The sequence below is a fragment of the Thamnophis elegans genome, chromosome Z (assembly GCF_009769535.1).
Source record: "Thamnophis elegans isolate rThaEle1 chromosome Z, rThaEle1.pri, whole genome shotgun sequence".
Taxonomy (NCBI): Eukaryota; Metazoa; Chordata; class Lepidosauria; order Squamata; family Colubridae; genus Thamnophis; species Thamnophis elegans.
In genome coordinates, this window is record NC_045558.1 from 47,424,136 (window position 1) to 47,568,314 (window position 144,179).

Sequence of the window (144,179 nt, forward strand, 5' to 3'; positions counted from 1 at the left end):
CCTAAACTCAGCAGCCTACAATGGTGGTATGGTGACACCTTTGGTGACACATAGTGTTTTAAGATGTTTTGCTAATCTCACACAACTCTGTGGAGCACCATGAGAAGGAAATTTCTACCCAATTACTTCAGTAATGTAGTTAAGTATGTATTTAACTTTATGATGACCCTCATAAATTTTAGGGAAAGTTAGATATTAGGAGGTCCACAAGTGTAAGTTTAAAATAAACAATCAGCTGGAACCCAATTTGGATTCTGATTGCAATCATATATATCATTTACCTTAATAATTTGATATTGAAATTTACAGTTATCCTACATAATTCCTTCTCACTGTTTTTGCTTTATACAGAATTGCTTTTAACATGCAATATAGCTACATTATTTAATTGTGAGATATTATATAACCTAATAATCAAGCTCAGAAATGTCTGTTTTGCTCCAAAATATTCACAAATGTTCCTGTAGCACTAGGAAATTCAATATAACTCTAGAAAAATGAATGGCAGCAATACAAAATTGTATTCTGAGTATATGAATCCTAAACAAAATAAAGTAGAATTGTTGAGATGAAAACAGATTAGACTATATAAATATTTGAAATATCCTTGGAAACCTCTGCATATTTCATCACTGTGGTAACTGAAAAGTTATGTGAAATTATGTCACTGCAAGAGATATCCAGGCTTTCTTCCAAAATGAATAAGCAGCATTTCACAGACCTAAGATATTCTAGTGCTTCATCACATACATTTAAATCTTTCCATTTTCTCTTTGTCAGAAACTCCAAAACTACACAGAACATATACATCTGGCAACACAATCATGGAAAAAATATTGCCAGTAAAATGGAAAACAGCCAGTGTGGTTCCAATCTTTTCATTCTACCTCTATACATATTTCACATTTAAATGAAAAATATTTATTTGAATTTATTAGCTACCAAATTTCAATGACTTCTGTTCTACTTTGTAGTATAGTACAATAACCTACCTCCAAATGGCATTTTATACAAAAAGCATTCCAGAATGTGAGAGGAAAAAGTCATAAAAATCATTATTGTCAAAGGAAATTTAATATATCAGTTTCTTTAATATAATGTATTACAAATTGTAAGTTCTAACCTACAATTTTTTGTTGCATGTTCTCTTCCTTCCTTCTAAAATCCATCACTAATATCACTGAATATTTGCTTTTCTCAAATTCTTTAAAGTATATTTTCAGAATCATTTACTTCAAGTAGAAGAACTTAATAGTGCAGGTACAAATCAACATTGATATTCTGATTTACTGTATCTACTATTAAGCATGCTGAATTCCTATTTATTTCTATATGATTTACATACACTGCTCATGTCAATTTAGAAATTATTCCCATTGAGTTTTGTTATGCCTCTTTTTTTACTAATGATGTTTGTGTACTTATCTGTAACTTAGTTTTCTGAGTAGTTACAATAGAAGCATAAACACACAAAATCACAAAATGTAAGAGTTGGGAGATAATAACCAAAGATTTATTTGCAAAAGATTGTAATTAAAATCAGAATATAAATTTTGCAATCCAAAGCAAGATAAAATACAGAAGGAAAAATAAACTAGACAAAACTAAACATGTATTAAACATTTATTACTGATACATATTAAGGGAGTTGGACTTGGAAAAAGAGTCCACTTAGAAGAAGAGACATCAATAGCCTGCTCTATGCTGATGACACTATGCTGAATTCCTAATCATAAAGATGTGGCCAAGTGATGCTTGTCAGGGAGAAATAGGGACCTCAAATGGTTAGAGAACAGAAAAAGAAACCAGCAAATGGTCAGCTTCTTGGAATTCCTACGCGGACAAAGAAAAGTATTCACAAAGAAAAGCACCCATATGTGCCCACATAGCACCTCCCCATGAGAAAAGTATTATGAGTATCATGAGTATTATGGGTATTATGAATCAGAGCCTTCAGATGTTCACTGGGTTCTCATATCTTCTCTTAATCATTTATAAAAAGTGTGTGTGTGTGTATGTATGTCCGTGTGTGTAAAGAACCTTTAGAAAGGCAAGTTTATAACACGATGAGTCTCCTTCAATCCTTGCTGAAATAAATTTTATGCAACTTTTAAAAAATTAAAAGATATTTATTTTGAAGTAAACAGCAAACAAATGATTGCAACAATGGTTTTTTGAAAGTTATAAACAATTAAGCGGCCAGAGGTGAAATAAGGCTTTGAAATTAATTGTAAGATTTGGATTGGATTTGGATTTTATAATACTTATATGCCGCCCTTTTCCCCCGAAGGGGACTCAGGGCGGCTCACAATTCAAATCAGGGAAGGGGGGTACAGACAAAAAATTAAAGAATGAAACGTAACAATGCATAGTTTAAAAACACACAACAGTCATACCATTCGAGATGGGGGCAACAGCTCTTTAGCCCCAGGCCTGTCGGAACAGCCAGGTTTTAAGGGCTTTGCGGAAGGCCTGGAGGGTGGTGAGGGTTCGAATCTCCACAGGGAGTTCGTTCCAGAGGGTCGGAGCAGCCACAGAGAAGGCTCTCCTCCGGATAGTCCCCAGTCGACACTGGCCGGCGGATGGAATTCGGAGGAGGCCTAATCTGTGGGATCTAATCGGTCTAGTGGAGGTGATTGGCAGCAGGCGGTCTCTCAAGTACCCAGGTCAAGAATCCTTGTCTATAGAGATTCTCAGTCTTCCAGGTCATAGTTGTCCCAAAGGTGCTTTTTCAAGAAACAGCTGGACTATGTTGTGTTTCCTTGAATCTTCCTTGTGGATTGAATTTTATTTTTAAAAAGTATGAAGAACTTAAAATTATAAGAAAACTTCCCATGGTAAAATGTTGTCAGTTACAGTAAAATGTAATAGCAGATTTGGTACATTGGACTCTAGAGAACCGGGGGGGGGGGGGGAGATGAGAATGGAACAAAATATTCTTAAGTGTGGAAGATTTCAAGGATATTTGGGAACAATTCACCCCAAAGTTATCCTTCTAAATATAAAGCTGAGTTATTTACTCAAGGTTAAAATATATATGATAGTGGACTTTTTCTTACTAGGACTAAATGACAAGTCTTTAAAAATCTGTTTACAGATTGTTGAAGTATCATAGAAGGTGATCAATTACTAAAATTATTCATTCTTGTCTTAATAAATGAGAAGTGATTTTTAATATCCTTTTTCTTCACTATATCCTTTTTATTTATTTATTTGCACTTTTTCTTGCTTCTTTTTACATACTTACTTAGTTTGGGATTTTCATCTTTGTACTTGTAAACTGTAATTTAAAGTGTTATAAAATAAAATGGCAAAATGAATTATTCTGCAAATTATTCTGTAAAATCCATTTTGTAAGTATATTTAATTTTGCAATATTAAAAGATGTTTAGAATTTTAACTCCAACACAGTTAAATAACAGTAGTTCCTGATAATGTGTAAATCTTTTTATCCTGTATAACTCAAATACTTTTTTTATTTTATTTTATTTTGGGGCTTAGGATACACTTGGTAGGAGACCTAGATTTTAATATAATCCTGAGAGAAATAAAGTAGTAGTCTGATTATTTTGGTAAATATCCAAAATGTGTGCTGGGATATATGTTGCAGATCAGAATGTGAGTTGTATGAAAAGTAATGAAGACCATCACACTGTAATTGATTTATACTGTCCTGGATTTGAAGAAAAATAGGATTTAATGGACTATTAATTACTTTTGTCTTTAAATTATTTTTATACAAAACTCATAAAAAGACTGAGATATTTCCCTGGTCAATAAGAAATCAAATTGGCCAGTGCAACATCTTGTCATGAAATTATATGCTTGAAATAGAATTAGCAATCTAAATGATAAGTTTAATACTTGCATAAGTTACCTTGTTTCAATAGGAACATGTTTGTGTAAAATATGTCATGCTGCTAGGCAAATGAAAACATTTAATATGTAATAGTTAAGCCATATATTTAAATGATAATAAATCTAATATTATGATTTATTGCAATATAATGCTTTGTTTCAATAATAAATTTGTACACTTTAGTAAAGAGATGTCAGCTTAATTGTTTATTTGTAGTAGCTGATAACTTACTTACAATTCTGACTAACTGGGTTTCAAATAAATAATTACCATTAACTACAACAGAGAAAAACAACAACAAAAATGCACATTCAAAGGCAGAGGCAAATAATGGTATTTTCTCTCTTATCTGTTTCAGTCATCCTTAATTCTTTTTTGGTAGAAGATAAGTTCTTTTTCATCAGTCTTACTTGAAAAATTGTTTATGGCAGTTCATGCATTAGAGAATGAAACTGCTGTTTTAACAAAAAGATGCCATTCAAGAACAGTATTTTCCATATCAGAGTCACAGCAATTAGCTATTACAAAAAGGTCTATGTCAGTATTAGCCACTACTTCATCTAAAACAATATTATTTGTATTAATTGTCACCTGCATTCTATAAGACTTATTTATGAAAGACAATATTTTTCAACCTTTTGTGGGACATATCTGAACAAGAGAAGAACCCTAACTGGTCTTAAAACTACTCAGGGCTTAGTACCAGTATTATTCCCAATTCAGGTCTGAGCCTGGTACTGAAGCCAATGAAGAACACCAGACATGGGGTGCAGGTTTTGTTTCCTTTTATTTTGTTTCCTTTTTGAGCTTCAGCAAAAGGGGCCCCAGCCAGCAAAATACCAGGACCCAGAACAAAGGATGCAACAAGCTTTTATATAGTTTTTCAAGGTAGGATAAAGAAACATTGTCTAACAGGCATTCTGAAAGTTATTTAAAGAGTCCTCTATTGGCTCCATGCCATCCCTACTTCTAAATCTTAACTAATAACACTTCAAAACTTATCTAACAAGTATTCCATTGGCTCTAGTTCAACCCTATTCCTAAAAGTTAATAGGCATCCTAGATGACTTAATGCAGGCCTTCTATTGGCTCTGTCTTAGCCCTACTCCTTATCTTAGCAATATGTCTTGTATGTGCCTGACAGTCAACTCTTGTTTTCTACATTGAAAGGGGCTCCAAATGTCCACACTTCCTTTTCCTTTATCTTTGTTACGCAGGCCTTGCAAATACACATATCCTCCCTTTCTTCTGAGTTCATGCCATAACCTTGTATTTTTATTGCAAATGGCCCATCATCAGGTAATTTTTTTTAAAAAAAAAATCTGTTCAACCAGATTCCTTTAGTGGTAGTACTATAAAAGTAAAAAGCAACTAAAAGCAGCTCCAAGCAAGCATAAAGATAATATCAGATAGAAGAGAGTCAAGTAACTAAGACACAAGGTGTTAATGGAACAGAATTCTTCATTGAATTGTATTTTTCAAGTTATAACCACACTGGTTATTGCTTTTATTAATCATATTTAAGCTGCTCTGGGAAACATTTTTGCTTTAAGATCAATATTTGCTTTCATCAAACATAGTGGCTAATACATACCGGTACATGTTATATGAATTACAAAAATGAACAATACTCCATTCTATTTGAAGTTTCAACAAATGAGAATTATGGTTCGTTTTTAAGTCTTTCTATGTTACCATAATCACTTCTACTGATGTTTGGGTATGGTTGTTTTATTACAAATACATCTTGTATTGTAATCCACTCACACAGAGCATTGCTACAAAAACACTGAAAGCAGATTGCTCAATGGACTTAAAAATAGGAGCCAAGTTAAAAAAGATTGCTTTTGATGAAGCCTTATCTTAAAGCACAGCTCAGTTTATTCCAATTAGAGCTATTCTCTCATAAACTAGGCTGAACGGTCACTAACTAATTTTGCTCAGACAGCAGGAAACACTTCATAAGAAACAGGAGTTCAACCTTCAATTTCAAAGCATAATGCTATTAAATTCCTCTCATGATTTTAAATTATTTTCTTTTTGTTTCTTGTGCAAATTTCAGACTTTTAAACCTTAGATTTAAAGCGACTAAAATCACTATATTTCAATACATACATCCAACTAAAATATAAGTATCAAAACACTAAATGATTTTTTTCAGGATTTCCTTTCAGTAAATTATTCAGCCTCATTTAAAATGGCTAAACTATTAGCTGGTAAAAATCCACATGTGTAGTGTTGTTTTTAATAGAAAACTAATGTTAAAAGGCAAGTTTGGCTGCAGAAACTGTAAATGAACCAGCATTTGATTGGGAGAAGCAGAGTAGCAGGAACAGAGGCCAGAGGTGATAAGGAAATCCTTAACAAGAGGGGCATTGACCGATGATCTCTGGAGAGCCAGAGACGGAGGCCATGCCTCCATCCTGGTTCTCCTTGACCTCTCGGCGGCTTTCGATACCATCGACCATGGTATCCTTCTGCGACGACTGCGGGAGGTGGGGGTGGGAGGCACTGTTTTGCAGTGGTTCTCCTCCTACCTCTCGGACAGGTCGCAGTCGGTGTTAGTGGGGGGGCAGAGATCGACCCCTAGGCCCCTAACATATGGGGTGCCGCAGGATTTGGTCTTATCCCCCCTACTATTTAACATCTACATGAAACCGCTGGGTGAGATCATTCGGAGGCACGGGATAAGATACCATCAATACGCGGACGATACTCAGTTGTATCTGTCTGCCCCGTGCCAACTCAATGAAGCGGTGGACGTGATGAACCGGGGTCTTGAGGCTGTTATGGACTGGATGAGGGCTAACAAGCTTGTACTCAACCCGGAGAAGACCGAGTGGCTGTTGTGTTTTCCTCCCAATAATTCGATCAGTGTTCCATCGCTCAGGCTGGGGGGTCAAATTCTATACCCCTCAGAGAGGGTTCACAACTTGGGAGTCCTCCTGGATCCACAGCTGACTTTCGACCACCATTTGACGGCTGTGACCAGGGGGGCATTTGCCCAGGTTCGCCTGGTGCGCCAGTTGCGACCCTACCTGAACCGGGAGGCCCTCACAACAGTCACTCGGGCCCTTGTGACCTCTAGGCTGGAATACTGCAATGTGCTCTACATGGGGCTGCCCTTGAAGAGCATCTGGCGACTACAGCTAGTCCAGAACGCGGCCGCGCAAGTGATTGTGGGTGCACCTTGGTTCGCCCACATAACACCTATCCTCCGCGAGTTGCGCTGGCTACCTGTTGATCTCCGGGTGCGCTTCAAGGTGCTACTTGTCACTCATAAAGCCCTCCATGGTAGTGGATCTGCGTACTTGAGAGACCGCCTCCTGCCAATTACCTCCCTGCGACCAATTAGATCGCATAGATTAGGCCTCCTCCGAGTTCCATCTGCCAGTCAGTGTCGACTGGCAACCACACGGAGGAGAGCCTTTTCAGTAGTAGCTCCGACCCTTTGGAACGATCTCCCCGTGGAGATTCGTACCCTCACCACCGTCCAGACCTTCCGCACAGCCCTAAAGACCTGGCTAGCCCGTCAGGCCTGGGGATAAAGATAATCTGTCCCCACCCGAATGATGAATGAATGTTGCTTACTATTTTACTTTTATGTATTGTTTTGCGTCTATTGTCTGTACCCTCCCTTCCTTATTTTATGTAAGCCGCCCTGAGTCCCTTCAGGGAAAAGGGTGGCCTATAAATACTAATAAAATCACTAAAAAAAAAAATCACTAAAAAAATCAAGTTGTAAAACCAGCAACACATATCAATGACTTCTTTCTTAGTCTCAGCCACTTTCTGCTGCAAGCATAAAATGTTATTGAAAAGGTTACTGTCAGGTTGTTACAAACTTTAATTATACAACTAATAAACAGCACTGGAAAAATAAAGAAGGAAAATAGAAGCTCTCTTTCGTGCTGCAAATATCTGTCTAATACTGAAAAAACAAAAGTAGTGGATAACACCCCTGCCTCATTCATAAATGTTGGGGTTTTTATCTGCTCTAAATTATGGATTGGCATTTCTATATTCTCAGTCACCAGTATTGTTCACAAATTAATGACTTCAAATATAATGTACCTATATCTTTTAAAAGACAATTGCTTTAAAAATTGTTTGCCTATGTCTATTATTTTTCTATCATTATGTCTATTGTCTATGCCACTTACATCTAAATACATTTAACTAATAAAAAACTTGACTTTTTTTTTTAAAAAAAGGTAGCTTGAATAAAATGTGGTAAGACTACCATACTAAGCTCCTATCTAGCCCACATATACATGTATTTTAATTGTAGGAAGTTAGCACCCACCCCTTTCCTAGGAAAATGAAATATCCCAGGAAATATTAAAAAGGCAGAATATTATATTTCCTTGGATGAGAAATGGAGAAATGTGTTTTTTTAAGGTAGGAAGCAGGCACACTCTTAACAGCCCTCACCCTCCTCAATAGCTCACAGCAAATGTCAGCACTTAAGAGATAAAGAGATAGCTAGGTCTTAGGAGACCTTTTTTCCCTACCAATATTTGCAACCAGCAAGACATGAAAGTATCATGCATTCTACATGCAGATATAATTATAGCTGTAATTAAACTAAACTATAATTAGGAGTAAAGATTAGAAGCTGCAAGTTGATACAAACATCTTAAAAGTTGCTTATAATGATAAATAAAAAACATGTGCAATAGATTTTCTAAAAAAATATTTTTAGGATCTATGTAATCTATGGACTCTAGAAAAGTACAGATCTATTTACCAAGGGAACCTCATCATAGCACAGTAATTTAATGTTTAAAAGTTCACTTTAAAGAATTATCAGTATCAAAATTTAATTTTGATTCTACTTACTCTGTATTGTGGAAAAAATATAGTCAGTTTATTTTGCCATCAGATGTATACTTTCAGAATTTGCTATGGCATTCCTTTTACAAATTTGGACTCTCTTTCTCATTAAAAAAATAATTAGTTGAAGATTAAAAATGTTAAGTAGAGTTGAAAGCTCAGCAGGAGTTCATCCTCTTATATTTCTTATGATGCAAGGAACTTTAAAGGGAATAGCCAATGGGTGTTCAGAATAGTAGTCAAATCAGCACACATCCAATTTCCTTTAATACCACAGACAAATGAAAATATGTGTACACATTAATATTTTGTTAACGTTAAATTCTATTATAATTTACATTGGTACAAATGAATGGTAAAACAATGGCTAGTATCTTGTGAATATTCCTTGTTATCAATTTGCTGACAATATTGCTATCAACCATGGCAAACATAAATGTTAATCTTTTTTTAGTTCCTTTAGTACAATGTAAATATTATAGTTAATTTCATTGCTCTTAGGAGGAATAAAAGCAAATCTGAAGATTTTCATGAAATTAAAATGACAGAAAACATTTTTATATCCAACAGTATGTATGTATGTATGTATGTATGTATGTATGTATGTATGTACGTACGTACGTACGTACGTACATACGTACGTACGTTTGTACGTACGTTCGTACGTACGTACGTTCGTACGTACGTACGTTCGTACATACGTACCCTTCCAACTGTCCCAAAGTATTACTGAAAGCTGGGGGCCGTGTTAGTGAAATATTCTGGCAGGGATAAGGAAGATGGAAATCTCTGAAAACACTTTCTACAATAACAATGCACTACTAACAAGAGGTATCTCTGCCCAAATTCCACAATTTCATTATACCTTAATTTAACAGCAGCAATATCATTCAAAGTTGATTCAGCTTTCCATCCTACTGAGGTTAGTAAAATGAAGACCCAGATTGTTGGGAGGGCAGTATGTTGACTCTATAAACCACTTAGAGAGGCCCTGTAAAGCAGTATATAAGTCTAAGTGCTATTGCTTATAACATTTTATATGGCTAAATGTACTGTGGCAAATGGTAAACCAGTTTCTGACAGTTGATATACAAGTAATGCTCAACTTACGATTAGTCATTTAGCGAACATTCAAAGTTACAACAGGCCTCCCCAAAACTATTTATAACTCGATTTTAAAGTTATAGCTGCTCCAATGCCCCTAGAGTCTTTATCTTTACAGCCAACCATAGAAATACTGAAGTACCCTTCTTATCTCCCCCCCTCCCCGCTCCCCAATCCTGCCTTCCAGGGTCCTTGAAGGCCTTGGGACTGCATTTCAGCCCACTGGGCCCACGTACCTTCCCTCATCACTAATCACTCACTTGAAAGCTCTGGGTTCATGTTGGGGAAGGCAAACAAGCTGCTCTATTCTTCGGCTACGTTGCTGTTCCAAATGTGAGCATCATATTGGCATGACTGCTAAACAATGCAGGTAAACTGTAACAAATCCTCTTTAAATACAGCTCCAATTAATTTGTAATATTTTGTTTGTCTGTAGATGTTTGTAACACCTTTCATACATGACCTGACTATAATAACAGAGGCCGGTATGAAATTGACAAAAGTTTTCTGTTTCCTACTTCACTTCAGCAGAAGGCTAGCCAATCAGGCTGCTTGAGTTTTATAAATGATTGCCTTCAATAAATTTGAATCCAAAATCCTATAGACGGGGGGAAAGAAATGCTGCCAATGGTAATAAGCTCATTTTTTTAAAGGTATTTTGAAAGCAAAGTCAATTTTACTCTGGTTTTAGATGAATTACTAGTAGTAAGGACTACATACCATTTTTATCAATAGGTATAGCTCCGCCCCTTTGTTTTGTTTATGTTGTAACCACACCCTTTTTGTGACATGTTTATGTTGTGGTTCTGCCCCCTTTGTGATGTGTTTTGTTTACAGTGTAACCCCTCCCCTTTTATGACCTCACCACATCCACATCCCCTCATCTCCTGCCCTCACCACCCCTTCCACCCCCACCCTCACCCCTTCTTACCTTGAAGGTCTATAACATCATATCCTCCAACCCTCCCTGAACCCCTTTTTAAAAGAAGTACTTTAACGTCATTGCGAGCCAAACCTCCATGACCCATAACTCTTCTCTCCTAGTAGAACAGGTTCAAAAACATGCACCTGCCCATTGTGACACACATGGCCTTTCATACGGGGGCGCTGTAGCAACAAACACACCAGACATATCTGACCCACAATCCCTTTCAGCTTGAATAATTGTGACACAGTAATTATTCACCAGTTCGTATTTGTAGAGCCAGAGATTGACAGCAGCAGCAAATAGCATTGTTACTCTGCTTCACAGCCACCTCCCATTGGCTGAAAGAAAATGATTGATGGATCGAGCACATGTATGCCTTCACAATACCAGAACCAAAATGAATAATGAAGCGTTTTCTGATGGCGGGAGGGAGGAGGGAGTAACTGTCAGCATGAGAATAACAGCTTCCCAAAACTGACAGCTTTTTACACAGAGCAGGAAGTTTAATAAAGCAATATCAAAGCAAAGTAAGAGGCCCTGGGCCTTGATATGATTATTTTACTTTACAAAGATGTAAAAAATAAAATACTATATTTGCAAAGAAAACCACTTTTCTTGTATGTGAGTTATTTATTTTTCTGATAAAGGGGGGGTAAAAGGTAGCTCTAAAAGGCAGGAAAAAATAGAATTTAGAGAAAAAATAATACTAAAAATGTGGATTTTTTCAAAGGAGTCCTTATCACGTTACTACACAGGGACATGTTGAGGCATATTCCCGGAGAGGGTGGAGTCTGGTGGACATGCGCTGTATGTCCTGAGAGCATGGGGGCACGTGGGCTAATGTTGACTAAGGCATGTTCGGGTCTGCCCCTGGCACTGGCTGCGGTTCATGATCTGATAAAAAAAGGCCCTCTACAGAAGGATGGCTATTCAACTGTTTAAAGCATAGAACTCTTTTTAATAACAATATGGGGATGGATGTCAGGAATAATAAAAGTGGTTATAATGAAGAGCAATTGATGATTTATTTGATGTAAAAATGACACTAGAACTGGCAAAGAAACCCCACCAAATGAGGAAACTTTGTAAAAAAAATTACATTGAGAGTAAACGTGACTTGGCGATTAAGGTATTTTATTGTCGATTTTGTCAACCACCAAATGATGACAGTATGCAGAACATGTAAACCAAAAAAAAAGTTTCATGATTTGAAAAAATTGAATATATAATGTAAGGTATTTCTTCTTTCAGAATTGGTCCCTCAACTGAACACAGGTCTTTTGCAAATTGTCAAGAGTTGTATTGTCAAAATTCTCCATTACTGTTTAATAGGATGCCTGCAAAATAAAGACCAAATGGATGGATCCGATGAAACAAGCATTGTTAAAAGCTTGTCTTCAAATATCTAGATCTCAAATTGTATGACTGATTATTAATATTGAGTATTATTGAGTTATATTTCAATAAATATTGAGTTATATTTCACAAGGGATACCCTGAATGAAATCAATGCTTTTACAGAAAGCATTGAGAAGGCAAAGGATCCAATGTTATTAATGACAAGGATATGTGATGAGACACCTATATCTTTAAAGAGGCTGATATGTCAAAATGTAACAAATATTGATTACAAGAACATGTTAATGTAAAATTTGTGTTTCTAATAAAAGCTGCATATGAAGAATTTTGAAGCCTGTTGTTATTTCTGATTGGTAAAGGAGATTTAGAATTTTCTGGAAGGGCATCATGGTAGGAGGGGAGGTTGGTTGGGGGAGGGGGATATTGGTTATGCAGAAAACAAATTTTATGGCGTGGTTTCAGGACCGCCAATAGGTTTGTAGGAATAAGTTCTATGTCAAGACCATTGGGTTGGGGGTGACATAGCTGGTTGAAGCTGCTAAGAAGGTGGTGGACAATTAACTACAGACACCATGCATGGCTGACCATTGAAGAAGACAGCTTCAGAATGGCAGAGGCTAATGTAAGTGCTTCTATAATTATTTAAAATATAGATTGTCATATATATATAATGTATGCATATGTTTGTGTGTGTGTGTGTATGTATATACATACATACATACACACATACACACACAGAGAGAGAGTTGTTATATCCTACATTTTGTGTTTATTAGGATGAGGCAACAGATTCGCAATAGATAAAAGCATGTGAAGGTATTATTTTTCTTTTCCATGGAATTTTATAGGACATGGAGGGCCTTTTGTGTATCAGCATAGATTCTATTATGTTTAAATTATTTTTTCAGATTGTGAGGAAGATGAGTTATTTGCAACTTTCACAATGCCCTCAGATTCACAATGGAATTTATATAGGAATGCAAACCAGTTACAAGGAGTGGAATTAGAACGTATCTTAATTAATTTACAGACATAACTAATGCTTAATTGGTATTTTTTGTTAGGACGTGATGAAAGGTTATCATCAAAAATGAAGGTGTAAGGAGGGGAGGGCTGGGGGGGTCAGGTTTCAAACTACATGCATTTTAGTATATTATGGGGTTATCTATCATTTCTGTAGCAAGAAGTATAACTATATGAATCAATGTTTCTTTTAGATTGGAGTGATGATAATGATGAATTGTTTGCTGCATTAATGCAGCTCTCGGAATCTCAGTAGGTTTCCTATAAGAGGGACCATGGAGAGGCTATATTTCATGGGACACAAGAAAGCGAATTAGAAAGTGTGTTATTTATTTTATAAACATTGTTTAAAAGATGTAAGGTGTTAGAGATTGCAATAAAGAGATGTCCCTAACAACAATAAGTGTGGATGGGATTATGTGTAACGCTATGTTTAGTAGTATTTATTGTAATAAATGTCAGAAAATATGTACACTCATTGCTGTACATTCCTTTTAGAATGGTGGAATAGACAAATGCATGCGAGATTTCCAAGCTGCAGTATTTCACTGCATGTGCAATTGGGAGGCAACCCGCAAGCAAGAAAGCCACATGTTCCGGTAGAGGAACAACCACCAGATATGGATCAGGGGCAGGCCATGACACAAGTCTATGAAGAAATGGATATGCAAGGTGGGTTCTGTTATTTAGGTATAGGCATTAGAAAAAAAGCAGTAATTATGAATTTCCATGCAGTTTTCAATATGTTCTGTTAGGAATATAATTCTAACTGTTGGGTTGTCATCATGTAACAATGTTGTACCTGTTTCTTTAAAGCATACTGTAAAATGTGATTTGGTGCTGTTTTCTTCAATCGGCCATAAGAGGGAGCCAGAATGACTGTTAGCTCTCTTTTTGTTTGTTAGATGCTGAGCTGATTTTATCTGAATGCCATGAGCTATTGTAAGTTTTGCAATTGTTAGCAAACCTTGATTACTGGACTGATTATAGATTACTGGACTATGTTATTTGGATTATCCCTTTACTGAAAGACATTGATGACTGACTGTCTTATCCGTGTATGACTTGGACTGTTTGATGGACTCTGATACTTTTATTTCCACGAAAGCAAAAGCCTATTTAAACTGCAGTGTCTCTGTATGATGGTTTGTGTGTTCTCCAACACAACTCTCACAAAGTTTTGCTGAACGTACTCGCTCTCCCAACGGGAAGCTTACCTAACATGTTCTTTGTACTATAATAAGTAAGAATACTAACCTAACTGCTAATTATGAACCTACAGAAAGTGACAGTGAACAGTTCTCTGCAGATGTGCTAAGGCCACAAAGTGTTAGGCAGAGTATTGTACCACAGAAGACCCCATCATGCCATGCACATGATGTACAAGGACAGGAACCTGAACCCCAGCCCTCCACATCTTGTGGAATACAAGGTTAATTAAAATGTAAACGTATTAGTAAATAGGGGTGTTTGTATTCATTAAACAGTGACAGATCTTCACTGATATGTCTTTTTTTATTTATGTAGAACCTGTTTGTAAAAAGTCAAAAATGGGGGTTAGCACCCCTCAGAATACAGTCACAAACAATGACAATACCAGTGAAGAGGATAATATGTCAGCAACCCAATCAGAAGAGGAATAGGGACCCTTGGAAGATTCTGACAGGCTAAGTACAACAGAGGTCCCAGATGTGTACCTCGAAAACATTCAAGCATGACATAGACACATGGAGAATTTCAGGGCAACAGAATATTATGAACGTTATAGATTTGTAAATATGAAACATTTTCAATCATTCACACAAGCTATAGATATTATTCATGAGATACAGAACCTTTTGAATCGTATTTCAAGGGAGATAGGCTCAATGATTTTGTACAATTACGGATGGGTGCTGAGGAATTAGGTAGGCCCCTAATTAGTGTTAGGAGACCTCTGGAGGATTTAAATGCTGACCAGTTCCTTAGTTTTGTAGAGAATTTATTACAAATCAATGTTGAACTTTTGTGGGGGAGTTCTTTGGAATTTACAGTCACTATTGTGAAGAACCACGAGGGGGGCGGCCTTAGGAAATTAAGAACAGTTCTATTCAGTAAGGTTTTGGAGAAGAAAAGACAGCACCTGATTGATTTCAATGTGGAGGGGATGTTTCTGTGTTTTGCAGGCAGCCTGCTGACATTGTTAGATAATGGGGCTTCTACTAAACAAGAAATTATTACCAGAGCTGTGAGCCTATATAACACTCTCTGTATTTCTACAGATCACAGAATTGATTTTTCACATATACAGTTATTTGAGGACTACTTCAGTATAACTATAGAGGTCCTGTTTTATCATGAAGGGGGTTGGCGGTTTTTTGTAAAGTGGGGGCTGGAAATAAGAGTGGAGTTTATGCTGTTACACGACAGTCATTACTATGGTGTAAAAAACATAAAAGGCTTCATGGGCATACGTTACTTTTGCAAGCTGTGTCACACAGCATATCATCACAAATTTAGGCATGATTGTCAATATTTTTGTCGAGCCTGCACAGGTTCAGAATGCTGTGAATTGACAGGCAGGAGGGTGAGATGCCATATGTGCAAATTGCTTTGCAGGTCTAAGCCATGTCTTGAAATGCATGAACAGTTGGCTTTGGAAGGAAAAATTATTTGTTCCAAGCGTGGTATCTATGTGCCTGCCCCACATGATGAATGTAAGAAGGTGACATGCAGACAGTGTGATACCAAAGTAGATAGCTTGGCAGATCACTTATGTTTTCTGAAAAGGATGTCTAAGCCAAATATTGGTAACAGGTAATTGTATATGATTTTGAATGTGGTCAAGAAACAGGAACACACATACCAAATTATGTGTACGCTATGGACATGCTGGATGCCAGGGATGTTAGGAAGTTGGAATGGTATGGTGATAAGTGTCTGGAGGAATTTGTGAAAATGTTTGTGCAGCCTAAATTTAGTGGTTCCACATTCATAGCACACAACTCCAAGAGTTATGACAGTTACCTAATCCTCAGGCAGTTGATCCGTGAAAAGGTGAAAGTACAATTCTTAACAGGGAGATAAACTGTTATGCATAATCCTGCCTATCTTTCATATACATTTTATCGACAGCCTTTCTTTTTTACCAATGAAGCTCAGTAAAATGCCCAAAGCTAGGGGTTTTCAAGGCTCCAAAGATTATTTTCCTCATTTGTTCAACACTGCAGAGAACCAAGATTATGTTGGAACTTTGCCAAAAGCCAAGTATTATAGTCCTGACACCATGATGCCTGGTGAGAGAGAGGAATTTGAGAAATGGCATGCTGCTAATAAAGATACAGCATTTAATCTCAAAAAAGATCTTGCATACTACTGCAAACAAGATGTAAAAATATTACGGAAGGCTTGCAATAGGTTTAGGGAACAAGTTATAGAAATGACGGGTAGAGAATTTTTCACAGGGAGGGGAGGAGATATTCTTGAAGAGAGAGAAACTCACTGCATTGACCCTTTCCAGTATGTAACATTAGCATCTATTTGTATGGCACAGTATTGATTCATGTTTTTGAAGAAGGATACCATAGCACTAGCCCCTCCGGACAATTACCAGAAGAGCAAGAAAAGCTTTTCTGCTTGCTCTGTACAGTGGTTGATGTATATATAACATACTGAGGGGGTCAACATCCAATGTGCTCTGCAAGGGGGTGAAAAGCAAGTAGGTATTTACTTTTTGGATGGTTTTGCTGTCATAAACTAGGTCCCCACAGCATTTGAATTTTATGGCTGTTTTTTCACAGCTGCCCTATATGCTACAGATCCCAGGACTTCAATAGTCTGCTTGATTCAATCTATGGCATGTTGCATTCTTGCACTAGGGCTAGAGAAGATTACTTGCATAATTTAGGTTTTGTGGTATGAAACATCTGGGAACATGAATGGAATGACCTGTTCAAGGGGATTGGGGGTTTGAAGCGATTTCTAACAGATAGTAAACTCCCAATGCCCTTGAATCCCAGAGATGCCTTTTTTGGGGGGTAGAACAAATGCCACACGCTTGTACTATAAACCAAAGCCGGGGGAACAAATCTTATATTATGATTTTACAAGTTTATATCCCTTTGTGAACAAGAACAAGGTGTATCCGATAGATCATCCAGAAATAATATACCAAAACTTTGGGGATATAAAATAGTATTTTGGATTTGCAAAAGTTAGTGTACACGCCCAAGGGTCTAAACTTTCCAGTACTGCCACATAAGTTGGGGGGAGGGAATTAATGTTTAGTTTGTGTGCAACCTGTACAGAAAAGCAACAAGTCATGGAGTGCCTCCACAATGATGAAGAAAAAGCCCTAACTGGCATATGGTGTATTGTAGAATTGAATGTGGTTGTGGAGAAAGGCTACAGAATTGCAGAGATCTACAAAGTTTGGCATTTTGAAAGGAAGACAAAAAAACTTGTTTTCAGGCTATGTTAACATGCATCTCCATCAAAAACAGGAGGCTAGTGGGTATCCCGATTGGTGCAAAACAGAGGAAGATAAAGAGTATTATGTTCGGGATTATGAAAAAAAAGAGGAACATATTGAAGTCAATCCTGCTAAAAGACAGATTGCTAAACTGTCTTAAAACTCATTGTGGGGTAAATTTGGCCAGAGTACCAATCAGATGATAACCTCAGTGATGACAGAGCCTGAGGAATTATTTAAGTATCTTTTTGTTCCCTATTATGAAGTGTCCTCCTGTGAATTTGTGGATAATGAAGCAGCCGTTGTAACATGGAAAACCGCCAAAAACCAACCTACTAAGTCAACTTATACAAATGTGTTCATTGCCAGTTTTACAACTGCTTATGCACGGCTAGAATTAAACAGATTATTGGATCGCATGGGGGACAGATGTCTCTATCACAATACCAATGTCATTTTTATTAGCAGAGAGGGGGCGTGGTCATCTTCATTAGGTGATTATTTAGGACAGTTGACAAGTGAGATTCCTCCAAACACTTCAGTGACTGAGTTTGTGGCAGTTGGTCCAAAGACCTACGGGTATGCTTTGTCAAACAGGGCAACTGTGTTAAGGGTGAAGAGCCTAACACTAAATAGTGCCAACTGTATTAAAGTTAACTTTGAAAGCCTGAAAGATCTGATTGATGAGTATTGCCCAACAGGGGGTGAGGAAAAGAAAGAGATTCAAGTACAGCAGCCTGGAATTGTTAGGATTAAGAAGCAGTGGGCTTTGGAAATACGGGTGCTCAGGAAAACTCTAAAAATTGCCTATAATAAAAGGATGCTCAATACAGAGGATTATTGTATGCTATCTTACAGCTATTAAGTATGATAAAAGCAGTGCACAGTTTGTACATCATTTTTCATGTTTTTCGTTTTAGAAAATTTTTATTTTCCATTTTCATAACATATAATCACATTATACTATTACATAGTTAATATCATGTTGTATTATTAAGTACTTACATCAATTCATCTTACCATCAACTACCAAAGGGAAAAAAAGAAAAACCCAGTTATTGGGTCTTCTGCTCTCCATACACCATATTTATACCTTATCCAACACTTTCTTCCCCCTCTCTCCTCCCCCTTTCTACATCCTGTCTTCCCTCCATCATTTTCTACTCTACTTCCCCTTCCTTTCTCCTTCTCCTCTCTCCCCTTACCACTCCTCCTTATACACCTCATCTTCCCCCTACACCCTCTCTCCAATCCCTCTCTTCCTATCTTTCTTCTCTCCTCTCCTTCCCACTCTTCCTCTAATTCACTTGGTGTGTTTCAGCTTCTGCACAAACTCCCTTTTATGTTGATGGTATTTATAATTCCATTTCAATATACATAAAAAAGAAAAAAATAGCAGTATACATGTACAATCATCCAACATCCCTCCTCCAACTTAGTAAACTCCACTCCCTCCCCCCCTCCCCCCTTCCCCCACCCTGACTTCCCAGAACCAATACAAGATATAAATCTTTAACAAAACAGTTTAAGATATACTTAAAGAAAAAGTAGAAAGTTAATAACATCTTTGAATTGAGCTTAGCTCCTCCTTGGCTAACTATAAACAATTTGTATCATTTCTGATCTTAATCATAAACTATCTGAAATTTCCTAGATCATATTTATTTTGAATATAGTCAATCCATTTTTCCCAGTCTCGTTTATATCTTTCGTTTGAATTATCCTTGAGATATGCAAATATTTTAGCCATCTCTGCTAAGTTTGTGATTTTCAATGTAGACAAATCTTCCTTCTTCCAGTATTGCGCCACCAACAATCTAGCTGCAGTTATCAAATGCAAAGTCAAGTTAATCTCTACTGCTGTACAGTCAGTAATTATACATAACAAAAAATAGGTGGGGGGTAAACTTTATCCTTTTTTTTTAGAACATTTTGCATAATCCATCATACTTTTGTCCCGAATACCTTAACCTTTTATAAGTCTACCATGTCATTTAATTTATATTGATTTTTTTCCCAACCCGTAGCAAGGCATTCCACAGAACATGACCTTTAAAATTCTCATCCACCTCTTTATTATACAGCAAACAAGCAGCCATATACCAAATCATACCCTTCAATACTGAGCACTCCATCCCCTGCTAAATTGATCCAATCACTTAACAATCCACATTAGAGATTTAGTTACCATAATTAGCCCCCCAAAACTTTTTAATAGCCATCTGAACATCTTGGAATTTAACCTTTGGCCTAGCTCCTCCCACTGTTTCTGATGTAACACCTGTATGCTCCTGAACGGTGGCTTGTGTACTTTGCTTTCTTAATTCCTGTTCCATTCATCTAGTAACCACACGGTCTTGTCTTTGTTCTTTAGCTTCTTGTACCTCTGAGAGAACAAGTTGATCCCCCCTTGTTAAAACTTGAGTGGTTTGCTTTCCATCATATCCTTCTTGTTCTCTTTGTCTAGATCTAGAGGAAGAGGGTTGTCCAGCCTTCAGTACATTGGTGTAGAAATCTTGTGCCTTCCATACTGTATTGAGGCAGTGTCTTTTTCCAAGGCAGTTAAATGCGATGCCGGCTGGTGTGTCCCATTATGCCAACTAAAAAGGCATAGTCTTTCCTAGATCTCAGCATTTTAGGTGGTATCTCCTTCAAGACAGTCACCTCCCAACCCCCGATTTGAAGCTTATTTTTGTAGGATTCCTGTAATATCGTATTTCTCACATCTCTAGTGGCGAAGTAGATCACTATATCTCTTGGTAATTGTTTTTGTTTTGCCAGCGAGGAATTAACGTGGTAAATCTTTTTGATTTGCCAATCAAGATTCCCTCCTGACCTTCCCACCATCAGGTCAAAGGCTTCAGAGAGAGTCTGTTTCAGGTTCTCTTGTGTATTTTCAGGGAGGCCCCCTTATCCTTAAAGCAAATTCCATTTGCCTATACTATAGTGTTATGATTTCATTTTCTGAATCGCTAACCTTTTGCTGGACCGCCTCCATCTTCATTACTAAGTTCGTATTAGAGTCACTAAGATCTTCTAACTTTTCTTCAAGGCCATATGCATAACCAGCTAGCGAATTCAGAGCCATCAGAAAGTCCCCTCTAATCATTTGGTTGCATGTCATAAGTTCTTCAGACATCTGTTTGTTAGAAGAAGCTATCCCTTCCTTAAGTTTTGCTTCCATCGTAACAGCATGATTTTTTAATGCATCAATTAATTCCTTCTGCAGAATTTCCCTTGTCAGGGGGTCCCCTGCAGAAGTAGAAGGGAGTAATGATTGTATTTTAGCAGAAGGCGCTGGTGAATTTCTGGCACTTTTTGATGCGGGGGGGGGGTGGATTTTTGCTTAGAAGCCATCTCAAGCTTAATCTTCTTTAGTCAGTTAAAAAGTCCAGGCAGTCCAATTATACAGCAATTGCTATTTGTTTTGATAATAAATCACTTCTTGGTAATAAATCACTTTTAGGCTTCGCAAAAGTTTATCCGAGACACGCCCCTCCTAGACAGCTCGGCACCATTTTTATAGAACTTTCAACAAGTAATCAGCAGAAGGAATTCTTTGCAAATGGAGCTAAGGATTTATACATACAATTAAGATGTTCACAGATATTGGTTCAGCTCGGCTTGAAGTCCATAATAAATCATTGTGCTGAGGATGAGCGAAAACCTTCGTTCTGCAACAAAGGGCAGAATGAGCCTCGGCTCAGAGCAGCTATGCTACAGCCAGTGCCCTCTGTCTTCCTCCCAGCGTTTAGGTTGAGAGGGTCAGATAGAGGGCTTCCGATGCATAACTTCTTGCCTCTCTCTTCTAGGCCCGAAGAGAGGGTAAATAAACTGCTTGGCAGCTAGATGAATTGCTATTTAGACAGTTTAACGATGCCAAGATTTCAGAGCTGTTAAGAATAACAACACCCTGTCAGGCTCTGCCCACCGGAAGTCCATTTCTCATGTTTTTATAAGTGGACTTCCAATTCTGGAAAATCTTATTTTATAAAACAAATGTTAGAACATGGTGAACATGAAATGCCTCAAAACATTATATGGTTTTATAACTGTTGGCAACCTCTGTACAAAGAATTGCTTAATAAATTTCATAATATTGAATTTATGGAGGGTCTTCCTGACTCTTTTGAAGATACTGACTTGTTATCACCAAATAAAACCAATTTAGTGGTGGTAGATGATCTCATGGCCTCTGCTGGTGAAAGCGATCAAATAGAGAAAGCTTTTACACAGTATGTTCATCACAAAAACCTTAGCATTATTCTTATACTTCAAAACCTGTTTTTTATGGTAAAAAAAGAAAAAATAACTCTAAATGCAAAATATTTGATGTTATTCCAATGCCCCTGTGATCAGATGCAAGTGGTCACCCTGGCATGCCAAATGTATGCATCTAACATGAGGGGTTTTTTTTTAGAAGTGTTCCAAGATGCCACTAGCAAGCCCCACGGGTATCTTTTAGTTGATCTGTCTGCCATACTCCAGAAAACTTTAGGCTGAGAACTGGGCTCTATCCATCTGATTAGCCAGTAATTTAAACTATCAAAAAGAAGGGTAAAAAGTAACCGTTATAACGGGAGAGCTCCCAGTTCATACAGGATGTCCGAGAGAGTGAGCAGATATTGGGGGGATTTTAAAAATCTTAATAAAGGCCAGACCAAAGCAGAGAAAGGCCATCTTATGCAATGCTAATAATGACCTGGTGGGGGTCATTGCTGAAATAGCTCTAAACATTTTAAAAGGTAACCTGCCTCTGAAGCCTTCACATACCAAAATTTAAAGAGAAAGAAAGACTGTATTAAAAAGCTGAGTGATAGTAAGCTTTCCCTGAAAAAGAAGAAACAGATTATTCTTCAGTTACATGGTATTATAGCCCCATTATTGGGGGCTGCTATACTATTGCTGACTAATCTATTAGTCCGGTAAATATGGAACACACAGAGAAAATGTATTTGGTGTCAAGGCATCAGATGGAGCAGTTACATGGACGGTTGCCTACAATAGACACTACTGCTGTTAGCTAATTGGATGATGATATGAGAACCATTCTTCAGAGAACAGATAGACAAGATATGACAAGAATGACAAGATAAAACTATACAACTCCGTGTTGCAGAGATTTCTAAGGCTGACTAGACAAATTGACTCTGAGGACGACATTCTGAAGCTTATTCAATCTCCAGAAGTGTTTCAACAAAATATTGTTGTACCAGATCCTGCACCACCGCTCTCGACTATGGATCCAACAACGCAGGAGATATTAGAGGGGGTGAGCACGCATTACAAGAAAAATGCCTCTCTTGTTCAACAAAATGAAACAGTATCAAGACATTTTGGAGTGGGATAATTACAGAACCATTTTACCATTTTATACAAGGGTACAAGGGTTCCTGGTACTAACATTGTAAACTGGTCAAAGGGGTTTCTCAACACCATTCGTGTACTGTGAAATATTATCCTAAGGGTTGGAATGAGTTTATGTCGGCTATGGCAGAGATGTTCCAACAGTCTTGCTAGGTTCTAACGCTGTTAAAGAGCAGCTTGAAAAGCTGAAAAAGGCAGATACTTTTAAGGGTGTAAGTTCTACAAAATCACCCTCTGCTATGTCTACACCTGGTGCGGGGTCTATGTCAGATCCTAAAAATGTTCTTAATTTTGGTGACTGACTCCATTTGTGAATAAATAAAACACTGTAAAATATGCAATACTTTTAATGTTTTGTGTTTATTTTATAATGTACCATACATGTTTGCATACAATGGCATTGGTTAAATGTCCCAGTACTTCTTCCAGACTTCATATTTACTACAAACTGTTTCACCATTTGATCGTTTTTGACATTTTTTTTCAGAGTATAGCTTTCAAATATCTTCATAAGGTAATCCTCTCATGCACTTAATTAGATAAATCAAACAATGCTGTTCATAGGTTATTGCCAGGGAGTGCTGCAGTTGAAGAGTTTGGTATGTATACTTCTTAGCTCACAGTTCTAAAAACCTCACAATGTCAACGGGAAAGTCAGAGTTGTCTGGAGACCTTCCGTAGGAGTCAAAAAATTCACCATAGCTTGAGTTGGAAAGTAGAGCACCCTCCAGTACTCACCAGGTAGAATTTTTGGATGTGTGTTTACAATTAACCTGAAAGGGCTCTTTGAGATTTTTCTCTTGGGTAACAAATCACTCATGTGTACACCTAGAAAGAGAGCATTTCCAGACAGCACTCATAGTATCGGTATGGTGCCCATTCTCACATATAATCAAACAAAACGTTCCTTGTGTGGCTTATTTCAATAAGATTTTCAAAGATTGCTTTGAGTATCATGTTGACGGTATTGGGGAGGGGTACAGCAAATCTAATTTCTGCCCTCAGATTTCCATTCTTGATCAGGTTATAGTGTTCTGAGTGGCCTTGATCAGGAGTCAAATCAAAACAATATAACATATAACCATTGTTAAACTCCTCAGGGTTGATCAGCACAGAACGACCTTTCATGGATTTGCCAGACGTAACAATTGCATATATTCTCTCAAAAAAGGGTTATGTTCATAATCAGGCTGAAGGGGCTTAGCAGGAATTTGTTCACCATCACAATACAGGGCACAAAAGTTGACATTATAGTGCTAAAAATTGAAAGGATTTCTTTCATAATTACGGCTAAATGCAGCGTTGTCCACGAAGCCGATCACTAACTGTTTAGGTAACTCTCCTAGAAATAGGTTTTCCTGATTACACACATGATTGCCTGCAGGAATTCTGTAAACTTTCACACCTACATGATCAATGGGGTATTTGGCATTTGAGGTAAGCAGTGCCTCCGCACTGATACCAGAGTTACCAGCCCTGGTCAGCAAGGTGTTCTTCATGTGCGTCGCATCATCCTTGTAAAACCCACCCACTGAAAACCGGGTGCCCAAGGCATCTCTACCATAGTTGAGAATAAGGTTCAATAAGTGCTCTGTATGAGTAACAGTGATGATTCTGTGTAATTGACCTGATTGAACAAAGATGCTATGGGATAATTGACAAGGCTCACCATTGCACCATCGGCCTTTACAATCTTGTAGCTCACATACAGCAGAGTATTGTTTAAATCCGTGTAATGTTCGCCGTGCCCTGTTATAAAAAAATCCAAGGAGCATCCGGTGTTCATGCTGATAAAGGAGGGATCTCGATGTACGTGCAGTTTTCAATGCTCGTTTGCATAGGTGCCAATTGAAAAAGATCTAGCTCTGATTTGACACATTCCTCTGAAGCCTCGTGGATAAATGCCATTTTATCTTAGAAGATGTTCTGTTTGTCACAGCGCTTCCTTCCTTGTGAACCTTTCCTCTTTGTATGGCGTGGCTTTTTCACAACCTTCCTCTTTTTAGGAGGCATAGGTGGGCCAACAGAATGTTTCTTACTGATCACCGCCATATCAGAACCCTCCTGCCCACCCCCAACAACACGTGATACAAGCCATCCAGATACATCTCTGACAATGTTATTAGCTGCCACTTTCACATGAAGTTTAATGATTTCTAGCCCTCTCCTCAGTAAAGGAATCACTTTTCGAAAAAGTCCCCGGAACAGACCCCTTTACATGTACCGTACATAACAAGGGCTCCTCGAAAACCCGGAAACCTGTTTCTCACCTGTGCTCTGTAGTAGTCTACATAGGCTTGAGGACTCCTGCACTTCTTTATCATGAGCATCCTTCACTTTTCTGAGCCCTGAAATGAAGCTTAGCAATGACCTTACCATGGTTAAAAGCTATGTTTTTGTTCTTATCCGTTTTGATTTCTACAGTAATCGTGTCAATGTAATGCTTGTTGACGGGTTACATAATGTGGTTGGTCATAGGTTGTCATGATTATTTCATTGTCCATACACTGTACAGGTAAGCATCTTAGTAACGGTACATAGAAGTCTCCCACTAACTGTGCACACACGATATCTGTATTAATATACAGTGTGTTGAAACCACCTGTAATGTCCACATCAAAGTCATTTTTTTGGTACACACATGTGGTTGTAATCCTAATATCCAGCCAAGTCCTTCGGTGACTAGTATGCTGTAGGGACTAGCACCTTTAATTCTGATTTTACGTCCAATTGCATCATATTTCATGATCACCTGTGATGGTTCTTCAGACTCTGCCATAACCTTGTTCATATTTTTTATCATTTGCTGGATGGTTGCATAGTGACCAGCTTTTAAAGAAAAATGCCATTTTTTTCTCTCATTGGCAATTTCAAAATATTCATTTGCATTTATTGTATTCCAAGTGTGCAGATATTGTAACTCCACCAGTCCTACTTCCCACGATCCCAGAAGCTCTAGAACTTTTGCTAATCTTATAGTAAAGTTGGAACTTTGGTTGTTGGGAAACGCTGCCACCAATGTGTTGCTGGGCAGGGTAATATAGAAGCCTGCCATGTCAAAGATGGCGCACTTCACGCTCCTTAATCCAACTGTTAAACTTCTCTGGCCATCCAACCCATTTAACTAGGAATTCTCTTTGTTTTCCCCTCCCTCTTTTCCAGACTATTTTTTCAATTCCATAGACACACTCTTGATTGTTAGGTATTTTTTGTATCTCTTCTGGGTAAAAAGTTCCCTGGACGGGATCCTCTGCATAATTCATTAATCTATATACAGTTCTTTCTTCTCTTGGTACCTGTTCTTTGACAATATTTCATCTGTAAAGGTTTGATGATAACTCTTTTCAAACTTGCCTTTTAGTCTGGATATCCTAGCGTGATCCCCCATCTTAAAGTTTTTAAACTTTCTGACCACTTTTAAACTTTTTCCATATAGATGTAGCCAAATGTCTTTTTCATTAGAGTGGTTTACCACATTGGGGGCTGTCTGGATACTATGATGGTAAGAGCTATTGTAGCCCTGCATGAAAGCTGGTAAAACATCTACATACCGGCAGGGACGTGCAGTCACTAGAGGCAGGGGAGGCGGGGCGCCACCAGTCTCCTGAAGAAAAGAAAGAATTTTAAATAATTTTTTTAAAATAATTAAAGCCAGGGTAGTTGCTACCAGATTCAAAGTCACAGTGGCTTGGTGTCTGCTCTCAGTGTTAACTATGGGAGGAGGCGAGAGAACTCGGAGCCTCTTTTGCCTAAGGAATTGTTCGCCTTTTAAAAGTTAAGGCGGAGTTAACAAGCGAACACTTTCATATGCAAAAGAGGCACTGATTCTCCCGCCTCCTGATCGGGGAGCAGCGAATCATGCCTTAAGAGCTTACGTTGAGCACGCTTACGTTGGGAGGACAAGAGGAGAGTTGAGAGAGTTTCCACAGCTGGAAAAGGTGGATCAGACGGAGGGAGGGGGGGTTCACATTTATTGTAATTTAATTTGTAATTTGTAATTTAATAAAAAATTTAATTTTTTATTGTGAGGTTTGTGTGTGTTTTTTTTTCTTTCTTCACAGCGGTGGGGTCGGAGGAGGCAGGGGGCGAGGCGGCGGAGCACGGAAGCGGCAGGGACGTTCTCACCGCTGTGTTTCAACAGGCCAGGCGTCTCGCATTTATGTCCACCATAAATGCGAGACACCTGGTCTGTTGGACACAGTGGTGGTGGGGGGAGGAATTGGCTGGGTGGGCTGGCTGGCTGGGGAGGGGAGACCCCTTTAAAGCCCAGCACCGAGCGGGGAGGAGGAGGAGGAGGAGAGCGGTGAGTCCAGGCAGGGAGCAGGTCGGGCGGGGGTGGGTGGGCTGGCTGCAGGCTGGGACAGCAAGATTGTTCATATGAGGAGGCGGGGGGCAAGGCGGTGGAACACGATGGCGGCGAGAAGCATCTCAGATGGAGCCAGGACACCCGGAAGGCAAGCCGGCGCTTAAAGGCATGCCGAAGTTCCGGCTTGCCTTCCGGGTGTCCCGGCTCCATCTGAAATGCTTCTCGCCACCGTCGCGCTCCACCGCCTTGCCCCCCCTGCCTCCTCATACATACAATCCTGATGCCCCGGCCTGCAGCCAGCCCAGCACCGAGCAGGGACAAGGAGGAGGAGGAGAAGAAGACCGGTGAGTTCAGGCAGGGAGCAGGTCGGGCGAGGGGTGGTTGGGCTGGCTGCAGGATTGTTCATCGGAGGAGGCGGGGGGCAAGGCAGTGGAGCGTGACGGTGGCGAGAAGCAACACCCCCGCCGCTGTGTCCGACAGGCATCTCGTGTTTATGTCCGCCATAAATGCGAGACGCCTGTCGGACACAGTGCCGGGGACGTTGCTTCTCGCCGCTGCTGCAGTCTTGCCTCACCAACAGTAACCCTCACCGCACATCACTGCATACCGGTGAGTATTTTTAGCTGTAAAATAACTCCAGATTTTATTTTGCAGAGTGTGATTAAATCTTTCTATAACTGCTGCTTTAGTTTCACTGTGTGTCACAAAATGATGTATGCCATAATGTCCCAAAAGCATCTTCAGAAGCTTGTTTAAGAATTCGTTTCCAGCATCTGACTGTAACTTTCTGGGGACCTTTCCGGTTTGGAAGATGCTCTGAAAGATCTCGGCAACCCCCCCATCCGTACTTATCAAATAAACAGACCGCCCAGGCATATTTGGATAGTATATCGATCACTGTTAAAATAAATTTCATGCCATTGTTTTCAAAGGCAAATTCTGATTAATCCACGAGGTCTGCTTGCCACTGACAGTCTATGCAAGAAACTATTATTGCATTCCTAGGAAAATTAATTCTTGTGGGTTTATGAAGGGTATAAGCATTTTGTCCGAAGAGTCATGTCTTGACCTGCTTCAATGTTAAGTTTTTAATGCTCTTCCGCCCGGCCTTAAATAGTCAATTTACACTCCTATATTGGCCCGTACTTTCTGGTGTATAATACAGTTTCTTCAGAACATTTTTATACTTCATTCTGCACTGTTAACCCATACAATAAAGACACTTTGCTCTTTAGCATAAACCTTTTATTTGTAATTTATAACACGTTCACACTAACTTCGTCAGCAGAATAATAACTTCATCAGAGCTATCATAATAGTCATCATCAGCATCATCGTCATCTTCAACCTCTGTAGTTCACTGTACAAATACAATCAACACCCCCACATGTGCATCCTTCATTGTCGTTATCTTCATTTGAAAGGCCCCTTTTAATCCCCCTTGGTAGTAAATGGAGTAATCATGACTCTTCAGAATCGCTCCTTTAATATCATCATTAATATCCTCGGTACAAATGTGGGTAATAGACTTTGTAGGGCTCTAATAATTCTAACTGTCATCTGTAGATTCTTCCTCGCTTGAGGTGCTTCTTAAAATGACCATACTCTTGTCATGGTTATGTCCAGGAAGAGCCTCTGGTTACATATAAAAAATATCCCGTTGCTAAAGCTAGCCGCAACTCTCCCCCCCACATTTATTATATAAAATTATTATCAATACACTTAGTAAAAAAATCTATTTAGTTTCATTTACCTAAGCATCCCTCTGCAGATTATTCATTAGTTAATATGTTTGTTATTAAGGAGGCCATCTTGTTATGGTCACATCTCAGAATACCACTTGGAAATATATATTAATTCATTACCTATCACAGTAATAACAGGATTATCCCAATTTATAACACCCCCCCCCGTTTGAATATATAAACGGTCTTTACTTACAACTTCCACCCATAGTCCTGTGATAAATCGTTTCTCTTAGCCATTACCCGCCCCTTGTGACAACATACATTGAGGTCTGCATCGTCTTCATAGTCATTCATGTTACAGCAAGACAGATGGCATCCAAACAAAATAGGTCTGAAGTACTCTAGTTCATCGACAAACGTAGTACAACATATTTTACGGCAATCTTTCAAGACCCCTTCCCTCGGCTCACAGCGTAGAAGTGTCTACAAACCTTTTATTATTTCCTTTGTCAGGTTGCATGTTGAGATCTAAGAGGCCTAAGCCTTAAGCAGTTAAATTGCCATTCTTCTGCAGAGAGCCTCTTTTATCAGACCGTGAACCACAGCCAGCCAGCGCCAGGGGCAGACCCGAACATGCCTTAGTCAACATTATCGCATCTGCTCCCACGCTCTCAACATGTCCCTGTGTAGTAACGTGATAAGCACTCTTTTGAAAAAATACACATTTTTAGTATTATTTTTTCTCTTAATTTTATTTTTTCTTGCCTTTTAGAGCTACTTTTTACTCCCCCCCCCCTTATCAGAAAAATAAATAACTCACATACAAGAAAAGTGATTTTCTTTGCAAATATAGTATTTTATTTTTTATATCTCTGTAAAGTAAAATAATCATATCAGGGGCGAGGGCCTCTTACTTTGCTTTGATATTGCTTTTTTTAACTTCCTGCTCTGTGTAAAAAGCTGAGAATTTTGGGAAGCCATTTTTCTCATGCTGACAGTTACTCCCTCCTCCCTCCCCCTCCCTCAGAAAATGCTTCATCATTCTTTTTGCTTCTGGCATTGTGAAGGCATCATGTGCTCGGTCCATCAATCATTTTCTTTCAGCCAATGGGAGGTGGCTGTGAAGCAGAGCAACACCACCATTGGCTGCTGCTGTTAATCTCTGGCTCTACAAATACGGACCAATAAGAAGTTCCTCTGGTGATAATTACCATGTCACAATTATTCAAGCTGAAAGGGATTGTGGGTCAGGTATGTCTGGCGTGTTTGTTGTTACAGCATCCCTGTGTGAAAGGCCACATGTGTCATAATGGGCAGGTGCATGTTTTTGAACCTGTACTAGTAGGTGAGAAGGGTTATGGGTCATGGAGGTCATTGGCTCGCAATGACGTTAAAGTACTTCTTTTAAAAAGAGGTTCAGGGAGGGCTGGAGGATATGACATTATAGACCTCCAAGGTAAGGGGTGATGAGGGTGGGAGGTTGGGGATGTGGGTGTGGTGATGTCATAAAAGGGGAGGGGTTACACTGTAAACAAAACACATCACAAAAGGGGCAGAACCATAACATAAACATTCCACAAAAGGGGCATGGGTTACAAAATAAATAAAAAAGGGGCAGGGCTAAACCTATTGATAAAAACGGTATGTAGTCCTTACTACTATTACTGAATATTGGAAAATCATTTTTCTTTTTACTAACAGTTACCAGAACCAGTATGTTTTTTAGTGATGTTCAAAGTTGCAGTGCTTGGAAAAAAAGTGAATGATGACTATTTTTCACACTTATGACACTGCAGTATCCCCATGGTCATGTGATCAAAATTCAGACATTTGGCAATTGACACATATTTCTGATGGTTGCAGTGTCCTGGAGTTATACAGTCGTTTGCGACCTTTTGACAAGCAAAATAAATGAGGAAGCCAGATTCACTTAACAACCCATGTTAGTAACTCCAGTGATTCACTTAACAACTGTGGCAAGAAAGGTCATAAAATGGGGCAAAACTCACTTAACAAATGTCTCACTCAGCAACAGAAATTTTGGACTCAATTGTGGTTGTAAGTCGAGAAGTACTTGTATCTAAAATTTAATTACCAAACTATTTATAATTAAAAAAATTAAAGGAAAAAGTTGTATTTAAAATACTCCCTAAAACTATAAGAAAACAGAATGTCCCACTGATTTGTTTCTTTCTGCATAATCCAAGAAGAAGATAAAAATAATTGTGAGTATCTGTCAGTTCCTTTAATACAAGGGTGTCAAACTTGATTTCACTGAGGGCCACATCAGGGTTGTGTTTGACCTCAAGATGGATAGGGGGCATGGCTAGGTTGGGTGTAAGCCGAAAATGGAGTTTATGAGCTCCGTGTTCACTTGCAGAGACATTGAGGGCCACTCCTTTTTCCCGGGTGGCCCTGTAGGCCAGGTCTAAGCACCCAATGGGCTGGATTCGGATCATGAGCATTGAGTTTGACACCCCTGCTTTAGTACCCAAACAGATGAGTACAGACCAACTCTGATGAGGATTAAAATGAACTTTGTAGCTTACTTGTAAATACTAAAGAAAAAAGGCTTTGAAGTATTATTTTTCATTTTATATTATAATCGAGGTAGCCAAGAAAATGTAAACATAATAATTCACTTTTTAAACCAATCTTTGTATCATAATTTTACAATATTTTGTCATGAAATTGAGAAGAGGTACTGTTTTAATCTTCCATATGACACTCAACACACTTGTACTGATCCAATTAAATTTATCTCAAACATACATTATCTAATCTCAGTAAGATTTTGCAGTCATAACCATTTAGAAAAAAAAGGAAAATATAAAATATATAAATTATCCCATCCAAATGGTACCAAACACAGCCCTTTAAAACTACACAATAAATATTGTGCATCTATCCGTATACTCCTATACAGATTTGTTCTTGACTTTAGGCATTTTTACTTAGAAAGATATATGCAGCTTTTATATGTGGTCTTAGAAGAACCAGCTTAGAATAATTATCCAGAGAGAAGTGACCTCTTTACTTTAATGTACTTATCTTACTGCCAGAAAAAAAAAGATTTTTTAAAATATTTATTATGGGTTCCTAACTGTAATTTGCTTTATTTCTTTTAGAACAATAAATAGCATTACAATACTAGAATAAATTATAATCTAAAATGAGTAAATATAACAACTGTATTTTAACCAATTGCATTACTTAAGTTTCAAAAGAATAGATAAAAATAGAAATAATATACCCAATCTAGTATGCTTTTTTCTTTTTTAGCTACTCAGAAATCAGAACATTTTAATTATTCCATAAAATTAGGCCTCTACTAGAAGATTATTTGAAGTTACTCTAGAATTACCTTCTGGAATTACCATAGTACAATGTCTTTGAACTAGGGTTTCCTGCCTGAATAGAGGTCTATAACTAGAAGACCTCCAAGGTCCCTTCCAACACTGTTATTCCATTCTATATATCATATAATATATGTGGTAATATGCATTATTTTGTATTTATTTATTCTGTCTTGTTTATGTAGTGTATATTGGAGATGGTGACCCTCAGAGCTGTATGCAATGAAATTTCATTTTAATGTAGGCTGATTAGTATACATTCAAAACAGAGGTGGGTTGCTCCTGGTTTGGCTGGTTCAGTTGAACCAATAGTGGAAATGTGGCCTGGCTTGCCACGTCCCCAAACCAGGTCCCTGATCTATTATGCCATTGCCGGCATGTTCCTGCGCATGTGCAGAACAATAGTCAACAAGTAAAACGGTGTGCACAGCGAACCAGTACTGACTGGTATAGGAACCCACCCCTGATTCAAAGTGACAATAAAGTTATTCTATTCTATTCTGTTCCATTCCATTCTATCCCTATTCCATTTTATTCACTAGCAGCATATGAAGATTTCATTTCTGACATCAAGCAATTGTTTATTTTCCAAATCAAAATTTTATCAAAGGTACACAAACAAGTAATTCATCTCACTACTTGATCTGTAGTCTTGTTTTATTTTTTTATGATTCAACTTGCTTCTACAACACGTGAATAAGTGTCTCTCAAACTTACACTTATTGAATAATAACTCTTCTCTCCCTGTAGATTTGCTGAAATACTTGGATAAAACTATAATTAATCAAAGGGAACAAGGAGCAATTGAAAATACTTGAAAAGAAAAGTAACAGCAATAACTATAAAAATGTTAAGTCAGCTTGTCATTTTGGCATTTTGTATCACTGATGCCTTTTATTACATGTTTCAAAATACAGAATAAATTAAAATCAAACGCAAGGGTTTTTTATCCACATAAATTATTTATAACTATTATAGTTGTTTGCCTAGTGTTATTTTTGAATAGAAATTAGGATGCTTATTACTAGCAGGAAAAGGTGCCTTTCTAGTTTTATAAATTAGAGATATATAGAGAAATTGTTCTCTATTATTCCACAGCCAGCAATGGCAAATATGGATAGAAATCACTGAAAAGTGTCAAATGATTGTGATGCAATGATTTATAGATTGATGGTACTTCTCATAATTTAAGCTATTAGAATTCCATTATAAGAGACATAAGATCATTGGAAATTGATATGGGTAATCCTCAACCTATGACCAATCACTTAATGAAATTCCAAAATTATGATGGCATCAGAAAGGGTCCTTTATGGCCTCTAAAAATATTGCAAAATATTAAACCCACTCCTGCAGTCATGTAAATATGATCTGAATGTTTGGTAATCAGTTTGCCTTTACACTGGCTGCCAAGTTGCCCACAATCATGTTCAGGGGCTGATAAACCCTGCTTAGATGTTGGCTCCTAAAAAGAGAGGCAGTGCAATATGGAAAAGCACAGTGCCTTAGGGTTAGGAAAGGTCCACTGGCCCAACAGAAGTGTCTTTCTACTTGTGGGCTGAAAATTCTATTTGGATTTCACCAAGGAGGATTTTCAGTTTCTAAAAGGAGCCTCTCCAGATCTCTTTCCCCCAGTCAACTCACACTCCTTATCTGGGATTCTGTGTACCTAATGAGTCACAAAATTGCATAATGAATTTAGTTTACCTTTTAGTGCAAGGATTGTGGTCACTGACAGAAACAGTCCCATGACATTTTGCTTAAAAACTGCTTCACTCAACAACTGAGATTCAAGTCCCTATCATGGACATTAAGTCAACCATTATCTGAACATTTTTAATGTTTTCATAATTCATGTCAACTCAGGTTAAATCATGAACTTCAAATATGTTTATATGAAGACACCCATAAGACTTTACATCAAGGACTTCCAACCAAGTTACCCTCTATTATGTTTTACTGTACTACCCTTATAAGTTACTCTTCTATTTTAAAACCAAAAATATTATTTTAATTAAAAACATGCCAGAAAATTATAAGTGTCCCAACATATAATGAATCATTCAAGAAGAATCTAATTATCTATAGTAAGATGAATGATAGTTTGTACAAAATTAAACAATATGGCTTTCATAATGCCATTTAAAATAATAACTATTAACCCCATAAAAATAGTTTAAAGTACTTTTAATATAAATCTGGCTTTAAGATAACTAGCAAAGTTATTTAAAAAATCCAATACATTGAAAACATGAGTAAAGTTATGCTAAAATTTATTAATGATTAAAACCTGACAAGAAAGCTGACTTTCTCAAACACAAAGTGGGGTCGGTCAAACACAATTTATAAATTTATAATGAAGGCATTTCTTAACCTGGCAACAATAAAAGATGCCCTCTTCTGTGTGCCAGAAAGCTTCTGGTAGTATTTGTATTTACAAAATCTCTTTTTAAAACAGGCACTCATTACACATAAAAAACAAACAGTGCCATTAATAGTATCAAATGTTGCCAATATATTTAACATGACATTAATTTAATCCAAATGTAATATCATAATAATAATTTTAATATTGAAATTCTTTACACACTAGGGCTATCATATAGGTTGTCTTTTAGTAAATAGATATTATTTTCAGTAGCTGTCTTGTCATGACAGTAACTTTAGTGTAGAGTTCCTCAACTCTTCTGACTTTGTGGATCAGCGAAGGGGGGGAAGGGATGGTTCCACACAAGCGTCAGCAAGCACACATAGCTCCATGGAGTGTGCACACAATCACCCTCACTCATATAAGTGGAGATGTATGTGTGTGTGTGCGCACTTACCGGCCTTGTCCATGGGCCGGTTTCAAACAGTGCACAGCCCGGTAGTGGGTCTAGTGAATAGGAAACATCCCTCAATAGCAGTCATTTACAATATGTCCATACAGCCCCAAAATCTTGTCTAAAGCAAAATCTAATTAAAACTTTCATAATAATACCATTTTCTAGGCATAATTATGGGGATTTCAGTACATGCATAAATACAGTGGTGGGCTCCTGCCGGTTCACACTGTACATTAGTTGTTTGGAGAACCCGTTGCTGGAATCTTTTCCTATTTTACAGGGCTAATCCTGCAAGGAATGCAGGAAGGGAAGATTCTAGTGTGCCTGTATTTCTAGCCTAATCCTTATCTTAATTGCCGCAGCTGCTGCTTTAAGTGTTTCAGAAACTGCTTCTAAAAGCCTTAATGGTTCTTGGCAGTAGCCCAGACTTCCTGTCTGTAGCTGAGCTTCTTTGTAGTCTTCCCCCTCCCCCCCTCCAAATTTTTTGTGGTACTTTTATTCCTGTGGCTTTTCACACTTACCACCGTTGCAGCATGACCATGTTCATGCGAGAGCGGGTGAGGTGAAGCACCCCTTAACATTACATTGAGCTGGCCATGACCATCCAGTCACATCACCACCCAGCCATGCCTACCCAGCCAGTCATTAGGACAGAGAACAGTTGTTAAAAATTTGAAGCCCAACACTGCATAAATATTTTATTTCCATGTTTATATAAGCCAAGACAATATGAAAAAGTGCAATATGCTAAATCAGTTAGGCCTTAACACCTGTAAAAGGGGTCAACATGAGTACACATTATAGTATGAAATTTTTGTCCTTCTCACAAGACAGAAATTAAAACTGTGTTATCTCTATTATTTCACAAAGCACTTACAATTTCAAGTCCTTAATATCTCCTTTTACTCTATCACACATTATAGCTAGGCTTTTAAAATTATGAAACTATTATAAAGAATGGAGTGATGAGTTTAGAGACCAAAAAGAAGTCTAGAAAACATATTACTATATTCAGTGATATACCATATTATATATTATAGAAGAATTTGGAATAACAGAGTTTGAAGGGACCTTGGAGGTCTTCTAGTCCAACCCCTTACTTAGGCAGGAAACCCTACACCAGTTCAGAAAAATGGTTATCTAAATCTCTTCTTAAAAATTTCCAGTTTTGCAGCATTCACAACTTCTGGAGGCAAGCTGTTCCACTAATTAATTGTTCTAATTGTCAGGAAATTTCTCCTTAGTTCTAAGTTGCTTCTCTCCTTGATTATTTTCCATGCCTTGCTTCTTGTTCTACCCTCAGGTGCTTTGGAGAATAACTTGACTCCCTCTTCTTTGTGGCAGCCCCTGAGATATTGGAACACTGTTATTACATTGCACATTACATTAATAATATATTTCATACATAATATTACATATATTACAATGTGTATTCATGCATTATTCATAATACTTTTCAATATTAAATTTTTTATTATTATTATTGTTGTTGTACAATTGTATCACAGCGGCCAGTTGTTTCGCCGGATTTGGCATTGGTTACTAGTCGGGCCCCACCCAGGGGCCTAGGACGTCGTAACGTATTTTCGTAATATGCGTGCAGATCCAAGCAGTGCGGCTTTTTGCATTTGACTGATGGTGATTTTGTCAATTTTTAACTGTTTTAAATGTAATTCCAGTGCTTTTGGAATAGCACCCAGTGTGCCAATTACCACTGGAATTACCACTGCTGGTTTGTGCCATAGTCGTTGAATTTCGATTTTTAAGTCCTGGTATCTTGTGATTTTTTCATGTTCCTTCTCGGCGACCCTGCTATCACCTGGTATTGCGATGTCTATGATTGTGACCTTATTTTTCTCAACCAGTGTGATGTCTGGTGTATTATGCGCCAGTATTTTGTCGGTTTGTATACGGAAATCCCACAAGATCTTGACCATCTGATTTTCGGTGACTTTTTCAGGCTGATGTTCCCACCAGTTTGTTGCTGTTTTAATATTATAATTTTTGCACAAATTCCAATGGATCATTTGTGCTACTGAATTGTGCCGCAATTTATAATCAGTCTGCGCGATTTTTTTACAGCAGCTGAGTATGTGGTCAACAGTTTCATCAGCTTCTTTGCAAAGTCTGCATTTGGCATCATCAGAGGATTTTTCGATTTTGGCCTTAATGGCATTTGTGCGGATAGCTTGTTCTTGCGCAGCCAGGAGTAGTGACTCTGTTTCTTTCTTTAATGTACCTGTTGTTAACCATAACCAAGTTTGTTCACTGTCCACTTTATCTTTTATTTTTTCCAGAAATTGACCATGCAGTGCTTTGTTCTGCCAACTCTCCATTCTTGATTTTATCACATCTTTTCTGTATTCTTGTTTTGTCTGTTGGGCCTTCAGTAGATTTTTGTTCTTTACTTAGATTAATAGATGTTCTTGACTTTCTTTTAAATAATCAGCCAGTGCATGTTTTTCTTCTTCAACTGTTTGCTTCACTTGTAATAATCCTCTGCCACCTGATTTTCGGGGCAGGTACAGTCTATCAGTATCACCACGTGGATGTAAACTGTAGTGCATTGTCATTAGTTTCCTGGTTTTTCGGTCCAAAAGGTCCAAATCAGCTTGTGTCCAGTTAACTATGCCAGCTGTGTATCTTATAACTGGTATTGCCCAGGTATTTATGGCCTTGATTGTATTTCCACCATTCAATTTAGATTTCAAAATTTTCCTAACTCTGTTGGTGTACTCTCGCCTGACAATAGTTTTTACTTCTCCATGCTTGATGTTATCCAACTGCAGAATGCCTAAGTATTTGTAGGCTTCATTTTCTTTGCATTTAATTAGTTGGCCATTGGGCATTTCAATTCCCTCAGATGCAGTGATTTTGCCCCTTTTTATGGATACAGTGGCGCATTTTTTCATGCCAAACTACATTGAAATATCGGTGCTGAATACTCGGACTGTATTTGTCAATGATTGGATTTCTATTTCTGACTTGCCATAGAGTTTCAAATCATCCATATATAGTAAATGCGAAATTTTTTCAGCTTTTTTGGCTGTTTGGTAGCCTAATTTCATTTTTTTTAAGATTACTGATAGTGGGATCATTGCGATGATGAAGAGAAGAGGTGAAAGTGAATCACCCTGGAAAATTCCTCGCTTGATATTAACCATTCCGTAGCTCTCATTCCCTACTGCCAACTCAGTTCTCCATTGTTTCATTGCCTTTTCAGTAAAGGATGTAATATTTTTGCTAATGCCAGTTGTTTCTAAGCATTTTATGATCCAACTATGTGGCAGTGAGTCAAATGCCTTTTTGTAATCAATCCAGACCATATTCAAGTTCGTTTTTCTGTTCTTACAATTTTCTAATATCATTTTATCAATTAGAAGCTGATCTTTTGTGCCCCTGCTCCTTCTTTTGTTGCCTTTTTGCTCTACTGGCAAGATGTTGTTTGTTTCCAAATAATCCATCATGTTATCTGCAATAATGCCTGTGAGTAATTTGAAGGTTGTTGGTAAGCATGTTATTGGTCTATAGTTTTCAGGTGTTGTTCCTTTAGTTGGATCTTTCTGAATCAAGTATGTTTTTCCAGTTGTCAACCATTCATCAATTTGGCCCTTTTGTAAAATTTCATTCAGTTGCCTGGCTAATATTGCATGTAAACTGGTCAGATATTTGAGCCAGAAACCATGTAATTGGTCCTTTCCAGGTGATGTCCAATTCTTTACCTTTTTAACTCGATTTTTGATCATCTCAGTTGTTATTTCTAATACTTGCATTTGTTTGTTGCCAATGCTTTTCTCAAAGTCATGTATCCACTTTGCTTCCTTGTTGTAGTCCTTTGCATTTTCCCACAATTCTTTCCAGAATTCAACTGTGGCCTGCTTTTCTGGTTTTTCACTTTTGGTGTCACCATTCACATTAAGACTTTGATAAAAACGCCATTGGTCTGATCGAAATTGCTGATTTTGTTTATATTGGATGATTCGTGCCTCATATCTTTCAATTTTTCTAGCTGTTGCTGTTATCTGCTGTTTTACAATCTCTACAGCTTCATTGATGTTTCTTGTATCCAATCTATATCTTCTGATTAGCCGATCTATGATTTTGTTGTTTTTAAGCCGTTGCTCATGCATGTTCTTTAAGTTACTAGCATCTGCCCTTAATTTTTTGATTTTTTGTTCTAGACGGATTTTCCACTTTGGCTTTGATGCTTTTTCTGTTGTGTGACTAGGTACTTTAATTTTAATGCCTAGTTCATTAGTGACTATTACAGCTGCGCTGTACATTAACTGGTTTGTTTCCAAGATGGATCCCGGTTCAATTGTTGAAAACACTGCATTAACCATTTTCATGATAGGGGCCAAAATTTTCTTAGGCACAGTTTTTAGTGATGGTAAACGTTGCCTTTCCTCATTAAGCAGAAAATGCTCCATGATCTTATCCTTCAATTCTTTTTGTTTTTGAGTTAGTTCATCAGTTGGTTCAATGATAACTGGTTCTAGTGGTGGTGATGTTATTTCCTCCCCGAGAGCTTCTTCTGGGAGTTCTACTATAGTGTCTTTAGTTGTGTCTTGAATATCAGTTATTTCCGCTTGTGATATTGTTTTTTGGGTTTTGCAATTTGCCTGAATTTCCTCATGTTCAACTTCACTAAACACTTTATTCCGTATAATAAATCGCCTTTGATCTGCTAGTCGTTGTTCACTAACATTTGAATCTGGATATTGTTGTTTCCATAATTCATACATTCGCTTTAAATATCCTCTTTTTTCTGGCTCTGAGTTGTAGTAACAGGCCATTATGGCACGGTTTTCATCTGCACTATATTTTTGTCGTTTTGTTGGCTGGTCCACTTGTAGCCCACTTGTCGACGGATGTCCAGGGACCCCAACATCCGCCGCGGCCCTTGTTAACCCGCGCGACGACCGATGCGGTATGGAATTCTTATTCGTTTTTTTCACCATATTGTATGGGTTGGCGGGGGGTTTTTTTACGGGACCAGATGCCAACCTGATCCCAACCTTCCTCCTTTCTCATCCGGGCTTGGGACCGGCAACGGCGGAGTTATTATTATTATTATTATTGCTATTATTATTATTATTATTGTTGTTGTTGTTGTACAATTGTATCACAGCGGCCAGTTGTTTCGCCGGATTTGGCATTGGTTACTAGTCGGGCCCCACCCAGGGGCCTAGGATATTATTATTATTATTATTATTATTATTATTATTATTATTATTATTATATTATGTTGTAAACACAAGAACCAGACCGATGGTAAAGTGAAATAAACTTGTCCACATTTAAGAAATGTCTAAGTTGTAAATAATAATGTGTCTGTGACTTAACATGAAGTATGATCACAGACAGGTGATTAATAACTTATATCAGTGGTTAATGTTTTATTAATTGCTTGTACAAGTATGAATAAACTGTTTTAATATTTTGTCTAATAATATAGACTGATTATCTTAACTGCATGCCTAAAATTACCATGTTTGAAAAAGTTGTGAGGAATGCCACTGGATGCTACGCTTACATACTGATGACAAAACAGTCTTGTATGTTCTTCTTCCTATTGACAATCCACAAACCAAAACTAGAATAAGTAATTCTGCGGAGGTTTCATTTTCTAATTTGCCTGTGACCACCTTATGAATGGATGAATCAGATCTAGGAAACCATCTGTGAGAAATGTAGATATGGTATAGCATTGCCTCTTTTGTCTATCTATACCTTACTTCAGATCAGCATGGCAGGAAGTACTGCTCAAGTGATAATTATAAGGAACAATGCTACTAATCAGTTTATTCTTTCTTTTGAATATTTTGTCTACTTAATTCCTTTATTAGGTTATAGAATGGGGAAAATTGGAGCTGCTATTTCTATTTCTTCATTGTGAAGAGCATCTTAAAACATCATCCAACTATCACCAATATATCAATAATGGACATAGGCTTTATATTTCCACAATGATATCTGAGTAATATATAAATAGCTAGTGAGAATTTCCTGTAGATTATAACAGGAAGAAATGCGAATCTGCCAGAAACTAGAACATGACATGGCTCCTTTTTACATTAACAGTACCTCTGTCTGCAGAATTCCCCAACTGATAGTGGTGTAAAGTCACTATACATTCTAAACTTTACCCTCTTTTTAGAAATTAAAGCTCATTTTGCAAAAATAACTGCACTATGACATAATGCTGTGTTTGTGTGTGTACACATTCACACATATACCAGTGGTATCAGTGGTAAAATTTGCTATCCCAATGATAAACTTTATTCCTTATAAATAAGTACAGTGAGTAAAGCTATCTTTAAAAGTTTTACTATAGGACAAATTAAAAGAAAATGATTGGTAGATCACCTGGCCCCATTTTCACTCCCAGAAAGCAACTTCTGCATGCAGGAAAGCAGCCCCAATCATTTACCTTCATATATGATGGATATTCTGATGCCTCAAATAGCAGGCTTAGTCACCTCTCAAGTTGCCTAACAAATTGCAGATGACGACCTGCTTTTCACCAATGACTTACAAACTAGGCCACAGGTATCAATCACATCAAGTGACATATTGTGACCTTTTTTGCCTTTGTGGAGCCACGGCGGGCGTAGCCTGCATGTGATGCATCCGGCCTGCAGGCTGCCAGTTTGACACCCCCCCCCCCAGCTAGGCTGTTTCTGAAGACAATTTCTGCACTGTTTTGAAAGTGTACTACACTGACAGTATATGATTAACTGGTGGGAGGAAAATAAGGAAAACTTGCAGCTACTTTATTCAACCATTTCTTCCATATTTGCATTCATCTATATAGTGATAGAATTGACAATGAGCAGCTAAGGTCAGAAGTAGCCCATTAAAAAGTATGGTCATGTTAGCAAAAACAGTGGAAATTCTGTAAAAAAAAAAAAAACAGAAGTACTGGTATATGTTTTTTGGTGACAGTACTATCAACATTATTGGCAAATCCATTTCTCTTTAATTTTAAATTAAAAAAAACAAATCAATGCTTAAAAAAAAAGAATTCTAAACCTAACTCTAGAGGACCTTATAAAGACTTGGCAAACATTTCAGAAAGCTCTGATCAGGCACTGCATGGAAGTCATGTCTGTAGAAGCCAGATGCCCTGTCTCTCTAACAGACCAAACCAAAATGGTTTTGGAAGAGCTCAGTGATCTAAAGAGAGAAGTCTCAAACTGCTTAGAGGCCTTGACAGATGCCCTGATCATTTCATCAGCCACATCACTGATGACACCATAGTCCAGAGCCAAACACATTATAGAGAGAAATGTGAAAGACTTTCCCAGCTGTGAGTGGAGGATGGAACAAGAGCCATATCATGGAGATATATCATATAAAAATAGTTCTAGAAAACATGCTTATGCTGTGGGTCTGGGAATGAGACAGAAGTATAATATGCAAGTTTTGTAACTTTGGAAATTTTTCCATTTTTCCATTTCTTTTATTGCGTTGAACTTTGGATTTCTAGTTTCTTCTTACGGCACGAAAAAATTCGCAGGTGAGAGCTTTTGATGGGTCAGCCTCATAAAACCCAATTCTGCTTCCATGTTCCCAGAGAGAAAAGGACAAGCATTTCTGCCATTTTCGCGTGGGTTAAGTGATCTTCTTCGCTCTCATAAGATCAAGAATTAGCCGTAGTATTTGACTCCTAAACGTGGACTCTTCTTCGCTATTAGTCTGAAGAAAGCAGCGTACAGAGTTTGAGGAAATAAGCCTTTCCTTCAAAATCCTTACAGGCATCACTCTTCTCTCGCACCCCTTCTCTTCTGACCTCAGTTTCACCCACACAAGAGAACCCACCTCCTCTTCCCTGCACTACGCACTTCGCCCTAAACCGACCTCCTGTCTCTCTCTCCCATGTTTTACTTCAACTCGCATTTCCCTTTAAACTCATGCTTTTGTCTCCGCCCTCCCGCCACCTCTTTTCCTCGCGGCCGCGCGTCCTCGCTCCCAATTCCTCAGCTACTTTTCCTCGCGCCGTCGTTCTGCCCTGCCCGCGAGCTCAGGCGCGCCCCCGCCTGGTCCTTTCCCCCCCTCCGCCCCCGCTCCAAGGCTAACTCTTGGCTTAATTGAACCATTCGGGAACGCGCTTCGCGCTGCGGGTTTACTTTTCTTCAGGCGACGGCGAAAGCGTAGCTTGGGAACTCATCGTCGAGGGTGGGTGGAAGAGTGGTGGGCGCGTATATGTTTTCCGTGGCCGGCCGTTAAGAGGCATTCCTCACCCCCTACTGGGCGCTTCTTCCCTTGGATAAGGATCGGGACGCAGAGCACCGAAGTTGGAGAGTGAAAGACCTGCGTCTGTCCCTCCTCCTACAGGTAAAAGCCTCGTTTACCCCTTCCCCACTCCTGAAAGTACCCCCCTCTTCAAATACAACCGCTGCTCCCCCACTATTAAATCTGGGCCCGCCTACCGTGGCAAGCAGTGCTAACCCCCCTCTGCTCCTAGATGTTGATTATCCACGAGGCAGCCCCCCCGCCCCAACTTGGCCGTGTTTCCTTCGAGCTAAAACGTCCCTCGGTTCCCAGTTAGTATTTTCTATACCCCCTTCTCTGTAATCAGGGTTCCAACACTAGCCCTAAGCAAGTAGTTTCCGTTCCATTCCGGTACCTCCGATCTCGTTTCTTCTGCCTAATGTACATCAGCTACTTATCCCCCCTTCCTCCCTCCGTTGTTCTTTTCTCCCTTATTCTTTCTCACCCCTTAGTCTCTTCCACAGACATCGCCAATTCCTCTCTACCCTAGTGGCATCCCTTTAATCACCAGCTGTCTGCTAGCACTACCCAAGACCATGCTACAAATGCCCTTTCATCACCTTTCTGTACTCACAGGAGAGGAAGGTGGATTTGATTCTTTGTGCTTTTATGCACATTGAAGAAGAAGTTCGAACTCTTATTATAATGGGCTATTGGGTATCACAATGTTGCCCAATACAACATCTGTAAATCAAAAACTAAAAAATATTGCTTCTTGGATATCTATACACAAATCTTTGTGTACATCCGATATGCAGTCCTTTTCATGATCTTTCTATTCCCATCAGTCAAGCAATGCTGCTAAGGTCTGCTAACTGCTAAAATAGATGAGGGGTAAAAGCAAATATCCAAGCTCAGAGAACACCAAAGTCTTTCTAAAGTAGTTTTTGCTCCCAAGCAATAGCAGCACTTTTTATTTGTTTTTTAAAAAACTATAAAAGTATATATTCTTATCTCCTTTTTAAAGTATATATTCTTTCTTATCTCTTAATTCTTTCATATAAAAAATAGAACATAGTAAAACTTAAAACATCCTCTAAAATTTTAGAACAATTCTGTCATTGGCCCAGTTATTTGGACTGATATTTCTAACAGAATTCCTTTTAAAGCTCAAAATCAATCCATTGCCTTCGAATACCATCATGTTCCAAATGTCATTATATACTATTACAAAGAAATATTCTTATATCAAATTACTCTTAATTTCTTATCTACTTACATAAAATTTCTCATGATCTATTATTTTAGGATAGCTGACTATTTAGTTATCTATCTAGTAATATAATAACTGTGAAAACTAAACATGTTTAAAAAGTAAGCAACAGTAAGCTCACTTCAAGATAAGTAATACAGTAATTCAACCTAAGGATTACTTTTCATTTCATTTGTTTCCATGTGAACAATTTCTTTACAAAAAGTACTTGTGTGTTGCCCCTTGTAATAGTGTTTATCCAGATGGGAATTTTATGTTAAGTTATAAAACGATAGACACTCATGTGTTTTTCTCAACTGACATTATTCTGTTGGTATGCACTGTTTTGTACAGAAATGGTACTGATATAGAAAATTCACTCTGTGTAGCTGAGGACTCAACACTTTCTGAGACAATACTTCAGTCTGTATAATCTATTGTCAATTAATCCCACATCACTGAATTATTCCCGTGTTCCTATATTCTCAGTGGATCATTTTCCATCAATACCACCAGAATTCCAATAGTATTTTTGTTGTATCTTTTAAATGGTTTATAAATTAGATTTATATGCCGCCCTTCTCCCAAGGACTCAGGGCGGCGTACAACATTAAAAGAAACACATATTACAAAAGTTTTTTTAAAAATTAAATAGAATATCCCAAACAAACCCAATTAGAATTGACAATAACATTTTTTTAAAAAAAATTGAATTAAAATTAACAATGATCAACAATTTGTTTTGTTTTGTTCAGGCCAGGCTGGCTTGCTGGAAAAGCCAACTTTTTAGGGTGCATCGGAAGGACTCAATCAGCCTAATAATTTTCCATTTTGAGATTTTTTGAGTTATTGCATCATTCTTATTTTCTCATTTTAATGCTTCCTATTAATTGAAAACATTTTTGTGATTCACTGTATCCTATTACATTAGCATGTTTGATTTATCCATGAAAAAGATTTTCCCATGATAACCTATGATTGCTATCATTATCCTGTTAGTGTTTAACCTTTATTATCTTACTAGTTAAATGTCAATAGTTACCTTTTATCTCCTTATGTACAAAATAAACCTTATATTCCTTTCTAGTTAAATAAAATAAGTATTTTAGTAAGAAATAGTATGTGAACCAGACTTTCGCTGACAGATATTTCAATCCTCAAACAGAAGAAAAGGTCAAACAATTTCCATTCCCCCTTTAAAACAGATCAGAGGAGTGTGACACAAACACTCTTAAACTTTTCTATAACAGCATTTTGTGATTAGAACTTTCTAAGATTGCTTCCTATCTCCCACTTTACTTATGTCATTTTTTGAATGCTCATATATATATTTTGGGCAGCCTATATCTTCTTAATCTCATTACCTACTATTCCCCATTTCTACCTATTTCTTTTCCCTTGTTTGTAGTTTTAATACTTTTCTTTTTTTAAAAAAACCAGAAGTTCTTGAAAATGGAAATATCACATTTTAAAAATTTGCATTTTTAAATTGTATCTTTGCCATTGCTGGTGCTGCATAATTATGTCTATGACATGTGGCTGTTCATCTCCTTTAGGAAAATAGAAAAATAGGCAGCTTGTTCAAATCTATTCCCGGTGTCTGCTTAAGTCCTCTGCTTTACACTTTTCTCTTCCACTCCCAGAATCTCAAACCTTACTTATTCTAAGGTTTTCCCATTCTCTTTCTATTTCCGCAACCTAAATGCCAGTGTTTCTACATTCTTATCGTTTACTCTGGCTCCTAGTAAATAAGATGGGGCTGACTGCTACTCTATAAGAAAGAATATTTTCTCTTTCTAGCATTTTTGTCTGTTTTTTGTTTTGTTCTGTTTTCCATATCAGTGAAACACCATCAGTGGGGTATTGATCCATCGGTTACAAAAGGAATTGATTGGCTAATCATCTGACCCTCAAGTTGTGGCCTGAGAAAGAGTGATTGGTTCAAATTTATTGATTGGTCCAGCTTTCATGCCTAACGCAAGACTAGAAGTCACATTATCTTGGTTTCTAAACTTAACCACTAGACCAGATTGCCTTTCAAGGATTTGAAATAAATATTCAGTTCATTTTTGCTTTCTTATTTTCCATTGCCACTAAATCACAATTGTATGTTACTCAAGTTCTGTTCATACTTTCTGGAGGACTTTAAAAGGGCAGACTGGGGGAGCAGGTGAGGAATGATGAAGTTTCTAGTTATTTATTAAAATGTATACAGACCCCAGATTCTCTAATATGCAAATTTGTTTCATTTTCTTGTCTGTTTAACTTTCTAATCATGTTGCATCCCTGCCTAAATCCTTTGCTTGCATGTAGAACAATTTAATAAAAGGAATCTAAGCTTTTGTCTTTGCATTGTGACTTAATCTTGAAGTACTTGTTTGTAGTAGTGCTAATAACAGAAATAAAATGTTTTCCAAATGCATCATTCTCCTTGGTTGACTGTTTGTTCTTGTTTTTGTTTGACCATATGTAAAAGATTGAACTTCACTTTTTGATATTGAAAACATTTGTTCCAAACATTTATATTTAGTTGCAGATTTCTTAAAAAGTAACTTAATGTTCATTTCAAATGGTTTCAGTGTACTACATGAAGTTTACAAAAGAGAAAAAGAAAATAGGCAGATAATGACAGATTTAAACATTTATTTTTGATTGTAAAAGTTTGCATTTTCTTATTGAAATATGTTATGCCTTATGCACAGAGTGTTATGCATTTATCTGATGAATTTTAACACTTGAAAAAGAATGTGGTTGATTTTCATCAATAATTTTTATGGCACACAATTGTTAAAAAAGTATATACTTGGAGAACACTTATTTTTTCGGGCAAACCACTTGAAAGTACTATATGCACATGTTTTGTTGTCCTTTTTAAAAAAGTTGTGTTACTTGAAAAGATCCGTTTTAAAGGGAAGAATAGATGGTAGAATTCTTTAGGTTTTTATTTTAATACAAAACAGATAATTAAATATGCAAATGACAATAATAGTTCAAAATATTGTACAGTAAAAATAGAGTAAATATTTCAGAATTATAAAAATAACGTAAATATTTTAGAATTATTTCTTTTTTCTCTCATAGTGACTTTCTTAACCCAACACTTTACAGGAAAATTGTGGGAACTTGGAGGAGGAAGGACTATTGGTATGTTTGACACCTTGAGTTGTATATGAAAAAAGAGATTAAAAATTAGTAAGTGTTGCAGTTTTATAAACAGTTGTCATTTGCAATATTTGAAATTATATTTATCCATATAAAGTCTGTTTGGTCTAGTGGTTAAGGCACCAGTCTATAAACCAGCAGACTGAGTTCTAACCCACCTGTGGCATGAAAACCAGCTGGGTGATTTTGAGCCAGTTGCTCTTTCTTAGCCCAACTCACTTCACAAGGTTATTTTTTAGTAAGAAAATATGAAGAAATGTTAGGTGGTATGTTCACTGCTTTGAGTTATAAAAATAATGATATGGTAGAAATGAATAAATATTATTTAAAATTTATTGGCTTTCCAACTCCAGTGAGCAGTGTTCAAAACACTAGAAAAGGTTAGCTTAAAATGTTAAACCACACAGCCCAAACTAAAATAATCTAATAAACAACGAAATAAACAAAATAAAACAAGGATCTTAGACAAATAATAAATATTGACTCCATGTCTGGGACCAAAGCCAAATTTTTGAAAAGATAATAATATTACAAATGTGATTAATCAGTGGTATTTTTAAGTAAATTAATTTTTAATGATTTAAATATTGTCTTCCTATCTGTAATTTTCTTTTGAAAATGAATTGTTTTTACATCTGGAAACTCTTTTACCAAAATATTATTTCATTATAATTCAATATGTTTTTAACCTGAAAAAGTCTAATACTTTTTATATTGCTTTTTATTAACCAGCTAAAATGTGTCACTTGAGTTGTTGATCTCTATCTTTTCATCAGAATTAGAATAACAGAGTTGGAAGAGACTTTGGAGGTCTTCTAGTCCAACCTCCTGCTTAGGCAGGAAAACCCACAACACTTCAGACAAATGGTTATCTAATCTCTTCTTAAAAACTTCCAGTGTTGGAGCATTTACAACTTCTGGAGGCAAATTGTTCTACTGATTAATTGTTCTGTCAGGAAATTTCTCCTTAGTTCTAAGTTGGTTCTCTCCTTGATTTGTTTCCACCCATTGTTTCTTGTTCAGACCTCAGGTGCTTTGGAAAATAGTTCGATTCCTTGCTTTGTGGCAACCCCTGAGATATTGGAACACTGCTATCATGTCACCCCTAGTCCATCTTTTCATAAGACTAGATATACCGAGTTCCAGAAACCATTCTTTATAGGTTTATTCCTTGAGTCCCCTAATTAGGGAATCTTTGTTGCTCTTCTCTGCTCTCTTTCTAGAATCTCAACATCTTTTTTACATCATTGCAACCAATATTGGATGCAATATTCCAAGTATGACCTTACCAAGGAATTATAAAGTGGTATTTACATTTCACGTGATCTTGATTCTATCCCTCTGTTTATGCAGCCTAGAACTGTGTTGGCCTTTTTGGCAGCTGCAGCAGCACACTGCTGATTCATATTTAAGTGATTGTCCACTGGGACTCCAAGGTGCCTCTCATAGTCACCACTATTTGAGCAAGGTGCCATATATACTGTACCTGTACATTTTCTTTTTCTTGCCTAAAGTTTTATTATTATCCTAAACCCCCAAACCATTTAATTATAATAGAGGCTAACTAGAAAGAAAGGTAAGACATTGTCTCTTTACTCACTTTAGGGGAAAGCGGATAGGAGCCCATGTGTGCTACTCTTAAATTATTTTCACTTTACAGGCAGCAGCGCAGAGTAATTACTGAGACAGCTCAGTAGTAATTACCTCCAGAGTTCTATTGGTGCCTTGCATCATTTTTGCCTTGAGAACAGAATACAAGCCCACAAGATTGATAAGTACTTGCTAGAGCAATAGAATCAAAAGGGGCTTTTCTATGAGATCTTTTGTTTTTGAAGCAATGTGCTTTATAAGAAGCAGGCTTCATTTCATAAGAATTTTAATAGAATACTTGCTGACTTGTTTCTGGCATACTGAGAATGATGTTATAACTACCCCTTTGATAACATTGTTTATTTTGTATTATTACTATCTAATTTATTTCTATAATTTATTCCTATAATAGGCCTACAACTGAAATATATATAAGAACTTACATTGTGCAGGGCCTTGAAGACTTTGCACTTTGTCCAAGCTTTTGACCAGGATGATTGAAACCCTCAAGAAATATGTGTGTGTTTTAATAAATTTATTTAGATACAGTGTTAAGCTTCTACAAATATTGATCATTTAAATATTGGCCTGCTTGGTTAAAATTGCTCAGCTTTGTTTGTTTTAGATTTGTCATCTCCCCCTGCCCCCATCAGTTTTATCAAAAATTCTCACATTTTCTCAATTAAAGCAACATGTTAAAACATCATAATTGTCAAAGTGATCAAAAATGACTTTCAGAAGTCACATTGCTTTGATAATTCTGGTACAGTTATTTTCAAGCAATATTTGGATCAGGAATATAATATTAGCTCATTTGGGTTGTTTGTGAATTTGGGGAATTATTGCATTAAAGTCATTCTGTTCCAAACCCCAGTCAGAATGGGCAATTTGGTTCCCTCCAGATATTTTCAACTACAGTTCCTACAATCCTTTGCTTTAGACTTTGATGACTCAGTCCCATTTAGGGACAAATATAAGCTTATTTAGAATATATGTTTTGATGTTGATTCATATTTTGAAATATATTAGGGAAATATATTAAACACTTGGCTTAATGTGTTTTGTATTGATTAGCATTAAATATTTTTTTTATTTTGAAATGTATTGTTATACAAAATAGTATTATATTTTCAGACATAGTAGACCTTTCTGAATGGTTGTGGTATGCATATTTGCAGAAAAACATGCCATAAATTTGCAACTAGACTTGTTTAAGTTCTCATTTTATTTTTAAAAATTTGTTAAAATATAGCTCTCTACGTGGTAGAGATTTTATAGAACAAGATCCTTTTATGTTCTTTCAGCTATATTCACTCATTAATATCTTAGTGTGTTTATGTCTTAATATAATCTTTACTGCTTTATTTAAATCATCTAGTAACTTCCAAAATCAGCTTTAAGGAACAACAAATACTATTACACCATTTTGCTGATAACTTATCATTACCTTTATCTGATTATAGGGTACATAATTCTTTATTCTTATAAAATGTACACAGAAGAATAAATACTGCTGGTCTGCTTTGATACTAAATAAAATATTACAGCATAGCCAATTAAATTACATGCATTTGAATATTCTCACATATTATGTCTAAATACATTTGACAGGCTATACTATTTGACTATTTGATTACTGGACTGTAATCTTTCTCATATTTTCTTATCTTTCTCGTCCAAAATAGTGAGAGTTAAATTTGAGTGACCTCATAAATTTATAAAATAAAAATATATACTATAACAAAGAGAAAATTAATTCACACAACTTCATGAGAAAATTATACGAATCTTATATTCTTTTTTAATAAGAAAAATATAAGATTACAAATATAAAGTGTGTGTGTGTGTGTGTGTGTGTCGGCATATTCGGGTCTTTTCCCATGTAAGATTGAGAGTATCTTGGCGACGTTTCGATGAGGTCCCACTCGTCATCTTCAGGCTGGTGCCTTCGGCTTCATGCTTGTGCGAGCAAGCGTAATTGGAGCTGTCATCTTTTTATAAATATTGGTAGGGGTGTGTGGAGTGCTGGCTTTGTTGCTGTAAGCGGATTGGTTGGCTGTGTTGTAACATCTTGATTAGTTGATGGAGTTGATGTTTGCAGATTAGTCTGTTGTTTCGTAACATGCTGTGTGGCTGAGGTACTGGCTGTGTGCCTATTGTTCTTTTGTGTTGTAACAGCCTGGGTAATGGGCTGTGTGATGACATCCTGAGCTCTATTGTAGTGATATCCTGAGTCCTGTGCTGCAACCTCCTGGGGGGGTTAGCTGTGTTGTAACCTCCTGAGTTCTGTGATGTAATGTCCTGAGCAGATGGCTGTGGTGTAACATCCCGGGCTTTGGTTTGGCTCCGAGTTTGCAGTCTGGCCATGTGTTCATGACGTGTGTCTGGGTCCGGTGTCGGTTTTTGTGATTGGGACTCATTTGTTGACTAGGGCTAGTTTCTAGATGTCTGGTAGGCGGGAAGTATCGTCACGTTCTCGGACACAGAACAGGACAATGGCATTGCCCTCCTTCCTTACATCAAAGGCACCACAGATAAAATCAGCAAAATTCTCCACAAACACAATATCAATATCAGCCTTCGGCAGTGACCAAAAAATAGCCAAATCTTTAAAAACCCCAAAGACAAGATCCAGCTAGAAAACCAAGGAGTCTATGAAATACATGCAAAATCTGCCCAGCCACATACATTGGACAAACTAATAGGAGACGCTGTCCTTATTTTGGGGAGAACATGGGTAGCAATAGTATTAAAAATCAACAGGCTGTCTTTTTGCTTAGTAACTGCCCCTATAAGGATGCACAAGACACTCCTTTTCATAAAAAAACCATACCAGCTTCTAGATCTAGCTGGTAAATTCTGCTGTTCTATAAAACAACAAGAGAATAATATGTGATCAAATACAGTAACCTATACATGCTGCAACATTTGTGTAAAATGATTTTTGACACAAATTGATATTTATTAGCTATTACCAAAACATTGATCACTTAGTGAATAGTGAACGAGTGGAAATTTTAAAATGGATAAATAAAACTAGAGAATCTTTTTAAAAAGTGCTTAACAATGGATGTGAATAATAAGAGCAAGACTGAGTCAATAGACTAAAAAAGCTGGATAGAAAAGCTGTACACTTGGAAAATGATACACTGGAATGATATTAAGAAACATATCTGAAATTATTGTGAAAAAATCTAATAAAACAAATATCAACAGGAAGACTCTTTTAGAAGACTGTAAGAAAAAATGAACAAGTGTAACATTTTCATAACAAAATTCTTGTAACAAAAGACTATAAAGTCAACCCTCTAAAAATTGTGACAAAAAATAGCGAGAGCCAAACAATAGAAATTCTATGCAAAACTTACTAAAGCAGGGATGTTCCTATGAGATTTTAAAAAGGCAGGTTCCATCAGAATTTCATATTGTCAAACTGGTTATAGGATTTCATAACTCATAGGTTTAACACATAACATATTAGAACTAGATGAATAATAAAACAAAACAGGAAGAAATGAAATAAAAATGAAAACTATTTTTAATTTTTATTACTTTTCTTTTAGAATATAAGATGACTACTGAAGGGCAAAGAGTTGATGATAGCCCAAGTACCAGTGGAGGCAGCTCTGATGGAGATCAGCGAGAAAGTATTCAACAGGATCAGGAAAGAGAACAAATTCAACCTAAGAAAAAAGAAGGCAAAATCTCTAGCAAAACAGCAGCTAAACTTTCAACCAGTGCTAAAAGGTACTTGCTCTTTGGTTTACTTTTCAGATTATTTTTCTTTTAATAACTATAATTGGTTGTCTTACAGTATTTATGTGCTAACTGGTCAATTGACAACTATAGCACATGCAATAACAGTTGCTTGTTTACTAACTATACTGATTTCACTGTTATTAAAGTTGGGTCATATACATAAGACTTATATAAATATGTGCAAGTGAATAAGAGACAAACTAATGTTCATATTTGTCAGTGTATTTTATAGTTAATTAGCCTTAAATATTTCAGGCATTTCAGATAAAATCTCATAGTGATTCTTATTGCTGTAAAATTCATCACTGTTCCCCCAAATTCTATAGATAGCAATAGAATTTAGACTTACCTATTACTCCATAGTGTTTTCCAGCCCTCTCTAAGTGGTTTACAGAGTCAGCATATTGCCCCCAACAATACGTCCTCATTTTATTGACCTTGAAATGATGGAAGGCTGAGTCAACTATGAGCAAGTTAGGATCAACTCAGGATTGAACTGCTGGCTGTGGGCAGAGTTAGCCTGCAATATTGCATTCCAACCACTTCGTCATATATATGATAAAACACATAAGTGTGACTTTTATATTTTTAAATAAAAGTTTCACAAAGAACATAAAATCTAGCACACATTAATAAAGAGTAAAAAGATAAGAGAAGTAAAAGTACAGAAAGAATACAAGAACTAGAAAGAAGCTTCCAATTTTAACAAGAATAATTATGAAACTATCCCTTAGTCTATTTTTTTAAAAAATCATTTTTTCTATATCCAGTTTTTCTCTAATCATCAAAACTTCAAATCATGTGTATTTTACCTTTTGTGCAAGAGTATAAGGAATTTGAAGTAAGTCTTAAATATAAATATTTTTTTCTCAGACTAAAGAACTTAATTTAGCTATCTCTGCAAATTCCATCATCTTCATCCACTGTTCCTCCATTGTGGGTAATGTTGATTTCAGTGTGACTTTTAAATTTATAGTGTTGAATTACAGAATATCTTGGTATTTTGGCTTTCTTGCCCCTAAGAGGTAAATGAAATCTGGAGAACACTTAGAAATTTTCAAAGTCATGATTTCTGTATTTAGATTTGTTATGGATAGAGCTTACATTAATAGGGTTTCCCAAAACACATGGCTTTACAAGCGTAAACATTTCTTGCCTTTCCTGTTCTTATGCATTATTGAATGCTGAAAACAAAATTTTGACATACCGCAATTCCATTCTTTTCTGTTCAGTCTACGTAATCCACTGAGTTAGCAAATCTATCATTTCTGGTCCTGTTAATTTGTTACTGTGATTTTGAGATGATCTGCATTTTCAAAATATTATTTCAACATTTAATCATCTTAAAGAGAGCTTCTGAATTCAAAATAAAAAATGCAGAATATAACTTCCAACCAATGGTCTTTTAACAAGTCCACGTTGTAATTTTTCCTGATTATTTCAAAGATCTATCATCAATAGCTTCACCATAATTGTCAAGAAACTATCACTAGAAAAATAGAGTTAACTTTTAAAAAGGAAAATATAGATTTAATTAATGGGAGAAAAAGACTCCTTGTATACTCCTGTTATTAATTTATAGTTCACTTTATATATTAAACTGGAAGTTTTATTCCATGAGCTAGGGAAAAATAAATTTTTGGAAAGGTTGTGTAGTTAGCTCTGGTTATAAGCACCAAAGAACTAATATTAATAAAGCTAGCATTACATGAGGTTACAGGTAGTTCTCAACTTACTACTAGTCTCTTAACAATTGTTCACAGTCACAATGGCCCTAAAATGAGTGATTAATGACACATATATGTTACATCAACCTACTCTGCTCACATGTCTGCATTTTGGATATTTGTCAACTTGTTCACATTTATGACTAGTTGCCAACCACGTTGAAATGATGGGAACTCCATTTACAATCTTCTCTGCCAGCTTCCTCAGAAAAATCAATGGGGAAACCATCAAGAAAGATTTTAGGTGAAGGGCTCATTAGCACTTAATGCAGTAAGGGTAAATCCTCTCGCATGCTAAAAGAATGAACCTCAAAGCTGGCAAAAATGATAGCAAATGCGAATATTCTGAGCATTTAGAACAGCAGCACCGTAGCGAAAAATGCTAGCGAATGCCAGAATCTCTGCCCCTTTGAAAGAGAAAATATTAACAAATACCAGCTTTATGAGCCTTTTGGAACGCTGGTGTTCATTACTGTTTTCCCTTCTGGAAGAGAAAATGTTAGTGAATATCAGTATTTCTGTGTATCCAGGAGGAAAAACTGATAAACACCAGCATTCCCTCCACCACCATCAGGGCAGGAAAACAATAACAAACACCAATGTTTCAATCCACTCTGGGAAAACTGCTATCAAATGCCAATGTTTCCACCCCCCAGAGGAAAACAAATGGTACAGAACACCAGCATTTTAGCTGCTCCAGATGGGAATATGTTACCATAGTTTCTGTCCCTCTGAAAGGGAAAGTGCTAGTGAACACCATCCTGCTCACAATTGTAGTCCATGATGGGGTGGGAAAAAGGTGCAAGCCTTCCACCAATAGAGTGGAGACTGGAAATAGGCTTCTCAGGTGTATAGGAAACCTATGCTTTCTTCCGATCAGGTCACTTAAGTTCTGCAACTGGAATAGCCAGATTGCCGTCATTGAGTGAAGCAGTCATATGGCATCTTGCTTAATGACTGTTTCACTCAACAACCAAGATTCCAGGCCCAATTGTGATTATAAAATGAAGGATATCTATACCATATTTTGCAAAAGATGGGCATTATTATTTTTTATTTTGTGAAATTTTGGAGTTCTTGCTCAAAATCTTATATTTTCAGTTTGAAACAACATTTCATGAGATTTTATGTTTTTGTAATAGTATATCTCATTCTCCAGAAGCAATATGCTATGGTAGCCAAAGATCTTGCTGACTCCCAGTTTTTGTGAAGTTTTTCAAGAGAACGTAAACCATTTATATCATGCAATAATTCATTTAAAAGAAAAAAAGTTGGTAATATATGTTATAGTATATGTTACTGTTTAAACTGAGATTCCGTTTATATCTTTTATTTATTTGTTTGTTCTATTTCTATGGCTGTCCATTTCAGTAAATGACTATGAGAGGGTTACAGTTCAGAAATATATTGCAATGTATGATCTATTACCATTCATTGAGAACAATAGAAGTGACGTTCTGCTGATAAAATGGAAGATGCCAGCAAATATTGTTAGGGAATGCTTTCCACAATTTGAATATTACTAATTTTTTTTTTCTTCTTGTTGTGTATATCAGTTGGTGATTTATCTGAAATAGTACATCTGAAATATTTATTAACGTAAAGGAAGGTAGATATACGTAACATTAAATGTGTGTGACTTTAAAAATCATTTGCATATTGAATTAAGCACCAAAATATCTGGAATTTGCATACCTATTTATTGATGAGATTTATTCTCTGTGGGGGGGGTGCGTGTGCATGTGCGTGCACATGTGCATGCACACATTTAAGCCATCAAGTTTAACATTTTGTTCAGTGCAGAAATTGAAATTAAAACATCTCTTAAAACTGTGCATATAATTTCTGCTTCAAAGCATCCAGTAAAATGTAGATAGGTAAGTCTTAGTTACCTCATTAAAAGGTAACTTAATTTCATAGGTAACTGGTTCTGCTATTAAATTATTGTTTCTATTTTTCCTCCCAAAAGATCAACTGCTTTCTTAAAACTAAGATATTTTATGCCCTATAAACTAAAATGTTAGAAAATGGATTGTGGCTTTCTTCTATACAATAATTCTTTTTATGAGTTCTCAAGACCACATTCAGTCTTTTTTCTTAAGGCTCAACTCCACTCTATTTTTTTTTTACTTTGTCCTCAATTATTTAGTTTCAATTTCCTCATCATCCTTGTTTTTCTTTTTTGTACCTGTTCCAGTTCCATTGAAATATTCTTCAAATGTGGTGCCCAGGGCTGGACACAGTATAGCCAGTTGCTGGTCACACAAGGCCTACCTACCTCCCCAAGTAGGTTTTGAAGAAAACTGCACATGATCTCAGGAAGAAAACCTCAAATGTCTAATAGCTCTCTTATGAAAGGACAGGCCAGATGATTTTGATCAGCAGTGGGAACAAGAAGACAGCAAAGGGCAACTGAGAGCACTAGAGTGCAGGGCATCAAAAAGGCAGAGATTGGGAGGAGATAATTGGTCAGGAGATGTAGCCCCACTACAATCATAGTCTGATGTAGCCCCACTACAATCATAGTCTGTGTCTCTTCTTTTGGGATGGAAGCTATACTTTTTGTCTATATAAAAATTTCTCTTCAACTTCATAGCCAGTAAGAATGCTATAACTTCATAGCCAGTAAGAATGCTATAAAATTATACCACGTAGCCTTTTAATTTGTAATTAAAACCTCTTATATCCTGTGATTAATTACCTTCAATAAAATTAGAAGGAAACTTTTTTAACATAGTTCTATTTGTGTTTTTTCTCTTAAGGATTCAGAAGGAGCTTGCAGAAATTACATTAGACCCTCCTCCAAACTGTAGGTGAGTTTTGAAGTTTATGTATATGGAATATAGTGTGATATTTCATCCAACATAAATGTTTCTTCAGTTTCATTAGACTTATGATGGAAAGATCTTATTATTATTTAGAGTTGTTTGTGATGTGGCTAAATTTTTTTGCATCAGTTATTCTGGAAAAATAATGAGGGAAGACACTCAAAACAGCCTCTGAACAGTAAATATTTTATTTTTATTGTGATTATTGATCTGGCTGGATGGCATATTTAAGTGAAAATATATTGAAGGCATACTTGTATATTTGGAGGGCTTATTTTTACTCACTATGAAGCGCTTATAGAAAACCCAAAAAAACCCGCAAGATCTGGAGCAATAGTCCTCTCCGCTTGCACCATCTTTGCCCTGAGAGCATCTCTGGCAGCTGCTTCCTGCATCTCAGAAGGTCTGCGCTCTCTCCGCTGCTGCTGCTCTGCCCTTAAAACACTTTCCTCCATGATCCTCATGTTTCAGGCCAAGCCCTTCAGGGGCATTGTTTCTCGGCCCGAAACAAAGCGGCAGCGAGGAAGGAATGGCAAGAGCCTTACCGGTGAGCTAGATTCACCAAAAGCAGTGCCAGCAGCAACAGGACATGTTCGGGGAAGAGAGAGCCAGAACTGACTGCCCAAGATTGTGCTTCAGCTGCCGCCGCCGCTTTTACTGCTGCTACTGCTGCAGACACCAGAGATTCCTCCCTCACCTTGTTTTGGGTTGAGACGCAACGCTTCTGAGGGACTGTCCTTGATGGCACCTGAGGCCGCCTCGCCTCCTTCTGCCCCATGGAAAAAAGAGCAGCTCCACTCTCCCCTTCCTCAGTCTACGCGCTATTCAGGGGGTGGAGGAAAGTGCTCCTTGGCTGCTTCTCTAGGAGGACCACCACGCATCCTCAACAGGTGGGAGGTTAAAGGGCAACTGCAGGTGAAGAGTGGCAAGGGGTTTTGGCAGCGGGGGAGAAAGAGTTCAAAGTCAGTGGAGGTAGTGTGTGTTGGGTGTGTGTGTAAGAGAGGGGGGAAGAGAGAAAGAAAGCGAAAGAGTAAGAGAGAAGGAAAGGAAGGAAGGGAGAGAGAAAAAAGAGAGACAAAGATAGAAAGAGAAGGTGAGAGAAAGAAAGAAAAGAGAAAGAAAAAGAAAGAAAGTGGGAGGGAGAGAGACAAAAAAGAAAGAAAAGGAGAGAATTTATGACCACAATTGAGCCCAAAATTTTGGTTGCTGAGCAAGAGCATTGTTAAATGAGTTTCACCACATTTTACAATTTGGCCACGCCCACCCGGTCACATGACTGCCAAGCCACACCCACAAAATAGGCCACACTTGCAGAATAGATAGTAAAAAATTTTGAAACCACCACTGGAAGAAAGGCTATAGTGTCATATGTTCTTCAGGGAAAGTTGAAAATATGCTTGTGTGAATCTTCCTACATCTACACAGATATTTAAAAACTGTCCAAATATTACAGAAAGATCTTTAAATTTCACTCCAATTTTATATAGTTTAAGAACTGTTAGATTCTTTAAAAGAGAAAGTAAGGTAGATGTATTTTTGAGGAAATGTCACTTTTGTTTCAATTCATAACATTTATATAGTATAATTTTAACAGCACAGAAAGGTGCACATTATATGGGAAATTGTATGGGGAAAGAATAACATGAAAGAGGAAAAGAGAAGGGAATATGTGTTGATGTTCTTCTCCACATTATTTCTATTCCTAGTTCAATATATGTTCAAGCTAAAGGAAAAGATATAGCAAAAGCAAAAAAAAAAAAAGATTGTGGTGTAGTAAGATTATTGTTCATCCCAGCTATACTTTGAACAAAGTTAATATAACAAGAAATCTGGATATGTATAACCCATGAAATCAGGGAGTCACAGTTTTTCACTGTCACTTTGTATAGTATAATCTTAATCTTTTATCCCCATAGGAAATGTTTTAGACTTTTTTGTTTATATGTATTACACACTAATTCATCATGCTCATAACTTGAGGGAAAAAGGAGGGGTATTTTTCAGATTGTATTCTCACCTTATTTCCTTACCATTGTTGCCACATAAATAATTTCAAAGAACATTAATGCATTTCTATAATAGTTGTTACAATGCTTATATTTCATGTAATAGATGCTGGTTTACACAGTAAATTTCAAATGAATGACAGTGGAATGTTTGGAATGTTTCCAGATTTATAATTTATACAATGAAATATTATTTTAAATAATTAATTACTTTTTTGTACAAAGTTTATTTTACAGAAACAATTTGTAATAAAAATCTGTAAACTGTGCGCATTAAATATGGACTTGTTCCTTGTGTGTCTTATTAACAGTTAACAGTTAACTGCTGTCATTGTTATTTTTATATTAATAAAAACTAGTAAAATTCTGGCTCTTACGTGCATTAACTAAGAACAAAAAATAGTTACATGGTGAACAGTGGAAATATACATAGGAAGGCTATGTCTTTATTTACTGTACCTTTAAGTAAAGAACTGCAATTATCTAAATCATTCAGCAGATTATGTGCTTGTGTCATACAGGGCAGTACTGAAAGCATGAGTGTTATTTATGGTTTGGTTATGGTTATGGTTTATTAAACTTGTATGCCGCCCTATTCCCGGGGGGACTCAGGGCAGCTAACAAACTCATAGGGGAGGGGGTAATACAAAAAACAAACAAGACAAAACAATTACAAAAAACAGATTAAAACTCCTCAACAGCAATAGCAATAGCAGTAGACTTATATACCGCTTCATAGGGCTTTCAGCCCTCTCTAAGCGGTTTACAGAGAGTCAGCATATTGCCCCCAACAATCCGGGTCCTCATTTTACCCACCTCGGAAGGATGGAAGGCTGAGTCAACCCTGAGCCGGTGAGATTTGAACCGCTGAACTGCTGATCTAGCAGTAGCCTGCAGTGCTGCATTTAACCACTGCGCCACAACAGCCACAACAATTTGAGTGGGGCTGGGAACTCATCAGCCCCAGGCCTGCCGGAACAGCCAGGTCTTAACGGCTTTGCGGAAAGCCTGAAGGGTGGTAAGGGTCTGAATCTCCATGGGGAGATCGTTCCAGAGGGCTGGAGCAGCCACAGAGAAGGCCCTCCCCTGGGGGGTCAACAGTTGACACTGGCTAGCTGATGGAATCCAGAGGAGGCCTAATCTGTGGGATCTAATTGGTCGCAGGGAGGTAATTGGCAGGAGGCGGTCTCTCAAGTACCCAGGTCCGATACCATGTAGGGCTTTAAAAGTAACAACTAGCACCTTGAAACGTATCCGGAGTCTAATAGACAGCCAGTGCAGCTCGCGGAGGATAGATGTAACGTGGGTGTACCGAGGTGTACCCACAATCGCTCGCCCGGCCGCATTCTGGACAAGCTGAAGTCTCCGAATACTCTTCAAGGGCTGCCCCATGTAGAGCGCATTACAATAGTCCAGTCATTCAAGTTTAATGTTGACTTCAGGCATAAACCAGTTTTCATTCATATTTACTTAAAAATGTGATTGTGTCCTATTTCAGTAGAGTTGGAACCTAGATATTGTGAAGTCTAGATTTTTCTATCTGTATTGCTATTATCCCTTAATGAATGTCTATAAAAAAACTCTTATTGAAAGAAACTTAGCTGAAGAGTTATATTTTTACCTTAGGGATTTAAAATATTTTGCCTTTTAAAACTGAATCTCATTCACATTCTATAAACGTAGCATATAAAAAGAAGGTTGGCAGCAGCTAAAGAATTAATTCAGTGTTCCATGAGATACTCTGTACGGAACATTTGCCATGTTAAGTAAGTAAATATCTTTGGTGTCTTATCAATATCGTTCAAATATTGAACCTTAATTTTAATGCAATAGCAAAAGAAACATATATGTTTGGGCAAAATAAAATGATAGTTAAAAACTGCTAATTTGTCCTTAATTGAATCTAGACAATAGAAGTCAAGAACCTGGGGAACTTTTTGTCCCATATGAATAGAAGGAATAGTAAAACATTTTTTTAAAAAAATGAAGTAATTAGGTACATCTTCAGTCTGAGATATAGAAGAATCTTTGTGCAATAGGAATTGATATTATCTGCCATCAGTCTCTTGGTTACCAAATTTGAGGATTAGGAAAGCATATTATGTGACATTGATTTTTCCTTTGGTTTCAGAGAATAATACCATTAAAGGAAATTAAGAACTATCATGGCTCACTGTCCAGTTGTAAAATTATATAAAACAAAATACTTGTCTCTTTCTTAACACTCCAATGATTCAATTTAGATAATGTAGACAAGGTAGCCAAATCCAGCAATTAGAGGAAATGTAGTTAGAACATGTCTGGGAGGACAAGTCTAAAATTCAGCCTTATTGATGACCTCTGATGGAATAGAGTTGTTTTGTTGTTGCTGCTATTATTTTAATCTGGTTTTGGGCAGAATGGTGGAGACTTTTTTAGTGTTTTAAGAATGTAAATTGCAATAGAGAGCAAGCCACTCTAGAGATAATATGTCCCAAATAACACTGTTAAAGTACAGTCTCTGCTATTACATAATAGTATGCAATCTTTGGATAGTTGAAATCCAGAAATAGGTTCAAGGAGAATACTTTCAGGCCACAGAATTCTCACTTATGTGAAATGACTATTGAATATTAATTATCATGTTTTCCAATATGTAATCAGTCATCAGGGATCTACTATCCCTCAATGAAATCATTTATAGTGAGACCTTGTGATTTTGAGAGCAACCTGTAGCTTGTGTTCCAGGAAGGGTGGCTGGAATTCCTGGTTAAACCAACAAGTATATTCAAAAGTAGTTTTGAATAATGTCAAATTTTGCATGAAATTTTTATACCAAATGCCAAAGCACAATGGAAGTACTGCCTCTAGCATCCCCATATCCTTTTATTCCTATTGAGGAATGAGGATTTTAAACTTGAATGGCAGGATAATCAACATATATAGAGAGACATATATCTTCCAGGAAGTAAGTGGATAAAGGAATAAGCCTGTATGCTTCCTTGATTTTGTTCATAATAAATACTTGTACCAATATGCAGTTCTACTTCATGGAAAAACATAGTGAATAGTGTGTAAAATTTCCCCACTGTACATGCTTTATGTAGGAAAAATGGATCTAATAAATAATGCATGTTTATTCATTGTGAAAATTTTGCATTTTACAGAGCTTTACATTTTCAGATATTTTTTCTATCTCTGTTACATTTAGTGGCTTCTTCCCTAGGCTATTACACTTTCATGAGTATTTCTGTGAATGATTTCTTTTTCACTGATTTTGCTTGTAATTTATCTTGAATGTTTCATCGAGGCTGAGATATATTGATAGTATAAAAATAAATTGTTTTTATTTCTGCTTTGTCATAATAAAGTCTCTTCTATATAAGGTGATATCATTTCTGGGTTTTTTTATAATTAATTCATGATTAAAGAAACATAAATCCAATTGTGCTAATATGCATACAATGAATAAACAGTGACAGTGCCTTAGTGTCTTCTAAATACAGTAGTGGTATTTATTTGAAATGAAAATCTTTAGAAAATACTATCCAATAATATATTGAAAAAAATTGCAGACAGAGATTAGGATATTAATTGCTTTGAATTAGTCTGCTTCTTCCTTAGAATTATAATGTTGAGATCATGTCCAATATTGAAGGCCTCCACTATGACAATTTCAGGTTTCTCTCTCTTTTCTTGGTAATTCTAGATGTGTTGTATCCACTATATTTTATCTTGGGATTTGAGGCAGGGGAATGACTATTCAGGTTATATACCACTATAGTATGTACCATTCTCCCCACAATTTTAATGATTAAGTTAATCTCAATCATCATTAATTTATTTCATGGACAGCAAAATAATGTGGCAACCCTGTCCAGTTCAGAGAGGATTTTACAGCTGAAGTTCTTAAAAATTATTAAATTAAGAAGCTATAAATGGTTAACATGCCACTTTACAAGGATCCATCTAATGTCCACAGTGGTCTAAGAAAACAAGCTTTTTAAAAAGATTTTTTGTGGTACTTCTAAATATTGAGGATACACGTTCTTAACTTTACACACATAAACTATAAGTGAATTGCTAGTTAATTAATAATTATTAATTTGGATAATGAATACCCATAAGGTTTTTTAATTCACTGAAAACTGAATCAGGCTTTTCATTCTTTGACATCTTGATATATTCAGTACAGTGTCTTCGTTTTAATTAACTGTTGTGGCTTTGCAAGTTTATTCAGCCATCTAATTACTACAACTTTGAAATATATCAAAAACTGAAAACTGAAAAATAGTATAATTTCATACAGATAATTATAATTAATAAACATTTCAGATTATTTTTATTATTATTTTTCTACAGAAATTTTCTAGTCTTCACCTTATTTTTCTTATATATAATTGGATTAGGCAGATTTTAAAAATACTTCCACATTGCTTGGCAGGAAGCCAGTTACTGTCATTTTAACTAAAACTATGCATCATACAACATAACAGCTTGTTGTATACTATTAAATTGGCTTATTTAAAATAGACCAATGAAAACATTTACTTGATTTAAAGTTAATAAAAATGCTTGGGTGAAATGTATTTTAAGTTCATTTGCACTGAATGAATAGCTATTAGTATGCAATTTACACCTTATCTGCATAAAATTACCATTTAGGTGATCTCATGTACACAGTGGTAACTATTGTGGTAGCAGGGATCAACAAAATCTGATGAATAAATAGTGCTTATACCTTACCTTGCCTGCTCTTTAGTTCTTGAAGTTCTCTAGCTTCTCTAAACAAAAAATAGCAGTGTGTTTATCTATTTTTCTTTGTATATTTAAAAGGTTCTACAAAAATTAAAATACTGATTTGAAGTAGGCAAACGATTCTTTTGTTGGCACAGAAATAAATATTCTTTCACTTACTGTGTATATAAAGGAAAAAAGAAAAACTGCATGTTTTGTGTTTTAAAGGGGAAAAATTTAAAGCAGCAAAGAATTTTGAATTGTAGTTATTTGAAGATTCTGAATCTCTAAAAATTGTATTTTAAGAAAAGATAGGAAATGTTTAGGGATACATCTGTTATATGACATATTATATGTCATATAACACATATTATATGACTGAGTTGATATTGTTTACGAAGATTTATATTTCCTTAAGTGTAATATGATGTTATACTTAAATTTACATAACAATTAAATGAATCACATTTTCCTACACTACTTCTATAACATCAAGCATAAGATTATATAATATCCTAGTAAAATCAAAGTTGAAAAGACTAAAAGAAATGAAACCAGAAACATGAAGGGGGAATGGAAGAATAGTCTTCTTCCTTAAATTACCTGTTTGTCTGCTCTGCTTTGAATCTTTGAAATATAGTAAACTAACCTAAACTATATTGCATATCAAAACTGCCTGGAGTACAAAGTGACTTGAAATATTTGCTGTAACTCTTAAATTGATAATTATCTTTATTAGAGACAGCTCAAGATGGCTGTTGAACAGTAGGAACTTTTCTTTTTCCCTCCAACAATCTTCCATTTTTTTCTGCCAGCTGCTCCCTGGATTGAATGGGAGCATTTAGGAATGACCTAAGATGGCCATGGACTCACCTGGAAAGAGGAGTCTTGAAAATTCCACTTCCTTCTCGTAGCGGTCAGAAAGCTATTAGCATCTATCTTTCCTATTGGCAGTTTGTGTTCTTAATATGCCAGGGTTTTTACTTCAACTTTTAAATAATTTTTTATTTTCAAAACAAACACAACACATAGAATCTTCCTTCTTTACATACTGTAGAAAGTGTATCAGTTGGTTACAAAAGGCTTTTGTGCATCTCTTCCACAATCATCAAGCATAATTCATATTAACTCAAGAATTTTAACTCAGATATTTATACATGTTACCCTTATCATACTTCCATTTTTATTGACTATAATTGTTTAAAGGTCCTTTATCATAAAATATACCAAAATTTAATACATAACCACATACTGGCATTTCATTTAATATTTCTAAAATCCTCCAATAACACTGAATCCTTACATCCTATTCTAGCTAAACATCCATAATATTTAATAACAAAGTTTTCTAATCCTCCTTTCCAAATCACTGTTTGCAATTTTCATCCAGTTTCTTTATGTTGTACCCATACATATATATAGGGTGTCATCATTATCCCTCCTTTATTTGACTATATCCTGTATCATAACGTTTTCCCCCTAATAATCAAAAATTAACTGTAACTTAATTCTTTTTTATTAACCTTTGTATATAATCCAAAAGGATTTCTAATCTTCCTTTCATGGGTACCATTCAATATGCATATCCAATTATTACTTATCATAACACTACACATTGAATACATTATTATCATTATCAATTATTTATTTAACTATCTATTATCACTAAATTCACTAAGTTTAACTAGATTTAAGTTATATTCTTCCGTCTATCAACCTGTATCTTTCCAATAACAAAATAATCTCATATCTTCTGCCATTTGTGGTACCAAGCCTCTAATCATCTTCTTGATCAGCTTTGTATGGACTTCTCTTAGCAGCTCCTTGCTTATAAGATCTCTCATATAATCTTGATGCCCTCTTTCTGTTTCCTTATTCAGCTTGTCTTTGATTGTCAGCAGTGTTATCAATTCTTTTGCTAATAGAATTTCTTTCTTTAAGTCCATAGATTCTTTAATTTTATCTTCTTTTATATCTTGATCTTTGGAATAGATTTCCTCTCCATTTAATTCCTCTTTCAGTATTCCATTCTTTCCATTTTCAGGAACAAACCAATTACCGTAGATATCAGCAGGTTTAATCTCTTTATATTCATTTTCCACTTCGGTTTTTTGAGTTTCAATCACCCCATTTTGCATTTGATGAACATCCCCAATTTTTTCATCATATTTTCTTGTTATGTGTTCTAGGTATTCCAGTTTTTTCTCTACTATATTTGATAATTTCTGTAGTTCTGAAAACATATTTTGCAAAGTTAAGACCTCTATTTTCTCTTGACGTTGTGCCATTCTAACAAACACAGCTGCTCTAGCTTGGAAGGTTAATAAAATTAAAGAATAGATTCACAAAGAACATTGTTTTCACTTTTCTCCAATTGAAAATATACTTCAAAGGGACATCTGTGTGTTTCCCTTATTACCACTCCGTAGACAAACAGTAAAACCTTGTGGTGCCAAGTCAAAACAATCCGTGAAAAAAAATGTTCTGTTTTGAATACACAAAGCTCCGATCAACAAAACTTCCCAAGTGGAAACACTGTTAAAGAGTTTCTTTTTGTATCTTTTTTGTATTTCAAGTTAGAAAAAGAGGTCCAATCTTTAAATGAATTATAAAAATACCCACAGCAATAAAAGAGGAAAACTTTAGTCTATAGATTACAGAGAGTCACAAAGAGAAGGTAGAAGAAAAAAAATTAATCCATCCATTTCTAAAAGTTTGCATAGATTCAATCCATGAAAATAGCATTTAAAAAGTAAGATAACCACTGTACCAAAACCATTCCAATTTTAATTCCGCTGCTTGATTCTGCTATTCTTCAATTTAAATTGATTTTTAAGTTTTTATAGGCAGTCTCTTTTTTAAAACAATAAAAATTCCTCACCAGCTGGAAACACTTTCTCTTTCCGTATCCTTCCATTTTGGAGCCGCCCCAACTTCATCAGCCTTGATTTGCTTTTTTGTTGCCGGCTTGAAGAACTTTTCTTGCTTCTTTCAGGGATTTTGCAATATCCCCGAGATCAGCAAGATGTATTCTTCCTGTTCACCATCTCTTTGGGACGGTTTAGGTCCGTTTGGACCACCCAGCGGCAAAAGTGTTGGCTGTGGTCTCAGAGCATTGAGACCATACAACCATATTGTCACGACCTTGGCTCCTCCTCCTTTACTTCACTTTTTGAAGCTATAAAGTTGCATGTTTTCTTGCAGATGTTTCATTACCCAAACTAAGTAACATCATCAGTTTGGGTACCTACTTTGAGTAATGAAATATCTGCAAGAAAACAAGCAAGCTGAAAGACCATTATTTCAAGGATCCCTCATTTCAACCCTGAACTACAAACATTCTCCTTTACAAATGTAGGAATAAAAGATCTTGCCCGAGTATTCATTTTCAAAACCTGATCTTCACAACAAATGTGGAAGTATGTGATGATCTGAATAAAAGAGATTTCTGAAGATCTCCAAAAGACAGTTATTGCTCACCAAACTGGAAATGGTTACAAACTATTCCCAAAGTGTTTAGACATTACTAGTTTACTGTCAAGCAGTATAATAGGAGATATATTGGTAAAGGAGTTGAAGTCCATGCTGCAATTGTAAATGTGTGCATATTGCAAATATGGACATACCAACATTTTGAACACTGGAATGCTTTAACAATCATAAATTCAAGGACCTGCCATAACAATTCATTCTGTGCACATTCATTTTGTTCAGTCACTCAATAAATGGTTGAGTGAAAACTATCTATAGTATGTTGGGAACATTTTTAACTAAGACTCTGAAATCTATATAGAGAGATCTAGGAATGCAAGTTCTTTAAGAATGCAAATTTAACATGTTATGACCACTCATTTTATTTTTAAGCTAGACAGCTTTTAACTTTTGGTTATCGTCCCTTAGAAACTGCAATTAGCCATTATAGATAGGTGTAGAAACTGAAACTGGTCCACACAATTGTTTATCATTGTTCAGTAGACTATTCAGTAGACACAATTTTAATAACTATAATGACTCACAAAACTACGTATAGTTGATCTCTCTCAAAATAACTCTTAAGATTCATGGCTGCAAATTTTTATCAACAGTAAAGAACAATTTAGCAAAAGATGTCAATTCCGTATAACCTAAATTTACAGATAGGAAGTAATCAGTTTATAGGCTATATATGTCAACCCAAGCTGAGCTGAATGAGGCCATTTTGAAGCTTCAGGACTGCCACAACTAGAACTAAGGGATAGGGAGGGAGAATAGAGATAGCTGGGGATTGTAGCCTAAACAAAATACTTTCTCTTGGGAACCAAGGATGTTCCAGCAGGTGCTTGGATGGAGAGGACTGAGGCCATCTAGCAAGTGGACTGTATTCTGATTGGACCATGTGGGTGGGTATGTTACTTGGACCCTTTCAACATATGGAAAGAGGCAGTCTTGACCTTTTTTAATTCAGTGAAGTGATTTAGTAATGGAAATGGTACATACCTTATTAACCAGTTATTTAAAGCCTTTGTAGAACCGATTGCTTGGATAAAATTCTATTGATATCTATCAGCCTGTCTTATTTTTTACCCCCTTTAGCCCTTCTTTTCATTACTATTTTTGTCACAAAATGTTCCTTTTCCTTCATATCCCACAATAGGAAATTATTCTATGAATTTTTACCATCTTTGGTTTATATATTATTACCAAAAAAATTAAGCAAACTAGAATTCTTACCGCTCCCTATACTATAAACTAAGAAGGCAAGATTAATTCTTCAACATAAGAAGGCAAAATCTTATATTTTCTTTTATAACCTCAATAGCTTGTATAAGGATGCTTCATGTATATATCTCTGTTTCTACTTATCTTGAGCTACTTACCTGCTATAAGTTTCCTGTTTTTATCTATGCTATTTTTATTGTTCTATACAGCTTTTCTTATTAGACATCCTAAATTTGTCTCTATACATTTATTATGGTCCTTTTTAGACTCACAGAAAAGTAAAAAGTTTAGAAAATTTCTTAATTTTATTTGTATCCCGTTTTTTGTTATTTTTACAAATAACTTAAGTTGGCAAACATATCCATTAATGAATTTTCAATACTTACAAGGCAGTTGACCATATGACAGTAGTACATATGTGCAAACAAGACTGTAGAAATAAGAATAAACCAATGGTTATTTATTTTATTTACACTCCATTATTAGCTTGTATAAGATCCATTCATCCAGAATCCCAGATTTATTTCTCCATTCTACAGTCAATATGCTGAATGGTTGTAAATGATGAGAAATTGATATTAGTAGGAATCCTTAGCTTACATCTCTATTATTTATTTTGTGAATATTTATGTAACAGCTAACAGGGAGTTCTTAATCAGATAGAAGAAAATACGTTCAAGCATATTCAAAGACTTGACTTTTTGCTAGTCTTTAATCATTTAACTAAAATGAGGCTGAAACTTTTTGCAATTTCTAAGTAAAAAGTAATTAATCCTCAAATAAATAATTAGCTCTTGATGACTGTATCTATTCAAGTTTAAACAAATGCATTGTGGTTTGGGACATTTTTTTCTGATTTTCCAGTTTATCAATAGACCTAGAATTTCCTTGTAGCATCTCCAATTTCTAATTAGGGCTGGTTCTACTAATTACCAATCTGAAACAGAACATGCCAGCTATTTCTACACCAGAATGCAATACTGCAGAACTTTAAACTCACTTTCCTTTTTCACCTATGTTACTTTGTTTCACAAACAAAAATAAAGACACAAGTATTTCTTATTTCTGTCACTACCCTCAATCATGCCCAATATAAAACATGTAAAATATTTTTTCAAGCAAATTCCATTGAATTTCCTGGAAATCATCTACATTAATCAAGCCACATTGCTGAAAAAAATAACTGCTGTTAATTTAACATGTGTACATAATGGAAATTTGTATTACTTCACAAAATTCAAGAATAATTAATCAACAATTCAGTGAGACCAGCCTTGCTGAGCTAAGTGTACATACTTCAAACAAGAATAAAGATAATGAATAGCAATAGCAGTAGACTTATATACCGCTTCATAGGGCTTTCAGCCCTCTCTAAGCGGTTTACAGAGAGTCAGCATATTGCCCCCAACAATCTGGGTCCTCATTTTACCCACCTCGGAAGGATGGAAGGCTGAGTCAACCCTGAGCCGGTGAGATTTGAACCGCTGAACTGCTGATCTAGCAGTAGCCTGCAGTGCTGCATTTAACCACTGTGCCACCTTGAAATGGGGAGTCCCTGGTGTTCTTTCAGTTTGGTTGTTTTCTTGGAGATAGCCTGCAGTGCTGCATTTAACCACCTGCGCCCCTTGAAATGGGGAGTCCCTGGTGTTCTTTCAGTTTGGTTGTTTTCTTGGAGATATTTCATTATCCAAACAAAGCTGAGCTGCAAATAATTAATTTAATAATGCATTGTTGCATTGTTTTGTTTTGTTACTGGCTCTACAGTTCATAAGCTAGTCAAAAGTTATCAAGATGTCCATTAATCTTTAAAAGACCATTTCAATAAGTTTTATTTGGCAGTATAACTGATGTTAGCAGCTATAATAAATCTGCCTTTTTTGAGTCTATAATCATGTAGTGAGTCATGAAGATTAGATTGCCTAAGAAATGATTTGAAAAATTAATGGCCTATTCCTATAGTTCTTGTCAGCTTTTACTAATGTGTATAATACATCTAATTTATTTACACATGAAATAGTTTAAGCTCACAGGTATATTTTTATAACCTTAATTAGTCTCTTTATGAATGTATACACAATAGAGTTAGTGTGATTTATTCTTTTTAAATATATATTCACCAAATATTATTTATGATTTAAAAATTACAACTTTTTTGTTATTATTCAGTCACATAGGTATCTGAGAAAGAACTGGGAAGAAGATTCTGAAACAGTAGGTGTTCATCAGAACCATTCCAGGAGACAGTCAAGCCATACTGAGCACACTACAGCGAATTCCAATTTATTACTTTCACTGTCATTCTTGTCAAGTTCAAAAACTGGACAAGGAGTGGGGGGAAGGAGGAGGAAGCAGGAGTGATAGTTGGGATAGCTCTATGGCTTCTTAGGTAGGAACTAGAAAGCAAGTCAGTGAATATGTCCCCAGTGTTTGATACTGGTGTCATATTCGGTTCTCGGAGCTCATGCCCAACCCCTGTAGAGCAGACCCTCTGAGATCCAAGGTATTCAGCTGCTTCTAGTGAATGCCTGGTCAGTTAACAACAAAGCCGCCTTATTTGTGACATAATTGGAGAACTGCAGATCAATGTGGTATGCACTAGGGTGACTCCAGAAATGAAAGATTCCCTTTCAGATATGCACATAGTCTGGTTTAAGATTTGGCACCCACCAAGGTCTCAGATCATGGTCCTAGTCACCATGCCCTGGTATCGCTTATGCTGCCCCCACTCTTCAGTAATGCCAGACCCATTTGAAGAGTCTCTCCCAATGGACCTAAAAGCTGGGCAATATCCCTGGAGCTTTATTACATGATCCTGTTGAAGTTCTGGCTATAACCTGGAATCAAAAGATGGCTCATATTTCAGACAGGATTGTACCTGAGCAGTCTTTTTTTAACCCATCATGTTTGGTGCTCCTCATAGTGTTGAAAGGGCCAAAATATGCCTAGAGTGCTGCTTGAGAAAAACCAGGGACAAATCCAACTGGAAATGAGTCAGAGCTACTATTAAGGCTAACCTGATGGCAGTGAGAATAGTGAAAAAGAATTATGCACTCCTATTGCTTCTACAGAGTATTGCCTGTTCATTGCATGAGTGATCTTTTCTGAATCTTGTTTTTTATGCATATAGTTTTCAGTCTTGTCGTGGAGTCTTTTAAGTAGGATGGTATATAGCACTTTTCCAGGGACTGAGAGAGGTATGGTACGTCTCCAATTATAATTACTTTGGTTTCACCTTTTGGGTATCCTGATGTCTGCAGAACCTGTGCTGCTTGAGTGGGGAAGACAAGGAAAAAACTGGCTGCTCGGTTGGCTGTCTCCCCAGGCCCCTGTCAGCAGCTTGAGTGCCCCAATTAAAGCAGGGATAGCACACTCGTTCACTCTCATAGACAGAGAGAATTCGTTCACTCTCATAGACAGAGAGAATTTGGAGAGCCACTCCTCCTCTCTCTGTGGCGGCAGTTGTGGCACTTCAGTGCCTGTCTGGTGCTCAGGTAAGCCGATGCTAGGGGAGGGGGGAAACTCCACATACACACACATCTTGCTTCCTACTCCACCACCACCATGCCTCGTTGCTCAGATGTCTCTTGTCACCCGCGCTGCTGCCAGCAGCTTAGGTGCCCTGTACAGAATGCTCTCTCTTTCTCTCTCTCTCTCTCTCTCTCTCTCTCTCTCTCTCACACACACACACACACACACACACTCTTTGATTGCTCACTCTGTCTCGCCCCATTTGCATGCATGCATGCTCTGTGGGACAACAAGGTCTTATTAAGTATTTAAGTGGAAAGTAGTTGGGAAGGGAGGAGCAGGAGACCAGCAAACATTTTCGCACTGCAAATGAAAATTTCTGGGTCCCTGACTGCAAAAGAGAATGGGTGCCTGAATCTGTGCAATATTATAGCACCGAAGTGCATTCACTCCCAGCAAAAAAAGTATTTCCCAGCCAACTTTCCTCTCCCTTCCTCAAAGACATAAAAACAAAGAGAGGAAAAAGATGTTTGGAAAGTAAGTGAGTCCATGTGGCACGAAGGGAGGGAGAAGCATGAAGTATCTTAGTGGGTTGGGGAGGCTTTGAGGTCCTGTTCTATCATAGGCCCCCCTGACCTTCTCCACCCTGAGATACCTCATGTGCACTTAACAAATGGCACATTCAATTGTGTGAGCTCTTAGGAAAGTATCCCCTCCCTGTGTGTTGCAAACAGCTATTTCGAGTGGGGAAAACAGGACAAGGAAAGCGTGAAAGAGAGCAAGGAAGGAAAAAGAAGGAAAGAGAGAAAGGAAGAAAAAGAAGAGGTGAGGAAAAAGGGGAAGGAAGATAGGAAGGAAGATTTTAATGAGAAAGAGTGAGGGTAAATCTTCCCTTAGCACTTGGCCACCAGCAGCCCTGCTGCCTTTTGCCCCTTGTCCCTTCCTGACCTCTCCTGGTGGTCTCTATTACTAAGGATACTATTGTTACAAAGCCAGATCTCCTCATAAGGAGATAGAGTGAGCCTTCCTCTGATCCACACACTTTGCTCTCCCACACTCACCATGAACAACCTGGCCAAGGAGAGCGAGCATAGCAGCAGTGGGAGCTAGCCACACCTACCCTACGCCCAGTCATACCTAGCCCAGCCCAGCTCCCTGAAGTCAAGCACAATCCTAATGCAGCCCTCAATGAAATTGAGTTTGACACCCCTGCACTAACCCAAGGATGGCAGATCTCCATCTCCTACTAATACAGATGTAATCAATCTTACATCAGGAGATTTACAGATCTTGTGGATAGCCTTATGTGCAAAGTAAGTGTTTCTGATGCATAGACTATTCAGTCCACAAGAAGTTAATAAATGATATCCATTGTGATTAATTTCCAATGAAGATTCATACATCCCAATCACATGTTCATGATCATGAGCATGTATCATTAATAAAGTCACTCATTATCAGCTTCAATTCATGAGTAGAGATGAATTGCTTAGCTTATCTAGCTTATCATAAAATTTGTCCTTTTGTCCTTCTTTCAGCACATAGATCAGGACAACTGTCAATTTGGTGTGCCTTGACTGAAAACTGGATGTAATGATGCATTCATTAACAGATTTCCAGCCAATGAATGTTCTGCTTGCTCTGGTATTGAGCATAAAACCTTGAACATGTTGCTATGTATGTCCCTAGTATATGAGGATTCTTTCCTTCATCAATAAATTTCCTATCTATCACATTTCACTGATTCTAGAATGTCAATGTCATAATTGTTGAATTATTGTTGTAGCTGTTGTGATTTGTCACACTGTATAGTATATATACATTCTATGTTCCAATATGAGTAATTGATTTTGCACTAAAGATTGAATCTCCTTCAGGGATTAGGCAACCAATTCTTTCATAGAGGATGAGGCCTTATCATCTGGAACCAATCCATCTTGCTGCACTTTGTCTCTTAGAATTTCACTTGTATTTTCTGTGAAATAATTTTTCAAGAGGTTGAATTGAAAGTCTGATTGCTGATAGCAAGATGGGTGACATATACATTTAATTAATTAATCAGTTATATTTGGCATTAAATACATAATACATTGTGCAGTATTTAAACTTCTTTAATTTTTACTTCTCTTTAGAAATAATAACATAAATTCAAATAAATTGGAAATACTACAATTACCAAATTGTTCAACTTTTCTAACAGGTGTGGATAATTATTGGTCATGGTATTATTTCCTTTTGAAAAGCACTTAAAATGTTTAACATATGCATTTTTTTTCTTCTGTATACAAGTAGTCCATTCATTTATTGACCACTGAGAAAGTGATTCATGACCGTTTTTCACATTTACAACCATACCTTCCAACAAGCAAGATCAATGGGGAAGCCAGATTAATTTAACTACCACAGGATTCATTTAACAACTGCACTTAACAACCATTGCAAAAAAGATATGGGGAAAAATTCATTCAACAACTGCCTCACTTAGCAGTGAAAACTTAGGGCTCAATTATGGTTATTAAGTCGAGGACTACCTGTATTATAATTCCAATATTTAGCTTTAATGCTTTACGATGTGCTATCAATTAAATTATAAAAATCACCTACTTATAGAATTTAATTTACTTCCAAGAACACTGCATAATGCCATAATCCTAACTTGTTGGTTGATGTTGCTATAATTGTGCAGTTGAGCAGCATTAATAAACTTTTTAATTTTAGAAAGACATTAGGAGATGCTTTTGGACACATACCTGTCTATGTGTCAATTCAGATAAATCAATAGATTTTTTTTAAAAAAAATTAAACTATGCCATTTTTAGCATATTTTAAAAGTGTGCATTGTGCATTCTAGGCAGCCTTTACACACATATGCACACTAAATAAAAATGCAGTTAAAATTAAAAATCTGTCTAAGCAGAATCACTGTACCATATTCTTCTTATTCTTATACAACTTATAATAAAAGTAAGCAGAAATATAGATGAAAAAAGAATATAATTAAACTATATGCAGCCTTCATTTCAGCTAAATTTGAACAAGTAGAAATTTATAATTTGAATCTTCTATATCTTTTTTCAATATTTTTTATCTCAAATAATTTTAATAAAAGTAGACTAATTCGAAAGTATGGATTGTAAATTGGGAAACAACACAATATTCTATTATCCAATTAAAGTAAACTTAATATCATTCAATAATATTTTCAGTTACTGGATGTTTCATCTCACTTAAAAAAGTCCTTAAAAAAAGAAATCAAAATCTTTGTCATAAAATCTAACAACATTTTAACCATAGTATTCATGATGAGGTCTGTCACCAGAAAACTTGCAATTTCTCATGTAATATAATAACTTTGTGAAATGTGTTCCTGTTATTCTGTACATCTCTAACTTACTATTATTTGGTTATTATTTGAAATAATAGTGTTGCAAGCTTGCTCAAAAGATAAGTTTTTCTCTAAGAAGATGGTAATACAAAGGATGTGGACAAAGCCTGTTTTTGATATTTGCTCACTTGCTTCCCTGGCCTGATTAGCCACGTCACTGAAATATTTTCCAAAGGCAATTGTAATCTGCATGAACATGATAAATCTGGAGAAATGTAAAACATTGTTTAACAGTAGTTGTGGCAGAATCTACTGTTAAGGGATTAAAGGGGAATACAGAAATCATTTGATTTTCAAAAATATAATATTGTATAAGGTAAGAAGTCATTCTGATATGTACTCACATTTTTGGACGATTAAGGCAGTATAAGAATTTTTTTACTTTTTTTCTTCCACTTAATCATTCTGCTCATTTCTAGGAATTATTTTAAAATAATTTTTAAAAATTATTCAATTTATTTTTATTTTTCCATTGTTTATTTTAGATTAAGGCTTCACATTGAAAAACATAGTAATAATATTTGTATGATAGCCACTAGTTGAAGAACCTATCCAAGTTCCAAGCATACATGGTAAAAAATTATGTAGTACTTCAACCAAAACAATATTAATGTTCAGAACTGATTTACTGTTTAGAAAGAAATCAGGATTTGCCCAGTATGGTCTCCCACCAGGAAACACAGTAGTTAAATATGTTACATTAAACAGCAGCAATGTAGTAATAGTTTTCAGCTGGATTTTCTAATTGATCCTATTAGTATAACTGAAAACAGTTTTGTTTAATTTTTTCCCCTAGAAAATATTATATTCTAGTTTGTTTTTAAATCTCAATAGCTCTGGGATTCTTATGCTAAAAGATTGCTAATATTATCATGTCTTTTCTTGAAATGGTAATTAAAATAAATATTTTAAGAGCCCTTTTTATGCTTTTTAGGTTTTCAGAAGAAAACATTACTTTGACTTTCAGATAAAAACTGCTTGAATTCTGTTTCATATTTTAAAGATTCTGTTTCTTCCATTGAACTGTTCAGATCATTTTAAAATGTTTTCAGTTTTTTGAAGAGTTTAGATAAAGCAATAAAAAACAAAATTTACACTTTCAAGCTATTTTTTTTCAAAAACAATATACTTTGAAAAGCTAAATTATACAAAAGAAGAAAACAATCTAAAAGTACAATTCACTACATTGCAGTACTGCAGTATCAGAACAGTAATACTATGTTTAAATAAATAGTTCAGGTTTAAATAACAAACTAAATCTAAGCTGTATATGGGTTCAGATTGTCTTATCTTGCCTTATTTTGCTACAAAGTCCAAAAATTATAGATTTTTTTGTGTACGGTCCTGTTCTATTTATTTTGTTTTATTTAAATTGTTAACATTATTAATTTGTTGGTTGAATCTTTATAAAAGTCTTCTCCAAATGTGCCGAAAGTTACCAATAGTTCAGAGTCTATACATACTGTCTATACGAGGAACATAACTAATATTTAATTATATCTATTGCCATTTTGTTTTTAGTAAATTATATTCCAGGCTGATCTTTGATTAATTTGCCCATTTAGACAGCATCAGCAGCTTATTTGTTTTGGAATCACCTGTCTGAGCCAGACCATAGTGGGGAAATATGGGGTCTCCCTCATGATCCAGGAATTGATTGACTTGCAGTGGAGGAGGAGGTTTGGTGCTTTTTTGCAGCCACAGATTGGCCAGGATTCTTGAAGTGATCTGGTGGAGTGTGGGGAGGATTCCAAGGCAGGGATGGATGTGGGGTCTCATCACTCTCCCTCCAGGCGCACAATGGAGCTGGGGCTGGGGGCTTTCATAATAAGAAGGACCAAATTCTCCAAGTCTCTGTTGGAAGTTAAAACCCATCCCTCTCCTGGAAAATGAAATATTTTAGAAAATATTAAAAGGGCAGAATATTTCCCCCTAAAAGGGAGGCAGAAACTCACCCTCCCTTTGTCAATGGGCCATTAAGGCCTAAGCCAGCTCATTTGCAACACAAAAGACATAATAAGACCCATCTAGCAACAGAAGCTCACCACATGGCACCTGGAACAGCCAGTACTCAAACAAGCCTGGGACACTACACATTACCCAAGACCCCCATCCCACCTCCTGAGAGTCTTGACTGCCAATGGGATACATTTCTTACACAGGAACAGGAAACTCTTAAGGTGGGGCCCAACAGAGGGTATAAAACTCAGGCACTTTCAGCATCTCTGCCCTTTTCCTTCTTTACCCAACATTTGAAGTATGTGATCCCCTTTTTTCACCCAGGATCTCCAAGGCAGTTTTAGAAAAGTGCCATTTGCAAAAATGTTTAACTGAATGGTTCAGGGGCCATTAACCCATGTCCTGCTACACTGAAAGTTTTATAGATCCTGTTGAATTGTATGCTTAATATAGCTTATTTATAAATATCTTTAAAAGTATACTCGGTAATTTTGTTTTATTAGCATACAAAACTTGCAAATAATTAAGTTGCAATCTATTAAGGACAGCTAAAGTTTACTGTTATATTATTATTTCATTTTTAACATTATACAGCAATTTTACATTTTTTTATCTGTGACCATAAATAAATAGAATTGAATTATCAAGTCTTACTATATAGATAGTCCTTATTTAATAACCATTTATTTAACAGCTGTTTGAAGTTGAAACAAATTATGAAATTGAAGTTACAACTGACTATTTTTATGACCAGTTTTTGAATTTACAGCTATTGCAGTGATTCTGGGATCACAGTAACATTAGGGTGTTTGGCACCCTATTTCAGTATACTCTATTTTTTAACAAATACAGGTAGTCCCCCACTTATGACCACAGTTGAGCCCAAAATTTATGTTGTTAAATGAAAAATTTGTTAAGTGAGTTTGTCCCATTTTACAACTTTTCTTGCCATGGTTATTAAGTGAATGACTGCAGTTGCTAAGTTAATAACCTGGTTAAGTGAATCTGGCTTCCTCCATGGACTGCTTGTGAGAAGGTCACAACAGGGGATCACATGACCTTGGGACACAGCAACGGTCATAAATATGAACCAACTGCCAAGCATTTGAATTTTGATCACATGATTATGGGGATGCTGCAAAGGTCATAACTGAAAAATGATCGTGAGTCACATTTTTCAGTGCCGTTGTAACGTCATACAGTCACTAAATGAACTGTTGAAATTTGAGGACTACCTGTACTCATTTCTTTTATATTCATATTTCTTCTGTATCACTATCTTGACATCTTTGTCAAGAGATAACATGTATGGAGCCCAAAATTTCTGTTGCTAACTGAAACATTTGTTAACTGAGTCTTGCCCCATTTTATAACCTTTCTTGACATCATTGCTGAGTGAATCACTGCAATTGTCAAGTTAGTAACACAGTTGCTAAATGAATCTGTCTTTCCCATTGCTTTCGGTAGGTTGCAAAAGGTAATCATATGATTCTGGGATACAGCAATTGTCATAAATATCACGGTTGCCAAGCATCCAAATTTTGATCATGTGACCATGGGGATGCGGCAACAGTCATAAGTGTGGAAAAAACAGTCATAAGTCATTTTTCAGTGCTGTTGTTTCTTAGAATGGTCACTAAATGAACACAACAGTTGACGACGCTGTGTGTGTGTGTGTGTGTGTGTGTGTGTGTGTGTGGGGAAATTAACATGTTTCTTAAAATATCTTTTCTAAAATACAATATGTAAGTAGTTGTAACATTTGTAACCCAGGCTATCAATGGGTTGACAGATATCATAGCCAGATTGCCAGATCACTCTTTTGTTCTTTACCTACACAGGTGGGGCAATGCAACAAGATCCTATGTCCACTTCTCCTAGTTTTTTAATTAGTATTTTTTCGTTTTAGTATTTTTCCTCCTTTTAATTTATATCCAATCTTTAAACCCATTAGATTTTAGCTGTAGTTATGATTTGGTTGTTTAGTATGGTTATTAAGTTTTTAAAATGTATTTTATATATACTTTCCAATAGAGAAGAATAAAATTACTCAAGCAAACTCTGGATCTTCAAGCCCCAACAAATCATTGATACAATTAAGGAGACAGAAACTATAAACAACCATGTCTGCTGTTTCCTTTTAAAAGAAAATTGCCTTTATAAATTAACAGATTGACAATTCAGGAAATAAAAACTCAATTTAAGGTATTTCTCAAACAGACTTGCTGCCTGTTATTATTAATAGCTAACATGCGTCTTTAATATATTTGCATATAAACACCATCAATGAGAAATTAGAAGTTCTGCCTCTTTAAAAGGGACATTAAAACAACCATCAACAGATATGAATGACCTGGATGAGCTACATGTTGTACCTTTTGTTATTAAGCCTTATTTTTCAGATAGCTCAAGATATATTTACTGTTTAGAATGTATAACTCTATGTATATGTATGTATATGTTTAATTATAATTGTAGTTATAATTATAACTATAATTATATCTATCATATATAGAAAAAATGTATAATTGTATGAAAATAATAATTGTAGAATTCCTACAAAAAAACCCTGTACTTAAGTATTCCAGCCTCTAAGGTAAATTTAATGGCTATGGAGTGGTATCCAATTTCAGAGAATACCTAAAGGATTTGACTAAAATTTAATTATCCTACAATTTTATTAGCATTAATTACTGAAAAATTATCTGGCATACTTTCAGATTTCTCCAATCAGGTCTTTAGAGATCTTGACCATCAAATCTTTACTGCCCTGTTTTGATTATGGCTTACTGATACAATGGAATGTATGAATGACCTTGAAGAAAGAAAAGTGGAGATGCTGCCTAGGGAACAATAACAAAATAATTAGAGAGTAGCCTACATACACTATGCTGTCAGAGAAAGAATCTTAGGAAAGACCCTCCATAATAGATCAGCCACATGTCCTGAGCTCGGCTCAGGCAGTGGGAGCATGTGGTCAGCAGGCACTCTACTGCCGGGATTGTCTGCTTTTGACGACCCATGCAGCAAGATGACCTGGCGCTTCTCGCTCCTGGGGAAAGTGTGAAGATCAGATCGGCTTCCATTGTTAGAGCCAATCAGCATGGCTGACTCCCTGGGCATGACCATTTTGAATCGGCCATATTGAACCAGCCATTTTGTGTGACCATTTTTTCTTCCAATGCTTTGCTCTTTACAAAAGTGGCCCAGCGGTGGGAGCCTTTTTCACCGGATCACAAAAAGCACGAGCAGTGAGGCAGGCACATCAGAGGTCTTGGCAACATCCACCCTCCATGAAGCACCTCCTGCTGCTTGAACTGTGGGCCTTTGGAAGCCTTCCTGATTCTGGCAGTGTCGTGACCACCATCAGCACGCACTTGCCCTGCATCGTTCCAGGCCTCAGTGAGTGGAGCCACCAGATACCACCTGCCCACAGTATCAGCTGTTGGTGGTCGGGCAGCTCACCCCTGCTCTGGCTGATGAGATCATGGAGGCACCTGAATCTGCATGCCAGTCCATCATCCAGCAGATAGGCCCTACCTTACAAAGGTGGGCAGGCCATCAGGGAAGCCAGGTAGAGGAGGCCTTATACCAGGAAGACTACAAAAGGGCAGTATAAGAATGCCATCAGGCGCCAGAACTCCTGAATAAACAGTTTGCCAAGGCCCAGAGGCAAACTGTGGCTCAGGTTTACCAGATGGACCAGCCAGAGTCCCCGATCAGACGGGATATTCTGACCTGTTCCGTCCATCTCTGAAAGCGAGGGGGATTCCTTTGACCTCTCTCCAGATAATTTTTCTGGGGAGTCCAGATCCCTTCCCTGGGGGGGGGGTGTTTGCGGATCTATTCAAGTGCAAAGTAATGTCTGATAGGGAGGGCCTACCTTCTCCTACTCCCTTGGATAGGTGTTCCGCACTCGTATCCACCAACCTCACCCGACGGAGGATCAGGGTCCTTTACTTTTAGTGGAGATGCGTGAAGTAATTGCCATGGCAATCTCCCAGGGCATTGCCGAGGGTTTGCAGCAGCGTGAGGTGAAACCAACTGTAGTTCAGTCAGAACAACAGGTCCCTCAGGCTCACAAGGAGCAGACTTTCCCCCACAAACCCTCTTCCTCTTCTCCATCAATAGCTAATGCAGAGTCAGTCTGGGAGTATGAGGACCTTGGGGGCCAAGACTGGTCCAAGGACAAGGGCCTGGTCTCTGACAAGCCTGCCGGGTTATTTAAGCCCACTTTGTTCAAGTCCTTTTTTTTAAGGCAAAAATTCCCACTCATATGGCTGTGGAGACCACCCAAGAGAAAGGGATTACTTATCCGATGGATCCCAGGAAGGGGTTATTTGATGAAATGGTTCTGGTGCAGGAGATTGTTCCCTCATCTAAATTTTTAAAGGACATGGTCCAACGCCAGTGGGTCAACCGGGGACCTTAGCTACTCCTGGGGCAATGATAAACATCTCTATTCAGTTGACCCCAGCATGGAGGAGATCTTGAAACTTCCACCTGTTGACCCTCCAGTGGCAGTGCTTACCTCTTCGTCACTACTGCTACCTGACTATTGGAGGGCTTCAAAGCAGAGGATAAGTGAGCTGAACAGGCTTGTCATAAGACTCATCAAGCTGCAGAGTGGACCATTAAAGTGTCAGCCTCCGCTTCATTTTTTAATAGGGGCTCTATAGCCTGGCTTTGTCAGCTGCTCACCAGGTTGGCCCCTGGGGATTCCAGACTGTGTCACGACATAAACAAGATCGTAGATGCAGTGGAGTATTCGGCGGATGCCACCCTTAATGCAGCGAAGTTCGTTTCGCAAGCCATGATATCCAACATTACTTCTTACCATCTCTTATGGCTTCACCATTGGAAAGCGGACATGAGATCCAAATGGAAGCTAGCATCGGCTCCCTTCAAAGGGTGTAAGCTGTTTGGGGACCTTTTGGACTCCTTGCTAGTGGAGAACAGAGACAAGCGGAAGATGATTCCTTCTGTGTCCCGAAGACCTGATTATAGGTCTTCATCTTATTTCTACAGGCAGACGCCCTGCCCATCTGATACACAGCCCAGCACGTCTTCCTTTCAGCATCCGTATCCGCAGGAAACAAATCATGCACAGTACAAGCAGCCATTTTGGGCCCAACATCAGCCCTTCTCCCAATGGCCATTTCGAGGGAGGTCTGGGAACAGACCATTCCATTGAAATAAGTAATGACCATCCCAACCTTCTCAATCATATCATCAGTCTTCAGGACCTTGCCCAGCGAGTTCACCAGTCTTCCAGCATCCAGATTCTAACACTTTTGCAGTTACCAGGCAAAAATGATTTCATGCTTGTCAATAGTGCCTTGGGCAAGGCTACACACAAGGGACTTGCAGTGGTTTCTACTCCCAATGCAGAGGGCCAACGCCAGCAACTCCTCGGTCAGAGTGTATCTCCCACCCAAGGTTCTTCGCCCCTTCAGGTGGTGGCAGTCCTCGGCACTGGCAAAGGGAACCTTCTTCAAGGAACCCGCTCGACTGACATCATGTTGGATGTCAGTCTATTTGGCTGGGGTGCCCACTTTCGCAAACAGATCGTACAGGTCCAGTGGTCACTCAAGAACTGGTCCACAACATCAACTGGTTGGTGGTGAGGATTGCTCTTCGAAGCTTCCAGAAGGGCATTTGGAGCCACCATGACCTGATACTCACAAACAACATAGCGACAAAGGCGCACATCAACTGCCAGGAAGGGGGGGGTTACCAGGTCCAAATCATTTATTTCAGAGGCAGAAGCAATCAGTCGCTGGGCGGAGAGGCATCTAGAATCCATAAGGGCAGAGTACATCTCCGGAGTGAACAATGTTTCAGTGAATTGGCTGAGCAGGACCACTCTGGATCACTTGGAGTGACATCTGCATCCACGCCTATTCCATCAGCTGTTGCAGAGGTTCAGCCATCCCCTGGTCGACCTGTTTGCCACTCTGGAGAATGCTCAGCTTCCTCACTTCTTCACCAGGTTCCAGTCACCCATAGCAAAAGAAGTGGATATCTCTGCTGTCCTGGCCTCCAGGGCTGCTTTATGCATTTCCCCCATTGGCGCTCATTCCCAGAGTGATCAGGAAAATTCTGACAGAATAGGCGGAGGTTCTTCTGGCCCCTCACTGGCCCAGGTGGACATGGTCCACTGATCTAACTTGCCTTTCCATCGCCCACCCCTGGAGAATTCCCCAGGAGTCAGTCTCTCTCAACCAGAGGGTCTTCCTCCATTCAGAGCCTCAGTGGCTCCAGCTGACCATTTGGCACTTGAGAGAGACCTCCTGATGAGGGCCAGATTCTCCATCAAGGTCATCAGAACCATTCAAGCCTCCAGGGGTCCTTCTACCACCAGAATCTATGATACCATCTGGTCCACCTTTGCTTGCTGGTGCATGACACATCAGATTCAGCCTACTACATCATCTCTACCACAGATATTGAAGTTTCTCCAGGAGAGTCTCAACAAGGGCCTCACACCTAACACACTGAGGCATCAGGTAGCAGGGTTGTCCATGGTTCTTCCATATGACACACAGCAACCGCTCAGCAGACATCCTAAGGTGCATCATTTCTTACAAGGGGCTTCCAATCTAAGCCCCCAAGTCATCAATTGCTACCCCACCTGGGAGCTCCCCACCATTCTCAGAGTGCTTGCCAATGTACCCTTTGAGCCCATCTACAATTCTTCCTTAAGACACTTAGCTCTTAAGACTAGGATCTCGGAGATGATGGCTGAAGGTAACTCATATTTTCATCGAGCTGAGAAAGTGGTTCTTCCAGACCTTTGCCCTAGCCATCCCAGAGAACGTCGCTTGCACACACTCAATGTTCGCAGGGCACTCAAGAGGTATCTCAAGCATACAACCTCTTTTCGTTGTTCTGAGGCCTTGTTTGTTTTTTTTCAACCAGCATCTATGGTCCGCAGGGTCACATTGTCTACCATTGGATGCTGGATCAAAGCTTTCATTTCTCTTGCCTACGAACACCAGGGCAGAACAGTTCCTTTACACATAACGGTGCAGTCGACTAGACGTACAGCCACAATGGCAGCATGGGGTACCCAGCCGTCTGTTGAGAGATCAGCAAGACGGTGACTTGGGTGACCCGTCACTGGTTATCAGCTATTATAAGTTGGACAAATTCTGCAGATGCTAATTTTGGCAGAAGAGTTTTGCAAAGCGTTATTTCTCCATCATAAGTAGGGCTCGGGTTGTTTTTTCCCACCCTAGTACATTTTTTGCTTGGGTATGTCCAATGCTTGGACTCTCCAAGCAGTGTGCAGGAGGATGGCCATTGGCTTACCTGAAGGGTCATTCTCTATGCACTGAGGGAGAGTCGAACCACACCGTGGGTTACTTACATTTTTTGTCTTCATCTGAACAGACTTGTCCTAGTCTGTTGGATGCTATAGAGTTACTATGGTGGATTTGTCTTCTAGGGGACCATGCCTTCATTGAAAAACTGAACTCAGAGGAGAGACCAGGAGGCATGGCCAGAAAATTCAATCCAGTCCTTTGGGCAGAGGGACAGAATTTAACCCATGCTTGGACTCTCCCGCAGCACAGAGAGAATGATCCTTCAGGTAAGCCAATGGTCAGTTTCTCTAATCTATATTATTATTGTAATAGTTCCTCACTAAAGCAACTTAAGTGCTTTCCCAAACTTGCCTTCCCTTGTCATCCCTATTGAGGTGAAGATTTTATCATAGCCTGCTCTGAACATTTGCTTCAAAAGAAACTTTCTAATTCAGAAATCATCAAATCATCTAAGCTTCAGCCTTGTGTCTGCAATTACCTCATAGAAACCCAATGCCAGTGGTTTGTAATCTCTTATATACAAATATTCCATCCAAATGACTACCATTGGTTTCCAATGTGTGCTTGTTATACCAAATCATAGGGTAGCCCTTCTAAACTCTGCATTCATGGATTTTTTACATCAATTTGATTTTTTTTAACCAGATGTTGAGACTTAAATCATCCATCTCACCTAGACAATTTTTTTTTAAAAAAACCTAAGCTCTTGGAGATATTGGCACCAAAATCTATACTAAGTTGCATGTTCACATTTCATCAGCTTTAATATGCAGTCAATTTAACTACAGTTCTCTTTAGTGATTAGTTCTATTAATTTCTGTTGGGAAACTAATTAGCCAGGCAAGGAGGAGAAATCAAATGGAGAACTAATCTTGAATTGTTGCACAGCCACAAGAGATCCAGATCTGATGTCTCTCCAAGTTGCATGGAATCTTAGCTGTCTATTCCCAAAAGAAGATTATCTGAATCTTGAGCTAGCCATGAACAAGGAGGTGAGAGACTGCTGTGCTATAATCCTGACAGAGACATGGTTAAAGTCATATATTGCAGACAATGCTATCAATATGATGGCCTTTTCAACATTTGGTCTGGAAAGAAGCTGTGCTTCGAGTGAAAAAATCCTGTGGTAGGGATGTATGTATTTATATTAATGAGATATAGTGTACTAATGCTAAGGAAGTCTCCAGCCAGTGCTCTTCTGATGCCAAGTACTTGGCTGCTAAATGTAGACTCTTTTATTTGCCAATTCACTGTCATCTTAATCATGTGTATATCCCCCCCCCCCCCAGTGCAAACAAGAATGAAGGCATGAGTGCTCTTTATACCACTACCAAAGACTTGTAAACTATCCACCCAGAGGCGGTTTTCATTGTGTTAGGGGATTTCAATCAGACTAACTTGAAAGCAGCCCTCCCTAATTTCCATAAATATTAGAGGTGGAAATACCCTGGTTTTAGCTTACTTTAACATCAAGAAAGCATTTAAAACGACCCCTCACCCTCATTTTGGCTCCTCAGATCATCTCTCTGTGATGCTTATGCCAGCATGTAAGCCTTTGATAATTAGAGAGAGACCAATTAGAAAACAAGAGAGAGGGTAGCTAGGAGGAGCTATGAAAACTCTACAAGACTGCTTTGGGTGCATGAATTGGAACATATTTAAAGAGACTGCAATGAGTGGACAACATACTGATGTGAATGAGTATGCTTCTACTCTGTTTATATTCAAAAGTATATGGAGGATGTCAGTGTTCTTAAGACTATTGTTATGTGTGCAAATGAGAAACCTTGGATGTCTCAGACAGTCTGTGCAATATTGAAGATGAGAAACACTGCTTTTAAATCACACGATATGACAGCTCTTAGAATAGCAAGAGCTGACATGAGACATGCTATAAAAACAGCAAAGCGGGTCTATAGTCAGAAAGAACAGAATTTCTTTCAAGATCCTATGGACCAGAGACGTATGTGGCAAGGTATTTGGGTTATTATTGGCTATAAGGCAGCTTCCCTGTAAGGATGACACACACTCTCTAAACAAGATAAATATGTTTTTGGGACAGTTTGAGGCCACAAACAGCATTACAGCAAGGAAGGGTGTTCTCCTTCCTGATGAGCTCAGGTTTGATACACTTTTGTTTGGAAGGTCATCTGGAAAATCAATACTTGAAAAGCTGCAGGTCCTGATAATATCCCTGGGTGAATACTTAAGGAGTGTGCTGACTAGCTGGCCATTGTTCTCACAGACATCTTCAATCTATAATGCCCCTTTATATAATTGGATATTTGATTTCCTTATTAATAGGCCCCAGTTTATGAAATTTGCAAGAAAAGTTTCCAACTCCATCTCCTTGAGTACAGGTTCCTCATAGGATTATGTCTTGAGTCCACCACTGTTCACCTTGATGACCCATGACTGCTATTCTAAATCTGCTACAAATCATATTGTGACACGGCAGTGGTGGGTCTCATCGAGGATGACAATGAAGATGCTTATAAGGAAGAGGTGAAGGCTCTGATGGACTGGTGCAATAAAAGTAACCTGATTCTCTAAATGTTGATAAAACAAAGGAGTTCATTGTAGATTTTAGAAAGAGCCAGAATAATCATACTCCACTCAGTATCAAGGATGTATCTGTAAAGGTGGTATCTGGTGATGCAGATAACTAACAATCTGAATTAGTCTCTCCATAACTCATCCTTAGGGAAACATGCAAACCTAGTGACTGCATTTCCAGTGTCGGATGAGGAGAGAACATCTTTTCCTTCTGTCTTGGCCACTTTTTACAAAGGCATAATTGAGAGTGTTTTAACAAACTGCATCACTGTTTGGTTTGGTGGCAGCAAGACCTCAGATAGAAAGTCCATACAGAGAATGGTAAGGACAGCTGAGAAGATTAGAGGAAACTTGTTTCCTGTTATTCAGGATACTGCTTATAAGCGCTATGTGCTTAAAGCTCAAATCATTGTTAGAGACCCCAAACACCCACTTTATGGTCGGTTTCTAATGCTCCCCTCCAGGAGGTGGCTTCGAAGTATTTTTAGAAAAATTACCAGATTCTGTAACAGTTGTGTTCCTAATGCCATACTTCTGGTAAACTCGCAAGATTCTTTTTTCTCACCATCTTGAACTAGATTGTGTTGTTTCTGTGTGTCATATAATATATATGGGAATATGCTTAATTTTGTATTTATTTATTCTGTCATGGTTATGTATTGCGGCCAGGCAGGAGCCGTTGGAGCTGCCACCAGACTCCGACAGTGAGGGGTCTTAAGAATTGGCCCTGGAGGAAGTGGAGGTCCCTGGACAGGGTTCCGACTCTGAGCAGGGCAAGGAGAGACTGGTTGGCCACCAGGTGGCATCTGAGCCTTGGATCAGTGGGGAGGAGACAAGAGTGACTGATCCAGAAAACACCTATGAGTTGTTTCGGGATGCACGCTATTGAAGGGCTACTCGGCGTCAAGAACAACGGCGTAATTACAAGAGGTGATTACGCTCAGCTGATGCTCATTAAGATCCTCTCCTGATTATAAAAGAGACTTCTTGTGCCACGCCTTTCTGCAGAAGTCAACGTTAAGGATTAACAAGAAACAAACTTGGCAGGCTGGATTGCTGCCAGAGTTTGTTTGCATTGCTGCCAAATTTTGTAGGACTTGCTGCCAGAATGCTTATCTCCTTGTTTATGTGGCTTGCAGCCAACGGGAGTCTGGACTGATTAAAAGAAACATTCTCATTTACGTTGGTTTCGGCTTTCGTTCCTGGACGGAGGAGGATGGTCAGAACAGATTGACTTCTGCCCCAGACAAATCTCCATTTAGCTACAATGGAGCAACTCTGGGCTGAGAATCCCCAGTTGGCTCAACAGCTTGTTTTGCTGACTGGTCAAGTCTCTCAGCTTCTGGGACTTGCTAGCCCCCCCCCCCCCCAGCCAAGGAGGAAGTGTCCAGTGGCTACACCAGACAAGTTTGATGGCAATCAAGCTATGTTTGCGGCGTTCCCGGGACAATGCCAGTAGTTTATCAGCTTGAGAGCGGAGGACTTTCCCACTGACCGGACGAAGGTGGGATTTATCATTAGCTTGCTCTCAGGCACAGCTGCCTGTTGGGCTACGCCATTGCTATCTGAGCCTAGCCCTCTGCTGGATGATTTCCAGGGCTTTTGTACTCATTTCCGGCTGATGTTTGAGGATCCTATTAAGGAAGAAACAGCCACCAGACAACTCAAGGCACTGCAGCAGGGCAATGGCTCCTTGCAGGATTATATCAGCGAATTCCGGCTGCTTAGTCAGGACTCTGCTTGGAATGAGCCAGCCCTTATGGATACTTTTCAGGATGGGCTGTCCAATGACTTGCAGGATAAACTGGCAAGGGTGGACAGGCCACCGATGTTCGACGCATTGGTCCACTTTAGGGCTGGCCATTACCGGGGAAGGAGGGATCGCTACGTAATAGAGATCCCTCCTTCCGGCCCTATGAGTCCCACTCCGAGACCAGATGGCGTGAGCAACAAGGACCCTGGTCTCCGGCTGTTGTCGCTAAATGCCAGGTCTGTTGTCCACAAAGCTCCCCTCGTCCGGGACTTAATTTTAGACGAGGGGGCAGACCTGGCGTGTATTACTGAAACCTGGCTGGGCCTGGAGGGAGGAGTCCCCCTCATAGAAATGTGCCGAGAAGGATTTCAGGTGCTTCATCAGCCGAGAGCTCAGGGAAGGGGTGGCGGTGTGGCTATTGTTATTCGGGAGTCTTTAGTTCCTCGTAGGATCCCTGCTCCGGAGCTTGTCGGGTGTGAGTCCCTGCTGCTGAAGTTGGACCTCAAGGGTCAAGTGGGCCTGCTGTTAACGTACCTGCCTCCCAACTGCGTTGCAGCAGCCCTCCCCTCGCTCCTCGAGTCGGTAGCCGAGCTGGCAGTTGAGTTCCCCAGGCTTATGGTCCTGGGGGACTTCAACTTGCCTACGCTCGGTGAACACTCTGATGGGGCGCGGGAGTTCATGGCTTCCATGACAGCCATGGGCTTGACCCAGATAATTCGGGGCCCTACCCACTCAGCGGGTCACACGCTCGACCTCGTATTTCTCTCGGAGCAGTGGAGTTGTGATCTTGGTCTGAGGGGTAATGAGATCATACCCCTGTCGTGGTCAGACCACTGCCTACTGAGGCTTGACTTCCGGAGACCAAACCCCCACTGTAGGGAGGAGGAACCGACCAAGTGGTTCCGCCCCAAGCGACTTATGGACCCCTTGAGGTTCCAGACGGAGCTTGGGGTTATTCCTGACACTCTCGCCCACAATCCGGTAGAAACTCTGGTTGCTGCCTGGCACTCGGCAGCATCGGAGTCCCTTGACCGGATTGCGCCACTACGGCCACTCCGCGGTGGTGGATCCCGGAGGCCTCCTTGGTTCACCGAGGAGCTCCGGGAGAGGAAACGCCGAAGGAGACGCCTAGAGCACTTGTGGAGGTCCAATAGATCCGAATCGAACCGAGCACTTTTAACAACCTGCACCAAGGAATACATCAGGGCACTTAGGGCAACAAAAAGAGTATACATTGCCTCCTTGGTTGCGTCCGCCGAGTCCCGTCCAGCCGCCCTGTTTAGGATAACCCGTTCCCTCTTAAATAAGAGGGATACAGGGGACCCCTTGCAGGGTAGGGCTGAAGACTATGCCCAGTTCTTGGCGGACAAAGTTGCTCAATTTCGGTCGGATCTGGACTCCACCCTTGCAGATCCAGCCGAGGCACGAGTGGACGACTTGGTAGACCAGCGCTGGGTTGAGTTTCAGGACATTACCCCCGGGGATGTGGACAAGGCCATGAGGGCTGTGAGTGCCTCCACCTGTGTACTGGACCCGTGTCCCTCCTGGCTGGTTGCTAACAGCAGGGAGGTGACACGGAGCTGGATCCACGCGGTCATTACCGCCTCGCTTCGGGAGAGGCACTTCCCCGCCGCACTTAAAACGGCGGTGGTGAGACCCCTCCTGAAGAAACCATCTCTGGATCCAGCTGTACTTAACAACTATCGTCCAGTCTCCAACCTCCCCTTTATTGGGAAGGTTGTTGAGAAGGTGGTGGCCTACCAGCTTCAGCGATCCTTGGAGGAAGCCGATTACCTGGACCCCTTCCAGTCCGGCTTCAAACCTGGTTACAGCACAGAAACCGCTTTGGTCGCATTGACCGATGATCTCTGGAGAGCCAGGGATGGAGGTCATCCCTCCATCTTGGTTCTTCTTGACCTCTCGGCGGCTTTCGATACCATCGACCATGGTATCCTTCTGCGACGACTGCGGGAGGTGGGGGTGGGAGGCACTGTTCTACAGTGGTTCTCCTCCTACCTCTCGGACAGGTCGCAGTCGGTGTTGGTCGGGGGACAGAGATCGACCATGAGGCCCCTAACATATGGGGTGCCGCAGGGGTCGGTCCTGTCCCCCGTACTATTTAACATCTACATGAAACCGCTGGGCAAGATCATTCGGAGGCACGGGATAAGATACCATCAATATGCGGACGATACACAGTTGTATCTGTCCGCCCCGTGCCAACTCAATGAAGCGGTGGACGTGATGAACCAGGGTCTTGAGGCCGTCAGAGACTGGATGTGGGCTAACAAGCTTGTACTCAACCCAGAAAAGACCGAGTGGCTGTTGTGTTTCCCTCCCAACAATTTGGCTAGCATTCCATCACTCAGGCTGGGGGGCCAAATTTTACACCCCTCAGACAGGGTCCGCAACTTGGGAGTCCTCCTGGATCCACAGCTGACTTTTGATCACCACCTGTCGGCTGTGACCAGGGGGGCATTCGCCCAGGTTCGCCTGGTGCGCCAGTTGCGACCCTACCTGAATCAGGAGGCACTCACAACAGTCACTCGCGCCCTCGTGACCTCTAGGCTGGAATACTGCAACGTGCTCTACATGGGGCTGCCCTTGAAGAGCAACCGGCGACTTCAGCTAGTCCAGAATGCGGCCGCGCGAGTGATTGTGGGTGCACCTCGGTTTACCCACATAACACCTATCCTCCGCGAGCTGCACTGGCTACCTGTTGATCTCCGTGTGCGCTTCAAGGTGCTTCTTACCACCTATAAAGCCCTCCATGGTAGTGGATCTGGGTACTTGGGAGACCGCCTCCTGCCGATTACCTCCTCGAGACCGATTAGATCTCATAGATTAGGCCTCCTCCGAGTGCCATCTGCCAGCCAGTGCCGGCTGGCTACTACGCGGAGGAGAGCCTTTTCAGTGGCAGCTCCGACCCTCTGGAACGAGCTCCCCGTGGGGATTCGTACCCTCACCACCCTTCAGACCTTCCGCGCAGCCCTCAAGAACTGGCTATCCTGCCAGGCCTGGGGGTAGAGATTTGATCTGCCTCCACCCGAATGTTGGATGAATGTTGTTTACTTTTTAATTATATGTTATGTTATATGTTATTGTCTGTATCCCCCTCCCTATGAGTTGTTAGCCGCCCTGAGTCCCCTCAGGGAAAAGGGCGGCCTATAAATAAACCTATTCAATTCAATTCAATTCAATTCAACTTGTGCCTCCAGATTGATGCCCGGATGCAGAGGCGGAGGCCTCACCGTGCATCCCCGGAGACCACTAGTGTGCTGGTTCCTCAGGAGACTGCAGGTGCCAGGGGGAAGCCCATGGAGTTGAGTGCTGCCACACTCAACTCTTCCGGGACCTGTTGGATCAGTTTGTTGTCATTTACCTGGACGACATCTTGATCTACTTGAAGTCCCGGAAACATCATCGTCATTTGCATCTGGTTTTGCAGCGACTCCGAGAACATTGTTTGTTCGCAAAGCTGGAGAAGTGTCAGTTTTGGCAGACTACCGTCGAGTTCCTGGGGCACCGTATCTCCTCTGAAGGAATTGTGATGGAGCTGGGCAAGGTGGAGGCAATGCATAGTTGGCAACCTCCTTGACGTATGAAGGATGTGCAGAGACTTCTCGGGTTTGCCAACTACTACCAGACCTTCATCCCCAGCTTTGCTTTCTTGACCGCGCCCCTCACTTGGCTCCTGCAAAAGAAAGTGCTGTTTCGCTGGGGTCCCACGGAGTAGCGAGCGTTCGTGGCCCTGAAGCAGGCTTTTACGAAGGAGCCAATCTTGAAGTACCGTATATACTCGAGTATAGGCCGACCCGAATATAAGCCGAGGCACCTAATTTTACCACAAAAAACTGGAAAAGTTATTGACTCGAGTATAAGCCTAGGGTGGGAAATGCAGCAGCTACTGGTAAATTTCAAAAATAAAAATAGATACCAATAATGTTTTTGAATATTTATTTCAAAGAAAAACAGTAAACTAGCGGTGTATTCAATGAAATACTTCACTCACCTCATGATGCTGATGTCCCGCTGTGATGATGATGTCCCGTGCAGCCGCGGGAGCGATGTCCCGCCTCCTATGACACACGGCACAGTGATTCCTATCATTGGATCACTGTACCAGAGGAGGTGGGACATCGCTATGTGGCTGCTTGCCATAACAAGGAGGAGGTGGGACATTGTTGCAGAGCGGCAGGAGGGGGAGGAAGGGGAATCGTAAGACAGCCCTGCATTACATTAGAACGTGAGGAGGGGGGATGGTGCGGTGCGCGCTGCGCGGCAAACTGACACAGAGGGAGGGGAAACTCACAGGGGCACTGGGCCATTCACGAGTGTCACCCAGCGGCATGGCCCCGCCCCTTTTTCTCCTCCATTTCGGGCAAATTTTTCACTGACTCGAGTATAAGCCGAGGCAGCTTTTTTCAGCCCAAAAAGTGGGCTGAAAAACTAGGCTTATACTCGAGTATATACAGTACCCTGATCCCCATCGTCCATTTGTTGTGGAGGCAGAGGCGTCTGACGTCGCGGTGGGTGCGGTGTTACTGCAGGCTCACGCCCCTGATAGTACCCTTTTCCCTTGCAAAACTCAATCCTTCCGAGTGCAATTACACCATATGGGAGAAGGAGTTGTTGGCTATCAAGGTGGTGTTCGAGGTCTGGAGGCATCACCTGGAGGGAGCCAGGCATCAGGTCGAGGTTCGGACGGATCATCGGAATTTGGAGTTTTTGACCACGGCACGTAAGCTGAATCAGATCCGGTGGTCTCTGTTCTTTGCCCGGTTCAATTTTAAGGTGATGTACATCCCTAGTGGGTTGAATCAAAGGGCGGATGCCCTGTCTAGAAAACCAGAGTATTCTGACCCTGCAGATTTGCTTCCACCCCGGACTGTTCTACCCGTCAAATCCTTTGCTGCTGTTCATGAACCCGTGGATGTATGGTCTTTGATACGGGATGCACTGTGGGGCGACGAGTGGGTGGAGCAATGAAAGGCGGAAGTAGGGCCGGCTTCCCTGTGGACCTTTGATGAGGACCTTTTGAGGTATCGGGACCAGCCCTATGTGCCCGCAGGGCCCATCCGTGGACTGGTTCTCTCCCAGTGTCATGACACTCCAGCAGCAGGACATTTTGGTCTTTTCAAGACATTGCATCTGGTCTCCCGTATGTTCTGGTGGCGTCGCTTACGAGACGAAGTGCATAAGTATGTGACATTGTGTGTCCAATGTCGACAGGCCAAGTCAGCGACGAGGGCACTTCCAGGGTTATTGCAGCCCTTGCCGACCCCGGACAGACCCTGGGGAGCCGTGTCCATGGACTTCTTGACCGAGCTGCCTCCGTCGTCAGGGCTTACCACAGTCCTCTTGTAATGGACCTGCTCACCAAAATGGCGCATTTCATCCCCTGTTGGAGATTGCTGACAGCCCACGCCACGGCCCTCATGTTCAGCCAACACGTGTTCCACTTGCACAGCCTACCTGACTGGGTTGTGTCAGACCATGGGATACAATTCACGGCCCAGTTTTGGAAAGGGCTGATGGCAGCTCTTGATGTTCAAGTATGTTTGTCCTGGGCGCACCATCCCAAAACTGATGGGGGTACGGAGAAGGTGATTGTCATTCTAGAACAGTACCTGTGCTGTTTTGTGAATCAGCAGCAGAACAACTGGGTGGAGTACCTGGCCGTGGCGGAGTTTGCATTTAACAACTCCCAGCACACCTCCATATGGATGACACCCTTCATGGCTAACATCGGGTACCACCCTCGTTTTTTCCCTCTCACCCCGGTGGACTCCCCCGGTCCCCGCACCACAGGACTTACTCTCCGAGCTCCAGGCGGTCCACCAAGTGGTGCGCCGCTATCTGAACCAGGCGAAGGAAGATTACAAAAGGGTGGCAGATAAGTCTCGGCGAGCAGTGCCGGAGTTGGCTGTAGGAGATCACATGTGGCTGTCCACACGGCATCTTCCATCCCACCAGCCGGTGAAGAAGTTAGACCATCGGTATCTTGGATCATTTCCCGTGGAGGCCGTCATCAACCCAGTGGCTTATCTCCTGACACTTTCACGCTCGATGCAAGTGCACCCGGTGTTTCACGGCTCGCTCTTGATCCCTGAACAATTGGGTTGTCCTCTCCGCCGACCCTCTTCCCATCAACCATCATCACGTATGGGAGACGCGGCCACTGCAGGAAGTGGCCCGGATTCGTGACTCAAGATGGCTCAAGGAACGGTTCCTGTATTTGGTAGACTGGGTGGATGAGGGGTCGGACGAGGGGACCTGGACTGATGCAACAGCCGTGCATGCCCCTGCCCTGGTGTGAGCCTATCATACAGACAACACCTCCCGACCACATCCCGGGCATCAGACCAGGGGGAAGGGCTCTGCAGTGAGGGATAGTATTGTGGCCCGGCAGGAGCCAATGGAGCTGCCACCAGACTCCGACAGCGAGGGGTCTTATGAGTTGGCCCTGGAGGAGGTGGAGGACCCTGGACAGGATTCCGACTCTGAGCAGGGTGAGGAGAGACTGGTTGGCCACCAGGTGGCGTCTGAGCCTTGGATCAGTGGGGAAGAGACAAGAGTGACTGATCCAGAAAACATCTGTGAGTTGTTCTGGGATGCACACCATCGAAAGGCTACTCGGTGTCAAGAACAACGGCGTAATTACAAGAGGTGATTACACTCAGCTGATGATCATTAAGATCCTCGCCTGATTATAAAAGAGACTTCTTGTGCCACGCCTTTCTGCAGAAGTCAACGTTAAGGATTAACAAGAAATAAACTTGGCAGGCTGGATTGCTGCCGAGTTTGTTTGCGTTGCTGCCAAGTTTTGTAGGACTTGCTGCCAAAGTGCTTATCTCCTTGTTTATGTGGCTTGCAGCCAATGAGAGTCTGGACTGATTAAAAGAAACATTCTCATTTACGTTGGTTTCGACTTTCGTTCCTGGACGGAGGAGGGGGGTCAGAACAGTTATGTAGTGTATATTGGAGATGGTAACCCTCAGAGCTGTATGCAACAAAAATTCATTTTAATGTAAAGTTAAAGTTTAAAGTTATTCTATCCTATTCTGCATTCTATTTCGCATTCTATTCTATTCCACATTTTATTCTATTCCACCCTCTATTCTATTCTGCATTCTATTGTATTCTATTCCCCATTTTATTATATTTTTATTCTATTCAGCATTGTATTCTGTTTTGTTCTGTTCTATGACAAGCATACTGGGGAGATTCCTGTATTATAGGAAGAATTGCAAAAAGTAGTACCACTTCATCTGCTGATCTATTACTTGGGCCAAATATTAATCTCCCCAGACTCCTATTGCCCACCTGGGTAAAAGAGAGCATTTACTAGGATAGACACAGACACATGGAGGTTTAATGGAGGGATTTGACCACAAACCAGAAAAGATTAGAATATTAATCTGTCTGTGAGCTATTTATGTGAACTTGGGCTGAAAAAATTCTGATGGATCGCACAAGGGTGTCCCTTGTACTAAGCTTCTTCAAGGAATTAGCAGATAAGTCAGGGGTGAATTGCTGCCAGTTCGCACTCACAGTTTGTGAGTGACCCATTTTTTGTCCGCCTGGGCTTTGTAGGCCTCAGCGGCTTTGGTCAGAGCCATCTTTACTGTGCTCCACATGCTTTGTATGTTGCTCATCCACTTATCAAACTGGCAAGGGGAGGAGGGTTCTTGTGGGTTCTCTGGAATAGGTATGAAATTTAACCCTTTGACCATTCAAAACGGGGAAAACCCAGTGCTGCTATGCACCTCCGCAAACGGCAGGAGATCCACCCAACTAGTCTGTTGGTAGGTGGCATAACACTGGAGGTTGTGTTACACCATTATCTTTTTCAGCTGCCCCATTGGGGCTCGATGGAAAGCTGAGCTACAACCCTGCACTGAACCAATCCTCTGGACAAACTCCCATCAGAACTTCACTATAAATTGCATTCCCCAGTCTCCATGGGCACCCCATGGAGACTGTAGACATGTGTGATAAATAACATAGCCAGTTTTTATGCAGACAGTAACCTGGAACATGGTACAAAATGGGCATGCTTGGAGAAGAGATCGATCACAGTCCATATAGCAGTATGACCATTGCTCTCCGGCACTTCCACAATAAAATCCATTGCTATATCCTGCCACGGCTGGGTTGGGTCCGCCACTTCCTGTATCAGCCCCTGAGGCTTCCTCACATGATGCATCAAGGCTTCCGTCCCTCTGGCTAGTGCCTGCCAGCCTAGTATTGGGTAAGGAAATACGATTTAGTGATGGTGGGAGGAGATCAGGTATATGTTTTAGGCAACTATTTCTACTAGTGCTTTAAAATTAGAGGTTCTTTTACCAAATTCTCATAGCGCGCAAGAAGCAGAATTAGTGGCTGTTCAAAAGGTACTGCAGCATGTGATAGGCAAAGAGGGGGAAAGCAATTGCATAAGACAGTGAATATGTTATTAAAGGGATTACTCAATACATACAATACTGAGCAAGACATCAGTGGGTATCAACTTTAGACAATCTACTAAGGAAGAAATGTGGCAAGATATGTATGTATGTATGTATATGTATATATGTATATGTTTATGAACAGTATATGTAATAACTGACAGAGTCTAAAAGTCCCATATATTGGGGTCGCCGCCACCATCATGGAGACCCCCACCGGGCAGAAGCGCGGCTCCTACACCTCCATGCCACTGTCACCCACCCGTCTCACCTGCCTGTAAGAGAAGGAGAACCTGCAGGAGCTGAACACCTGTTGGCAGTCTACATCAGCAAGGTGTGCTTGCTGGAGTCGGAAACCGCGGGACTACGGCTGCGCATCCTCAACTCAGAGGAGGAGGTCAGCCTCCAGGTGGTTGTCATCAAGGCAGCCTACAAGACCCAGCTGGGAAACACATGCAAGATGCTGAACTCGGTAGCCAGGGAGAGTGTGCTTCTCCAGCTGGAAGCTTACCCAGGTCAGCAAGGAGCTCAAGGCCAAAAAGGAAGGAAACCTGCTCGCTGCTGCCTTGGGGGAGAACCTGGAGACTGAAGGCTGTGACCTCAGAGGACAGCTGGCCAGGTTGGAGGTGGCCGACATCAAAAAGCAGCTTCAGGACGAAATGTTGCAGCAGGTGGATGCGGAGACCAGCCTGCAGACCCGTAGGAAGAGCTGGAGTTCCCAAAGAACATCTACAGCAAGGAGCTCCGTGAGAGCAAACGCTGCCACGAGATGCGCCTGGTGGAGATCGACAACAGGTGCCAGCAGGAGTTGGAGGGCATGCTGGCCGATGCGCTGCAGTACCACCGTGGCCAGCACGAGGCCCTGGTCAAGCTCTACAAGGAGGAGCTGGAGAAGAGCTACGTGACCAAGCTGGCAGCCAAGTAAGCAAAGCTGCGGGACCTGGCGGACTCCCTGGCCCAGGAGCGGGATACCAGCCGCCGCATCTTGGCAGACAAGGAATGGGAGATGGCTGAGATGCAGGCCTGCATGCAGCAGCAGCTAGACAAGTACCAGGAGCTACTGGACATCAAGGTGACCCTGGACGTGGAGGTCAGTGCCTACCGCAACTCCTGGAGTGCAAGAACAAGAGGCTGTGTCTCTCCCCCAGCCCCTCCCACATGAGCGGCTTTTCCTCTACACAAAGCTCCACCAAGGAAAGGAAGCTGGAGGACAGCGAGAATTTCTTCAAGGAGAGTCCTGGCCCCACAGCCAAATCCCTTTGCATTTTTAACCCCCTCCCCCAACTGCTGCTGAGTCGTGCTTGTTCCCCATTGAACCAAGCCGTCAGGAGTCTCCTCCGTGTCTCCCTCACCTGGTGATGGTGGCTGTAGATGCCATCCTCTTCATCCTCATTATCCTCTTCATTGAAAACAACCATGCGCACCACCCATATATTGGATTAAGGCTCATACTGGTTTAGATACTTGGTTCTTCTCCAAAGGTTGCCCAACCTCTTTTGTACATGCTTTAGTAATGGTAAGTAAATTTGGGGTTAAGTAATAAATTGTTTTGGATCTAAATGAGATGGTCCATGATGAAATGGAGAAGACTTGGCAAAGATATGTCAAGTTGCAACATGGCCCAACCAATAGCAAATGGTTCAACAAATTGTTGACAATTGCCTGGAATGTCAAGTCCAAAAATGAGATTATTCTAAATTTCAGCTTCCACTTTATGGTCAAAGACAAATTGCTCTATGTTATATAATTTTCCTGGATTACATTGAGGGATTACCAAGCACAAGGATGGTTTTACAATTCTTTTAGCTGTAGTAGGTGGATTTTCTTGTTGGGTGGAAGCCTTTCCCACATGCAGTAATACTGCAGAAAGCACTGCAAGGTTGTTGCACCAAGAAAGTATTTTGTTGCTGGGGCCTGCCATTACAGATTTCAAAAGATAGGAGCACATCTTTTTTTTTTTGTTAGTCAGTTCTTTGAAGCCTTTACCGCACAGTTGGCGATCAAACGCAAGTGACAGTGTATCGACTGGAGAGTAATGGAAAATATGAACTCATGAATGGCACCATTAAAAGTGCATTAAGGAAACTGTTTCAAAAATCCACATGCATGGGTAGATTTTCTGCCAACTCTTCTAATAGCCAGTGTTCTAGCAGCTCAACTGGAGACTGTTCCTATGAAATCCTGTTTGGGTGCACTGGGAAACTAGAGGAGGATATGTAGATTGGAATCCAGAATGGCTTAAAAACTTAGCAAAAGTAAGAGCAGATATTGCTAAAGTTTTAGAACAAGCTAATGCTGCTTCCAAAGAGCACAAAATTATTCCAAGTAACATTAAGCTAGGAAATAAAGTTATGGTGAAGAAAGGAAAACCAAAGGGATCCCTAGGACATGCTGGAAAAGTCCACATATGGTGTAATTTCACCTCATTTAGTATATCTGGACCCAAACCGATGGTAGCATTGCTCCCAAGTTAAGTCTGTGTAAATATGCTTGATCCACTGCTACTTTTGATGACATCTCCCCTCCCTCCCTCTCTTTCTCTCCAATTTATCCATAGGACTCAAGTCAGGAAGACCTACATTCTCTTCAAAATACTCCTGGGACAATGCTTAGAAGCACTGCAGCACAGTCATAACAACATTTTTTTTGTAGAATTGGCACAAATAGCTATGAAGAGCATAGCATTTTTGTGTAGGGAGACTTTTGACATTGGGGGGAGTCACATCCACCTTCTTCTTTGGAATACCCTCAAGCCTAAAGACATTAAGAGATGTTACTCCTTTAAAGGAATTTACGAGTGACTTGTGGGAGGAAATGTTCTATCACTTTGGATTATCTCCAGAACCAAAACAAAGGACAAACCAAAGAATCTTTTAGGTATAACTAATGCAACTCAGTGTATATATTTCAATAATGTTGGGAATCATAAACACTAATGCCCTCAAATTCTCCTGTTTTTACTTGTGAAAAGATTTATAATGTCTCCTATGCACCACCACCCCTCATTTATTTTTACCTAAAGGCTTATTTATGTGGGAAGGAGATTCATGGTTATGTCCCAGTCCACAGTTTGGGTGGGGGGGCTGGTGCCATGGGGCATTTGACCTCTCTATATGCCCTGCCTTCCATGCAAGTAAGTCCATTAATATGACTTAAACGGGAACTATCTTCCTGTTGTGAGAGCGATGATACTTATCCAAAACAGAGGTCATGGCTCTAACTCTTTCCTTAGTAAAGGTCCCTGCCCTGTCCAAAAGAGCAGTTAAACTTATATACCGCTTCATAGGACTTTCAGCCCTCTCTAAGCAGTTTACAGAGTCAGCATATTTCCCCCAACAACCCGGGTCCTCATTTTACCCACCTCGGAAGGATGGAAGGCTGAGTCAACCCTGAGCCGGTGGGATTTGAACAGCCGAACTGCAGAACTGCAGTCAGCTGAAGTAGCCTGCAGTGCTGCATTTAACCACTGCGCCATCTCGGCTCAAGAGCTTACATAAATCTAAAAAAAGTGACGAGCATCCTAGCTAAAAGTGTCATATCCTCCCTCATCATTCCTCTGACAGAAGAAATGACAGACATAAGAACTACAGTCACCCAGAATTGTGAGACTATTGATTATGTACTATTAAGGATAGATCAGGGTTGTGAATCCTGTAACTGTCTTTGCAACAATAAGAATTATATTGAAGCAAAACTAGTCAAGCTTAAGACACTAGCATTTCACATCTCCAAGATCCAGAGGGGCTAGAACTGGTCTTGGCTCACATCTTAGTTACCTGATTTGGGATCCTGGGGAAGGAAAATTTTCTCTTTGTATTCTTTGCTTTTGGATTAATTTCCTCGGTCTTTCAATGTGTTAGATTTGTTTTCCTAAAATATTGTACCTCCATGCCAACTAGACAGCAAATCTATTGGCAAGAATACATATAAAAACCTGTAATGCTCTGAGTGGTGATGAGTGAGCCTCATTTTGCGGCATCTCCTGTTTAACTCTATGCCAGGGTAAGGAATGTGTGAGACTAAGCCAAAGCCACCATATCTAAAAGTGGCAAAGTCATGTAAACAGGGTAGACAAATCCAGGAAAAGTTCCTTCAGAAAAAGAACCAAGTTGTTAAGGGAACAAAAGGACAGAAATTGGGCCTGAGCACAGGGCAAGCCCCTCTCCAAGAATCACCAACAAAGGACTTAGACCTGCATGGGAAGCCACTTCCACCAACTCTAGGGCAGTGGTCCCCAACCTTTTTATCGCCGCGGACCAGTCAGCCTTTGATAATTTTACCGTGGCCCGCTGAGCGCGCGCAGGGGCGCACAGGGCTCTCTTCCCTGGAGCCTTTGCGCACGGCCCAGGAGCTTTTGCGCACGGCCCAGGAGCCTTTGCGCTGCAGCCTGGTCCTTCGCCTCCCCCCCCCCCCGGAGAAAGCCGGTCCGGAGAAAGCCAGTCCCCGCGCCTCTCACTCCCACACGCGCCACCTCCGAGCGTCACAGCCCCACCAGCCCCGCATAGAGCGAGCGAGCAGCTCAAGGTCACCTCCGGACAGCGGCAGTGGCCCCTTCCAGAAAAACCTGCAGCAAAGGCGCCAGTTAACCACCACCTGCTTACCAGGGTTGGCTGCCTCGGGCGCTTGGGCAAAAGTGGCCCCGAGGAGGCGGACGCGCACAGCTGACGCGCGTCTTTCCGAGCTCCACAAAAAACCCCAACGGCCCCCTTTCGGTGCGGGCTGGAAGCCAGGCGGGAAGTTCCCGTTCTCTTACCTGGGCTGTGACGACTATTGGGGAAGTGTGCAGTGCCTCAGAAGTAAAGCTGCCGCCGCTGACTCCATTCCTTGGAAGCGACGGAGCGGCTGAGGCAGGAAGGCGCACGGCGGTGGCAGCTGTTCAGCCAGCCGCCTCGCAGGAGAAGAGCCGCTCTTGGGTTTCGCAGGGGGCGGCGGTGGCGGCGGTACCAGCAGCGCCCGGGGATTCCACCAGCGCGCGCGCGCGGACCTTTGGGCAGCTGTTCAGCCAGCCGCCTCGCAGGAGAAGAGCCGCTCTTGCAATTTCCTGGATGGAAAATGAACCCTATACATGTTCCACACCTATCTAGGAACCTTAGCTCTGGTGGAAACAGGAAGAAAACAAGCTGAAATCCAGTCCATATCAAAGTTCTTCAATTCACCATACAACCATGGTTCAACAGTGTCTCTCTTGCTTGCTTGACCCTGTTAAGGAGAATGGTACAAATTCAAATCACCATAATACAACAAAATACTATTTCAACAAAAAGATCATAATATTTGGAATATAACTATTCAAAGAAATGCTGTAAATGCTTTATTTCACCATTGAAATCACATCAATCACAGCAGGAATGTGACTTTCAATTTAATCTATTTAAGAGGAAGAGTCAAAAATCTCTAGGGTCCCATACTGCTAATTGTTTAGAAAAAGAGAATCCAAAGAAAATAAAGGAAGAAAAAATCAATAGTAAACGATCAGGGTTTCTTTAAAAAAAACCTTTTAGGGCTAAACTTTACCAAACATGACTCTGTTAAGAAATGCAATAAGAAACAACCACCCAGAAGTACAACTCTAAAAAAAAAACTTTTTTAAAAGGAGCCTTAAATCATCTATTCTCAGGCACACTCAAAGCTACAAGAAGAAATCATCTTCAGAAAGAAAAAAAAACCTGATATTCAAAAACTGACAATGTTAAGGAAATTGAAAAGAACATTTTTGAACGCTGCAGCTGGAAGAAGAAACACTGCAGCTGCTCCAGAGAAAAGGCAAAGTGTCATTGTTAAGGACTTCTATAGTAAAGGAATGGAAAGTGACCAGAGACAATAATCTTATTTGCACTGTGAAATAATATCGCTCAGATCACATATATTTGGTTTCTGTTTGTCTTTAAGAAGCCTGGAAAAGAAGAAAAGTGGGAGTGGCTTTTCAAGTTAATATATCACAATTAGAAATGATATAATTCCATGGTTCAAGTAAGAGTTGCACATTAGTAAGCTAATATCAAGTAGTTCACATTGCTACTTTGTAAGTGTTCTGCACATTTACATGTTGAGTTAAAACTATATTTTAAGCAGTTAAACGCTCAATTTTGCAGTGGGATTTTTAATTGTTAATTTTCTAGATTTATTTTTTTATAGTGGCTACAGCTGTGATGTATTATTCAAAGGTAAATGAAAATTAGGTAAATTAAATACATTTTCAGTTAGTGAGTTGAGGTTGGCATTGTGAGTTACAATTGAGCAATAATCATTTCACTGATTTTCTAATACACCAATTTTTCTCCTTCCAAATAAAAAAAATCACATTTTCTTTGTCCACTAGGACAAAATCTAGATCCATCTCAAAGTTATTATTGTTTAGCCAAGTACCATCTATTCTATATCTGTGCAGGGGAAGGAAAATATGGTGAAAGAGTAGCCATATGCTTTAGAAGCTTATTCTTAGCCTTTCTTAATTCATTTTAACAAGCTTTTTTTGCTTTTTATTTCATCCCATTTTGTTCTATTTTACTTTCATCTTTCTCTCTCTTACTGGAGACCTTCAATTTTATTATTTTACTGAAAACTGGTATTTTTTATCATCTCTTTCATAGCGGAAAGAAAGAAGAGGAAGTGTCTATCCACATTCTGTCTCTCAGACTTCACTTAAGCCTATCAAACATCTCAACATTAATGGATTTCTAAAAATCAAACAGTCACTTGTCTTAAGTAACCAACCCCTTCCACATTTTCTGATAGTTCCTCAAATAGATATAACCCCTGGAATGGGATTTAGAAGCAGAAATAGAGAATTCCCCTACTCTTAGATCTTTCTATCCCAGAAAAACTTCCCCTTCTCAAATTACAGCCATTTGTCCAACTGTCACTAGGCTTATACAGCAAGCTGATGCCAACTTAAAAACCAAAAACAGTACTGATTTTATAAGTAGGCAATATCTATTGATACAAATAGTATTGTCAAGTTTCAAGCTCTTATCTACTGTTAATAAAGTGAACACTAAAAGAGTCTTTCATTATGAATAAACACAGTCATCCAAACATTGCTGAGCTAGTTAAAATAAACTCATATAGAGGCAACTGTGTTTCAAAAGTAAGTGATGGTAAAACGGTAGATTCTAATTTGGAACAACCTAAGAGACCAAAATAAAACATAGAGGAACATGCAAGGCAAGTTCCTCTACCCAGAATGTATTGGATCAAAGACTTGCAAATCATAATATTTAGAGCCAAATTAAATCACTCTACAAATTCAAAACCAGAAATGCAATCATCATCTTTCTCGGGCAGCTTTTAAAAGGCTATTGGTTAACTTGAAAAAAATTGAATGACTTTTTGAAAGGCTATTGGTTAACTTGAAAAAGATTGAATGACTCCCATATAGGAGAGACTAAACATATCCTTCTTTATTTCAAACTTCCTATTATTTCCAGCAGGCTGTTCAAAATGAAGCCTTTGCCTTGCAAGTTTGAGATCTTCCCATTGCTCTGTGTTTCATATATAGGGAGTCAATTCATTAATGACTAAACTTGGAAAAAAGTGATTCTACATGAAAGTTAGTAATAATATAGTAATAATATAAATAATAAATAAAATTTAAAGTCAGTAAAAAGTAATAAAGTAAAAAGTAATAAAGTTAGTAACTAAGGATGTTCCACCTCTACTGTCCTTGGGAAGTGTCAGCCTGAATAAAACCTGAACCTCCCACAAGTCAATTCTTTGAAGGAGTGTTGGAGATAAACTTGATTAACTAGGTCATTACCCTGTCAGATACTGAACTGATGGGTATTACAAAAAGCCAGGCAATTTGAGAAATCCAGATGTTCCTCACGTTTCCTGCCTACATAGACATCTAATAACTAAAGTATCAGGCCGAAAGTTTTCATATACTGGTAGAGGATCCATTCAATGGACTTTGATAAGATTATCTAAAATATGCCTAAACAGAACAGATAAGTATGCTCCAATCCAGCTCCTGGGTCAATCAACTTTTTAAAGTTATTTCACAACATGAATTTTCTTCCCAGCATCCTCTCTCAATGACTTCCCAGACAAGGAAATTTTTGAAGAGTCCCAGTTATTAGTGCTCAAATTGACATGGAGTTGTTGACTAAAAATAGATCCCTTAATTGGTTGACTAAGAAACTATTTTTCAACCTAAAAAATACCTGGCACTGAACCCAATATGAAATTGTGATAACATGTCATGGATATACTATAAAACATGAAATAATAGTAAATCCTTTATCTGTTGCAGATATTTTCCATGTGCTTCTTAACTACAAATTATATTATAGGAAACATAAAGACTGGGAAAAATACTGTGGCATTTTGACTTTGAGCTAAAAAACAACAAATGAATCCAGACACATAGCAAATTAGAAAATTTTTTAAGAAAGTCTTTTTTCAGTTCTAATGAAAATCTTCTCAGTCTAAGAAATTGTTTATTCTATTTTTATCATAGTGCTGGACCAAAGGGAGACAATATTTATGAATGGAGATCAACTATACTTGGCCCTCCAGGTTCTGTATATGAAGGAGGAGTTTTTTTCCTTGATATCATGTTCTCTCCAGACTATCCATTTAAACCACCAAAGGTAAGAGAAAAGAAAAATTAACATGGTTCTCTAATCTGTTCATATCTAATTACATAGAAATTATTGGATTTAAGTTAATTATAAATAATTTACTTCATAAATTCCAATTAGACTAAAGCATTAGTAATTTAGCATAGATCTCACATTTCTTTTCATCAATACTTCTGACTGAAGTTACAAACTACATTAATATAGTTTAGGGACAATAACTGTAACTCTAAATTCCGTTTTTGTATAGAAACCAGATGATTCTCTCATTACAATTTCTAAAAATAGGAACATTTCCCACTATTTTGAGTCACCACGTATTATAAAATATGATGTTAATCTAAAACATGATGTTAATCTAAAAACTTGAATATCACTATTTAAAAATAAATAAAATTGCCCCGTGCTTCCTTCCTTTGGAATATTTTATAAAGAAAAATGAAAGTTTTATACTTGATTTGTCTGAGGTAAGGAACCATTCATCATACATAATGTCTCCAAATCTTAGTTACTATTACAATCATTGATTGCAGTACATTCTAATTCCTTTCAGATTTTATCTTATTATATTTAAGTTCCCCATCCCCCTAACATTGCTTAGTTATTTGATTATTTGATTATTTGATGGAAGCATTATTTATTTTTATTTAGTTGCATTCACTTCTCTCTCTCTATCTATCTATCTATCTCTATCTCTCTATCTCTTTCTCTCTCTCTCTCTCAAAGCTATCACAGCCTATACATTGAAAATATGAGTAATATATAAAATATAAATCTTTTCCAGGTTACATTTCGGACAAGAATTTATCATTGTAATATTAATAGCCAAGGAATAATTTGCTTGGACATTTTAAAAGACAACTGGAGCCCAGCATTAACAATATCCAAAGTCCTTCTCTCCATCTGTTCACTTCTTACAGACTGCAATCCTGGTAAGACAAAACAAATTTACAAAATATATTGTAATTTAGCTTTATGGTGGCTGTAGCGTTATTTTTGTTTCTAACTTTAAAAAGTGAAAGGACCTCTCTATCCTACTTCACCAAGAAATACTATATTAAAATAACTTATAGTATTTGAGTATTCACACAGAATTTGTTGCATTCCACTATTTAATATCCAAAAATATATTTTCATAAGTTGATAGAAAAAATAGCTAATCAGAAATAAATGCATAAGATATTTGAGAACTACGTAGTTATTGTGTCAGAAATGGAAAAGATGTGGCATTGCAATGAAAAGTCTATTTTGTATATAGATGTACATACAAAATGGGCAGGTTTGCATAATGATATTATTTGCCATCTTGCCATCTTTTTGGCAGAGTACATCTCTGCCTAAAAGGTTAGATTATAACTAGGTTAAGATAACTGTAGCTGAGTTAAAATGAACATCCTGCCAAAACTCCTGTTCTTATTACAAGTAACACCAATAAACTTAGGAGAAAAATTCTTTACGGCCCTAAACAAATTAATAACACAATTTATTTGGTTAAGGGAAAAAACCATGGATCAAATTAAAATTACTACAAGACAGTAGAGAGAAAAGAAGTTTTGGATTCCCAGACTGGGAGCTCCATTACCAGGCAGCAACTCTTACCTGGATAAGGGACTGGATCTAGAAATAGGCTGGCATGCTTTCTTTGGGATGTGAAAAATAAAACACATAGCTATTTCCAAAGGCATCAAATTAGAAATACCTTACTGCAAACATGGTTAAAAAATAAAAGAAAACATAATTAAATTCCAATTTGGCTATCGACTATGGAAGCACTAGTCTACCCAAATGTACTAGATATAAATAAAATAATAAGCTATGAAGATTTATTGGACAACCAGGAGAAATTAAAAACAAGACAAGAATTAAAAAATCAGGGTATAGATATAGACTAGTGGCTGTACATACAGATACAGACTACCTATAAGAAGGACCTAGAAACAGACGGATTTTACAAAGAACCACAAGAACTAGACAAAATTTTACAGGGGACTGAAGAAAAACTGATAAAAAAATATACCATTATTTATTACGATTCAAAATGGAAGAAATAGTGCAAGAGACCATGATAACGTGGACAACAAACTTTGGATACAGCATAGAATTAGCAAAATAGGAAGGCTTCTGGGAAATAAATTGCAAGCTAACAATGGCAACGGGAAAATTTGTACAAGCTGTTCTACAGATGGCACCTACCACCAGCAAGAATAGAAAAATGTTTCTGGAATGTTCACCTGAGTGCTGGAAATGTAACCAGGCACATGGAACTTTTTATCATATATGGTGGATGTGTACAACAGCAAAAAAAATATTGGATAAAAATAAAAAACTGGCTGGAAGAGATAATTACACAACCAATAGAATTAAAAGCGGAATTATTTTTATTAGGAATAATTACAGGGAACTATGAGGAAAAAAATCAAATAACTAATACTATATGTAATAATGGCAGCAAGAATCATATACACACAAAAATGGAAAAACAAAAATACACCAAAAGAAGAAAATGTCATTAAAAAAAGTACTAGAATGCGTCGAAATGGACAGACTCACAAAGAAAATAAAAGACAAAGAAGAATCTGAATACTATTCAGTATGGAATTTATGGTACAAATTACTAGAGGAAAGATGCAAAGATGCAAAGAAAGAAAGAAAAAAGAAAGAAAAAAGAAAAGAAAAGAAAGAAAGAAAGAAAGAAAGAAAGAAAGAGAAAGGTAGGTAGATAGATGGATGGATGGAGAGAGAGAGAGAGAGAGAGAGAGAGAGAACTGCAGCTGAGTTTGGTAGTGGCGGACTTCCAGCAGCAGTCAGACCTATGGTATGAGATCTATGAGAGCCAAGATCAAGCTGACATCAGGGCCTGATAACCAGGCTGAAATCCAAAGAAAATCAAAACGTGGTTGGCAGCCAGGATCTTTGTGACAGCAGTGACAGAGACAAAGGGCTGGCACACCAGGAATGGGACCTAGAGACGGCAGTACTAGACCAAGTGGGAATTTGGTGACTCTCAATAGAGAATCTTCTAAAATTCCCCCATATAAAGACAGTAGAAAAGACCTTAGGTGGACTGTGGCTACCCAAAGGCAATGGACAAGATGATGGTATGCCAGAGGAAAAAGCCCTGAAGTGGTTGAGAGCCAGTTTGTACGGTGAAAGTGGCTAGTTTGTCTGTGGCTGGTGTTGGGGGGCCAGAATAAGAGTCAGATGGAGCATTGGGAAAGTCTGCCGTCTTTTCAGCTGACCCGTAAGAGAGTTTAGACTTAAGAAGGATAATGAGGGGGGGATGGAGAGGTGAAATTTTGTTGACACCAAGAGCCTGAACCAGTGCCATGGGGCCTCCCTTACTCATCTATCTCCCCAAAGTGTCTGAGGGAATGATTGTGAGGGGCTTAAGGGGATGGCAGAGCCCATGGCTTGAAAGGAATAGGGTAAAGGTGGGAGGGGAAAGATAATCTTGGAAGCTCTTGGGCCGAACAACACATAAAGGTGGCAATGGGCACCATTTCAGGGGACAATAACATCAATGCTTAGAACCAGTGGCATGTTCTGTTCCCCTGATTTCACTTCTAGCCCCTGAACAGCTGCCCTTGAAAGCACTGTGGTCCAAATGTGATGGGCTGATGAGATGGCCAACATCAATTCTGTTTGTAACCTAACCCTAAGCCATGTAGGTTCCCTTCTCTGAGATTTCCCTGATTGTGTTTAGGTTTGACACCAACTAAGATCCTAAGACAAAGGAGATGGGGTGATAGTATTCACCTGAATATCTCTGTTGGCCTTCAGGACCAATCTCCAACTGTGAGACCCTGTTACTAAACTTGGACTCCTGTGATCAGTTGGGAATGTTGCTACTATAGCATCTTCCCTACTATGTAGCAACATCCCTGCTTGAGTTGTTTGAGGTCATTTCAGGGCTGGCAGTGGAGTTCCCTAGTCTTGAAATCCTGGGGACTTTAATCTGCTATTCCTGTATTTGGCCTCAAAGTGGCTCAAGAATTCTGTGCTGTTTTACTCACTCACACACACAGCATGGGTGTAAGGCTCTTTATTAAGGTTTCCAAGTCTGAATTGGTATTCCCCAGCAATTCCCTGTGCTGGCACCAGCTCAACCCCAATAAGTTTCATAGGCTTCTCAAATGAAACCAACACTAATCCTCAAAGCAATGGCAAGTCCAATCCACTAAGCCAAAGCAAGTTTCCAAGACAAAGGCAAATTCACCGGTAAAGGCAAGGCAAGACAAAAGTAACAGCTGAAGAGACACAAGGCCCAAACACATAGCAAGGAAATGAACATATTGTTCCCAGCATCATTTCCAACTGAATTTTGTGCTAAATATCCAGATTATGGTGCAGCCCATCAAGAGGATCAAGGCTGCCTTCTCATGAGTCATCTGGCTGACCTTCACTGCTCCTACCTTTTCTCTGCCCTATATGTTTTTGGATCAGGTGCAGAAGGCAGCTCCTTTTTCTTATTGCTGACCGGCTGTGGCTGCATGCTTTCCCCACTGAAGGCTCAGTGCTGTCATGCTGCAGCTGTGCTTCAAGTCAAATCACTTTCAGCCACTGACCAACTCCTGTTGACCATCTCCTCTCCTGATGAGCCCAGAACTAGTTCATTCTCCTCCAAGCTGATCTGGAGAGGTATCTAGGGGAGTCATCACAAGTTCATGTCTCCCATGGCAGCCATGAGCCTATCCCAGATCAACTTACAGAAGAGCTGTAAATTCTGAAAAGGGATGAAGATACCTAAATCAATGCTAGAGGAAAACAGGGATAACTCCAACCAGACACAAATTAAAGCTGCTATTAACACTTACTTCATGACAAGAGTGGTGAAACACCATTTGGTCACTCTTATTGTTTCTGAAGAGTGTTACCTGGAGGCTCTTTTCAGGATTACCTGATCCCTCCTGGAACAGGAGGCCTCAGGTGACCATGTTCAGGGCTGCATATAGGAATTTGTTCAATACCTGATGGACAGAGTTTCTTGGATTCATTCTCAGTTGGTGTAGATCTTGCAAGATGTCTGGGGAAATATATTTTCTGGTTATTTGGGAACAATTTGATCCTAGATGGATCAAATTTGGACCTGATGAAATGGACAAGATCCTCAATGTGGTCAGTGCAACCATCTATCAATTAAATCCCTCTTTATCCTGATTTTAAAAAGCCTCCAGGGTGTTGACTACCAAGTGGATTCAAGCAGTGATAAACTATTTACTGCAGGAAGATAGTCCCAGGCTTTTTAAGCAGGGGCTGGTGTCCTCCTTCCTCAAAAAAAAAAAAAGATCTCCTGGATCTTTTTGAAAAAGATCTATCTGAAAAAATTTATGCAGTTTCCCACTCACCCCCCCCCCTTTTTTTTTTTTTGAATCCAGCAGGAGGTCATGTTACGAGTTTTGTCATCTAGTCAGCCATGTTTGGCAGGCAGTATGCAGAGGGTCTTTTCTGCTATGGTGCCAGCATTATGAAATCTTATCCCTTAATGTGAGTTTAGTTTTATTATGAGCTTGACTCATCTTTCAGATTCATCTGTTGCTATCTTCCTATGAACAGGTGAATATTTTTAATGTACCTTCTATTATTCTTATTTTAGTTTTTTAGTTTAGTATTTTTAATATATTTTAACTGTTTTATCTCTAATGAACATTGCTCAGCACCACTGTCTGTGAGATGGTGGGGCAATATAAATTGGTTTCATTAGTTAATTAATCAATCTTAATCTGAATTTGAATCTAGGGTCAGATTTAGCAATTCTCCTAAACATGGAAAGTGTTTGTTATTTTCTTTACAGCTGATCCCCTAGTTGGAAGTATTGCTACTCAATATATAACAAATAGGGCGGAGCATGACAGAATGGCCAGACAGTGGACCAAGAGATATGCAACATAGGAAACTGCTGAAGAATATGCTGGACCTGTACAAGCACATTCACTAAGTGCATCAGTAACCCTCCTGTTTAATTTTTATTAAATTTTGAAATATTTTGTGATAGAGTTGATTATACTTCTCCTCTCCCTTTTATTATTTTACTTTTCTGCTTAATTTGAAAAGTGTATCTTTTTAATAGAGATTTGGAATTTGGGTTACAGTGCAAGGAATGTTGAACCTATAATAATATAGAGCTGCAGTCCCCAATCTTTCCAGCTCTGCGGACCGGCAGTTAGGGTGGGAAAGGGAATGGATTTATATGTGTACGCATTGATTGTGCAAATGCAGCTTTATATGCTCATGCACTTGTCCACCACTTTCGTGGCCTGGTTCCCAACAGCTGACAGCCCAGCAGCAAGCTGGGGGTTAGGGACCCCTGGTGTAGAGCTTTGTCACAAAGCTTTATAGCAATGTATTTTTTTTCTTTTGTGTGTTTCAGAAAATCAAGCACGTTCAAAACTACATATTATTTCTACTTAAATGTAGTATTTAGGAGATTTTTTCATAGAAGTCTTTAAGGGGGGGGTGCATGTTACTGGGAACAGGTTCTCTATAAAAAGCATAAAATCAAGAATCACTGTGAATTATTAACACTATGTTTTAACACAAAGCTACTGGTTTGAACCACAGATATGTATGTTGATTTAATTATATATAAAAAGTGTTTGTAAATTTCTTAGGGACCTTTCACTTTTGATTATAGATTAGTTGATATACACTTGTATTATTAAAACACTCAATAAAAAACACTGACTAATATATGCAGTTTTGTAAGGGAGTGCTTTTGTGAGAGAATAGAGTAAGTTCGCCCTGAATTTTTCTAAAGTATTTTTCATTTATTCTTTCTTCTAAGCTACCCATTTTTGGAAAAGAAAACTGCAGTGTTGGCATTTTAGACTCATAGTAGAAAAGTTTATCTCCTAAGCAAATTCTTAAATGTATCCTTTTCTTACAATATTACTTAAAAATCTGTGAATTCTTTAGAATTTTCAATATTTGTGCATAAATAAGATCTTCTTCCCTATAAAAGTCCAAAACTAGATAAAAAGAATTCAGTTAAACAAATGACTCAAAAACATTACACTTGCTTATTTATTCAGGAAAATTATCCAAAAGTACACCTACATAATCACATCCACATTGTGTATGTGATTATCAGTTCATTTGAAATGGAAATTACTCAGGTATTTCAGTCAATGGAATGATAATCAGGCATGAGTGCTACTTTATTTAAAGAACAGAAATTTGGGTATTCACTGTCAAAGCCTGATCTTCACTGAGAGATTTAGAAGTGTCTCTCTGTCTCAAACAAACAAAGGAAATTTGTGAAGATTAAAAACAATGGTGGATATTGTCCAGGTGAGAAAAGATTAAAAAACTATTTCCAAAAAATTTGGAGTGTACCAGTCCACTATTAGACAGCTCATGTATAAATGGAGGCCATTCAACATAATTATTACCCTACCCAGGAATAGTCAAACAACCAAGATTGCAACAAGAGCAATGCATGTACTGGTCAGGGGATCTCAAAGAATCCCAGAAAAAGAAAATAAAGGCCTCTCTTTCATTGTAAAATATCAATACCACCTGTAGAATACAAAAGTATAATAGTATGCATGTCAGAGTTGCAAAGTGAAAGCCACTATCCTACAAAAAGAATATTGCTGCCTAGCTACATTTGCCAAAAACCATGTGGGTAAGCCAGAAGGCTATTAGAAGAATATTCTGTGGATAATAAAACTAAAATAGAATATTTTGGCTTGAACTATTCTGAGTCAAGAGAGCACTCAACCTAGAATCGTTGCATCTCCACAGCTGCTTTAAGGTCAGTCCTCCTTGAATTTTGTTTAGCACGAATTTGTGCAGATCATTAATTGACGAGATTCTCTTAAGCAATAAGTCTTCTATCCTTCACACCTGCATAAGAGATTTATCTCATATGTGAAAGAAGAAGGTGGTTCCATCAAGGTTTGAAGCTGCTTTCTTAACTCTGGATCAGAATGGCTTGCCATCGTTAATGGTTCTATGACTTAATTGTACATAAATTGTACAGGAAAATGTCAGAGTATCAGTCCTTAAACTAAAGTTCAGGAGAAAGTGAGTCATGCATCAAGACAATAACACAAAACACCCAAGTGGTAGGATCAAGTAATGGTTAAAGCAGAAGTTAAAATGTCTTGGAATGGTCAAGTCAAAGTCCTGATCTTAATCTTACAGAAATGAAGTGGGCAGTTCATGTAAACCAGCTCACTGGTATTTTATTTGAAGATGATTTGGAAAGAGGAATGGGTTTAGATTTCTCCAAGCCAATGTGCACGATTGATCATCACTTATCAGAAATAACGAGTTATTGCTTCCCAAAGGGATACTCCAGTTACTGACAGCAAAGGTTCACATACCTTTGCCACACACAAATCTATAGTTTTGGATTATTGTCTTCAAATCAATGAACAACTATGTTTTGACTCATTTAATTTTAATTTATATAATTTAGCACATATAATGTTTTAAGTAATATTTATGCAGAAATGTTGAAAATTCAAAAGGATTTTCAAACTTATAAGTACCACTATATATCACCAGAATATATCAGCAGGATTTGACATCTTAGCAGTCCATTTCAACTGACAAATTGCTATTCTAAAATGGAAGTAAGTATACAAGCATATGATTTTAATTGAGATGGTATCTGATTAGCATTTAGAGACATTGGTATGTATAAATATTGCTATTGTGTCACCTATGTTTATTAACCTGGAAAAAACTTGATCATACAGTCTATAGTATGAGTTTTATCTTGGACCAAAGAAAAGGAATAACCATCTTTGTAGAAAGCAATCTCTCAATTGAATACTGGCTTGTATTATTTTGTTGATGTCCCACAAAATATTGTCAGTGCACTTGTAAAAGATGTGCCCTTTAATTTAATTTTTTAATATCGATTATATATAATTAGTCATCTGTGAAAATATATTTCTTTACCCTTTTTGTTTACTCTCATTAGTTGGTATTGCAGCACATTCATATGAAATCATGAAGGGAAATATTGCTGTGAGCAAAGTTCATTTGGTTTGAAGAGATGAATTTTTGTTGCCCAATATATCCTTTTGCAAAAATGCTTAGGAGAATACAAGCTCTGTGAATCACTCAGTCATAAGAACTACTGATACTGAATAGATCATTACAAGAATAAGAGTTATTGAAGGAAATCTCTAGAATTTTATATTGGCAGATCTCAAAATACAAAGTAACTCTCTTAGAAGATGAAATTGAAAATACACCTAGGTAGCTGACAGAATATCTTCAGGAAGTCTCAGAAGTGTTGTGGACCTTAGATATATTTGCAGCAGAACTTTTAAATAGGGAATATATATAGGAAAATATTACAGTACTCAAACAAAAAAGAAACAATTTTCATGCCAAATAAAGGAAAGTAATCAGAAAGATAAATATATTCATTGTCTTGTCCATACATCGGTGCATTTATCTAGAGATTAAGGAAATAGATACACATCTCCAAGAAATCACCTACATCAAGAAAGTGAAACCACACCTAAGGCATTCAGTGATTTCTTCAGTGCAGATTGCTACTATATCCTACATATATATGCTAAACGGTAGGTTAATTCAATAATCACAAATAAACTATCCCAAATACTGGGCTATGATCATTATCACATAATAAATGGTGATGGAATTCTGTCAATTGTCCTACTTCTATATACAATAGTAATTGTGCCCAGTAGCATTCAAATAGAGGACTGATGTGTTTAAATATTTCACTTACAGATAGCAAACTATATTCAGGTTTTCTCTCTACATTGTTTTTAAAGCAACCTTTTTCTTAATAAGACTAGTTGTCATGTGCAATTATATAAAACAAATATGACCTAAACCATTCCACCATGTATTGTATTAATATATAGAACTGTTCAGAACTGACCATCAAACTACTTTTAGATGTGCTGAACTAAAAGACAGTGTATTATGATCTGGAAAATATATGTTCCAGTGCTAATATTCAAACTGACATTGTTTTCTGCAACTTAATTTGACAGTATTGGCTCACCCAATAACTCCAATTGTGCAAATACTTATTCGGTAGCATACTTCACTGAACTCAATTTTCCCAAGTCAAAATGTATTACACAAACAATAGAATTTCATATTAAGATTATTTTAGAAATTGTAAGAAGCATGTGTGACAGTGCTTTATTAGTTATTAAAATAAAAACATGTATTGAAATATATACTGTATGTTTAGATCCTTTTTATAAAATTTGATTGCAAAAGAATAAAATATTTTATTTGCAATTTTATATGCACTTTGTTAGTTCTAAAAAGCAAAGTATAGTATTTAGGAGTATCTGTGCATATGAAACTTTGAATTATTTAAGTAATTGTCATTTTTTTTCTTCCTGATTTAAAACAAATCTGAAATCATTGTTGTTTCGCTATTGTAAATTACTGGTATGCACTTTGGAATAGCATTAAGAATAATGCACTTTTAAATAATTCAGCTGGATTAGTTCTCAGTGTTTATACTTCCTTTTCAAAAAGCTATTTTTTAACTCTCATATTTTAGTACAAACACAAACAATAGGTTTACAAGTCAGGTTTTCACAATTCATCCCTGTACTTCCATTATTTGATGTGAAGATCAAAAACAATTATGTCATTTAAAATAGCATCAATATGTTCAAGCAAGCACCAGGATGCAGAGTTGTAAAGAAAATTGTGGAGCAATATGTTCCATCATTGCTATCTACTTTATCTTTGCAATAGCTGATCATAGTTCCTGTTGTCCCATTACTAGATTCTGGGAAGTATGAGGCTCACAGTCATGAAAAACATTACAACTGTAAGATTTGCATACCACGTAAATTCAGCCAGATTTCATACCAACAATTTGAGGTAAACTTTTACAATGAACAATGAGGTTTTAATCCATTTTTTCTGTCATTCCATCAGGCTAGTATCTTGAAAATCCCAATAGCTTGATCTTCTAAATTTTCAGTGACATTCCAAAAGAGAAACAAGTCCATTTCTTTACATGGTTCTCTCTATCCCATTGTGGTTGTTGCAGTCCACACATACTAGTTCTACATATTTGTGAGCTGGAGTTTGAAACTAAGCAAGAGTTCCATGGATTCCCTGTTTTTATGACTTAATGTAAGTAGTATTCATTTATCCAATGATAAAAGTGTATGCACATTAAGGATTTTCAACATGCTATTTGCCTTGCTTTTTCTACTTACACATTCACAAAGTGGCAGGCAGGCTTTTTGCACATGGATAAAGAATGTTTTTTTAAAGGCCTCATTACCTGCTATTTTGCTATTAGTAACCTGAAAAGGGAACTAGAGTTTCCTCAGATAAGAAACACCACTTATATAAGGTGATCAGATTTTCAGATTGGTAAAGAGGGACACCTTTGACCAGGGGTGGGGCTTGATTAAAAATTTTATATGGAGCAACAAAAATTTTCATACAACGCAAAAATAGTATTGTAATATTTTTTAATTTCAACGTAACTACAATTTACAAATATAAATTGTAACTGTTGCCAAACATCAAAATTTTGATCACGTGACCATGAGGATGCTGCAACGGTCGCTCCCCCCACCCCCAGTCAAAGGCATCCCTCTTTACTGAAAATCTGGTCATATTAGTGATGGAGCACCTACAACCTCTGGTGGCAAGCTGTTCCCCTGGTTGTCCTCACTGTTAGGAAGTTTCTCCTTAGTTCTAGGTTACTTCTCTCCTTGATTATTGCTTCTTTTAAATTATTTATTTATTTATTAAGAAAATTGATATGGCCGCCCAACTCACTCATGATGACTGGGCAATTTACTGAAGTAAAACTCCATTACAAAACCCAATAAACTCTCAACCCCCTGGTGATCAGATGTTGAGGCTCAGTGCAGAGAAGAGCGACAAAGAAGATTAGGAAAAATAGGAGGCTAAAACATATAAAGAAAGGTTGCTGGAACTGGGTTGTTGTTTTTAGTTGCAACGTCGTGCCCAACCTATTGCGACCCCATGGACCACGTTCCTCCAGGCCTTCCTGTCCTCTACCATCCAGTCCATTGAAGCTCACGCCAACTGCTTCAGTGACTTCCTCCAGCCACCTCCTTCTCTGCCATCCCCTTCTTCTTCTTTTGCCCTCCATCATTCCCAGCATGAGGCTCTTCTCCAGGGAGTCCTTCTCATTAGGTGGCCAAAGTCTTTGAGTTTCCTCTTCAGGATCCGGCCTTCTAAAGAGCAGTCAGGGTTGATCTCCTCTAGGACTGACCAGTTGGATAGCCTTGCAGTCCAAGGGACTCAATGCAGGAGTCTCTTCCAGCACCAGAATTCAAAGGCCTCCATTCTTTGGTACTCAGCCTTCCTTCTGGTCCAACCTTCACAGCCATCCATTGCAAATGGGAAAACCACAGCCTTGACTAGACGCCCTTATGTTGGCAGGGTGAAGTCTCTGCTTTTTAGGATGCTGTCTAGATTTGCCATAGATTTCCTCCCCAGGAGCAAGCGTCTTTTAATTCCTTGGAATTGGGTATGTCTAGTTTAATGAAAAGAAGGACCGAGGTATTGTATTGTGATTGCTGCAATTAATATACTTAATAACTCCATTTTTATTTTATTTTTTAATAATAATTTTCATAACAGTTGCTCCTGTTTTTGTAATTACTGTTTTATATTATTATTTTAGTGGATTGTTGTACACCCCTGAGAGTCATTTCTATTGAGATGTACACATTTGAACAATAAATATATTTATTTTCATATTTAAGGAAAGGCATCATCTATAAACTAAGCAAAGGTGTAGCTTCCAAGATGTGCCCTTGGGATCTTGAAGTTGGTGGGAATCTACTCAGAGATTAATTGAGGAAAGCTTAATAACAGGGAGTCCACACAGAATAAAACTATTTTAATAAATCCTATGCACAATAAATAAAATATTATTTTAAAATACATTAAAAAATAAAAGAAAAAAACACACTTACCAGCAGGCAGACACTCCAAGTCAATCCAGAATGATGTAGATGTTAATACAAAGAACTGATCAAATTAAAATGGTTAAATAGTTCTTGGGAAATGTTTTTCAAAGAAAAATGAGGAGCCACCATTTTTTCCCACATGAGCTGACCTCCAACCTCTGTGCCCCTCCCATTCGGGAAATCCAGGAAGGAACAGTTGCTACTCAAGCCAAACTATTTCCTGGAGCTCTATGGTACTTGGTCATTTTTTCTTATAAAAGTGAGTAAAAGGGGCGGGGGGTCCGTTTTCTTGCTTTAAAGTTTTAATATCTTCAATGAAAGTACTGAGACAGAGAGAGAGGCTAGTTAGACAGAGTGTCTTTTGTCTTGCCCCGGTTAGGATTTCTTAAGCAAATCCACTGGGCTTTCAACATGAAGCCAGAAAATCGGGACTTTTTAAAAACGCCCCGGGACATGGGACAAATTGTTATAAAGCGTGACTGTCCCGCTGAAATCGGGACGTCTGGTCACCTTACACTTATACTTTTTGTAATGGTTAACTCAGCTAACTTTACACAAGTAGAACCAATTCTATTATAATCTGTTGAAACCTGTATGAATCATTGAGCAGAAAGCAGAATGCATTCTAAAGAATTAAGTAAATGGGGGGAAAACTATTTGAGGAAATTAAAATTACTCAATGCATTCCACTGCATTAAGCCAATATGTTTTACCTTTCATTAATCTTCTATAACTCTGTGGGCTATGTCCAGAACACTGTATTAACAATATTGAATACTATACTAAAGAAGTTACTGATTTAAAGGATTGTGTGGCTTGTAGACTGCTCCAGTTGCTTGTTTCAATTCTTGTAAAAGGGTCTAGTAACCTAACATCTAGTGAGTTTTCTAGTGAAGATAGTTAAAGGACGTCCTATATTGAAGCCTTCATGGCAAATTCCTTTCCTTTGATGTTGCTGCAAACTATTTGCAAACTATTTTCTGCTGTTTTTTAACTATTGCCAAATTCATTATTTAAAAGAGAGAAAGAGAGATTAACATTTTCAGATAGCATTTCTGCTTATAGGTTTTGTTTTGTTTGGTTTTTTACTTTGTTACTTATTTAAATTGTATTATGGAAGAGAATGAAGTGTTAGGACCAATTCTCTCAGCTAAATATGTATGTGAGAGAATTGCATGAGAGAACGTAATAGAATTCAACCCATTCATTTTTTAACTTGATGCCTTCAGTGGCTCTTTCTCACAGAGTGTCACACCGCATTTAAATTACCTTTGAGCCTATTATGTGAATGTTAATATAAAATAGGAAAATAGCTATTTTTAAATCATAAGTATATTTGATCTAAGAACATGAAGCCCATGTGTGCTTGTGAAATATTTATAGTAAGGTTAAGAAAAAAAGAATGTGGCTGGTTTTTTAACCGCTGCATGTTATTTCCACCTGTGAAAAATCTACAGAGTTTTCAGCATTCACTGAACATTAAATATCTTTTGTAAATATGTTTGTATTCTTTACTAGTTTAGGAAACAGTCTATCTCACCATATTTGCAGAACCAGTAGAGAAGGAGTAATATATACATTAACAATGTTAGTTTAAATTATTCAATTTAGATAAACTAGTAGCTGCCTCTATAGAAACCTTATTTCAGTATATATAAAAATGATGTTGCAATTTTGTCAAAGGTGTATAACTGAGGCTGAACTAAAGGACAAAGATTCCACTCATAATTCTGGACCTATTCAAGTTATGCACATGCACAAGATCAATATGTGTCGCATTTTCATGCTTTCAAAAGTGTGCTTGAAATTGAAATCTTATTTTGAAGAAAAATTACAAAATTTTAATTAAAAACATTCTTGTGGCAGGTTTCCAAAAAACTAATTCATTTTCATTCATTTAGTTTGTTGCTTTGTTGCTTTGTTAGTTTGTTGCTTTGTTGCTTTGTTTGCTATCTTTCAAATGGAAGAATTCACTACTATCCTTGTGGAAAACTATACGCTTTCAAATTCGTTCCCACCTCCACTCTATGTTATAAAAACTTCAGAACTGAATATCACTTTCTGGCAACTCTCCCTTTATGCAGATCTATCAGCCATCTTCTCGGCTTGCCTTTCACTCCTTTCCAGTTCTAGCCTACTTTTCCTCTCTGTCTCTCTTCAAAGTTGCTCTTCTTTCTCTTTTAATTAGCCAAAGCCTTTCATCTTGCTGTTGCTTTAACATTTCTGTAATTGTATTGACTCAGCATCAATTCTGGCTTGTCTACCTACTCCTTCGGTTTAACCACAGGCTTAGAGTTTATCTGTCTCTACCAAAGTTATAGTCCCTTAATGGAAATCTGTCTCTTCTGCCTTTTCCAGGTCTGTTTTTTTGGAGTAGGTTCTGGTAAAATAAGGATGTTGGTCAATTCCTACAAAGGCTGAGCTGTGTGAATGCCAAACATTTTTGCAGTTTCTCAATATACTCAAGTCAGTGGGCTCTAAAAAACAAAAGAGCCAACATAACACAAGTCCCTAGGAAACACAGACAAGCATTCAAGGCTTGTACTCAGTCTTAACCCACCCAAGAGCCAAGGTGGTGCAGTGGTTAAATGCAGCACTGCAGGCTACTGCTAGATCAGCAGTTCAGCGGTTCAAATCTCACCGGCTCAGGGTTGACTCAGCCTTCCATCCTTCCGAGGTGGGTAAAATGAGGACCCAGATTGTTGGGGGCAATATGCTGACTCTCTGTAAACCGCTTAGAGAGGGCTGAAAGCCCTATGAAGCGGTATATAAGTCTACTGCTATTGCTATTGCTACTATACTTCTACTACTGTTCCACAAACCACTATTCCCTATGAGCCAAGTTCTACTATAGAAAAGTATTTTTCTCACTGCTTTAGGCTTCTTTATTGCCACACGAGCCCACACCTCCTTTCCTCTCTCTCCCATGCACAAACATCACGACCAGCTGTCTTTCAGACAGCTTTTATAGCCAATGTGGCTGTGTTGGGGGTGGAGGATTAAAGAGGCAGGACAACAACAGCACAGATGCTGGCCATTTTGTAAATAAACAGTCTTCATAGGGCTGTTTTTTATTTGACTAAACTGCAGAAAGATATCACTCAGGAAATACACTCTAGACAGAAATACTTTGGAATAAATATTGTTTTGTAGATATGGGAATAATGTAGCTTAGTCTCTGAAGAAATCTGAAAAAGCCAGAGGAAAACATTTTTTTTTCAGAAAAACGTCATGATTTTTTTTTGCATGTAGCCTTTACCAGTAATTTTATGACATTGTGGCTTTGACAAATATAAAATATAGAAAAATTATTTATATCTCAGATAAATATGGATAAAGATGAAAGGTTTTTTTATCATTTTTTCTGTTTCTCCCCCTGAGATATTAGAAATTGGAAATTTATGTAATTTTTCAACTTTCTTTGTCTTTTTACAGTTGAGACACTATAATCTGAGTAACAACTAGACAAACAACTTTTAATTTCCAAAACTCTGAAGGTTTTTCATAAAAGAAGCTTTATTTATATATTTAAGTATTTATTTTTAAATAAAAGCTTTCAGGTGCCACCAGCAAATTCTAGTAAAAAGGTACTAAATTGTTTTATTGTTATTAATATTAGTATATTTACTATACTTACATTACTATATTTACATTGATATTCTCCCCTCTTTCTGACCATGTAAAACTATTGTGATAACTGTTCCCAATTTTGGTTTTTCAGACAATTAAATTCTGGAATGGCTTTAGATATTAAACAGGAAGAAAATATTTACTCATAGCTTCCTAGTCATCAATATAGTTCTAAACTAGGCCTGAGTTTGCAGTTCAAAGAGCTCAACTGGCTAATTCCAGTTGCCTACTAATAAGGTATAATTAAAAGAAAGAATTAAGCCATAAAATTGTTCATCCTGCAGATGAAAGAAAAACATTTTTTAATGCTTGTTATCTGTCTTTTCATGGAAATGTGGTTGTAAGAAATCATGGAAATAGTTATTTCACTTTTATTTTCAGGAGATATGCTTTTAGACAGTCTGGTTAAATCAAGTTTTTAAATTGCCAAGCTTATTCTGTTGTATAAAATCTCATTTATAAATGAATGCAAGATTCATTTAAAGTACTTCTCTCTTGAAATAGATTCATTGTTGAAAATGTAATCCCACATGAAATACATTTGAAAGCAAGCTAAATTATACAAAATAATTTATATGTTCTATATATGAGGTGACCAGATTTTCAGATTGGTAAAGAGGGACACCTTTGATGGGGGGGGGCTTGATTAAATACGGAGCAACAAAAATTTTCATACAATGCAAAAATAGTATTGTAATTTTTTTATTTCAACATAACTACAATTTACAAATATAAATTGTAACTGTTGCCAAACATCAAAATTTTGATCACGTGACCATGAGGATGCTGCAATGGTCGCTAAGTGTGAAAATGGTCACTAAGTGTGAAAAATGGTCATCAGTCACTTTTTTCAATGCCATTGTAACTTTGGTCACTATACCACCTTTCTTGCCACAGTTCTTAAGTGAATAACTGCAGCTGATAAGTTAGTAACGTAAGTGAATCTGGTTTCCCTATTTGACTTTGTCAAAAGGCAATTAAAATGACCCCAGGACACTAAAACCATCATAAATTCGAATTGTTGCCAAACATCAAAATTTTGATTACGTGACCATGAGGATGCTGCAATGGTCGCTAAGTGTGAAAATGGTCGCTAAGTGTGAAAAATGGTCATCAGTCACTTTTTTCAATGCCATTGTAACTTTGGTCATTATATCACCTTTCTTGCCACAGTTCTTAAGTGAATAACTGCAGCTGGTATTTTGTATTTTGGATAGAATCTTTTTTTAAATAGTCTAAGACAATTTAAAAAAAGAATGCACACAGAATAAAAGTATTTTAAAAGATCCTATGCACAATAAATAAAATATTATTTTAAAATACATTAAAAAAATAAAAGAAAAAAACCCAGCTCACTTACCAGCAGGCAAGCACATATAATGTTCAGACTGTAAAACTCCTAGGAATATTTTTTTTAACCTGAAATATTGCTTCACACAGACCTACCAGAATTATCTAATTACCTAATTCTGGCAGGTTGACCAAAAGATCTTATCTATAATCAATAGATTAGAATTAATGATAATAATTACAATAAGGATATAGTAAGCATCAAAAAAAAATGCCCCCCCCCCTTGCTGCTGATTTCCCCTTCTGTACCATTTTTTTTGTAAGCGCCAAATTTCCAAAATTAGGTTTGATTCATGACCAAATCATTTTGCGACCAAAGTTATGGAACGAATTATGGTTGTGACCAGAGGTTCTACTGTATTCATGCCTTTACATACTCTATATCACCTCAAAATGTTGCACAGCGTTCATAAGTTTCTAATACAGATAAAATTAAATACAACATCAAAACCATAAAAAAGTAAAATTAACCTGGCTGGAAAATCCTATGCCTGTCTTGTTATTATTACTGACACACTTGCTGCAGTATTTGATGGCTAAAAGAAAAAAAAATATTGTTAAAGTGTGTATTATGTTCACTCCCATGTCTCGTCTGCTGCATTGATTTTGAATTCATTAAAAGAGCTTATTTTACATCAAATCCCTCTCATATTATTCTCCTATGTTCAATAAACCCTAAGAGACAGCATACTATAGATGAAATTCCTGTAACTGTATATTTAGTAAATTGTGGAGCTGAGTTCATCCAATTAACTCAGTTTTTGGACTTGAGTAATCACATACAATAAAGGAAATAAAACTATTTAGAATGAAGTGTAGTTGGCTATTTGTAAATAAGGGTGTCATGCAGAAACAATTATAGTTTGGATCAGGAAAATACCCTAAAAAAAACCTTTTGTTCTTTCAGGTTTTTTTTTACCTTGCTTTGGGAACAAAAACCATTCTTGCTACTACAGATATTTGCAGATATCAATTCAATGATTTTTCCATGGCACATCATAGTGTTACACATATTGTTTTGAATAAAAAAACAGCAGCTGCACATTTTTAAAAACCTACATTATTTTAAAATACATTAAAAAAATAAAAGAAAAAAACCCAGCTCACTTACAAGCAGGCAAGTCAATCCAGAATGATATAGATGTTAATACAAAGAACTGAGCAAATTAAAATGGTGAAATAGTCCCAGGGAAATATTTTTCAAAAAAAAATGAGCGGGCAGCATCCTAATTCTAATAAACTTGAATAAACACCATTTTTCCCCACACGAGCCAACCTCCAACCTCCGTGCCCCTCCCCTCCAGAAAATCCAGGAAGTAACACTCGCGACCTCTCTAGCCAAGTGTTTCCTGCAGCTCTATGGTATTTGGTCATTTTTTCTTATAAAATAAGGTAAAAGGGGCGCAGGGGGTCCGTTTTGTTGCTTTAACGTTTTAATATCTTCGGCGAAAGTACTGAGGCAGAGAGAGAGAGGTTAGACAGGGTGTCTTTTGTCTTGCACCGGTTAGGATTTCTTAAGCAAATCCACTGGGCTTTCAACATGAAGCCAGAAAACGGGACTTTTTTAAAACGGCCCAGGACACGGGACAAATTGTTATAAAGCATGATTGTCTCACTGAAATCAGGACGTCTGGTCACCTTAACTATATATCCAGTTATAATCAAACTCTCTATTTTGCAAACATATTGCAAGATACCACTTTATGTATTCTATTACATATACATTATAGTAGTCCAGTGTTGCCAAGTTTATTAGGGCTATTATTCAATAATTTTCAGCCAGGTGACTGAAGAAAGAATCAGTAGGATAAAGATTACAAGAATCTCATAGCCTTACCTGCTATGACAGTATAGATTACTATTACCACTTCGTGATAAATTCACCTTATTGTCTGAAATTTCTATCTATAGCAATTCATAATTGCTTTTAAAAATATTAACTGGAACCATTGCATATGGTTAAACAATAAGTAAGAACTATGGAAATTATATTTATTGAATCAATAATAAATCACACAATAATAAAACACACCATTAGGAAGGCACCACATACACACATCTGTCAGAGTAGGCCAAAACACATATTCCCTGAAAATAGGCTCCAACATGTATGTAAAAGCTTGGAAGAATAAATCTCTGGTCCCAGTGACTGACCCAAATTCGATTTCAAAATAAAAAATCATTTTTGCACTTTTATATTCACTCATCCTAAATAGATATCTTAGCTGCAAATTCTTTGAGTACATTTATACACTAAGGCTTGTTTACTATTAGTCATGCATAATTTCCTACACTTCAATTCTCTTTTAGCTGTAAAACTAAAAGTACTCCACCCCACCCCACCCCCTTATTTTTGTGAGTTGGTTTATGAGTTAACTTTTCTGGTTGGTTTAAACATGTAATTAGACATGTAAAGCTCCAAGTGTTTGTTAACAGTTTTCAAAAAAAAATTGACAAGGGGAACAATTGTTTTAAGTCTCTCTTCTTATCCTCAGTTCTCATATGATGCTAAAGAGAGGCTTCACTATCTGGGGTTGTCCACAGAAAATGTACAGATGTTTTAGTAGCAGCATCTTTCACTGCACAAAGAACTACTGTTCAGAAAATCAGAATACTATTTAATGAAATCTAGATCCCTATGTAGCTAAATTAAAATGCTCAACAGTTTCAGAGCAACTAAGGAATATGATGTGAAAAGTGGGGAGAATTGGGTCCTCTTTAGCCTGCTAGGAATTTGAGCATTAAATAGCAATATAATAACAATGGTCCCTATCATGGGTAGTGATATAAGATCCACTGAAGAGAGCTCTTTTCTGTGTTAACTGTTTTGCAGCTGTGCACATGGATTTCTGTAAGTATACTGAATGTGTCAAGAAAGAACTGTCCCAGCTATTTGCCTTTGTGATCCTACTGCTCTATTATTCTAGTAACAATGTTGGTATTTTTCTGACTTCCTACAGTAAGTATTTGTAACTCATCTAAATATTCCCTTATTACATATTTTATCCCTAAATAACTGTGAAGCAAAAAATGAAGAAGCCAGCTTAATTTGTCTATGTTAGTTCAATTTGATTCTCTACATTGTACATTTAGTAACAGCCTAGAAAAATATCAACAGCACTTTTTATGTATCGGTCATAAGTGATTTCCCAATAGAAAATGATGATGTCCTTGGGTTCATATTCAAGTGACATGTTGAAGCAAGTACAGGTAGTCCTTGATTTATAACAGTTCATTTGGTGACTGTTCAAAGTTACAAGGGCACTGAAAAAAGTGACTTATGACAATTTTTCACACTTATGACTATTGCAGGATCCCCATGGTCATGTGATTTACATTCAGATATTTGACAAATGACTCACATTTATGACAGTTGCAGTGTCCCAGGGTCATGTGATCCCTTTTGTGACCTTTGGAAAGCAAAGTCAATGGGGAAGCCAGAGCCACTTATTGCAGAAAAAACAAATATATATCCAGCAAGCCAAAAGCAGCTTGTGTCAGTTTTGTAACCTACCAGCAAGGTCTAGAGTGTTCCATGGGAATCTTACTATTATTGGATCTTCCTACCAGAAAGGATTTGGTCATGTTACAGAAAGTTCTGGCAATTCGAAAATGTTCACCTTTCTGTACCAAATTTGAAATATTAATCACAGTCAAGCCTGATTTCCGACAAAACATCCTGGCAATAAATTGGAGGTAGATATGCCAGATACAAGCATGGTTCTATAGTGCATAGCCTTGTGTTTAATCATTAAATCTTAAGATATAAAAAAACAAGTTGATTTTTTTTAAAAAAAAATCTTAGACAAAAAAGCCCACATATTGTTATTCATTTCACTTCTGGCCTTGCCTCACTTCAAACACAAGGTTACTACACATGGTAGACTGGTCGTTACTTCTCCATGGTAACTAAAACTTTCTGCATACCCAAATAAACAATTGCTTCAATTCAATACACAAGGTGATTTAAAAAAAAACATTTTATTTAATGAGAGTTCAGCAATCAAAAAGCATTTAAGATTGTGAAATGCATGGATGGTGTAGCTTCTTGTCATTTTGTGTAAATGTCATTTCTGTTTTCTGAATTTTTATTGGAATGTTTTGACTTTAAAGCATTATACAATAAAGCAGTACAGTAATTTAAATTTAAAACAACATAGAACTGGAATAATAGAATTAAATTAATGAGAAATTTGTTTTGCAGAAAAACAGAACAATCATTTTGGCAGTGTTAATCCTTGTTAACATCACAGGTATGATTCATATCATATTTCTTATACAGTTATCTCAATTATTTTACACTTCAGTGTAACAAGAAAACATTTTAAAATCATGTTTGTTCTTTGCAGAAATCTGAACATCATTTTGGGAAACAAGTTAAACTTTCAGGAGCTATCTTCCAGAGAAACATGCGCACGCGTGCACACACAGGCGCACACAAATTCTCCTCATTCTTAGATTTTGTTGTGGGAGGCAGGTCTAAGTGCCATGAAAAGCACAATATTTGAAGTCATTGGATCAACATATGTGCCTAGCAAAAGCCACAGATAATCATTTTTTGCAGTTATGCAAATGGCATAATTCATGACATTTGTACAATGAAAATAATATTTTACAGAGAAAGGAACAAGAGTTGAGAGGAGACATTGATGAGGCTTAATATTCATTAAAAGGGAACATATTAATTTACTTGAAGGAGGTGGTGGTGAGGCCCCTCCTTAAGAAAACTTCCCTGGACCCAGCTTCTTTAGCCAACTATCGTCTGGTCTCCAATCTTCGCTTTGTAGCGAAGGTTGTCGAGAGTGTGGTAGCACATCAGCTTCCCCAATACCTGAATGAAGCTGCCTACCTGCATCCGTTTCAGTCAGGTTTCAGGCGCAGGTACAGCACAGAGATGGCATTGGTCGCGTTGGTTGATGATATCTGGCGGGCCCGGGAGAAGGGCTGCTCCTTTGTCCTGGTCCTATTAGACCTCTTAGCGGCTTTCGATACCATCGACCATGGTATCCTACTGCAACGACTCAGAGAGTTCGGAGTGGGGGGCACTGTTTTATGGTGGTTCTCCTCCTACCTGTCGGATCGGTCACAGTTCGTGTTGACTGGAGAACAGGGATGGACCCCGAGGCGCATCATTTGTGGGGTGCCCCAGGGATCGGTTCTCTCACCCCTCCTGTTCAACATATATATGAAACCGCTGGGCAAGATCATCCATGGTTTTGGGGTACGGTATCATCAATATGCTGAGGATACCCAACTTTTCAACTCTACCCCAAACCACCCAAATGATGCCCTCGATGTGATGTCCCAATGCCTGGAGGCTATGCAGATCTGGATGGGGAGGAACAGGCTCAAGCTCAATCCCTCCAAGACTGAGTGGCTGTGGTTTCCATCATCCCGATTTGTGCATCTTGTTCCATCTTTGATGATAGGGTGAGAAATTTTACCCCCTCAGAAAGGGCCTGCAATCTGGGAGTCCTCCTGGATACGCAGGTTAGTTTAGAAAAGCACCTTGATGGCTGTGACCAGGGGGGCCTTTTACCGGGTTCGCCTGGTACGTCAGTTGTGCCCCTTCCTGGATCGGGATACTCTGTGCACAGTCACTCATGCCCTTGTCCTTTCTCTCCTGGACTACTGCAATGCTCTCTACATGGGGCTGCCCTTGAAGAGCACCTGGAGCATTCAACTGGTCCAGAATGCGGTGGCATGGGTTATCATGGGGGTATCTAGGTGCTCCCATGTTACACCCCTTTTAGGCGACTTGCACTGGTAGCCGGTTGTTTTTCGGATGCGATTCAAGGTACTAATTATGACCTTTAAAGCGCTCCATGGCTTAGGCCCAGGGTACCTGCAAGACCACCTACTGCCACCAGTAGCCTTCCACCATCCAGTGGAATCCCACAGAGTAGGCCTCTTCAGGGTGCCGTTGGCCAGACAGTGTCGGCTAACGACCCCCAGGGGGAGAGCCTTCTCTGTGGGAGCACCTTCCCTTTGGAATGAGCTGCCCCTGGAGCTTCGCATAATTCCCGATCTCTGGTCATTCCGACGCGCCCTAAAAAGTTGGCTTTTCCAGCAAGCTGGCATGGCCTGAACAGAATAAAATAAATGATTAATTTAATTGTTAATTTTAATCTAATTTTTAAATTTTTATTGTTAATATTAATTGGGTTTGTTTTTGTATACTTTCTTTAATTTCCTTTTTAACTTTTGTAATATGTGTGTGTTTTTTTTAATGTTGTACGCCACCCTGAGTCCTTTGGAAGAAGGGTGGCATATAAATCCAATAATTTAAAAAAATACAATAATAATACTAGAAAACGAAAAATTAGGGAAACTACATACTGGCACTGACAGATTAAAAAAAGAGGGATAGCAATCTATATAAAGAAAAAAATAAACTCCAAAGCAGTCTGCTCTGATGAAGAAGGCAGGATTCTAATGATTGAATTAGAGACAACAGAAAAACCGATATTATTAATAGTGATATATTCACCAAATCAGAAACAAGAGGAATTCTATAGGAAATTACACAACAAAACAAATGAATTAGAATATGAAAATATTTGCTTAATTGGGGATTATAGCGCAATAGTGGATAAAAAGATGGACTATGAAAGTAAAAGAAATAAGACAAAAAATATGTTACCTAAATCCTTTTTTGGAGATGGCAATGGAATATAAACTGCATGATATTTGGAGAGAAAGGCACAAAACAAGAAAGCAATATATTCAATTTTATTCAAACCCCCACCAGTCCTTATGGAGAATTGACATGGCCTGGATATCATCTGAACTATGTAATCAATTAGAGGAAATCGAAATTGAAATAAATGAGTGGGCAGATCATAACCCAATAAAATTAAAATGGAAAGCCAAAAAAGAAGAAAAATATGGATGATGAACCCAAATATCGCTAACGAAATAGAATACACTAAAATACTAGAGAAAGAATTAAAACTATTTTTAGAATAAATAAAAAAGAAGACACCTCAATTCAAAATCTTTGGGATACCATGAAAGCATACATAAGAGGCCTCACGATCGCCTACATTGTGAGAAAAATTAGAAAATAAAAAGAGCAACAAGAACATATGCAAAAAGAATTTAGGGAAGCCGAAGCTGAATTACAGAAAGACCCAAAAAATAAAATTAAAAAAGAAAAAAGAAAAATGATAAAACATACGATTAACTTAATAACTCAAAAAGAATTAGCATAGAAAATTAAAGCGGCCAAACAAAATTACTTTGAACAAGCCAACAAACCCGGAAAATGGCTGGCATACAGATTGAAAAATGAAAGAGAAAAAAGAATGATATATCAATTAAAAGATGACGTGGGAAATATTCAGTCCTGGTAAAACTTTCAGGAATTAAACAAACTAACTGCTAGGTTTGTCTGGCAAGGATGAAAAGGTAGGATTAAACTAAAGTCACTGCTAGATAGCAAGGAAAGAGAAGGCTTAACATCACCAAACTGGGAGCTATACACATTAACAATAACAACAACATAGATGAAGGACTGGATAGAGTTAAAGAATAAAAGAATACACAAACACACACAAACACACACACACACACACACACATATACACACTCTCAAGATAGTTTAAATTTATTAGAGGTAATCCACACAATATAGCAGATAGATGAATAAAATAAGAGGGTTAAAAATGGTGAAACGCAAATGAAATATATTAGAAGGGGAAATAACATAAGGAGAATTGTATTGATTTGAAATTGCTATTAGAAAGAACAGGAAGTTCTTGTTTGTATTGTATTGTGTAAATGTAGTGTATGTCTTAAGTATTATACAATTGTATCACAGCGGCCAGTTGTTTCGCCAGATTTGGCATTGGTTACTAGTTGGGCCCCACCCAGGGGCCTAGGGCGTCGTAATGTATTTTCGTAATATGCATGCAGATCCAAGCAGTGCGGCTTTTTGCATTTGACTGATGGTGATTTTGTCAATTTTTAACTGTTTTAAATGTAATTCCAGTGCTTTTGGAATAGCACCCAGTGTGCCAATTATCACTGGAATTACCACTGCTGGTTTGTGCCATAGTCGTTGAATTTCGATTTTTAAGTCCTGGTATTTTGCGATTTTTTCATGTTCCTTCTCGGCGACCCTGCTATCACCTGGTATTGCGATGTCTATGATTGCGACCTTATTTTTCTCAACCAGTGTGATGTCTGGTGTATTATGCTCCAGTATTTTATCCGTTTGTATACGGAAATCCCATAAGATCTTGACCATCTGATTTTCGGTGACTTTTTCAGGCTGATGTTCCCACCAGTTTGTTGCTGCTTTAATATTATAATTTTTGCACAAATTCCAATGGATCATTTGTGCTACTGAATTGTGCCGCAATTTATAATCAGTCTGCGTGATTTTTTTACAGCAGCTGAGTATGTGATCAACACTTTCATCATCTTCTTTGCAAAGTCTGCATTTGGCATCATCAGAAGATTTTTCGATTTTGGCCTTAATGGCATTTGTGGATAGCTTGTTCTTGCGCAGCCAGGATTAGTGACTCTGTTTCTTTCTTTAATGTACCTGTTGTTAACCATAACCAAGTTTGTTCACTGTCCACTTTATCTTTTATTTTTGTCAGAAATTGGCCATACAGTGCTTTGTTCTGCCAACTCGCCATTCTTGATTTTATCACATATTTTCTGTATTCTTGTTTCGTCTGTTGGGCCTTCAGTAGATTTTTGTTCTTTACTTCAATTAATAGATATTCTTGACTTTCTTTTAAATAATCAGCTAGTGTATGTTTTTCTTCTTCAACTGTTTGCTTCACTTGAAATAATCCTCTGCCACCTGATTTTTGGGGCAGGTATAGTCTATCAGTATAACCACGTGGATGTAAACTGTAGTGCATTGTCATTAGTTTCCTGGTTTTTCGGTCCAAAACGTCCAAATCAGTTTGTGTCTAGTTAACTATACCAGCTGTGTATCTTATTACTGGTATTGCCCAGGTATTTATGGCCTTGATTGTATTTCCACCATTCAATTTAGATTTCAAAATTTTCCTAACTCTGTTGGTGTACTCTCGCCTGACAATAGTTTTTACTTCTCCGTGCTTGATGTTATCCAACTGCAGAATGCCTAAGTATTTGTAGGCTTCATTTTCATTGCATTTAATTAGTTGGCCATTGGGCATTTCAATTCCCTCACATGCAGTGATTTTGCCCCTTTTTATGGATACACTGGCGCATTTTTCCATGCCAAACTGCATTGAAATATCGGTGCTGAATACTCGGACTGTGTTTGTCAATGATTAGATTTCTATTTTTGACTTTCCATAGGGTTTCAAATCATCCATATATAATAAATGCGAAATTTTTTCAGCTTCTTTGGCTGTTTGGTAGCCTAATTTCATATTTTTTTTTAAGATTACTGATAGTGGGATCATTGCGATGATGAAGAGAAGAGGTGAAAGTGAATCACCCTGGAAAATTCCTCGCTTGATATTAAACATTCCGTAGATATCATTCCCTACTACCATCTCAGTTCTCCATTGTTTCATCGCCTTTTCAGTAAAGGGTGTAATATTTTTGCTAATGCCGGTTGTTTCTAAGCATTTTATAATCCAACTATGTGGCAGTGAGTCAAAGAGACTCAGGTTAGCTAACAAGCAAGGGGAAGGGAAATACAAACAAAAGACAAAACAGGCAAGTTAAAAACAGAGCAACAGTCACAACAGTTTAAATGGGGCCAGGAACTCATCAGCCCCAGGCCTGCCGGAACAGTCAGGTCTTAGTGGCTTTGAGGAAAGCCGGAAGGGTGGTGAGGGTCTGGATCTCCACGGGGAGATCATTCCAGAGGGCCAGAGCAGCCACAGAGAAAGCCCTCCCCCGAAGAGTCGACAGTCGACATTGGCTAGCTGATGGTATTCGGAGGAGGCCTAATCTGTGGGATCTAATTGGTCATAGGGAGGTGATTGGCAGGAGGCAGTCTCTCAAGTACCCAGGTCCAATACCATGTAGGGCTTTAAAAGTAACAACTAACACCTTGAAGCGTGTCCGGAGACCAACAGGCAGCCAGTGCAGCTTGCAGAGGATAGGTGTGACGTGGGTGTACCGAGGTGCACCCACAATTGCTCGCGCAATTTTATTTTATCAATAAGGAGCTGATCTTTTGTGCCCCTGCTCCTTCTTTTGTTGCCTTTTTGCTCTACTGGCAAGATGTTGTTAGTTTCCAAATAATCCATCATGTTATCTGCAATAATGCCTGTGAGTAATTTGAAGGTTGTTGGCAAACATCTTATTGGTTTGTAGTTTTCAGGTGTTGTTCCTTTAGTTGCATCTTTCTGAATCAAGTATGTTTTTCCAGTTGTCAACCATTCATCAATTTGGCCCTTTTGTAGAATTTCATTCAGTTGCCTGGCCAATATTGCATGTAAACTGGTCAGATATTTGAGCCAGAAACCATGTAATTGGTCCTTTCCAGGTGATGTCCAATTCTTTACCTTTTTTACTCGATTTTTGAGCATCTCAGTTGTTATTTCTAATACTTGCATTTGTTTGTTGCCAATGCTTTTCTCAAAGTCATGTATCCACTTTACTTCCTTATTGTAGTCCTTTGCATTTTCCCACAATTCTTTCCAGAATTCAACTGTGGCCTGCTTTTCTGGTTTTTCACTTTTGGTGTCACCATTCACATTAAGACTTTGATAAAAACACTGTTGGTCTGATCGAAATTGCTGATTTTGTTTATATTGGATGATTCGTGCCTCATATCTTTCAATTTTTCTAGCTGTTGCTGTTATCTGCTGTTTTACAAACTCTACAGCTTCATTGATGTTTCTTGTATCCAATCTATATCTTCTGATTAGCCAATCTATGGTTTTGTTGTTTTTAAGCCGTTGCTCATGCATGTTCTTTAAGTTACTAGCATCTGCCCTTAATTTTTTGACTTTTTGTTCTAATCGGATTTTCTACTTTGGCTTTGATGCTTTTTCTGTTGTGTGACTAGGTACTTTGATTTTAATGCCTAGTTCATTAGTGACTATTACAGCTGCGCTGTACATTAACTGGCTCGTTTCCAAGATGGATCCCAATTCAATTGTTGAAAACACTGCATTAACCATTTTCATGATAGGGGCCAAAATTTTCTTAGGCACAGTTTTTAGTGATGGTAAACGTTGCCTTTCCTCATTAAGCAGAAAATGCTCCATGATCTTATCCTTCAATTCTTTTTGTTTTTGAGTTAGTTCATCAGTTGGTTCAGTGATAACTGGTTCTAGTGGTGGTGGTGTTATTTCTGACAGCCTCCAGGCACTGGCACATCACGTCGACTGCTTCACTGAGTTGGCACAGGGCAGACAGATACAACTGAGTGTCGTCCGCATATTGATGGTATTTTATCCCGTGCCGTCGAATGATCTCACCCAGTGGCTTCATGTAGATGTTTAACAGGAGGGGGGACAGGACCGAACCCTGAGGAACCCCATATTTCAGGGCCCTAGGGGTCGACCTCTGCCCCCCAACCAACACCGACTGCGACCTGTCCGAGAGGTAGGAGGAGAACCGGTGCCTCCCACCCCCACCTCTCGCAACTGTCACAGAAGGATACCATGGTCGATGGTATTGAAGGCCGCTGAGAGGTCAAGGAGCACTAGGATGGAGGGATGACCTCCATCCCTGGCTCTCCAGAGATCATCGGTCAGTGCGACCAAAGCAGTCTCCGTGCTGTAGCCAGGCCTGAATCCAGACTGAAAGGAGTCTAGATAATCGGCTTCATCCAAGGACCGTCGGAGTTGAGAGGCCACCACTTTCTCAACAACCTTCCCAATAAAGGGAAGGTTGGAGACTGGACGATAGTTGTTCAAAATGGCTGGATCCAGCGATGGCTTCTTCAGGAGGGGTCTCACCATCGCAGTCTTCAATGCTGGTGGGAAGAAGCCCTCCCGAAGAGAGGCATTCACCATCGCCTGGATCCAGCTCCGTGTCACCTCCTTGCTGTTCGCGATCAGCCAGGAGGGGCACAGGTCCAGTATACATGTGGCAGCACTCACCGCTCCCATGGCCTTGTCCACTTCATCAGGGGCAACAGGTTGAAAGTCAGTCCAGAGATGTCGTTCAAGACCTTCCCCCGGTACCCCGGCTGGCTCTGCGCAATTGGAGTCCAGGTCCATCCGAAACCGAGCAACTTTGTCCACGAGGAACTGGACATATTCCTCTGCTCTACCCTGTAAAGGGTTATCCGCAACCCTCGTGTTTAGGAGGGAGCGGGTCACCCTAAACAGGGCGGCAGGGCGGGACTCAGCGGACGCTATCAGAGCGGCAATATAGTTGTTCTTGGTTGTCCGTATTGCCGAGAGGTATGCTCCGATGCAGGCTTTTAATAGTGCTCGGTCTGACTTGGATTTACTGGACCTCCAGCGGCGCTCTAGGCGTCTCTTTTGGCATTTCAAAAGTGGATCCACTGCCACAGATTGGCTGTAAAGGCGCAATCCAGTGGAGAGCCTCAGCCGCCACCGAGTTCCAAGTAGTGACTAAGGTCTCCACCGAGCTGCAGGCGAGAGTATCAGGCATAACTCCAAGCGCTGTCTGGAAACCCTGGAGATCCATAAGACGCCTGGGGTGGAACCACCTAATCGGTTCCTCCTCCCTACAGCAGGGGATTGGTCTCCGAAAGTCGAGCCTCAGTAGGAAGTGGTCCGACCATGACAGGGGCAAGATCTCACTACCCCTCAGACCAAGATCACAACTCCACTGCTCCGAGAGAAATACGAGGTCGAGTGTGTGACCTGCCGAGTGAGTCGGACCCTGGATTACTTGGGTCAAGCCCATGCTGTCATGGAAGCCATGAACTCCTGTGCTCCATCAGAGTGTTCGCCGAGCGAAGGCAGGTTGAAGTCCCCCAGTATCATAAGTCTAGGGAACTCAACTGCCAGCTCAGCTACTGACTCAAGGAGCAAGGGGAGGGCTATTGTCACGCTGTTGGGAGGCAGGTACGTTAACAACAAGCCCACTTGACCCACAAGGCCCATCTTCACCAGCAAGGACTCACACCCGACAAGCTCCGGAGCAGGGATCCTACGAGGAGCTAAGGACTGTCGGATAACAATGGCCACTCCTCCGCCCCTTCCCTGGGGTCGCGGTTGATGAAGCACCTGAAAACCCTCTGGGCACATTTCGGTGAGGGGGACTCCTCCCTCCGGGCCCAGCCAGGTTTCAGTAATACATGCTAGGTCTGCCCCCTCGTCTATAATTAGGTCCCAGACGAGGGGAGCCTTGTGAACCACAGACCTGGCATTTAGCAACAACAACCTGAGACCAGGGTCCTGACTACTCACGCCATCTGGCCTTGGAGTGGAACTCACAGGGCCGGAAAGAGGGACCCCTCTGACATAGGGAGCCCTCCTTCCCCGGTAATGGCTCGCCTGAAGTTCCCGCCATATCTGCCCCTCCCCAGTATGACCCCAATATTCTGGCCCACTCCCGCATCTGTGGTCCCTCCACCCTCTCCCCCTGCCGCCGAATTCATTGGCAGGCCTTTCGACACACATATCCAAGGGCCGGAACCGGGCCTGGGGCCCCCTAGCACTTCTGCTAAAGCACTCAGTGTAGGAGGCACCCAGCTAGGCTCCCGGCCCACCAAACATACCCTTACATACAGTCAGTCGATCCCACAAAACAAGTTAAAAACAAAGAACAGCAATATAATGATAAAAAGTGGGAACATTCAATCAATCACTCAATCCACACACTCCCCATACATTAAGATTATAAAAAAAATTATCAACAATTACCAATATATAAAAAATTATAAAATATAAAATCTGCGCACTGTTGCGAGTTATTTAGTCCGAAGAGGCCAAAGAGGGTGGTATCCAAGCCTCCCATACAAATGTCTGAAGTCCAGAGAAATAATAACGGGCATATGATGATGACCCAGTTGTAGTCCAGGAGAGGCCAGGAAAGTCTGAGAAGCAAGCAGGCCATAGGCGACAAATAATGGCGGAAGTTGTAGGGCCAGCCACAGGCAACGGCGGCCAGCAACACCCTCCCCCGTCGGGAACAGAGAACACCCGGGGGCCGGTAGATCCCACGGCAAAAGGGGGGAAACCCCCACTCCCAGCTGTACCATGACACTCCCGGTGGAGGCAGCCCGTCGGTAGGTCATCAGGCTAGCAACCCCATCTCCACCCTAACCCTAACCTTAACCTAACCTAACTTAAACTAACCCACCCTATTATAATCTAACCCTACCCTGTCCCTAGCCTGACCCTACAGCAGCACAACAGCAGAAGGAGGCGTCAGACAACCTGGGGGGATCGGGTCCCCCCAAACAGTCACCGACAGCCGCCTCCCCAGCAGCCAAGATGGTCTCAGCCCGCTCTTCCAGGCTCCGACAGGCGTCCCTGGTCCCACAGGCAGGAAGTCTCCGCCCGCCTCTCGTCATAGGTGGCACCACAAAGTCCGCTAGATGGTTCAGTTCGCCTGGCAGTTAATGTTGGTGTTAATAAGGCCAGCACTTTCTCTTCTCAGTCTCTCAATAGAACAATCTCTCCTCAATCAACTCAAGGAACTCCAGGCACCTTCCGTGTCCTCCAAACCTGGTTAGTCTCTTAGTGGGTTCATAGCTGATCAGCGGCTCGGCGTTAATGTGAGCTCCAGCGTTAATGTGAGCTCCGGCAGCTCCCAGCGTCTCCAGGCGAGTCAGCAAACTGCCTGGCTCCTGGCGGTCACCTCACTCCAGGCAGCCGCGACACCCTCGGCTCCCCAGGGCACAATGGTCTCCAGCAACCAGCAGCAAGCAATTCCAGCCAGGGACCCTGGCAGCTGCACCTCCAAGCCGTGCTAGCGTCAGCAGCTTCTCTCGGGCCGCGTCTGAAGTGTCGGCAGCCTCCGCCCCACTCCCAGTGCTTTTTTCCGTCATCTGCGTCTTCCATGCCAAGCAGCTCTGGGGAGACAAATCTCCTCAATACGCTGCTGGCACGAATATGCTGGGGAGTTCTTACTCCTTCTAGCCGCAAAAACCAAGCTCCTGGACAAAGGTTTCACTTTCTTCTGCACAGTCAAGTTAGTCAGTCAAGTTAAGCTGGCCTCGTTAAAGAAAGCTCCGTCATTGTCCATTGTTCATGTGGCGAGGGGGTGTGTGGCGAGGGGGGGCGCCTAATAGTCGCTCACCACCAAGAACTATCCAGGGCCACCAAAGATGAAAAACGCCGCTCTTCCTGGCGAAAATGCTGCCTCTCTCAATCCACACCAGACGAAAACGCTGCCTGTCAGCTAAGAAACCACCATCCACGGGGGGGAGGAAACGCCGCCCGAAGGCCGTCCCACACCATCCGACACTGCCGAGGCTCGTCCTAAGTCGCCCGAGGCTGTCTCTCCAAGCAAGCAGCCCTCCAGGACGCCCTGGATTCCTCTCTCCCTAGTTCTCCTGTTTGAGAGGTCTGGTGGTCGGCGGAGGCACAGACCAGATGTTTTTTTCCTGTCTTCCAGCCTGAGTGGTGAGCTCAGACAGCCATCTTCCGTCGCACATGCGCACATTCTCCTTCTTAGGCAAAAGGCAAATTTATGCAGGCATATGCTGAGCAACCTGCCGAAAATAGAAATATTGTAAAATTAACAGGGTTTTTGTGTATATGGAATAACATAATTGGCATGAACTTTTTATTTTTTACACCCATAGCATAAAAAATAATTCCCAGATATTTAGAGGTCTTTACTTGCTCTAGTAAATGATTGTTTATTCATGAGGTATGTGCCTTTGGGCTTAGCAAAAACCATGACCTTGGTATCAATAGAATAATTTGAGGTTCCAACTTGAGTAGGCTTGCACAAGAATAAATAAAAATGAAATTCAGACAGCTCTGAAGAAACGAAATATTTATTCCTAAAAGCAAAGAGTTTGCCAAAGAGAAATGTAGTACAGCAGCACACTTTTATAGGACAACTTGTCCTGGAGTGAAGGTGTGCATGTGCTGGTTCTAGAGTGACACTTGAGGTGTGTGTGGGGGTGTATGTGTGTGTATCTGCAATGTTTATTCTTGTGAATATGCAGTTTTGCTGGGAGACTTAATTTAATTATCTCCATTTATGTTTGCAGACCTTATTCTTTGATACGTGGATTAAGACTGGATAATTTTTTGTGGATTTGAGGGAGTTTGAATAAAATATTTCTCCCCATTTGCTATTTTTACCTCATTAATTTAGTTTCCACCTGACTGTTGATTATCTATGGAGATGCTGATTCTCAGACCATTGTGGATTTTATTAAGGGAAAATGGAAAGAGTATAAAGAATCAAATATATTTTTATATAAAACTTCTCACATTTGTTTTGGAGTAATTAATTTCCAGTCGTTCTTTTAGACAGTGCTCAGAAAGTATATGAAGCATCCATTTCAGTGTCTGAAGAAAGCAGCACAGTATCATCCACATTCAAAAGAGCAGACTGTGTCTATTTCCCAATTCTAGTGGAGGAAGAGATAGACTACTCAGTTTGTCTATAAGAGGCAATAAAGAGATTAAAGAGAAAGAAGCTAGAATATACACTTGTCTTATTCACCTCAACGGGGATTTCTTTTGTGCAGTGTTCTTAAGCATTACATTGCACCTTCGTCTGGGTTTTAATATCGCTTCTACAGTATATAAGGACAAGTAATCTTTTATCACTTGAGGAAAAGTCCAGTTTCTCCCATTGTCTGGAGCTAGAGATGAGATCAAAAACATATCTAAGATCAATAAACTTTTTTTCTTCTTTTTACTCCAATACTTTGCAGTACAGCCATATAACAAATCTTTTAAAAAATATATTTCTACCTCATTTAAAAAAATGGTGTTCTCTGAAAGGTTCGACTAGCTATCTCTGGCTGTCTGGAACTGCATGTTCATGCATGCATAATACGTCCATTGGAATCACTAACAAAAAGAAACAGATTTCATGCACAGAAGCTAAAGAAAGCCTTCAAAGTATCCATTCAGACTTTCTCAGAAATTTTATTGCTTGAATATTTCAACATATTGAAGCACCTCTTTCAAATATCCTTTTTTAAAAACTTGGTGCAGCCCTAATTTGTATTCTGTAACTCAGGTCAATATATTACCTTTACATGTGGCACACCAAGTAGCCTGTGCTGCCTATCATCATTAGAAAAACACACCAATGAATTGCTCCCAAGAAGAATCCACAATTATTGCCACCTAGGTTTTCATACCTAGTTTCTCCCCGACAGGGACACTGCCAAGAGCCTCCAAGGTCTCCAGACTGCCACCATGTTGATAACTGATTAGTAGGCCAGAAAATCCTTTGTGGTCCACAATTATCTTTAAAGTATTTATCTGATCCTTTCCTTCCAAAGGTTGTGCAAGCTGCTCTCACGTCTCCTCATTCACTTAAATCCCAAAGGCAGCTGGACAGCATAAGTCAGTGATGGCGAACCTTTCCGGCACTGAGTGCCCAAACAGGAACATGGGTGCATGTATGTGCACTGGAACACTGGAAACCCAAAGACCAGCTGGCCGATACACACAAGCCTGTTTTTTGGCTGGTTTTGGCCATTTGGGGGGCCATTTTCCAGGCTGTTTTCAGGCCATTTTTGACCCAAAAAATGCCCCCCAAACACACTGAAAATAGCCCAAAAATGTTCTGGTTTTGGGGGCACCCATTTTCAGGCCATTTTCAAGTAATTTTCCAGCACTCCAGTGCCTGTGAAGATCAGTTGGCGATGGCAAGCATGCCCACAGAGAGGACTCTATGAGCCAAACTCTGACACGCATGCCATAAGTTCACCATCATGGGCATAAGAAGATTCTACCGAAAAGTCTTATTCTGATGAGAAAAAAATTAGCCTAGTAAGACATAAAATGATGGTGAGATGTTGTGGCTCAGCAGGAGCTTTTGGAGCTGCTATCAGACTCTGACAGTGAGGGGCCCTTTGAGTCAGGCCTGGAGGAGGCGGAGGGCCCTGGACAGGGTTCTGACTCCAAGCAGGGCTCAGAGAGACTAGTTGGTCCCCAGGTAATGACTGAGCCTTGGATCAGTGAGAGAGGCTGACACAGAAACCTCCTGTGAGTTGTTTCGGGATGCACACAGGAGAAGGGCTGACCGACATAAGGAACAATTGAAGACTCACAGGAGATGATAACGAGCAGCTATTGCTCATTAGGATCTCCTCCTGTGGATAAAAGACTGATGGTGCCATGCCCTGGTTGCAGAAATCAACGTTCCATTTCTGTTCCTGTCAACGTTCTCCGTTCATGTGCAATCATCAAAAAAGCACTTGGATAAGTGACTTGATTTATATACTCCTGTTTTCCATCGAGAAAAGCACTTGGATAAGTGACTTGATTTATATAATCCTGTTTTGTAGCAGTTTATGAGTTAGGATTTTTGCCAGAGCATTTATCTGTGTTTATTTTTGGCTCACAGCCAGCAAGAGCCGGGATTGATAAAAACATTCCTTTGAACGTTCTGTTTGGCTTTCGTTTCTGAACGGACAAGGTGGGGGTCAGAACAGTTTGACTTCTGCCCAGACAAACCTCCATTCATATAATTATGGAGCAGCTTCATGCTGAGAACTCCCAGCTGGCTCAGCAAATTGCAGTATTGGCGGATCAAATTTCTCAACTGCAGAGATCTGCAAAACCCCCCCCCCCAGCCAAGGAGGAAGTGCCCAGTGGCTATCCTGCGCTGCAGTTTATCATCCCGTGAGCATACGGTCTCTGATACGGGATGAGCAGCGTGGTGACAAATGGGTGGAGCAACGAAAGGCAGAAGTAGGGCTGGCTTCCCCGTGGACTTTGGAAGGGGATCTTTTGAAGTATCGGGATTGGTTCTATGTTCCCGCAGGGCCCATCCGTCGAAGGGTGCTCTCTCAGTTTCATGACGCTCCCGCAGTGAGACATTGGGGGTTTTTCCGGACATTGCACCTGGTATCCCGTACGTTTTGGTGGCCCTGCTTAGGAAATGATGTGTGGAAGTGCATGGTGTCGTGTGTCCAGTGTCAAAGAACCAGGTCTGCGAGGAGGGCTTCTCCAAGATTACAACCCTTGCTGACCCCAGTCCCCGCAGCACAGGACTTCATTTCTGGGATCCCGGTAGCCCACCAGTGTCTTGGACTGAGTCCCATGGAGGCCGTCATCAACTCTTCCGGGCCGCATCCCAAGCATCGGACTCGGGGGACGGGCCTTGCGGTGGGGGATAGTGTTGGGGCCCGGCAGGAGTCGTTAGAGCTGTCGCCAGACTCTGACAGCAAGGGGGCTGATGAGTTGGCCTTGGAGGAGGTGGAGGACCCTGGACAGGGTGTTGTGGCCCGGCAGGAGTTGTTAGAGCTGCCGCCAGACTCCGACAGCAAGGGGGCTGATGAGTTGGCCTTGGAAGATGTGGAGGACCCTGGACAGGGTGTCGATGCTGAGCAGGGCGAGGAGAGACTGGGTGGCCATCAGGTAGCAGGAGAGCATTGGATCAAAGGGAATGTTCCAGAAAGTATTTGGAAGTTATATCAGGAGGCAAACAGGTGGAGCTCTACTCAGCGGAAAGCACAAAGGATGAAATATAGGAGATGATTGTGAGCCTGTCATAAGGACAACCCATCCTGACCGCATTCTGACCGTCAGACCCGGGGGAAGGGCCCTGCAGTGAGGGATAGTGTTGTGGCTCGGCAGGAGCCTTTGGAGCTGCTATCAGACTCTGACAGCGAGGGGCCCTATGAGTCAGGCCTGGAGGAGGCGAAGGGCCCTGGACAGAGTTCTGACTCCGAGCAGGGCTCAGAGAGACTAGTT

At 39.0% G+C, this 144,179-nt stretch overlaps 1 protein-coding gene and 1 pseudogene across 1 annotated transcript; both read left to right on the forward strand.

Moving 5' to 3' along the window:
• Nucleotides 1-43,096: 43,096 nt before the first annotated feature.
• Nucleotides 43,097-113,175, forward strand: LOC116522294 (ubiquitin-conjugating enzyme E2 E2). The gene is made up of 6 exons (XM_032237130.1): nucleotides 43,097-43,441; nucleotides 52,886-53,069; nucleotides 57,571-57,621; nucleotides 106,414-106,546; nucleotides 107,319-107,466; nucleotides 112,326-113,175. The coding sequence occupies exons 2-6, from the start codon at nucleotides 52,894-52,896 to the stop codon at nucleotides 112,421-112,423; spliced, it is 606 nt and encodes a 201-aa protein (XP_032093021.1). The 5' UTR covers nucleotides 43,097-43,441; nucleotides 52,886-52,893; the 3' UTR covers nucleotides 112,424-113,175.
• On the forward strand, nucleotides 98,159-99,314 carry LOC116520509 (annotated as a pseudogene).
• Nucleotides 113,176-144,179: the final 31,004 nt, after the last annotated feature.

Bases quoted from the DNA above. Each gene is read 5' to 3' on its own strand.
- LOC116522294 (XM_032237130.1), top strand. From the start codon at position 52,894: ATGACTACTGAAGGGCAAAGAGTTGATGATAGCCCAAGTACCAGTGGA. The intron at 53,070-57,570 runs GTACTTGCTCTT...TTTTCTCTTAAG, and splicing joins CTTTCAACCAGTGCTAAAAG to GATTCAGAAGGAGCTTGCAG. The intron at 106,547-107,318 runs GTAAGAGAAAAG...AATCTTTTCCAG, and splicing joins ATCCATTTAAACCACCAAAG to GTTACATTTCGGACAAGAAT.